The 144,179-nt window shown below is 41.1% G+C and overlaps 1 protein-coding gene across 1 annotated transcript; it reads left to right on the top strand.

Moving 5' to 3' along the window:
* Nucleotides 1–11,631: 11,631 nt before the first annotated feature.
* Pkp2 (plakophilin 2) lies at nucleotides 11,632–108,777 on the top strand. Its single transcript, XM_045148618.1, has 13 exons — nucleotides 11,632–11,874; nucleotides 28,759–28,871; nucleotides 29,243–29,859; nucleotides 39,021–39,156; nucleotides 63,202–63,409; nucleotides 72,199–72,376; nucleotides 93,913–94,030; nucleotides 95,072–95,236; nucleotides 96,118–96,291; nucleotides 100,385–100,538; nucleotides 105,749–105,938; nucleotides 107,160–107,247; nucleotides 107,390–108,777. The coding sequence occupies exons 1-13, from the start codon at nucleotides 11,652–11,654 to the stop codon at nucleotides 107,456–107,458; spliced, it is 2,433 nt and encodes an 810-aa protein (XP_045004553.1). The 5' UTR covers nucleotides 11,632–11,651; the 3' UTR covers nucleotides 107,459–108,777.
* The last annotated feature ends 35,402 nt before the right edge of the window (nucleotides 108,778–144,179 follow it).

The following is a 144,179-nucleotide window of genomic DNA, read 5'->3' on the forward strand; positions in this document are numbered from 1 at the left end:
TTGAAGGTGACCACAGTTTATTTATAGATAGGTAGATAGATAGATAAATAGATAGATAGATGATAATAGATAGGTAGATAGATATACATATATATAATTTTTTAGAAGTAAAACAACATATAAAAACTACAAAAAGCATTATCATGGACATACATGACATAATTACATAAAATCCAGATATAACCCAAGGGGGAAAAAAAACAAGTAAAAAGTTTATAGCTCTTACATCCTTCTCTCTTTGAGATATACAACAGGTTTAGTGACACAAAAGATGAGAAGGTGAAAGATACATGCAGACCTAAAGCAATGCATCTTCTTAGTTGTTTTTTAAAAATATCTAATTTAAAAATATTTATAAATTTATTATTTGAGAGACAGAGAGAAAATAGGCCACTGCAAATAAACTCTAGACACATGCCACTTTGTACCGCTGGCTTTATCTGAGTACTGGGAAATTGAACCTGAGCCATCAGGCCTTACAAGTAAGTGCCTTTGACTGCTGACTCATTTTTCCAGTCCTCTATTTGTTTTGTAGAGCTGAACAGTACAGGGGTGATGTCCTTACAGATGGAAATGTCTTCTTCAACTTTATTTTAGGTCAAATCTTTTTAATCCTTTACTGAATTTATCTATTTTGGCCTTGAAAGGTCATATCATCTAGTGAGGATACAGATTTAAAGATGGGAGAATAAAATCTCACAAAGAGGAAGGCTAGCTAGCAATACAAGTACTGAGGAGAGGGTTGTTAGATTTCCTCCTAATTAAAGCTGAAAGCAGACTGGTAGAACAGCATTGAGGAGGCAGAATTCTCTTTGCCTAACATCATCAACTTCACAAAGCAGCTAAGAGAGGAGCAGGCAAAAAACAAGAGAGCACTTTAATATAGTACTTTATTAATTATTATTATTTATTAATTATTATTATAGTACTTTATTTTTAGTGCTTTAGTAGTACTAGAGGGAGTGAAAACACAGCCATTTCTTATGTGTTTTTGGATCAAGAATGTGCTGCTTTTAGGAGTAGCTTTTCCACTGCATTTCCAGTTGCTCTCTTAAAGTCAAGAGAATAGCTTGAGATATCTGAGGGTTCAGTCTTTGTGTTGATGTCACCCAAAAAATCCATGTACTGTCCCATCTGATTCAGAAACAAGGTATGGATACCTAGGGGATTCTTATGTCCCAACAGCACTCATTAAATATTATATGGGGGCTGGAGAGATGGCTTAGCAGTTAAGTGCTTGCCTGTGAGGCCTAAGGACCCCGGTTCGAGGCTCGGTTCCCCAGGTCCCACGTTAGCCAGATGCACAAGGGGGCACACGCGTCTGGAGTTCGTTTGCAGTAGCTGGAAGCCCTGGTGTGCCCATTCTCTCTCTCCCTCCCTCTATCTGTCTTTCTCTCTATGTCTGTCGCTCTCAAATAAATAAATTAATATATATATATATTTTATTATATACATATATATATATATACATATATATATATATATATATTATATGGGTTTTCGGCCAGAAAGATACAAGATAACATGCAAGCCAAGAATCCAACTGAACAGAAGTAGTTATGGAGACTTACCAACAATGCTTTAGATGTGTCTCCTGCAAGCTTTCACATGTCAGCACTGAGGGTACTGAGACACGTTTCCATACTGCCACCCTCAACAGCCTGAGGAGTTGTCCTGGACTTCTAGGGACCTCAACTCAAGTTAAACCTTGACTTTGTGATTTTGACACAGGAAAGAATTCCAAGAAGAGCCAGTATGAAGCAGAGTTGAAGATATTTTTATTAAAGATATTTTGATAAGGCTTAAGCATGAGGGTTAGTGTTGGGCCTTGTGAGGCCCAGGCGTGAGGCCTAGTGGAACTTCCTGAGCCTAAAGTTTGATGATCTGCCCCGGGCCAGCTACTCCTAATGGCTTCTGGCCTACTACTTCCGCATAGGAGTTGGAATTCCCGAGCACGCTGGAGACCAATCATCTCAAAGGTCACGGTTTACTATTGGCCCTTACCTCTCCCCCAGTCCTAGAATCCCCGCCAACATTATGTAGGCAACTGCTTATAACAATACAGCGAGTTCCTGCTTCCATAAGACTCCCGACTCAGTGTGGTTTTTCTCCAGTGACTAGGAGAGATTCTGAGTCATCCGACATTCATCCCTTCTTCTTCAACCCCTTGGGAGGAACCAGTGGGCCTGGTCCGGCCTCAGCACTACCTACCCGCCGGGGAGGAGCCCAGCAGTTAGGAGAAAGAAGCGATGCTCAGGAGAATGAAGATATGTGCAAGATTATGGGCTCCTCCAAGAGAGAAATAGAAACAGAGAGCAAGAGATGGTTTTACAAAGAGGGGTTTTAATATAGTATGGGATTGCTTATGTAACTGAGATGACCTTAAATTTCTGATCCCCCTGACTCCACTTCCCAAGTGCTGGAATTACAGAACTGTGCCATTCTGCTCAGTTGAGGCAATGTTGGGGTTAAAACCCAGGACTTTATGTATGCTAGGCCAGCTGTTGACTAATTAAACTACATGCCAGGCCCAGGGGTTATCCCCAGGTTTTATGTTACAACAAACCACAACAACTTTTCCTTTGATATGAAGTTTTCTTCCACTTGGAGAGAGAAAAGGAAGAGCCAGGGTCAGGAGGATAGATGAGAAAGGCGGTTGAGCATGGTGATTGCTCCTAGAAGTTGTCTTCAGTTCTGAAATAACCTGTCAAATTTTCTTACTACTTTCTTACTTATTTTTAGTGTTTCCCTTTAACTTAGGTGGGGTTTCTAGAACTCATATTGATTAATTTGTAAATTATCAATTTCATCATTTAAAATTTACTTACACATCTAAGTGTGTGTGTGTGTGTGTGTGTGTGTGTGTGTGTGTACACCATAGGGTCTTTTGTCAATATAAATGAATGCACCACTTTTTGTGTCTGGATTTATATGGATTCTGGGGAATTGAATCTGGGCCAGCATGCTTTGAAAGCAAATGTCTTGATGCACATGGCCATCTCCCTAGCCCAATTTCATTGTTTTTCTTTAAATGTTTAAAACTTCTAATTAGAGCAGTTTGCCCATTTATGTGTGTTTTTTTTTAAATTTTTGTGCCTAGGACTTTAACATGTCAAAAAAATAAAAATAAAAATGTAGCTGAGCATGGTGGTGCACACCTTTAATGCCAGCACTCAGGAGGCAGAAGTAAGAGGGTTGCCATGAGTTTGAGGCCACCCTGAGACTACATAGTGAATTCCAGGTCAGCCTGGGTTAGAGTGAAACCCTACCTCAAAAAAAAATTAAAGAAAATAAAATAAAAATGTATCACATATTTAGGATGAAATAAAGCTGTGAAAACACAAAGCCAATTTATTTTTTGTTATATTTTTCTACCTTTCTCAAACACTTGCAAGCTCATATAACACAATTATCAAACAAGCTGGAGTACAAAATAGTTTTTCTCCAAATATTTCCTCCTTCCATTAATTAAATATTGGAGTGTGGCAAGAGAGGGGGAAGAAAAGCTGACTCGGGCTACAGAAATGGCTTAGCGGCTAAGGCACTTGCCTGAAATGCCTAATGGCATGGGTACAGTTCCACAGTACACATGTAAAGCAAGATGCACAAAGTGCTGTGTGTGTCTGGAGTTCATTTGCAGTGGCTAAATGCCCTAGCACACCCATTCTCTCTCTTCCTCCCCCCATCTCTTCCTTCAAATAAATAAATAAATCTGAATGCCAGCAGATTAACAAACTGATCAGTCAGAAAACAAAATGTCCTCAAAGACCTGAAGCCAACAGAAGAGTCATGAAAACAAACAAAATAGTTACTATAAACCAAACACTCTGAAAGCAAACCAAAAGAAGTATCCAACAAATAGGATCCTACAAACAGCTCAAATAAGCAAATGGATCATCAATAAAATCAAGGGAAGTTGGAGCCCCAGAAAATTCATTATTCATGAAGAATGAATGACAACATGGTGCATTTATACAATGGTGTTTTACTTAGAAAAATGAAAGTATGAAGGCTGGGGAAATGGTTTAGTGGTTATGACATTTGCCTACTATGCCTAAGGACCCCAGTTCGGTTCCCCAGGACCCATGTAAGCCAGATACACAAGGGGGCACATATGTCTGGAGTTTGTTTGCAGTGGCCAGAGGCCCTACTGCACCCATATTTTCTCTCTCTTTCTCTATTTGCCTCTTTCTCTCTCTCTTTCTCAAATAAATAAATATCTTTAAAGAGTATAACTTAAAACAAATAAAAAGAGAGTTTGGGCAGAAGTACCCTGAGTGAGTAGATACTGCTGTACTCAGAAGCGATAGATTATTACAAGAAAATTTAAGTAACAAAGATGGGATTCCCTCCAGCAAGTTGTTGGTCAAGAAGTTTCCTAATGCCCCCAAAGCATTACAGGCTATTACCAAAGCTCTTGGTTGCTCACTAGAATTAGATGTTCAGGCCCTATTGCTAAAAACACCAAGTGTTTGAGATGCAGGTCCCTTAGAAATCAAACTGAAGGATTGGAAAGATGGCTTAGTGGTTTAGGCACTTGTCTGCAAAGCCTAAGGACTCATGTTTGACTCTCCAGGTCCCACATTAGCCAGATGCACAAAGGTGAGGCAAGCACAAGGTCACACACACCCACTAGAAGTGATGCAAGGGGCTAAAGATGGCTCAAGACAATTGGGCTCTGAATCTGCAACATTCCATCTCTCCACAATCTCAGAAGGTCTGTCAGCCAGTCTATCTTGAAGGATGTTTGCCGTATGCATAGCTGCTTTGGGGGGAACTTCAGTTCACAAACTTCTCTGGTCAAATATCTGACCACCATCACTAAAGCAGCTGTGGTCATCTGTCCAGAAGGAAATTTTTAGAACCTGTAGACTGTGCTTATCCAGGCTCAAGAGTCATGATTGGAGGAACTGTGTGAAGCCTCCCTGGTGATGAACAATGGCTCATTGTCAACTTACTGCCAGTTTGCCCACCTGGTTTCCACCTCCCACACATTTGAGGTCTTTTCAGAAGAACAGGATTCAGACCTATATACCTATAACATATCCAAAATTTCAGAAAAAAATGTGTTAAAAGTTAAACACAGTAACTCTTGCAGCTGATGTAAGTAACTACCGGATGAGTTTTCAGTACCTGCATGTTCATAGCCTCTTTTTCCAGATTTCATCCAGTTTCATTATGTGTGCTAATGATACAACTGCTACGGATTGCCTTGGCAACGTGGCCGTTTGCTAAAAGAAGAAATAAATTCTGAGGTTGATTTTAAATGTTCTGTCAACGTTTCTTTTTACTAACTGGGAAACATTTTTTTTTAAGTAATAGATTAATCCTAGAAATAGTAACAGTAAACTTTGAGGGTCATTAGTAATTAATTCTTCAATATTTTCCATTAAAATATCATATCAAAAAACTAAAAAATACTATATCTGCTCCAAGTCTTATGCTTAATTTTCTTCTAACTTTCTGAATATTTTATATATTAGGGTTTTCATACAGGAAATGATATATCACTAATGAAAATAAAGTCCACTCTGAGGAAACGTTAAGTATAAATTTGAAAACAGGGCCCAATTGAAACTAAGGACAACTGGTGAAACAAGCAAGGGTGATGTTTTCCTGTGAACCGGATACCAGCACAAAGGGGAAGGAGACCAACACAGAGAAAAATCAACTCCTACCAAATCAGAGAGCCAGAGCCTCAGAGGCCCACAACACCTCAGCACTGAAGCAGACCAAAAATGAACCCAACATGGCTCAGGGAAATTTTGCGGAAGAGGGGGCGGAAAGAATGTCAGAGTCACATGTTGGGTCATGATTTGCAGAGACATTTATCATACCAATAATTGGGGGCTAACTCCACAATGCACGACCCATTTACATCAACAAGGAGGGTCCAATGGGAGGGGGTAGATCACAGATGAGCCTAAACAATGGTACCAAACTGCCTGTATTTACTGAACAGAAAACTAATAAATTAAATTTAAAAAAAAATAAATAAATAATTTCTATATTTAAAAAAAAAACAGAGAAAGGAAGAGCGAGAATGGCTTTTATAACAGTTAAACTTTGAAGGTTAATTACAAATAGCAAGGGAAAAAACAGCCAAACATATAGGTAAGTGAACTATACTAAGTAAATCTAAAGATTCAGATAATTTGGAGAGAGACGTTTATCAGTAAAATTTGTTACATGAACAAAGTTTCTACCTACTATGAGCCATTAAAAATTATCCAAACAAATATGATACTAGTAATTTAATATTTTGAAAGAAAACAATAGGCTGTCTTTACAAAAAAAAAGTCTTAAAGAATATAGAAACTAAAATTGGTTTTCTCATATTCTGTTCACATAAATATACCTCAAAGATCAGATTTTTAATGCAGGTCTTTTGTAAAGAGAATATATTTCAAAAATACTCATTTACCTTTGAAGTACAAAACAAGTAGCAAAATTTAATAATTGTCATTAAATGTTATTACCTCAAAAAAAATTGAAAATAATGAAAGAATAGATAGTACTTCAACAATATAGTCTGTGGGCTAGGGAGATGGCATAACAGTTAATGGTGGTTTTGCTTGCAAAGCCTGGTTGTCTGGGATCAATTCTCCAGTGCCTACATAAAGCCAGACACAAAAAGTGGCACATACAACTGGAACAGTAAAGTGGCCCTGGTGTGTGTGTGTGTATGTGCATGTAAATAATGTGCTGGGGTCAGAGCTCAGTTCATAGAGTGATTACTTAGCCTGCACAAGGCCCTGGGTTTGATCACCAGCACCCTATAAATCAGGGCTAGTGGCACACACCTATAATCAATCCCAACACTCAGGAGACAGAGGTGGTAGGATCAGAAGTTCAGGGTCATCCTCAGCTACATAGGGAGTACAATGCTAGCCTGGGCTAGAAACCTGTCTCCCACCCACCAAAAAAAGTAGTGTGTAAATCAGGTTAAAATACAAGGCTGAACCTCAAGAATTTCCTTTTTGTGAACATTTTCATATGTATCCTTAATATATTTTGATTGTAATCCCCTCCCATCTCTCTCTTGACTTCTCCCACATTCCTTCTACTCAACCGCTTCCTCTTTACAACTAGTCCCTCTCCCATTTTGATGTCATCTTTTTTTTTGGCCTTCTTCCATCATCCACGAGGATGTGCTAATGAGCCCAGTATTGTGCAGGTAACAAAAGCTGCTGTGAGGTTATGAATGAAAGGGCCATTTCATGTCTAAAAGTCAGCATTCCAAAGCATTCCTCTCCATCCTTTTGCTCTTACATGTTTTTTTACTGCTCTTCCCCCAGAACTTTGGTGGATGTGATACAGATAGTGCTGAGCACTTAGCCATTTGCTTAGCACTTTGATAATTTTTGAGTGTCCTCAGTAGTCACCACCATCTGCAAAATGAAGTTTCTCTAACCAAATGTGAGAGCAGCACTCATCTATGAGTATAAACATAAGATTTTTTTGGAGCCAATTTGATGGGTACAACATATCTGTTAAGTCAAGCAATAGTAGCAGCTTCACCACTAGGGTATATGATCTTCTAAGCCACAGGCTTTTGACTAAGTTTTCAGGACCAGACATGAATTTCCCCAGGTGGAGCAGGCCTCAAATCTAATCAGGGAGCAGTTGGCTACCTCCATACCAGACATGCCACTCTTGCACGAGGGGACACATCTTGCCTGGCTGGCTAGTTGTGCAGCATACAGGGTGCCCTTCTGGTTGAGAGTGTTGACGGGTTTTCCCCTTCACCAGCCTGCACTTTTACTGTGACAGCTAGCCCAGAGGGGGAGGCTTCCAGATCAGTTCTAGCTTGATTTCTCAGTGTCCTGCAACTGAATCATTGTGGAATTCAGCTGTAGGGTCTTCTCGTCTAGTTCTGGTAGATAACCAACTAAACCTCAAAATTCTAACTTTTTATTGGAAGTTCAAAGAAAAAAGAGTTATGCCCTCATAACCTGATTGAACATTTCATTTAACCATTCCTATGGTTTTACTTTCCTTTTAATTCATTCTGTGGACAAATGAAAGACGAAATTGACAAGTTTTCAAAATGGAATCTACATACTAAAATATAGCAAGTAACAGGACAGCCAGTCACCACAAAGGGATTCCTTGCATTTTGTTTTCTTGTACCCTTTAACAGCATCCCAGAGCTAGCTCATAACTTTGGAAGTTAAGTAGGCATCTTTCCCAGGAAAAAAAGAAGAGCAGAATAGGACCTGAACATTTTTTAGCATATAAGCATATCTAGAGGATGTTTTGATGCATGATGCCAAAGTCCAAATACATGCTCACCATTATTAAACATTTGCTACTGCAACAGGATTCTCGCTTCAAAACTTCTTAGCAGTTCATGTGCCCATTTTATTTTTGTGATTATTATACTGAATCTATCAATTCTATAAGTGTTCAAATTTAAAGAAAACATAAAAACTGGGTGTGGTGGCACACGCCTTTAATCCCAGCACTGGGGAGGCAGAGATAGGAGGATTGCTATGAGTTCAAGGCCACCCTGAGACTACATAGTGAATTCCAGGTTAGCCTGAGCTAGAGTGAGACCTTGCCTCGGAAAAAAAAAAGAAGAAGAAGAGGAAAGAAAAAGAAAACGTAAGCTTGGTTTATGTTTATTTTTATTTTATTTTATTTTTAATTTGGGAGCAGGGGTGGGTAGAAGAACATGCCAGGGCCTCTTGCCACTGCAAATTCCAGACATATGTGCCCCTTTGTGCATCTGGCTTTATGTGATAGTGCAGAATTGTACCCAGGGAATCAGGCTTTGCAAGCAAGTACCTTTAACCACTGAGCAATCTCTCCAGTCCTGTTTATTAACTTACTTATTTATTCTATTTTGTGTATATATAGCATGTGGATATGTGTGTGCAGATGCATGGGCCCCATATAGAGGCAAGAGGAAAATGTCAGGTCTTCTCCCTTATCACTTTTCTGCCCTGTATTCTTGAGTTGTAGTCTCTCAGTGAACACGGAGGTACAATTTTTGGTCAGACTACTGTTGGTAGGCAGACATTATGCTTATAGTCCTTAAAGGATGGTCCTCACCTCCTATTTCCTTGGTGACATTAGAAAGGGAAGAGCCACTTCCTCCTGAACAGAGTATCCTGGTCCTGGATGGAGGCTGTTGTTCCCTCACCCACCTGGTCAAGAAACTACCCTTCACTTACAGACATGCTAAAGAGGTGGGGGGGGTAGTTATTCCCTTAGTGAGATAGAGATAAGATTCTGGGGTTCAGAAGAGGGCTCTCAGACTTGTGAACTCCAACTTTGGTTCCTTATCGTATTTTAACAAATTGATAAAAAACAAACTTCAGAAGGATAAACAATGAATTATTGAGTTTATTTTGGGAGAAATCATAAATCCTGAGGTTTATGTAGGAGAAATTGGGATCTAGGAAAAGGTTGGAGCAGTTTCACAAACAAGTGGAAGATAGGCTCTAGAAGTTCACATAGAGACATCTAGAAGAAACACACACTCATGTGATAGGTACAGCATCAGCCCTGAGCATGGACATAGAAGAAAGTTAAGGGATTAGGTGGTGATGGTTTAAGGAGAGACAGGAAATTCAGAAATTCAGATTCAATTAAAATGGATTTTTTTTTCCATCAGATTCAGTTTTGTAAGGGGAAGACCAGAGGAGCTGAACAAGGAGGGGTCAAGATCTGATTGGTTTGTAGACTGAAGACTGAGCTGAGGAAGAAGCAAGAAGATCTTGCTAGGCACTGGCAGCCATCTTGCATATGATGAGATGCATGCAAGTTTCAGTTTTGCCAGGATGGGCAGAATACCATCTCCTTGTTCCCTCTTTGGGCTTCTGTCCCTAACTAACTGCCTGTAAAAACTTCCATACTCCTGTTTCTCCTTCAAAATCATGCACTATGTTCCCAAGATGACCCTACTTCAGGTCAGTTGCTCACAGATTCTCACGGAGCCTGTCTGCTTTTCTGAGCTTTAAATCAAGAAGTAGAAGGGGTGGGAAAAACAAATCTAGACCCAAACGGCAAGGGTACAATAAAATTCTACTTCCTAAAAGGCAGACCAAATGGCTGAACCTTCACCAGGCCCTTACAGGGAACACCTGAACCACAAGACACTGGAGAGGGTAGGATCAAGGCTAACCTTAATCTTCTACATCTCCTCTCTCTCTCTCTCTCTCTCTCACACACACACACACACCTTCTAACTCTTGTATATTAGTTATCTTTTTCCTCATTTTCTTAGTGGGCACTGACCTGTTACTCCCAGAACCAGCATGGGTCTATCATACACAATGAGCTTTTTGATCAGAGAGACCTACAAGGTTTCCTAAAAGACAGACAGATTTCTGTCAGAGTACTTGATGACCCACCAAAGGTTAGTGGTAAGACCCTACTGCTGAAGACACCATATGCAGTTGACACATAAATGGAATGGCATGGCTGGAAGCTAGAAGAGAGTCAGTTCCCAGACAGTCAGCACATCTAGTGCCAGAAGGTGCTACATGGGCAACTGGGGAAAAATGACCAGCTTTTATTCCTTTGATTTTCCTCTTCACTTCTAGGATGCTCGGTTCAAACGGAAAGCCACATGCCTGTGCACTAACTGTATATGTAGAAGAGGACACCTGGGAAGAGGGAAGCCATGGTCTCCAGCCGTGACAGCAACTGCCTGACATGGGTGAACGTGAGCATCCAAACCCAGCCAATCAAGGGAAGACCTTGATGCCGGCAGACGTTTTTCTTTCTGCTTCCTGAGTCTGAAGAAGAAAGTCAAGATGAGTGGCTTTGGCTGTAAACTTTAAGGACAAGGACCCTTTCGGAAGCATAATTAATAGCATGATAAATCCCAGTTGTGGAAGATGTGATTGAAAGTTGGAGGCCCCTTCCATGGATTCCCCCCACCAAGAACCTGTCATAAAGAGGACTTAATCAGCGTTAGCATGGATATTAAAAAGTATAGCCTATTAAAAGCCAGCTCTTCCCTGGCCACTTATTGGAGTTTCTCTGTGTGGGTGTGTTAATAGGAGAGAAGTGGGTGAGCAAGAATGTACTGGGTACAATTTGTGTATCTGCGAGAGAAAACAGCTCTCTCTCAATGAGGGAGAACATATGTTTCTGGGACGACGTCTGTGCACCAAGTACCCAGCCCTGGAGTTGTATTAAGAATTTTTAAGAAGTCTTTCCTACATCATTCATCATAATGACACATTTTCCTTCCAGTGCCCTTTAAAGTGTTTGACTTAATAGCTGTTTCTCACCGTGGGGTCCAGGAAAGGATAGGCTGGAGGCTCCGCGATCCTCAAAGCAAACCTCAAGTCCCAGGAAGAGTGACTCCCCTCCAGGACGCACCTGTGCGGAGGGCGGTGCCTGGCGCCACCCCGACCGGCCGGGGCCGCCCAGGGCACTGGACGCGGGGCCCGGACGTGCGCGGTCCCGACCGCTCCTCCCGCCCCGGGCCTGAGCGCGCGCCGCGCCGGAGCCGCGCCCTCCACCCGAGGCAGGCGGCGCTGGGCTCCCGGACCTCGCTCGCTCGCTCGGCAGTGCGCGCCCGAGCCTGAGCCCGAGCCCGAGCCGGAGCCGGAGCCGGAGCCGGAGCGCAGGCAGCGCGCTCACGCCCGCGCCCACGCCCGCGCCACTGCGGCTCCGAGGCCCGCGGCGCGATGGCAGTCCCCGGCCCCCTGGCCGAATGTGGCTACATCCGGACGGTCCTGGGCCAGCAGATCCTGGGACAACTGGACAGCTCCAGCCTGGCCCTGCCCTCCGAAGCCAAGATGAAGCTGACGGGCAGCAGCGGCCTCGGCGGCCAGGCGGCCAAGAGCTTGCGGATCCAGGAGCAGGTGCGGCAGACCCTGGCCCGGAAGGGCGCGAGCTCCGTGGTCCACGGTGAGCAGAGCCCCGCCGCCGCGGACCGGCGCTTCCCCTATCCCGGCCGCCCCACTTCCGCCCTGTGTGGTGCGGGACCTGGGGTTCGGCCCACCTGTTGGTCATCGTCCCTTTGTAGGACTCCGGCCGACTTGCTTAGCGAAAACTCCGTGTGTGTGTGTGTGTGTGTGTGTGTGTGTGTGTGTGTGGCCGCTTGCTTAGTTTTATCATATATGTATGCATATTAAGTCCAAACTTGCCTACAGTAAAGAATTCTGAGGCTGCGGATGTAGCCCTGTGGGTAGAGTGATTGCCTAGCAAGTGCCTGCTCCCAAGCCCAGGGTTCGAGCACCAGGACCACATGGAAACTCACTCTTGTAATGTCTGGACTAGTAGCTGGGGGATCAGAAGTGCAAGATCATCTTGGGCTACATAAGGAGTTCGAGGCCAGCCTGAGATACCTGAGATCGCGGAACAGGAAAGGGAGATGCAGAAGGGGCGGGAGAGAGATGAAATTCAATGGAAGATTTTACCCCTTTTCTTATGCCTGTCTGGACTCTATAAACACTTTAAAATTCTCTGCAGAATTTTGAAGGATCATGTTTCAGGAAGAAAGCGCCCTAGGGTTTCCTTAGACGCTTTTGGAGTTCATGATCCTCCATAAATATTTTGAAAAAGATAACCTGACGCCCTGCTGCACCGCCATCCTGTAAGCTACGGGTAATGTTACCTCACCCAGGTACTTAAAGGCGCTCCACCCGCGGCCAGCGGTTGAACAAATTGGACAAATTGGGTAGTAGACTTTGGGCCCGGGAGTTAGCCACACCAGCGGGGAGGCGGAGGAGGAAGGGGACTTTGGCCTGCCTGGCAGCTGTCCCACCTGCCAAGTAGTGCCAGGCGCATCAGGCGGCTGTCTCCACCCACGCACCACCACCAATACCAATGTATGTGTAGGTGCCTGGCTGCTTTCAACAAAAAAATTAAACCCTTAGGTGAAAAGAGGTTTTCATAACTCTCCTTATGGTTCATGGACGGGGAGTTGGAAAAGGAATATGGTAAACCAGTTGTGAAAATTACACGATATGATGTGAGTCCTTTTCTCCTTTTGCTAAAGTACAGTGATCAGAAAGACACACTAACACGTGTGTAATTGTTTAGTGTTTTTCAAAGTCATTGTTTTGAAGTACTGTAGACTTGTTAAAGAGAAAAGAAGGGCAAAGAAATTGAACAATTAAGTTGGGAAATCAGGTTTTTTCCATAGTGTTGAACTGTTTTTGTAACTTGGCAATGCAAATGTAACACCCATTAGAAGAAGGAAAAAATGTTAATTGGCCCAACTTAGATTTCAAACAGCAGAGTTTGAGAAGCTGAATTGTCTTAAGTGGACCAGGCAGCCAATATTAGCACACTTGAAAAGTAAAGCGATGTTTCATGGTGTAATAGCATGTCACTAAATGCCTGCTGTGTGATTATAAATCATGACACTGAGTGCCTTCAGTATGCCTGGAATTGGGCGTTATGGTTTGCCTTTCATAGTATTGAAAAAAGAAAGCATGAACTAGATTTTTTTTTCTGCTTTTTATGGAGTCTTACATAGCCCAAGCTGTCATGGAGAAGGACCTTCAGCTTCCTGAGCTTCCTACCTCCACCTGAGAGCTGGGATCAGAGGCCTGGGTTACTCCAGTTTTCTGGGGGTGGGCCCAGGGCTTCCTGCATGCCAGGCAGGCACTCTGATATCTAAGCTATCTCCCCAGCCCTGGGAGCTACATATTTTGATCCCTATTTTACAAGTAAGGTAACTAAGCAGAAAAATAACACTCAAAGTTATAGCTGGCAAGCGACAGTGCTCATATTTACACTCCCAAACCTGAGTTTTTAATGCAGTCATTAGTTATTATCAAGTGTTTCCATTATTAATACAAATTGGTGCTTATTAGGCACTGACCCTCTCTGTGGCTCTTTTCCATTTTCCTTGGAATAAAATTGAGTTTTATTCAGTGGTTAAAGATGGGACAGTTTACACAACAAACAACTGCCAAAGTACCCAGGAGATAAAAACCCAAAATTTAGATTTAGTAGTCTGGATAAAGCCTTCAGGTTGGGGCTGGAGAGATATATCAGTGGTTAAAGGCATTTGCTTGCAAAGCCTGCTGGCCTAAGTTCAGTTCCCCAGTACCCATGTGAAGCCAGATGCACAAAGGGGCACATGCACCTGGAGTTTGTTTGCAGTGGCAGGGGGCCCTGTTGCACCCATTCCTTACACACCCCCACCTCAAATAAATAAATAGTTTTTTTTGAAAAAAGACTTCAGGGGATGGGGAGTTGGCTCAGCTGTTTAAAGGCACTTGTTACCAAAGCCTGACATCCGGGTTCAGTTCCCCAGTGACTATGTAAATCCAGATGCACAAAGTGACACATGTATCTGGAGTTTGTTTGCAGCAGTGGAAAGAAGCCCTGGAGTGCCCCCCCCCCATGTGTGCACACACTGTGACTGCAAATAAATAAATAAATAAATTGCACTTTCCATGAAATCACATAATTTTAAAAGACTTCAGGATTACTACAGCCAACTTTTGGCTAGTAGAGTCCTTGCACCCAGCAACCTAAGTTCCCACAGATCCAGGGCTGAAGTGGAATTAAAATAGCTTCCTTTGCTTGGGAGGCACACAGAATCCAGATCAGATATTGTTCCTGTCCTGTAAGAGTGTGGCCAGCCAGGAAGAGCAGGAAGGCATCAGCCAGCTATTGAACAGATTGTGTTTCCATTTTATTATATCCTTAAAACAGCTAGATGAGATAGATAAGATTATGTTTCCATGTGAGGTAGGGGTCTACTAGTAGTTGTAAGAAGTTTGGTCCCAGCCTCACTTAGGACCTGTGCTCTAGCACATGAAGCACCATGCACTCACTTGCTGTTTGGTGAATCAACAACCACCATGGAGTTGTTTGTTATGCAGGGTAAGCAGGACACTATTTGAGAGAGAGAGCGAGAGAGAACGAACAAACAAGAATGGACTCTAGCCACTGCAAAGGAACTCCAGACCCATGAGACCCATGAGCCACCTTGTGCATCTGGCTTTTTTTTTCTGTGGGTACTGGGGAATTGAACTAGGGTCCTTAGGTTTTGTAGGCAAGCACATTAACCACTGAGCTATCTCTCCAACCCCATTCTGTGTTTTAAAACAAGTTGTTTAAGCCCTGAAGTAATGTATTACTAAATCAGAAGAACAGTGAAGGCATTGTGAAGTGTACAAATGTAAACTACTCTCAGCTAAAGGTAGCTTTGGAAAATTTGGTGGAGAAACTGGGATTTTAAATCTCAAACATTCAGTAGGATTGCACGTGGGGAGGTAATTGAGAGATGCAGCATGGGGGGGGGGGGGCAAGACTATGTGGTAGAACAAAGGCATGATCTTGATGTTCCTGCCCAAATCCTTGAGTGGCTCTTCCAGTTTAGGAACAAAGCATTTGAAATATATATGTGTATTTTGTTTTGTTTTGTTTTTGTTTTTCTGAGGTAGGATCTGTAGCCCAGGCTGATCTGGAATTCACTCTGTAGTCTCAGGGTGGCCTCAAACTCACAACAATCCTCCTACCTCTGCCTCCCGAGTGCTGGGATTAAAGGGGTAAACCACCACACCTGGCTTAATTTAAAATATTTTTGATTACAGTCGCTGCTACCAAGCAGCCTACCAGAAGTGCAACTCAGGCAGAGAGATGAGGTAACAGACACCTGTTTTAAAGCCTTGGCATTCTGAGACTTGGCAAGGAAGTCAGCTTCAAAGGACCCAGCATTCACATGCCATGAAACAATGACCACAGGAGGCTTCTGTGTAGTGTATAAAGTTCTTTGTTTAGCCTTGGGGGCTCTTTTTTTAAGTTTTTATTTGTCTGTTTGCTTTCAGGAGTGAGGGGCACATGCTTGTCACACATGCTCCACTTTACATCCAGCTTTAAGTAGGTGCTGGGGTACTGAACCCAGGCTGTCATGCTTTGCAAACTAGCACTTAACAGCTGAGCCATCTCCCCAACTGGCTTTGGGGGCTCTTGGTGACTATATTGTTTTGTTACTATTCTATTTCTAATGCAGAAACAATCTGTTGAAACAGCACTGAACTGCGGGGGGGGGGGGCGGGGAGGGCGGGGGGCCATATCTGCATCAACACTAGAACTAAGGAAGAAAACTACCCTGGTGTTAGCTCCAGCGCCCTGGAGAATTCTGAATTGTTGACATACCAGTAAGGCTGAGGGAGCAGATAATCTGCTGAAAACTGAAGAGACAAATATAGCAAAGTGGGAGGTAATATCTTGCAAGTGTGTTTAGCCCTTCAGGTTTTTTTCTTATGCTTTAGCTTAAGTGGATACATTCATTGTAAATCACTCCCTGACTTGGGGTTATTTTCAACTATACTTGAACATTTTTACATCTGCTATATCTCTTAGGTAGGTAGGTTCAAAGGCATATGGCTGCATTTAACACTAGTCTGTATTGTATCAAAATTTAAAATCCTTTTTATAAAAGTCATCATAGAAACATTTAAGATAACAGAGAAATTAAAATTGCTTATATACCATTTAATACACTTTAAAAGTACTACTTATTATATAGCTCCCCCCATCCAGGGTGCCCAAGTAGAAAGTCCTGTCTTAAATTGTGTAATGCAATGTTTATAGCACAAAGGACAATGTTCTAAGGTATTTCATAGCTTTTGGGGGGGGGGGAAATCCACCATGAAAACTTTATATCTATTCACTTACCTGCTTTCCATTAAAGCTGTTTTGAATATCTGAGAACAGAGTCAATTTTGGAGGATTAAAAGTGTGTTGTTCTGAGTATATTTTTTAAGCAGTTGACAAAAACTAGGTGTCCTTGGCTCTTGTAATTTCATCACGGAAAGCTGAGGCAGGAGGATTGCTATGAGTTCTAGGCTGCTGTGAGAGAGTGGGTTCCAGAAAGAGGCATTAATAAGTGCTACTACAAACCAAAAGTTATACACTGTTTAAATTCTGTAAAACTCCTTTGCCCAAAGGAATTCCAAAAATGAGTTGTTCTGGGAGGTGATTAGTCATTCAGGGGAGGATCCAGACAGGGGAATGTTGAGGCTGCAGGGCTATGCCATTATGTGAGAGGTCAGTAATACTCTGGATTAATGTAGCACCATGATAACCTCAAGATAGGCCAGGGGCCACTGTTGATTCAATTTCTAACAGATTGTGTGCAGTTTGTTCTGTTTGTTGTTGTTGTTGTTGTTGTTGCTGTTTGCTTTGTTTTGTTTTGTTTTTAATGTGGATGGGGTTAGTTGTTTTTAGAAATTTTCTGATTATACTTAGTCAAAAGAAATAGAATTAACAAAATGGTTATTACAAGATATAAGCATGGGCTGGAGAGGTGGTTCAGTGGTTAAGGTACTTGCCTGCAAAGACTAAGGACCCAAATTCAATTCTCCAGTACCCACATAAAGCCAGATGTACAAGGTGGTACATGCATCTTAAGTTCCTTTGCAGTGGCTGGAGGCCCTGGCATGCCCATTGTCTGTCTGTCTGTCTCTCTCTCTTTCTCTCTATCTGCCTCTTTTTTTCACTCTCAAATAAATAAATAAATAAAATATTTAAAATAAATAAACTTGCCAGATGTAAGTTTTGGGAGTGACCAAGCCCACAGAGACCACTCTGTGGCAAAGATGGAAGCTTTTATTTAGGAAGAGCACAAGTTGCCAGGACTGACTCTCAAGAGCAGAGCACAGTCATCTGGGATCGCAGACAGTGGACTATATAGAGCTCTTCAGTTAGGGGAAGGTGAGAAAGGGAGCTGTTAAAAATGGTTTCTTTAGGGGAGATCTAAGATAGCCAGGGTGTGACATCAGAACAGTGATCACGTGACTTACAAGATGAGGGGCCAGGAAATCATGATCTGGGGGCCATTGATAGGCAAGCAAGGGATAATGGCCGGGCAGTCCCTTGAAGAATGTGGATGACCCACTTCCTTGTGTCTGTCGCCATCCTGCTCTCTTTGGTGACTCCATTTTGGGAAGCCCATCTTGACCTAACACCAGGCATGGTGGCACTTGCTTTTAATGCCAGAACTCAGGAGGCAGAGGAGGAGGATCACTGTGAGTTCAAGGCCAGCCTGAGACTACTTAGTGAATTCCAGGTCAGTCTGAGCTACAGTGAGACCCAACCTCAAAAAACTAAAATAAATAAATAAACACACCAACAAACAAGCTGCTTACTCCTATGGTGAGAAGGTGTATGGGTAACAGGTTGCCAGGGTGTGGTAACTGCTCCAGAATCAATGGAACCGTAAGAAGCTACAAAGACCCAGAGCAGCAGAATTTGTTTATGAAAATGCATTATTCTTTGTGGCATAAATATGATATAGGACACTACCTTAAAGAGAAAACTCTTGTGTTTGTGCTTTTAAAAGATGACTAATGTCATCTGTGCCCTGTGTTAGTGGTACCACAGGCACGGGACCAGAAGGCCACTCACTTGAATTAGATATTCCAGGTATGTATGGCATGTTGGCTCATTCTCCCACAGTGTCTTTTTGGATACTGACTATAAGTTATTTTTTTCTCATGTAAGGCTGTACATTATCTTACCTTCAGGTAGTTTAACATTGATCTTACACTAAAACTGATAAATAAAATAGATGTAAATTTTTTGTTTATTTTCCCAGCCACAATGATAGCTGTGCACTACAGTAACAAATAGGGCCCGGAACCTCTGGAGTGCACAAACCAGACTTGACTAACATGACCTCCAGTAGGATCACTTGCCTCCATGTCAGATGACCTTCAAGATTTTTTAAATTGTACAGTTCTGAGATAAATGTGGGACTGTCTCTATTCTGTGCATGTATCCAAATGTATTTAGACATAAATGCCACGCTTCTCCTTGGAAATAGACAAACATTAAATGGCAACAATGCAACTGGATATAGACCATAAATTGAGGGAAAATTTGATCTATTAGAGTGAACTAGGTCTGTCTCTCTTCTCTCCCTCCTCATTAGAATAAGAACAATAAACTGTCAGGTCCTCTAAATAGAAATACTAAAAATTTAAGTTTATTGTGTATCTTTTGCATAATAGCATTAGTACTGATTGGATATGGGACATAAAAACAGTGTGGTTTTGTCAAGGTGCTTTAAGAGCGGCTGGTAGCTTGGGCTATGGACCTAGATAAAGATACATATTTGGAAACAACCTGGAACATCTGAAAATACAACCTGCCATTACCATAAAAAAATCAACATACTTGGCATTCTTGGGATATGGTTTTAGGTTAAACAATATTAACTGGCCTGAGCAATTACAACCAAATTTCTACAATTTTATCATTCTTGGAATTTCCAGAAGACCCTTACTTCCCCTGAGTCCTAGATCTCAGTAGCACCTGGGTGTCAGGCAGGGCTGTGGACTGAGGATCACATCACGTGACTGAATGTTGACAACCTTGTTTATTGCAGGACAGAAACAACTTGGAACTTCCCTTCCTTACCATATTCCCAGAAGCACAGAGGAGTAGATGTTTCAGCACCTTCCATCCATCCCATGACAAAAGCATATATATGACTGTCATCCTGACATTTTGGCTCCACTGTGTTGATCCACAGAATAGATGTCAGCCTGGAAAATTGCATGCAAACTGAATGTGTATAGCTAGGATATTTTGCATGTACAGCATATGATAAATAACAGTTAACTTGTCAAGTGCTGCTAGAAATGGTAGTATGAGTGTACAGCGATAGCACTCAGGACTGGCTTGATCTCATCTGATTTCGGAAGCTAAGCAGGGTTGGGCCTGGTTAGTATTTGAGTGGAAGAAATGGTTGAGTGAAATATGATTATGTCAAGGAAGAAATAATCTACTTCTGTGATATAACCTGTGCTGCTTTAACCTCCCCTCATGCCATTCTCCACATAGCTACTGAGTAAAAAAATCTGTTTGCATTTCAAAATTTAAATGCCTTTGGTTTCTGGCTGTTATCTACAGGAGTAAAATTCTTGCTCACCATGACATCCACGTTCTCCGGAGGTGGTGCCTGCAACTTCTCACCCTGTGTCCCTCTTGTCACCACCCTGCTGCACGCCATGCACGCAAATGAAGTTTATCGTGCTGCTTCCCTTTGCTCTTTGCCTGGTTAACTCTGTGCCTCTCAAAACGCAGTCAGGTCTGTTGTATGCCTTTGCAGGCTGCCCTATCACCCCATGCTGTAGAATGACATCTTGAGTGACAATTAAAGAATTTGATCATTGTGGTCACAAAAGGTTTCAGCAAAAGAAAAATATGAAAAATGCAAATGTTTTGTGAAAATACGTTTGGCAGATAAGGTGGGTTTAAAGAGCACTTATGAAGGTCTGGGGAGATGGCTCAGCAGGTAAGACGGTTTATTACCATGTGTTGTAGCTACCCTTTGCTGGTATAAAATACCTTCCCAAAGGCAGCTGATTTTGGCTTACAGTCTTAAGGGAAAGCTTCATGGTGGCAGGGAAAGGCATGGCATGAGCAGAGGTTGGACATCACCTCTGCCGCAACAGGTGGAAAGCAGAGGCAGGAGAGTGAGCCACACTCTAGCAAAGGGGAGCTGGCCATAACACCCCTAAGCCCAGATAACAACACACCTCCTCCAGCAAGGCTCCACATCCCAAATTGCCACCAGTTGAGAACCAAGGATTCAAAACACATGAGTTTATGGAGGACATCTGATTCAAACCACCACACCATAAAAGCATGAGGTCCTGAGAAGGCTTAACTCTCCCTGAGTTCAATTCCCCAGCACTCACATAAACAGCTGGGTATGGCCGCAAGTGTTTATAATCCCAGTCCTGTGGAGAGCACAGACTAGAGAATCACTGGGGATCACTGGTCAGCCTCTCCAACTGAAAATGGCAGTTGTGGGTTCAGAGAGACTCTGCCTCAAAGCAGCGTGCACATGAATGATAAAGGAAAACACCAGATGTTCTCCAGCCTCTGCATGCATGCACTTGTGGCATGTGTCTGCATACACATACATATCACACACACACACACACACACACACACACACACACTGATGATCAGTAGGGGAAAAAGAGGTTAGCCTTGGCAAGTGAGACGCTGGGGAACTTAATATCTTAAAATTACTTACAAAGAAAACCTGTAACGGTGTTCTAGGGAAGATGGCTCAGCAGTTAAAGGAACTTGCTTGCAGAACCTGCTGACCAGTTTAATACCCAAGTACCACACAAAGTACACATGCACAAAGTGGCACATCTGTCTGGAGTTTGCTTGCAGTGCAAGAGGCCCTGGTGTGCCCACACTGTCTCTGACTGTACTGAGGAATTTAATTTTTTTTTTTTTACAGGTCTAAACAGGCTCTTGCCATGTTTCACAAGCTAGCCTGAAACTCCTGTGTGATAGATTGAATAGATGACCCCCAATATATTCAGTGTTTTATTATTTTGTAGTTTGCACCTGTAGCCATCTGGCTGGAGGCAGTGTCACTGGGAGCATCTTAAGGTGTGGTGGTAGGTTTGAGATTTCAATCTAAAGATATGCAAAGTGTGCCTAGCTGGAGTTCCTGAAATGTGCTGTTATGTGTGGCTTTTTGTTTTTAGGCTTGTGCTTTTCTCTCCATGTTTGGTGCTGTGAAAGCAGGCCAGCTTCTGCCATTATGAAACTTCCTCTGGATCTGTAAGCTTCAATAAATCCCTTCCTCCATAACTGTGCCTGGTCTGGAAGTTCATCTCAGCGAACCTGAAGCTGTCTGCAACATTCCGTATTCCGGGAAGTCTCCTGCATAGCCTCCTAAATATGTTCCATGTTCAGCTTTGTAAAGAGAAAAAAATGATTTTGGTCTTTTGAGACTGTCCCGAAACTATTGTTACAGGATTTAGGGTACAGAGGCTTTTCCTCTACCTAGCCTGTGAATCCTAACTTTTAGATTCTTATCCATATATATCAAAGAATTGAGGAAACAGACTCCAAGGCTGGGTGGGATGGGGTAACAACTTACCGGAATAGAGACCAGAAGGTTCAGGAGCCAGGAGACAGAAAATGAATAGCCAAGACCCCTTACCCACTGGCAAGCCCTTTTAATAGTTCATTGGGATGGGCTTTATGGGCAAACTTGGGTGTGTAAGGGAGAGATTAATTGGTTTGTGGATTCAGGGGGCTGACCCAGAGGCCAACCCACATAGGTGTAATAGATTGGGGAAAGCAGTGGGGCACTGTAGCCATTGTGGATGAGACTGGATTACTGTGAGTTCTAGTTCTACCAAGGCAGGTTCTCTCTTTGGACTTTGTTCCTAACTAAATTGTATTTAAAAAAAAAAAGCTATCTTACTCCTGTTTCTCCTTCACTGTATAATCTAGGATAGCCTCAAAGTCATAGTAATCGTCCTGCCTTAGCCTCCCAAATGTTGGGATTTCAGGCATGAGCCATCATGACCAACCTGCAAGAAGATTTATTTTAACTTTTTTTTTGATGGGGAGGGGTTGAAGTAGGGTCTTAATCTGCTCAGGCTGATCTGGAATTCACTATGTAGTATCTGGGTGGCCTCTAATTCACAGCAGTTTTCCTACCTCTGCCTCCTGAGTGCTGGGATTAAAGGCCTGTGCCACCACACCTGGCTTATTTTAATGTGTTTTTTTTTTTGGACAGTTTTCATATGTACATAATGTAATACATTTTGATCACAATCCCCTCCATTATCTTACCTTGTCCTTCCTCCCTGCCCACTGAACCCTTTATTCTTCCCATCGGCTTCTTTGGTAGCCTCTTTTTCGTGTGTGTGTGTGTGTGTGAGAGAGAGAGAGAGAGAGAGAGTTCTTAAAGCAAAAAGATCAAAAATTGGTGAATTCTATAAATTGACCTTTGGAACATGAGTTAAATCAAGATGATTGTAATATATTTGTCATTGAGTTCTAAAATTTTACAATAATGAATAGGATTATTGCATCTCAGCAAATAGACTAAGCAATAATGATAAGTAAGGAGATGATTTATAGAAATTATGGATTTAGACACTTCTAAAATATATCTACTTAATACTTTATTAGCATGCTAAATTAACAGCTTGTTCATTTATTTATTTATTTACTTGGTGTGGGAGAGCAAACCCAGAGGCTTACAAATGCTAGGCAAGCACTTTACTACAGCTGAACTACCCATCCAATTCTCTGAGTTACTAGTTTACAATCAATTCTATTATCACATTTATGGACATCTCAAACAAAATAACACAGACACCTGTAATATAAAATAACCTCTGTGCGTGTGTGTGTGTGTGTGTGTGTGTGTGTGTGTGTGTGTTGAGACAGGGTAACCCCAGACTGGTCTCAAACACACTATGTAGCTACAGTAACCTTGAGCTTTCAATCCAGGCTTATGCCACCATGCCCAATGCATTTTGATTTTTTAGGAGAGAAAAGATTGTTTTCCTCTGTTACTAGGTTTAGACTGAGAACACTGTGACAAAACAGATTAATAAGAGGAAAGTATTCAACTTTATTTAACATAAGTTTTCTGTATTAAAAAAAAATGAAGCCTTTTTGAATGGAGAGATTGCTTAGTGGTTAAGGTGCATGCCTGCAAAGCCTAAAGACCCACATTCAATTCTCCAGGTCCCACGTAAACCAGATGCGCATGGTGGTGCATGCATCTGGAGTTCATTTGCAGTGGCTAGAGGCCCTAGTGTGCCTATTCTCTCTCTGTCTGTCTCTCTCTCCCTCTCTCTACCTTTAACAAATAAATAAAAATAAATCTTTATTAAAAAAATGAAGCCTTCAAAAATAAAGACACTTGGTCAAGATGCTTAGGGCACCAGTGGCACACCAGGGAGGCTGAGGTAGGAGGATCTCCAAGGACAACCTGGACTACAGGATGAGGTCCAGGTCAGTCTGGTCTAGAGTGACACCATGCTTCAGAAACAAAAAAAAAGGGGGGGGGCTGGGAAGATGGCTCAGCAGTTAAAGGAATTTTCTTGCAAAGCCTGCTGGCCTGGATTTAATTCACCAGTGCTCACATAAAGCAACATGGGCAAGGTGGCACATGTGTCTGGTGTTCATTTGCAGCAGCAAGAGGTCCTGCTGTACCCATACTCTCTCCCTGTCTCTTTAGCAGAGAAAATAGTTTTTGAAAACTGATGACCCAAAGAACTAGGACCTGTATGTGTGTGTATGGTATAGATATGATTAGAGAAAGGGAGGTATGATCTCATGTTAGTAAACTGTAGGTAATTTAGCAAGGCTTGTGTATTCAGATTCCTCCCCAGGAGACATTGTTCTCCTGGTATAGAAAGACTTCAGAGTCCTTTTTGGAATGAGAGGTTTTAGCCTACTTAAGATCTGTTTGATTTTCTTCAGCCACTTCAGAAAGGGCAAAGGAAGTTGAGGGTTAAGCTAGGATGCACCTTGGGTTTGATCCCCAGTAAGGAACAAAGTGTCATAGTTTAGGGTAGAATGTCCTGAACCTCATCAAATTTGAATGTGTGCTTTCTCAGACAAACCTCTCTGCACGAGTCCTATTAGTTACTGGGATTATGGAAACGGAAGCATCATGATTTGTCCTGAGCCACAGAAAAAACAGAAGAACCATATAATAAGCCAGTGTTTGTTTGTTGATTTACATAGAGGAAATACCTGTCACTTGTTAGAAATAAATTATTTGAGTTTAGAATCACACCAGAATTTTCAGTGTAAGAAAACACACATGCGTATGTGCACACACATACACACACACACATACATACATACATACATATTTTTTAACAAGACAAGATCTCACCTATCCTAGGCTGGCCTCAAACTTGACATGTAGCTGAGGATGACCTTGAACTCCTGTCTCCCCCTCCTCCCCCTCCCAAGTGTTGAGAGGTATGTGCCACCATGTAGAGTTAACGTGGTGCTGGAAATCCAACCCCAGGACTGGGTGAGTTCTCAGATAACACTGTACTAACTGAACTACATCCCCAGCCTGAAAAACCTAGATATTTGTATTAAACTAACTTAACATACTTTTACATATAGGATGTTTTTGTGCTGTGTGTGGTAGCTCAAACCTTTAATCCTAGCACTGAGAGGTAGAGTTATGAGGACTGATTTGAGTTTGAGTCCAGCCTGGGCTACAGAGTGAATTCGTGTTCAGCCTTGGCTAGAATAAGACCCTCTCAAAACAAATATAAATTCAGTACATTTTTCCCCCATAACCACTTAATTACATTGTAATTGTTTGGGGAACATTAAACAGTCTTAATTCATCTGAATACTGAAAAGTTCCTTATAAGAACTTATGCCAGCAAGGGCTGGAGAGATGGCTCAGCAGTTAAGGCACTTGCCTGCAAAGCCTAACAACCTGGGTTGGATTCCCTAGTAACCCACGTAAAGCCACACAAAGTGGCACATGTGCCTTTAATTCATTTGTAGTGGCTGAAGCCCTGGCATGGCCATTCTGTTTCTCTGTCTCTCTTCTCTCTGTCCGTCTCTGCTTGCAAATAAATAAGCAGCTACAGAGATTGCTCAATGCTTAAGGTGCTTGCCTGCAATACCTAATGACCAAGGTTCAGTTCCCCAGTGCCCATGTAAAGCCAGATGCACAAAGTAGTGCATGCATCTGGACATCATTTGCAGTGGCTAGAGGTCCTGGAGCACCCATTCATTCTCATTCTCATTCATTCATAATCATTCTCTCTCTCTCCCCTTGCAAATAAATAAAATATTGTTAAAACTTTGAAAAATAAATTAATAAAAATATATTTTAAAGCCAGGCGTGGTGGCGCACGCCTTTAATCCCAGCACTCGGGAGGCAGAGGTAGGAGGATTGCCATGAGTTCAAGGCCACCCTGAGATGACAGAGTTAATTCCAGGTCAACCTGGACCAGAGTGAGACACTACCTCGAAAAAACAAACAAAAAAATTTAAAGAAGAACCTATGGCAGCAAGTAAGGAAGTAGTATTTGTAGAGTGGTTAGTATTTCTCATGTGAATGTTCCCAGTGAAAGAGAATGATTGGTTTAGTTCCTCATTTCTGATCTCTGCTAATAGAGCTGGAGAGATGGATCAGCGATTAAAGGTGCTTGTTTGTAAAGCCTGGTGGCTTGGGTTCGATTCCCCAATACCCACATAAAGCCAAATGCACAAGGTGGTGCATGAATCTGGAGTTCATCTATAGTGTCAAGAGACCCTTTCCATTCTTTCTCACTCACTAGCTCTCTGCTTTTGAACATATATATATTTTTCAAGAACTATGCTAATAATTTCCATCAGTTTTGGTGAATGATGGTTTCAGAACAGGAACCATGAAGTCAAGCAGTAGAGAACAGTAGAGAAGAGGGTTCCAGAATTCAAACATTATTTCCCTTTGTAATTTAAAGTAAGTCATTTAAGTTTCTCTACTTTTAAAAATGGAATATAGGAGCTGGAGAGATGGCTTAGTGGTTAAAGGTGCTTGCTTGCAAAGTCTGATGGCCCTGGTTCAATTCCCCAGTACCACCTAATGCCAGATGCAAAAAGTCATTTGCAGTGGCAAGAGGTCCTAGTGGTGCATTCTCTCTCCCTCTCTCTCTCTCTCTCTCCGTGTATGTGTGTGTGTGTGTGTGTGTGTGTGTGTGTCTTCCTCTCTGCTTGCAAATGAATAATTATTTTTTACAAAATGTGTTATAGACCTGGGTGTCTCATGACTGTAATCTTACCACTGGGGAGGCTGAGGTAGGAGGATTGCTGTGACTTTGAGGCCAGCCTGGGGCTACAGAGTGGGTCCCAGGTCAGCCTGTGCTGAAGTGGGAACCTGCCTCAAAAAAAAAAAATACAAATAGGACTAGAGAGATGGCTTAGTGGTTAAGGCACTTGCCTGTGAAGCCTAAGAACTCATGTTCGAATCTCCAGGTACCCTGTAAGCCAGATGCACAGTGGCACAAGCATGCAATGTTGTACATGCACACAAGGGGGCACAAATGTCTGGAGTTTGTTTGCAGAGGCTGAAGACCCTGGTGTGTGCTCTCGCTGTCTCTCTCTCAAAATAAGTAAAAAAATATATATACAAATAAAAATAATTAAATTAAGGGACAGCCTGACCTTTTGCTAGGCATTGAGGAGAAAACAGGTTTTGAGAAATGGGGCTGTTTGGCTTACCTTAACTTCCAGTATGGTGACAGTTAGAAGTTGGCATCTGCCTCCCCTTAATAAGGTCTAGAAATTGTTTACCAATTACATTGTTTAGCTCCAAGAAACAAAGTCAAGTGCAAACATAATTTGGATTGGAGTCAAACTTTTTAGCTTTACCCCTCTAGGTAACTTACTTCTCTATTGATACATAGTCTCCTGAAATTTTAACTTTTAACATAATCTGTTGGAAAAGTATGTTGATACATTCCTATTATATTGGAAAAGGGCTGTGTTCTGTTTTTCTCAGCACCTCAGAAACTTTAACAGTGTCCTGTCTTTCCCCCTCACATGTATAAAAGAATGCTACATGACAAATTTTGGTTAAAATTAGAGGATTGGAAATTACCTATGTTTTAGAAATCGTTGGTTATTTTGTTCCTATTTTCTTTAAAAAGATTATTAAAAAAAAAAAACAGAGGAAAGAAGCTGAGAGAAGGCAGAAGAGGGCACAGCTTGTCTTCCGTTACCCTCACATTCCTAAGAGATGAGTACTTTCATGCATCATTTGAGAATCTCTGTGGGCTGAGCACAAAGCCTTCCTCACTGTTTGCTCTAGTTCCCTGGCTCTAAACCACCAAACAAAGGGCTAGCCAGGTGACTGCACAGAAGCAGTCATTTATAGAGGAGAGGTTAATTTCTCTGCTTCCTAGTTCACTTTGCCAACACTGTAAACTGGCTTTTACTTGATCTGTGTTTTCTTTGACTACACTGGCCCACCTTCTTGTTTATACAAGCTGTGTTATCTAGTTGTACTGAGTCACCATTACATTTATTGCCTACACTTGAACCACTCAAAGTTTCTGAATTTCTGCCCTAGGAGCAGAATTCTCTTAACTTCAGAAACTGAACTTTATACTACCAACCACCAGAGCCAATCAGAGATTCTCAGAATTTTTCAGCATTGTAACAACTTAAGATTTTCATAAATCCCTTTTCTACTGCTCCCATTTTCTTTTTTGTTTTTCTTTTTTTCGTGTCTTTATTTTATTTATTTATTCATTTAGCATTGTTCGATTTTATTGTGTAACTCAGGCTGGCCTCTAACTCAGAGTTCCACCTGCCTAGAAGTTCCAGGATTAAAGGCATGTATCATTATACCTTGCTTCTTTTCTCTTTCTTTCCTTCTTCCTTCCTTCCTTTCTATTTCCTTCTCTTTTAAAATTGACTTTTATTTTTAAAAACTCAGAGAGCTGCCAGGCGTGGTGGTTCAGGCTTTTAATCCCAGCACTCAGGAGGCAGAGGTAGGAGGATTACCATGAGTTCAAGGCCACCCTGAGACTACATAGTTAATTCCAGGTCAGCCTGGGCCATAGTGAAACCCTACCTAAAAAAAAAAAACTCAGAGAATATTTTTGTTAACCTTTGATCACCTGTAGCTTCCTAGGGTGGTGATCAACCAGCATTTAAAAACACTGATACAGGGCTGGAAGGATGGCTTACTGGTTAAGGCACTTGCCTGTAAAGCCAAAGGACCTAGGTTCAGTTCCCCAGGACGGACCCACATAAGCCAGGTACACCAGGTGGCACATGGGTCTGGAGTTACTTTGTAGTGGCTAGAGGACCTGGCACACCCATTGTGTGTGTGTGTGTGTGTGTGTGTGTGTGTGTCTGTCAAGATAAAATTTTAAAAATTGATAAAAATTTAATATTTGTAATTGACCTTAGTTACTTAAGTTTCAGATATAGTTGTCATGTGCTCTGTAATCATTGATTTGTTCATTAATATCCTAAATTATTTTAATGTTTGCTCAATTGCAGGGAATCTTCACCGAACCAGCAGTGTTCCCGAGTATGTCTACAACCTGCACTTGGTTGAAAATGATTTTGTTGGAAGGGGTTCCCCTGCTCCTAGAAACTATGACATGTTCAAGGTAGGATACTTTTACCAAATTTATCAACAACCAGTGGAAGGAAAGAGACATTTAGAAATCAGCATACATACTACTTATCAGGGAAACATTTTCAAACGTTTTTGATTGTGTTTTTTAAAAAGTATTTATCCTGTTACTAGTCCTTGAATTTTGAGAAAATTGATACTATGTGGATGCTGGAAAACTGAGACACATTCAATAGCATTAAATCTTAACTGTAAAAAATATGTCTAGATTCAATCAAGTCTTGTTTAAAACAAGACTTTTTTCCGAAAGGGGCCCAAGGTCCCCATCTGATTCAAACAAATGGACGTCTTATATCATCCCAGAGAAGGCACGCCTCGTGAAAGTTCGATTTCTGTCTCCCGCAGGCGGGCACGGCTGCCACTTATGGAAGTCGCTGGGGGCGAGGGATGGCGCAGTACAGCTCGCAGAAGTCGGTGGAGGAGCGCTCCTGGAGGCAGCCCCTCCGGAGACTGGAGATGTCCCCCGACGGCAGCCCCGAGCGGCCCCGCTACGCGCACAGCGAGTACCAGCAGGGCGCGTGGAGGAGCCGCGCCTCGGCCTCGGCCGCGGCGGTGGCGGCGGCGGGCGGGCGCCTCACGCTGCCGCCGCGCATGCGCTGGGAGACGCGGGGCCTGCGCCAGGCGGCCGGCGTGCAGCGCTCGCTCGACGCCCGCCGGCGACATCCGGGGCTCTGGTCCGTGAGCGACGCGGGCTGCGACGGCCTCCCGCAGCCCCGGCCGGGCACCAGTCACAGCGCGGGCAGCCTGCTGGAGAAGGAGAACTTCCTGAGCGCGGGACCCGCCGGCCAGGCCCGGCCGCCCGGGGCCGTGCAGAGTAGGGCCGCCCGGGCCTCGTGGCCGCGGAGCTCCTTCCACAGCGCGCCGCCCGACGCGGGCCGGACGCTGCCCACGGTGGGCCAGGCGGCCGCGGGCGCCAGGGACGCCAGTGTGGAGAGAAGCGGCTTCACAGACTCCCAGCTCGGGTGAGCCCCCGCCCTGCCCTCCGTGCCTCCCTCCCTCCCTCCCTCCCTCCCGTGCCAGCACATTCCGTCCCAGACACCCTGGCAGCCCTAGCTGGCACTTCCAAGCCCAGGCCAGGGCAGACAAGCTTCCAGAGATAAGTCATTCAAAAATGAGTTTTCAGACAGCTAGCTGCCGGACGGACAGGTCAGCCTGTTTAACTTCGGGCCCGGAGCCAAGCTACCTGCCCAGAGAGCAAGAGGAGACTCCGGAGTAGACCGAGGCGTGCACTACGTCATGCACGTGCTTGCTGGAATCATTCCTGGCAATTTAAGAAAAAGCCAAAAGGTTCATTCCTGGTTCTGCATGAAGTTAAAGTGCTGTTTTGTTATTACTGTGAGAGTACTAAGGAAAGACAGCTGGATGCTTTTTTGTTGTTGTTGTTGTTTTGTGTAATAGGTGTGGGGGGGGGTGTCTGTACAGATGTGTGCACAGTTCCTTCCATCTATTACCGCTGCCGTATCCATGCTTCCTCGAGACGTCTCACACTGAACCCATCTGCCGTTTTCAATCAGACTGGCTAAACAGGAACCTTCACCGACCTTTGCTCCCCACCGGACTGGAGTTGCAGACATTCATGGCTATGCCCAGCTGTTTAATGGGTAGTGGGGACTCAGACTCAGGACCTCGTGCTTGTGGGACAAGTGCTGTTCCTAGCTGAGCCATCTCCCTAGCCCCCCCAAGGCAGCTCATTTGTAATTGCCTCTTCTCTTCCATTGATTTTTGTTGTTGTTGTTGTTTCTCGAGGTAGGGTCTCACCCTAGCCAAGGCTGAACTCACGGTGATCCTCCTACCTCTGCCTTCCAAGTGCAGGGATTAAAGGCGAATTTTTTTTTTTTTTTTTTTTGATTCTTTAACTTTTTAGTTCCAGTACTGGGATTTAGAGGATATTTCTTGGTAAAATTAAATAATGACAGTAATTGAATTTTCAGTTCAGTGAAAGTCATTGCCTTTTCCATTTCTGTTTACATTATGCCTTGACTAATTTGGGAAACTAAACTTTAAAATTTTTTACCTTCAATTTTTTTTTTAATTTTATTTTGGTTTTTCAAGGTAGGATCTTACTCCAGGCTGACCTGGAACTCACTTTATAGCCCAGGCTGTCCTCAAACTCATGGTGATCACTCTGTAGCCCAAGCTGGCCTCAAATTTGTAGTGATCCTCCTACCTCAGCCTCCTTAGTGCTGGGATTAAAGGCATGTGCCACCACACCTGGTCTATTTTTTAACTTTTTGATTGACAATTTTTATACTGTAAATAATCTTTTTTGATCATAATCCCCTCCCATTATCTCAGTGCACTTCTCCCCATCTCCATTGCATTGAACCCCTTCTTTCCTACTAGTCCCTCTTCTATTTTGATGCCTTTTCCCCCCTCTCTGTCATCACCCATGATGAAACAATAGGGTTCAGGCTTTCTGTAAGTAATGACAGCTGCTGTGAGGTCATGAATGCCTTGGCCACTTCATGTCTGGAAGATAGTGTTCATGGCACTCTACCCCATCCTCTGGCTCTTATATCCTTTCTTCCTCCTCTTCTGCAGTTTGGGAGTTTAACTCTTATTACTCAAGTACAAGTTCTGAGGTAGTTACTAAGAGGAAGGTTTAAAAATAGATGGATGTGTCGGGCATGGTGGCACACGCCTTTAATGCCAGCACTTGGGAGACAGTGGTAGGAGGATCACCTTGAGTTCGAGGCCACCCTGAGACTATTAGTGAATTCCAGGTCAGCCTGAGCTAGAGTGAGACTCTGCCTTGAAATACCAAAAAAAAAAAAAAGGACGATTAAAACAGTAACTTTGAAAATAATGATGTAGTATCTTAAGAATAAACATTAAAATGTGATTATTGTTCAGTTTTAAAGTTGCTTAATGGTAATTGCTAACCTTTTACCATCCCTAAATTTTAAGTGAAATTGTGCAATATACCCACTGGCTATGGTAATAAACTAATGTTGGAGCTCATCTAGTATTGTAACAGGAGTATTTTTTATAAAGCAAAATTTAATGTAAAACTCTAACATTTCTTAGAGAAAGAAGATATTTGTCAATATGAATACATTTATAAAGAGAAAACTATACATCAGGCAATTATGGGGGGAAAACTGATAAAGGTTTTTAAATAAATAATTAAAAATTTATTGAATGTCTATTATAGCCTGATATTTGTGATAGGCATAGTTTCACCAGAATAACTTTTAACAGTACAAAACTATCATTCCACATTACCAATTCACTATCATTCTTCTCTTCCTCCATCTCTGCCCTCATGCATGCACCCCCAACACTTCCTAGCTCATCAGCCAACTAGAGAATGGCTTCTGTCCCACACTTTCAAGCATTCTCCTGATGAATGGAGGAGCAACAGCAACTGAGCAGACACACCAGACTTCATATCACTCATGTGTGCCTCAGCACGTAGGACATCCTCGATTTTGTTAGTTGTCAGGACACATCTCTCCCGATTTTCCACTCATGCCTTTACTTGTAAGTTCCTTTTAATTCCTCTCAGAGTTCCCCTTTCATTCAGGCCCAAAGAAGAAATCTTTGGAACCCTACTCTTCGGAGCCCTGGTGCCCTTCCAGGGGGTCCCTGCTTCTTCATTGGTATCTTCATGATTCCCAGTGTGCCATTTTCAACACTGCCGTCTAAACTATGTACTAATATATTTGTTTAGTAACTTCCTGTACTTCCTCAACTTGGTATATTCTGAACTGATTTCATCAGTTCCTCCTTAGCTCTAGTCCTATCCATCTCCTCCTACTGTACAGTGACATCACAGACCTAGAAGTTACCCTTTCTTTTCCCTGTGCAGTTACTAATCACTGAGCCATATTTGCATCCTGGGTCTTAAGTTTTCACCCTTTTCTCCATCTCCATTCCATGGTTTTCTGTCTCTGATCTTACTCCAAAATGTTCTCCAGAACTGCTAAAATGTTCTTCTGGAGTCTGATAACATGTTCCACTAAGTGATTGTGCTTTTTAACATGGCAGGAAAGACTGTTTTCACTTGTATTTACAACTTCTGCCTCTCCTGTATCTATCCCCCTCCACTGTTTGCACTGCCCACCCCCATACATGCCCAAACACCCAGACCACATGGAAACCTTTGCACTTTCTTGACTGCAAGACATCCATCCATTTATTCTCCTTTTCTCCCTCTTCTTTTTCCCAACTACTACTGCCCTTTATCTGTTTTTAATCTTTAAACTCATAATTCTGGGTTTAGCTCAAACACTACCATTTTCCTGACCATTCCCTTCTTCCCATTCTAGTTTTACTGTTCCAGACAGCAGTATTGTGTATCTCTATGAGAGAATATTGTGATCACTCATTTACTTGCCTGTTGTTCCTGTAGTCTTTTAGCTTTTTGCCAATGTCTGATGCACCTATATATTCTCCACCCTATAAGAAAAGCAAATCCACACTAGGCACTATTAAAAATGATGGTTGTGGGGCTGGAGAGATGGCTTAGCGGTTAAGCACTCGCCTGTGAAGCCTAAGGACCCCGGTTCGAGGCTCGGTTCCCCAGCACCCACATTAGCCAGATGCACAAGGGGGCGCACGCGTCTGGAGTTCATTTGCAGAGGCTGGAAGCCCTGGCGCGCCCATTCTCTCTCTCTCCCTCTATCTGTCTCTCTCTCTGTGTCTGTCTCTCTCAAATAAATAAATTAAAAATTAAAAAAAAAAAACTTTAAAAAAAATGATGGTTGTGGGAGCTGGAGAGATGGCTTAGCAGTTAAGGTGTTTGCCTGCAAAGCCAAAAGACCTTGGTTTGATTCCTCAGGACCCATGTAAGCCAGATGCACAAGGTGGCACATGCGTCTGGAGTTCATTTGCAGTGGTTGGAGGCCCTAGTGTGCCCATTCTCAACCCCACTCCACCTCTTTCCCTCTCTCGCTCCCTCAAATAAATAAATAATTTTTTAAAAATGCATGGTATAAGCCAGGAAGGATGGCACATGCCTTTGGTCTCAGCACTCAAGAGGCTGAGGGAGGAAGATCCCTATGAGTTTGTAGCCTGGAGCTACAGAGTGAGTTAGTTCCATGTCAGCCTGGGCTGGAGTGAGATCCTGCCTTAAAGGTGGGGGCGGGGGGGGGGGGTGGAATACAGTGTAAAAGTAAAGGACTAAAACAAGAAAGAAATGAAATAGCACTTTACTTGTTTATATCTGCCTCCTTTTTTTTGCTCAAATTTCAGATTATAGAATCAGAAGCCATACTATGTCAATATTGTGTTAATAGAGTAATTTTATTAGCAGATTTAATTATATTGCAAAGACTAGATGAAGCACTAGGATTCAAGCAATGTAAACTAAATGGTAACAGTCTCTTGCTGGGATTCCTGAGGTTCTAGAAAATGGAAGTTAACTCTGCTGTGATTTTTGCAGGGAAATTTTGCTTTCTGTGGAGAGGAGAAGTAGCCAGAGATATTTCACATAATGAGGGAAACACTGTCTAAGCCTGCTGACTTTCATGTCCTTGGTGTGCTCTGCTCACTTCAAAGCTCCAGGATGCTCTTGGAGACATGTATTTCATGCCCTATACTGTCCCTGTCTCACTGACATTTCTATCTCTGTTCAGACCCTATTTTCAGATTTTATTTTTAGTGTCTACTAAAATTCATAATAAAGGAGTGTTCTTTCATACATGTGGAACATTTCTATGAAGTATATAGATAAAACTATAAACCTCCATAGTGTCACAAAATACTAAACTCTAAATTTGCCTTTCCAAAAGAACAATGGGCAGTAGAGAAACTAAAGATGCATCCAAAAACTGAGACATTGGAGTGAGAGAGAGTCATTACCTGTTCCAAATCAGACTGCTGGAAAGTTTTCTTTTTTTCTTAATTTAAAATCACATTCTGCCTGAATTCTTCTAAAAATATGATTTTTATATCTCTTGGTGGCTGATAATTCAACAAATGAATATTATGTTCTTCCAGTGTGCCCAGGAGTGCTATGCACAATATAGAGATAAAAACTGAGTGACATGTATAAGATCCAGGAAAGGAGCAGAGAAAACAAGTAGGGTATGCTGTAAGTGTTGTAGTATCTACTAGGGTTCAGAGCACACAAGAACAGTCCAGTGAGTGAAACTAAGGAGAGAAACCACCAAGCAAGTGTGTGACTTAAGAGTAGGTCAGAGCAGAGGTGATACTGGCTGTACTCCACATCATCTTTAGTAGTAGTGTTTTTATTTTAACAGGAATATTTTAGTATATACACTCATTTAGTTTTTTTAAACATATGTTGGAAGTCTTCAAAAGGAATAGGAAGTCCCAAAGGACTGATAGGTCTAATGCTTGCATTACCTTTTTAACACAAGAATGATAAAATGTGCGGATAGGCGACAGGGGATGGGGCTTGGGCTAAGGTACAGTAATCTATAGTACAGTGACTAAGAACTATACAGGGGAAAGCTAAGGGAAGATAAGTATTACTTTAAGTTTGTACAGGCCTGTTTTAGCCTAATCAACAGTCTCTGATAAGAATGTCCTTCTCATGCAGAGAGGGAGCCTTTTTCTTGGGAGGTTTTATGAACCGATTTATGTAGAAAGGGGGAGGTCAGAGACTCCTTTCTAATCTTATGCTGTTTTTCCAGTGCCTTTAAGCTTAGGATAATCAGTATGCTAGAACAGCATATTTTGAGGTGACACATTCCATAGTTTGTTATTTCTATTTTTAGTCTATGTAATCCCTGTATTGCTATATTATTTCTCTAATTATTCCATAGTCTTCCCATTTTGGAAAACTATACAGTCACAGCTAGCCATCTCCTTTTTCTAATGAATAACTTACAAAGACTAATTAATTGTTCATTTGTAACATAATGTGAATCACCATTATTTTCTGTCCTCATTGTCACTATTTTCATTCATTCTCAAAACAGGGGACAGACATCTTGGGGATCTAATGCTTCCATGTCCTCTTCATCACCAGCTGCTTTTGATCTTGCATTTTATAGATGCCTTTCAACTCGACCTTTTCATTTTAACATGCCCAGATCAAGGTTTTATTGCCTCAGCTAAGACTCTTGTAGTGCTCTCAAAACTGTCTCTTTGGGCTGGAGAGATGACTCATTGGTTAAGGTGCTTGCCTGCAAAGCCTAGTGACCAATGTTCAATTCCCCAGTATCCACATAAAGCCAAGTGCACAGTGGCACATGCATCTGGAGTTTGTTTGCACTGTCTAGAGGCCCTGACATTCCCATTGTCTCTCTCTGTGTCTCCCTCTCTCTCTCTCTTCTTGCAAATATTTTTTAAAACTGTCTTTTTCTTGCTAACCTGTCCATTAATGAAAAAGAGTCATCTTTCCAAAGCTGAAAATGGGAAACTTTGAGCAGTAGGGTCATTTTCATTTACAGAGCATCTGATGCTTGTGGGAGCCATCCATCCATTATCTAAGGGGGTGCTTGGCTTTCAGAGGTGTAATCATATGCTTATGTCAGGAGATCCAAGTGGTGCAGGGCCATATTGGCAAGAAGGCTGGCATTCTTCACAGAAAATTGCCAGGGGTGTGTGGAATGGAGAGGGACATCTTTCTGACCAGTGGCATTTTAAATGCTTCCTGTTACATTTTTCACTTACACTTCAGTATCTTAAGTTCTTTTCCTTCTTTCCTTACCATTATTACTATTATCATCTGTGTTTGTTTGGGTGTTTTGTTGGGGATTGAACACAGACTCTCATATATGCATGCTAGGTAAGCATTCTTCTTCTGAGCTATTCCCTCAGCCCCTTTATACTAAGTCTTTTTTAAAATTTTGTTTTGCTTTTGTTTTTTCAAGGTAAGGTCTCATTCTAGCCCAGGCTTACCTAGAACTTACTGTGTAGTTCCGGGCTGGCCTCAAGCTCATAGCAGTCATCTTACTTTTGCCTCCTGAGTGCTAGGATTAAAGGCATGCACCACTTATGACCAGCTTACACTGATAGAGTCTTAAGTTGCTGAAAAACACACACTTCTAGTGTCCCCTACTTTAGAGGACATGGGCTAGGGAGCAGCTGCTCTTTCTGATCCCCCCACATGTCTCCCCAACCTCATCCTCTGAGTCACACTTCTGTGGACTTCAAGAAGTATTTTATAAGTAGAAGTCAAGGAGCTAGAGAAGAAAGGAAAAAAGAAAAAGAAGAACAAGAAAAGGGAATGTAGGTGAAGTGTGAGGTAGGAAAGAATAGAGGCAGAAAGGAATAGCTATAGCTGGGAAGAGAGGCACAAAGACTTTATGGCATTCAAGTTGTCTTGAATTAAATGGGTAAGAATTAAGAAAAAAAAAGTGTTTAGAGAAAGGTTGGAAGTTTGACATGGTTAAAGGTTTGGATAGTAAATCAAAGGAAAGTTGAAAGCAGGTATATTATACAGGAATTGAAGTCAGACTAGGGTCAGAATGTATACAGTAGCTGGAAAGATGGCTCAGTGGTTAAGATGCTTGCATGCAAAGCCTATGGACCCAAGTTCAATTCCCAAGAATGTGTGCCCTGTCTTGGACTTTCCACAAAGAATAATTGTACAAAAACTTGTTGAGAAAGTCTTCATCCAGTTTAAGAATTATTTTCAATGATCATATTGGTCAACTAGAAGTATGCTGAGCCTCAAGAAAATGAAAGACTAGGGTAATGGGATTATATGAGTATTATGTATACTGAAGATGGGAAACAAACTTTCCTTGGTTGTTTGTGGGTTTTTGAGCTGACTCTAAAAAGATAACCAATCAACAATCCCTCCCTCCCTCCCTCCCCCCACCCCTCTCTCTCCATCAAGCAGAACATTTTTCTTAGGTTGTGGATGAAGTTTTTACTAGGTAAAACACCTGGAGGAGGGCTGGAGGTCTCAGTGGGAAAAGCACTTGCTGACCTGAGTTTAGATCCTCAGCACTCACATAAAAACCAGGTGCAGCATTGTGCACCTGAATTCCCACTGCTGTGGAGGCAGAGACGAGAGGATTTCTGGCACTTGTTGGCCAGCTGGTCTAGCCTAATGGGTAAGTTCCAGGTTCAGTGAGAGTCGCTATGTCAAAAAATAGGGTAGGGCTGGGGAGATGTCTCAGTGGTTCAGGTGGTCATGTGCAAAGCCTAACAACCTGGGTTTGACTCCCCAGTACCTATATAAAGCTGGATGCACAAAGTGGTGCATGCATCTAGAGTTTGTTTGCAGTGGCTAGAGGCCCTGTTGTGCCCATTCTCCCTCTGCTTGTCTGTCTGCTTGCAAATAAATAAATAAAAATATTTAAAAAAATAAGGTAGTAGCCCGGCACTATGGCACACACCTTTAACCCCAGAACTCCGGAGGCAGAGGTAGGAGGATCAGTGAGAGTTCAAGGCCACCCTGAGACTACATAGTGAATTCCAGGTCAGCCTGGGGTAGGGTGGAAAAAGGTGGAGAATGGGCTGGAAAGATGGCTTAGCAGTTAAGGTGCTTGCCTACAAATCTTAAGGACCCATGTTTGACTCTCCAGGTCCCACATAAGCCAGATACACAAGGTAACACAAGTGCACAAAGCCACACATGCCTACAAGGTGGTGCACATGTCTTGGGTTCAATTGCAGTGGCTAGAGGCCCTGGCATGCCCCCCCCCTTCCTCTCTCTCCAATTAAAAAAAAAAAATAAGGTGGAGAGCAATTGACGAAGACATCTAGCATTGATCTCTGGGCTCCACATGCACCCAAACATACACATGCCCCCCTTACACATACACATATACCTGCTAGATGGTAAAGACTTAAGGTTGCCATTGAGAGGTTTATGTGAATGTTTATATGAATATGGAGAATTTTCATCTCTAACAAGGCATGCCTAAGGCTGGGAATGTAACTTACTTAGTTGGATTCTTACTAGTATGCATGAGACACTGGTGTGATCCCCAGCACTGCATATAAAGCCTGGTTCGGTGTCACATGCCTATAATCCAGCATTTGGGAGATGGAGGCAGGAAGATCCAGACCATTCTAAAGATGTCTGGGGTATTTCTGCCATTTGCCTCTGATACTCTTTCATCAGATGCTGCCGTTTCTCTGACTGAAGAGAAAACAGGGCTTGCATCTTCTAAGTGCTTCCTGCAGAGAATCAGCTTGATAGGCAAGATGGTGCAGGTTTGGAAACTCATTGAATCTGTGACTGTTTGTCTAGGAATGCAGACATGGAGATGACCCTGGAGCGAGCAGTGAGTATGCTTGATGCTGACCACATGGCACCATCCAGGATCTGTGCAGCAGCCACTTTCATACAGCATGAGTGCTTCCAAAAATCTGAAGCACGGAAAAGGGTGAGTATCCCCTAAGCCCCATGCAACATCTAGCACCCTGTCAGTGAGATGGTGACCCTGTACTCCAGAGCCATGCATTTGTGTAAATTCTTAATAATCTTCATTGATTTTTTTAAGTGTAAGAGGAATATATGTTAATCACAGAAAAGTAAGTCTCATTCTTAGTTTATGTCCCACAGTCTGTCCATTTAGAACCAACCCCAAAGGCAGTTGTTGCCAACAGTCTGTATGCTTCCAGATTTTTCTTTTATTCATTTATTTATATGTGGAAGCACAGAGAGAAAAAGAATGAGTACACCAGGGTTTCTTGCCATTGCAAATGAACTCCAGATGCACATTCCACTTTATGCATCTGTCTTTACATGGGTACTAGGAAGTTGAACACAAGCCATTAGGCTTTACAGGGATGTGCTTTAACTGCTGAGCCATCTCTCCAGCCCATGCTTTCATATTTTGTAAGCATTAGTTAATTTTAAGCTATTACTTTCTATATACATATACATACATACATACATACATACATACATACATACATACATACACACACACACACATGCACACAGAGTAAAAGCTGGGCACAGTGATGCATGCTTTTACTCCCAGCACCCAGGGAGCTGAGGTAGGAGGATCACTGTGAGTTTGAAGCTAGCTTGGGACTAGAGTGAGTTACACCTCAGCCTGGGCTAGAATGAGACCCTGCCTTGAAAAAATAAAATAATATAAAAGGGTTTTTTTCAACTTTTTTCCATTATATTATTTCATTAACATGTTTCAATAATTGTTAAATTAGTAGATAAATCTTTTGACACTTCTATAGATGTCTCTATAGGACAGATGTCAAGATAGGATCAATATGTCATTGTGTGTTTGCTTTAAAAAGTGATACATTTAGGGTTATGGGAAATGATGCTTCACAAAGGTATTCAGTAAAACATCCCACTCTAAACTTTAGGTAACACCTTCCCTTCCTTTCTCCTCCACCCTCAGTCAATTTTGGGATGTGTTTCCAGAGACATTTGATGCATGTAGAAACAATTGTTAGAACAGGTTGTATGGCTGACTAACCTTTTTTGTTTAAAACAAAATCATAAATGGAGCCATGCATGGTGGGCATGCCTGTAATCCTATCACTTTGGAGGCTGAAGCAAGGTATCACAAGTTTGAAGACATCCTGGACTACATAGTGAGTTTGAGGCCAGCCTGGATTGTATAATGAGACCTTGTATAAAAAAAAATTAAAAAGAAATAAAAACTAGGTGTAGTGGCACACACCTCTAAACCCAGTACTCAGAAGCTGAGGTAGGAGGAGCACCATGAGTTTGAAGCTAGCTTTGCCCATAGAGTGAGTTTCAGGTCACTCTGTGCTACAGTAAGACCCTTCCTCAAACAAACAAGCAAAACAAAATCATAAATGGTAGCATACTACCTTTATTTTCTTTTTCATTTAACATATTTTACAATTCTTGGGTTACCTCATTCTTTAAAACTGCTGCATTGATTTCAGTTGCCTCAACATGTTTTATTAGTTCATTTCGTAGCAGCTTTATTATGGTGTGATTTGACATGTTTTGGCACAATAAAGACATTATCATAATCAAGATAATAAGCATATACATGACCTCCAGAGTCTTCTTATGTCCCTTTGTAATCCATATACCCCACTCCTTTCCCATCAGCTTCTATCCCTGCAAAACAGCCTACTTTCTAGACTAGATTTACAGGCTAGATTGAGTGTTCTAGAATTTTACATGAATAGAATTATATAGTAAATAGGATTTTTTTGGTCTGAATTGTTTAGACAGCTTGTCTTTTGAGATTCGTTGATGTGGTATACAGTGTGTGGTGGGTTGCAAACGTTTTTGGCTATTATAGGAAAAGATACTATAAACATTTCTGTACAACTTTACATGCTCTCATCTCTCTTGAGTAAATACCTAGGAATGGATAATATAGTAGGTGTGGTGGTTTGATTCCAGTGTCCCCATAAACTTAAGTATTCTGAATGCTAGGTTCCCAGCTGATGGAGATTTGGGAATTAACACCTTCTATAGAGGCAGTGTATTGTTGAAGGTGAGCTCATGAGTATTGTAGTCAGTTTTTCCTTGCCAGTGTTTGGTGCACACTCCTGCTGATGTAGTCTGCCTGATGTTGGCCAGGAGGTGATGTCCACCCTCAGCTCATGCCATCATTTTCCCCTACCATCATGTAGCTTCCCCTCGAGCCAAAATAAACCCTTCTTTTTGCCTCAAGCTGCTCTTGGTCAGGTCTGTTCTGCCAGCAATGTGAACCTGACTTTAATAGTAGGTATATTTTTTAAATATTTTTATTTATTTGTAAGACAGAGAGAATGGGCACTCCAGGGCCTCCAGCCACTACAGATGAACTCCAGATGCATGCACCACTATGGCTTATGGGTACTGGGGAATCAAACCCATCTCTCAAGTCCAGGTATATTTTTGGTTTTTTTCAAGATAGTTTCTTGTTCTAGCCCAGGCTGACCTGGAATTCACTATGTAGTCCCAGGCTGGCCTCAAACTCACAGCGATCCTCCTACCTCAGTCTCCCAAGTGCTGGGATTAACTGCATGCACCATCATGCCCAGCACAGGTATATGTTTTTAATAAGTTGCTGAACTATTTTACAAAGTAACCATTAGTTGACATTCCCAACAGAAATACAGAATGTACTTACTGTTGACAGCTTTAACTCTGAATGTATAAATCTGTAGTAATTTTATTGTGGTGTATATATGTATGCCTGCAGGATGGGGATTGAACCTAGGACATTCTGTATGTGAGACACTTGTTCCACCAGAGTGACATCCTCCATCCCCAGGCCTTACTTTTTGTTTGTTGTTTTTTTGAGGTAGGTTCTTACTGTAGCCTAGGCTGACCTGGAACTCACTATGTAGACCCAGGCTGGCCTCAAACTCATAGCAATCCTCCTATTTCCACTTCCCAAATGCTGGGATTAAAGCCACTTGGTTTTAATACATGTATTCCTAATAATTAATGAGATTCATCATCTTTTCATGTGCTTATTTGCCATCTGTATATCTTCTTTGATGTGTTTGATTCTTTTGCTAGTCTCTCATTTTTTTTGTTTGTTTTGTTGTTGAACTTTTTTTTAGCGCTAAAGATTGAACCTAGGTCCTCATGCATTCTAAGCCAGCCTCACAAAACTGAGCTGCATCCCCAACCCTTCTTGGTGAATTTTGAAGATTTTATTTTGTTTTCATATAGTCTATGTATATAAGCTTTTTAAAAAATATATTTATTTGTAGCCAGGAGTGGTGGTGCACGCCTTTAATCCCAGCACTTGGGAGGCAGAGATAGGAAGATTGCCATGAGTTCAAGGCCACCCTGAGACTCCATAGCAAATTCCAGGTCAGCCTGGGCCACAATAAAATTACTACTATATTTGAGAGAAAGAAACAGATAAGACTGTGGGTATGCCAGGGTCTTACTGTTGCAAAAGAACTAAAGAACTCCAGACACATGTTCCACCTTGTGCATCTGGCTTAATAAAGGGTACTGGAGAATTGAACCTGAGCCAGCAGGACTTGCAAAAGCACCTTTAACCGCTGAGCCATTTCCCCATCAATATATAAGCCTTTTTTGTTTGTATACTTTGTTTCTGTTTGTTTTTGTTTTTGGAAGTAGGGTCTTACTCTAGCTCAGGCTAACCTAGCTTTCACCACGTAGTCTCAGGCTGGCCTTGAACTCATGGTAGTCCTCCTATCTCAGCCTCCCAAGTGCTGGGATTAAAGGTGTGTGCCACCATGCCCAGCTCCTATGTAAGGTTTTTTTTTTTTTTTTCAAATCTATGATTTGGAAATATTTTTCCCAGTTCTACTTTGTTTTGTTTTTCAGTCTCTTCATAGGTTTTCATTTTTTTTTAAATTTTTTTTGTTCATTCTTATTTATTTATTTGAGAGTGACAGAGAGAGGAAGAGGCAGGTAGAGAGAGAGAATCGGTGCGCCAGGGCCTCCAGCCACTGCAAATGAACTCCAGACGTGTGCGCCCCCTTGTGCATCTGGCTAACGTGGGTCCTGGAGAATCGAGCCTTGAACTGGGGTCCTTAGGCTTCACAGGCAAGCACTTAACCACTAAGCCATCTCTCCAGCCCATAGGTTTTCGTTTTAATAGAGTAAATCTTTCTTCTTTCTATATTTCCTTTTTTTAAATTTTTGAATCAGGGTATCATTCTAGCTTAGGGTAATTTGGAACTCACTCTGTAGCCCAGGCTGGCCTCAAATTCCTACTTCAGTCTCCCAATTGCTGGGATTTAAGGTATAAGCTACCACACCCAGGTTAGTGGCTTCTCATAAGTGCTCTTACTCCAATCTACAATAAAAAAAAGAAAAATATTGAGCAATAAGATATGAAAAATTTGAAGTCTGGCTTGGGTAAAATGTCAATGAGTTTAAAGTCCAAGGAAGGAACTAACAGCCACTTGTAGTTTTCATCTCTCTGAGTTATATTTGAGTCTAATGTATATCTTCTGCATCCCTATTTATGTTTATGTTCTCTCCTTGGTCAACATATTTGAACATGTGAAAGAAAATTAAAATTGCAGCCTCAGTGGCCTTGTCTGCTAATTCTAGAATCTGTGCATGTGGGTTTTGATTGAGATTTATAGCTTTCTTCTTTGTGTCACTGACAGTATTCTGATTGGATGCCAAGCATTGTGAACTTTATCTTGTTGGATCCTACTTAATTTTATATGTCTCTAAATGGGCTTTGTTCTGAGATACAGTTAGGTTATATAGAAACACCTTGAGTTTATCAAAGCTTGATTTTCGGATCTATGTGAGATCTCATAAGTATTCGTTCTAGAACTAATTGGTCGTACCTTTCTTCCTTTTAGTTCCACTTCTTAAGGCAAGATATTGCTGCAAATTCTACATTGTTTTTCTTGCTGGCTCATGAGAAATAAATTTTCTTAGCCTGTTTCAGAATGAGGAGGTAGTTCCTCTCCTCTGGGGTCTGCCACCTCAGCTCTACATCTTGAATTCTGAGGTTTTCCTTCACGGTCTGACCTCATCGCCTGGGAACTCGGTTAAGACAAAGATGTGAAGCAGTAAAGAACCCTCCTTATTTATTTTCCATCTCACAGATACTACTTTGCATCATTTATTCAATCTCAAGGATAGAAAACATTGTATGTTTTATTTAGTTTTTAGTGTTTCACGAAGAAAGTAATTTGAGTCATTTTTAATTTTTAAATTTGATTAAGAATTTTCCCACAAGTATATGTTTATACTCTTGCCAACATTGTGTCAAAGTGCCCATTTTCATGTACCATTGACAACAAGATACTTAATTCTTTCGGGGTTTATCTGATAAGCAAAAAAAATCATTATAAAACTTTATTCTATTGGGCTGGAGAGATGGCTTAGTGATTAAGGCATTTGCCTGCAAAGCCAAAGGACCCAAGTTCAATTCCCCAGGACCTACATTAGCCAGATGCACAATGGGGTGCATGCATCTGGAGTTCATTTGCAGTGGCTGGAGACCCTGGTGTGCCCATTCTCTCCCTTCCTCTCTCTCTCTTCCTGTTTTTCTGTCAAATAAATAAATAAACAAATTTTCTTTTTAAATTATTCTCTTGTGGTTTATCTGATAAGCAAAAAAACCTTTTATCATAGAATAAATCTTTTTTTCTGAAATAGCACTATTGTTAATCAGCTTAATCAAAGAGAGTTAAAGGAAATTTTTGTTCGCTTGCTTGAGACACAGTTTTTCTCTGTAGTACAGGCTGGCCTCAAATTTGAGGCAATTCTCTTGCCCCAGCCAGGAGTGCTTCTTACAGATGCGAGCTGTCACACCCAGCCTGAGAAAACCAGCCTGAGGAAACTTTCTTAAAAATTATACACATTAAAAAATAAAATTAAATTAAAAAAAAATTATACACAAAAACACTTCATAGTTTGTCATTGCCTTTCATGCACATACTATGCCACTGTCTATCATCTTCCTGTTTTAGAATACATTTCTTTAAAATGGAAGAAAAATTTACTTGCACTAGTTAGCCTAAACTCAAATTCTTACATTTTCCCCTGATCTTTTACATTTGTTTTATTCTACAATTTATTACAATTATTGAAAATCTCTTCACCTCTATCTAATATTTTCAAAATATTCAAATGAGTTTCTAGAGAAACAAAACTGTTTGAATGCTTATATTTCATCCCTGTGCAGAGCATGTAAATGAATTACAGTTGGTACCATTGTCATAAATGCAGAGGGAAGCAAAACTGACCTACTCTTTGTTAAAAATATATATATATACTGTATTTATTTGAGACTAGAGAAAGTGTGTGTGTGAGTGAGTATGGGTGTGACAGGGCCTCTTGCTGCTGCAATCTCTAGATACATTCACCACTTTGTGCATCTGACTTTATGTGGATACCAAGGAATCCAACCTGAGACAGCAGGCTTTTCAAGCAAGTATCTCCACTGAGCCATCTCCCCATTCCTCAAGTTACATGATAAACATGTACATCCACTAGTAAATATAGGATGTAGAGACCACATAGGATAACCTTAGAAACCCAAGCCTTCCCTCTGTTGTCATACCACAGCAATCAGCAGAGACTTATGACCTCAGAAGGATTTCTCCCTGTCAGCAATCCATGCTGTAGCAGACACAGCTCATTTCTTCTAATTTACTTCACTTCTGATATTATCTGATGGGAGAGTGTATTGGTTCCCACTGGTTCAGGACTCAGTCCTGGAGACTGCTGTTTCTCCCTTCTTCTGAAGCCAATCTCAAGCTGCAGGGTATTTTACCTGTGTGTCTGATAACTGATCAGGGTTCCTGCATCCACCCCTTCTGGGTCTGTTAACTTGCTAGAGTGCCTCACAAACTAAAGGAAGCACATTGTTCTGTTCTTATAAAGCACATTACAAAGGATACAGATGAAGAGAGTGAGGAATGGAGGAAGGGGTATGAGGCTTCCATTCCCTCTCTGATATGCCACCCTCCAGAAATGTCCATGTGTTCAGTTCTGGGGAAGCTTTTGGAGCTGACCAGTCCTTTTGACTTTTTTTTTTTTTTTAATTTTATTTCAGAGCAACAGACAGAGAGCAAGAGGGAGTGGGGGGGAGAGAGAGAGAGAATGGGCGCGCCAGGGCCTCCAGCCACTATATACGAACTCCAGACATGTGCGCCCCCTTGTGCATTTGGCTAACATGGGTCCTGGGGAATCAAGCCTCGAACCGGAGTCCTTAGGCTTCACAGGCAAGTGCTTAACAGCTAAGCCATCTCTCCAGCCCCTTGACTTCTCGATGTAGGACAAAACTCCTGATGTGCCCATACATACACACACACACACACACACGCTCTCTCTCTCTCTCTCTCCCTCTCTCTCTAAATAGATATATACATATATGCATACATATGTGTATATTTCCTCACAAATAAATAAAAGTATTTTAAATAAATAAGAGATCATGTTCATGATGCATGTCTTTATCACTCCTCCCAAATCATGTAATCTCATTCTTTATTTGCATGTACTTAATGAGTAGCAATGCAAAGATGTTTTACTCCATTTTGAAACAATATTATTTCCTAAGCATTTTATCATAACAGTATTTAATAAACCTCATTTTAATGGTGGTACTATAATAGTCATAGTAGTAGCTACCACAGGGTAACTGCTGTGTGTTGCACCTGTGACTGCCAGTCTTACATGTTTTCATCTGACCAATGGGAGAACTGTATGACTAGTAAAACATCTATTGGTTCAGTATGTGACACTTATCAACTCGTGTTCTCCCATTGTCAACTGTGTGTGATTCTTTATTTTTCATTATAATAAGCACTGTAGTTACTGTGTTTGTATATTTGTTTTTGAGACAGTCTCATGTAGCCCAGGCTGGCTTCAGATTCTTGATGTAGCCAAGGATAATTTTGAACTCCTGATCTTCTCTCAGTGTTCTAATAATATACCTGGCTTTGTAGTTATTATTTTTAAAATATTTTATTTTGTTTATTTGAGACAGAGAAAGAAGCAGATAGAGAGGGAGAGAATGGATACGTTAGGGCCTCTAGCCTTGCAAACAAATTCCAGACGCATGTGCCACCTTGTGCATCTGGCTTACATGGTTCCTGAGAATCAAAAGTGTGTTCTTTGGCTTTGCAGGCAAGCACCTTAACCACTAAGCAATCTTTTCAGACCTGTAGTTTCTATTTTTAAGTGTTACTTTATGTGTACATTTCAAATTATTTCCTAAGAAGGTTTTTAGCATGAATATTTTAAGTGTTGCCACAAATTTTCAGTTGCCTTCATGAAAGGTTAAATTGATTCCAGAGAATGATTAATTCTAATGGGAGGGAAGAGAAGGAGTGACATTTCACGAAGGAGGTGACATTTGAGCTGGATCATGAAGGATGAGTAGGGCTTTGCCAAAAGAGATGTAGAGTGGGTAGAACATTCCAGACAAGGAAGCAAAAGAAAAAACACTCATGCCGCATGGATCCTGAGATCCTTTCCCTCTGAAGAGTCTGGTACTTTCTTATGCTTTTTGCCACTTGAAATTCCCATCATTTGCTGGTATCATAGTTGACAGGGAGGAGAATCAGCATAAAGCAAAAAAAGTTAAATTCTAATATGTGATTCTGCCCATTCATAAACTTAGAAATTGTCTGAAATGAAAGTTTTACTGAAGTTAGGAGACATCTGTTTGTCTGTTTCTTTTTTCTTTTCTCACAGGGGAAAATCCTCTGGGAATTCTCTGTAACTAAGAACCTCATCAGTCTCTCTGACCCTAGCTGAGTCAAACTGAATTTTAAGGAACAAGAATAGCACACTGATCCTTATATATACAGGATTCATTCCCTACCATCCTCTAGTGAAGTGTGAGGAGAATGTCCTTACTTTCTTAATAAGACATATATCCATTTGCTTGATAAAATGGACAAAAGTGACTGTGATAGCTAATCTTGATTATCAGTTTGATGAGATTTAATATCCACCATAAACCAAACATCTGATCATCTCCAGGGGGGTCAGAGTAGGTAGAAAGACATCCTAGGAGTAAATGTATGTGGTATCATCCCATGGGCAGGGTGGGAATCCTAGGCTGAGTGAATGAAAAGGAGAAGGCAGGCCGGACACTATTGTTCATCACTCTCTGCTTCCTCACTGGATGCAGTGTGGCCACCTGCCTCAAGCTCCTGCTCCCATGCCTTCCCTGCCATCAGGAGCTTCACCCTTAAATTGTGAGTCAAATTTAACTCTTCTTTCCCTTAGTTGCTTCTGTCAAAGTATTACTTCACATCATTGAGAAAACCAATAAAGTAACCACTATCTATTTTTAAACCTGGATAAGTGCCAGGCACTGAGGAGTCTGATTACATGGTAGGCCGAGCAGTGGCCAGGTTTCCAGCTTTATCTGTGCCTAGCACATTTTTCTGTGTTCTGGAATGTCTTCAGAGCTCTTTCTAGACTGGAGCAAGTGCTAAAAGCAGAGACTAGAGATAAGGGAACGGGGCAAAGGAACCTGTCAGAGCCGGTCTTCTCTGTGCCACTTCTCACTAACCCTGTCAGGACAGCTTGAAATGCAGTGTGCCCTGTAAAACATTTCACATTTCATATTTTGAAGATGGCAACCTATAAAAAAGTATTTCTAAAGCAGCCAGGGTGCATCAGAAAAAATGGGATTTTGTCTTTGCATCTGATGTGCATGAAGATTTGGTCTTGACACCATCTATGCAGTTCATGAAGTATGAATTTAACTACCTTTAAACTGTGAAATAAAAATCAAAAATATTAGAGTAACATTGTTTTAAGATAAATTACTGCTCTGTTGCTCTTTTAAATATTTTTATTTCTTTGAAAGAGAGAGTCTATAGGTATGCCTTTGCAAACAAATTCCAGATACATGTGGCACATTGTATGTCTGGTTTTACATGGGTGCTGGGGGAATCAAATCCAGGCCTGAAGGCTTTGTAAGCAAGTGCCTTTAATTGCTGAGCCATATCCCCGACTCTGCTCTATTACTGTTAAGGAAATATAATAAGGCAGATGAAATGGTCAAATAGACACCTTGTTAAAAGAAGTTTAGTTGACAGGTAAGAAATATCTAGCATTCATGAGTGAATATATGTATTTTTTAAATATTTTATTTATTTGAGAGAGAGGCAGATAGAGCAACACTAGGTGTGCCTGGGCCTCTATCCACTGCAAACTAACTCCAGATGCATCTGGCTTATGCAGGTACTAGGGAATTGAACCTTGGTTCTTGGGCTTTGCATGCAAGTACCTTTAACTGATGACCCAACCCCTGACTTGGTATTTCTCTTGCTGCTTTGTATTGTCAGTTTTAGTATATGTGCTGCTTTGAATATATTTTAATTGTCCTGTATATTTAGCATTATAACTATAATATGATATAGGAGAGTTCTTTTCTGCTGTAGTCTGGTATTCTAAAGGACTCCTATGTGTAGATGGACATGTCTTTCACTGATTTTGGTAAATTTTCTGGTATAATTTTATTGAAAATCATTCTATGTATTTAGAATGAAATTATTCTCATGGGCCTATGGTTCCTAAATTTGATATTTTCTCGGTTTCCCACGTATCTTGAAAGTACTGCTCATATTCCTTATTAATTTATCTTTGTCTGAATGTTCTGTTTCCTCCACCTTGTCATCCAGCCCTGATATTCTGTCCTCCCTACTGATTGGTAAGGCTTTTCATGGTGTTTTATTTTATTGTACTCATCATTTCCAGTAATTGTTTTCTTCGTGTGTGTGTGTGTGTGTGTGTGTGTGTGTGTAGTACATGTATGTGTGTGCTGCAGTCAGGTTTGCGTTGCTGGCAGAAAACACCTAACCAAGAGCAGCTTGTGCAGTAGAAAGGGTTTATTTTGGCTTACAGACTTGAGGGGAAGCTCCATGATGGCATGAGCAAAGGGTGGACATCACCCCCTGGCCAACATCAGCTGGACAGCAGCAGCAGGAGAGTATGCCAAACACTGGCAAGAGGAAGCTGGTTATATACATAAGCCTGCTCCCAACAATACACTGCCTCCAGGAGGCTTTAATCCCCAAATTGCCATCAGCTGGTGACCTAGTATTCAGAACACCTAAGTTTATGGGGGACACCTGAATCAAACCACCACAGTGGACATACATGTGGATACATATGTGTGGGGATATACTCACACATGTGTGTGCTTGTGGAGGTCAGAGGTTGACTGTGGGTGTCTTCCTCAATCACTCTCCCTTTTACTAAGGCAGGGTCTCTCATCTGAGCCCAGAGCTTGCCAATTTAGCTAGTCTAGCTAGCTTGCCTCAGGATTCCCTGTCTCTACCTCCTTCATGCTAAGATTACAGTTCGCCACCACACCCATAACAATTTGTGTCGTTTGATTTCTTTGAATATTTTGTGCAAAAGAAAGTATGGGATATGTGTTGTGCACACATATGTGTATGTGCTGAGTGGCACCCTCTACTCACCCACCTGTCTTTCCTTACAACAGTTGTGTCTCTGAATGATTCCAGAGCATGCCATTTGTGAGTGTATGATACTCCAGTCTGCACTCCACAGGATTAGGGTTACAAATGTGTGTAATCATGCCCAGCTATGTACATGGTTTCTAGAGATTCAGTCAGTAGTCTGTGCACTCTCAAGGCCTCGTGCTTTGTGTAGGAAACACACTTAATCACAGAACCATCACTCCAGTCCCTTTGAACATATTTATAATCATTCTTTTGAATCCATTTCAGTGATTCCATCTAATTCAGTCTTGTTGACAGGCATTTCTATGGGATTAGCAATTTTTTTTTAATTTTTATTTATTTATTTGAGAGCGAGAGACAGAGGGAGAGAGAGAGAATGGGCGCGCCAGGGCTTCCAGCCTCTGCAAACGAACTCCAGACGCGTGCGCCCCCTTGTGCATCTGGCTAACGTGGGACCTGGGGAACCGAGCCTCGAACCGGGGTCCTTAGGCTTCACAGGCAAGCGCTTAACCGCTACGCCATCTCTCCAGCCCTTGGGATTAGCAATTTTTGGAGGAATAATGTTGCCTTGGTTTTCCATGTTTCTTGTGTTTGTGTACTGAAACTTGTACATCTGGGATCATTGTTAATTTGGGTTTTTTAATATTTACTTTTATTTATTTATTGGAGGGAGAGAAAGAGAGAGAGAGAATGGATGTGCCAGGGTCTCAAGCCACTGCAAACAAACTCCAAATGCATGCACCACTATGTGTATCTGACTTACGTAGGACCTGGAAAATTGAACCTGAGTCCTTAGGCTTCATAGGCATGTGCCTTAAATGCTAAGCCATTTCTCCAGCCTGGTTTTTCTTTTTTTTTAATCACCCTTATTTGTCACTGGAAATTCTTTCAGTGTTTAAGAAAGCTGATGTTTAAGAAAGTTGGATGTGAGGGTGATCTGGCTGTGCCTTCTATCACCCCAATGATCTCCAGGGTTGATTCAGCTGATCTGGCTGGTTAGGTGGATGTCTGCTTCCCCCCTTACCACCACTCCATGTGCATCCCTCTCGAAGCTGCACGCTCAAAGAGGACAACCTTCCCCAAATAGAGTAGGACCAGTCTTCGGTCAAGGGTATATAAGTAGCTGTGCTCCCCTACAAGAACCTCCAAACAAGCTCTCAAGAAAGCATAGATTGGGCTGGAGAGATGGCTTAGCGGTTAAGCGCTTGCCTGTGAAGCCTAAGGACCCCGGTTCGAGGCTCGGTTCCCCAGGTCCCACATTAGCCAGATGCACAAGGGGGCGCATGCGTCTGGAGTTCGTTTGCAGAGGCTGGAAGCCCTGGCGCGCCCATTCTCTCTCTCTCCCTCTATCTGTCTTTCTCTCTGTGTCTGTAGCTCTCAAATAAATAAATAAATAAAACAAAAAAAAAAGAAAGCATAGATCATGGTAGGATTGAGGTGTTCTCTTCCTCCTCTACCCTGATGTTTGGGGATATAAAGCTTGATTCCTCTATAGTGTCCTGAACTTAAAATACCATCTGTAAAAACAATCACTATCAAGACTTAGGTCCAGTGTGAAAATACAGTAATAGTCAAATAAAAAACAACCATTCCTTGAGTGCCAGTCATTTCTGGATTAGCAGTGACAGGATTGTGTGCATCAATATATTAGTTACTTGGGTGGGAGTACAAAGGAAAAAGACAAAATGAGACTAGTCTGGCAGAGAAAAGGTAGAAGAGGGAGATTTAAATAGAAGGTAGAATAGTTAGACAAAATGTAGTGAGAAATAAGGCAGTTTGAGCTAATGGTAATATGAAAAGGGAGAGTAAAGAAATACAATCAGTTGGCAAAGAGCATGTTGTACAAACATTAAGACCTGAATTCAAATGTACATAACTGCTGGACATGGTAGCACATACTGTAACCCCAGCTCTTAGAAGGTGGAGACAGGCAGAGCCCTGGACAAACTGGCTATCTGGACTACCTGAATTAATGAGGTCTTTGTTCACAAGACACTCCATCTCAATCAATAGGCTGAAGGACTGGAGGGATGGCTTAGCAGTTAAAGCATTTGCTATCAAAGCCAAAGGACCTAGGTTCAACTCCCCAGGACCCACATAAGCCAAATGCCCAAGGTGGCACATGTATCATACTTAGTTTGCAGTGACTGGAAGCCCTGATGTGCCCATTTTCTCTTTATGTGCCTCTTTCAATCTCCCTCTCTCTCAAATAAATAAATAAAAATTAAGTATTAAAAATATATAAATAAACAAATAGGATGGAGAGTGATATAATCAACTTCTAGTCTATGCATACACACTACACACATACATATACAAAGAATAAAGAATGTAGACATAGAGAGAGGGTAACAGAGCAAAACAGCTGGTCAGCTGAATTGATGTTGGCTGTTGAATAAAGAAGAAACAAATGAAGGGAATGGTTGGATGTCTAAAAATGGATATTGTTTGGCCTATCTGTGAGTTTCAGACTGGGGACTCTGGACATTCTTTCCTGGGCTCTCTGTGTGTTCCTTTGGGAGGTCTGACCACTGATGCTGGTCATACTTCTGAGCAGGGCATTCCTTCTTGAGGTGTGTCCTCTCTTCTAGGCTCAGATTGCAAATGTACAGTCCTTCCTGCTATCTACATCACCACTTGGAACATGAGCCCCCACAGACTTGTTCTAACCAGGAATTCTCCCTTGATGACTGCATGGTTCTGATTGAAAGATCCTTTCTCACAGTCTAGAGGTATTTTACTGGCCAAATTTCAGTGTATATTCCCATGATACTTACTCTGAGTTTCCAAGAGTGTGAGGAATGGACAGAGGCAGTCTAATCACCATCCCAGTAGGGGTCTTTTTAAAATGGTGTCCAAGCTGCCCTGGTGACTGAAAAGAAGAGAGAGTCTTCCCAGTACTTTTTAACCTCTGCCAATGTTATTTCTTCATCCCTACTGTCTGACTGGCTTCTTTTTTTTTTTCTTTTCTTTTCTGATGCTTAAAATGTCCATTACTGAAAATCCAGTGCAAATTTTTGAGCTTCTGTCTAAAATCGTAGCTTCCATCAATCTGCTTTTGGTACTCCCTCTAATTCAGAGTGGGGGACTCCCCAGGCTAAGTCCATGCTTCCAGGAATGGCTGTAGACTGTCTCTCCTATCCTGTAAAGTTCTCTATATTATTTTGTTATGAAGGATATAGGTATTCAGGGCGTCACTCACCTCTTCTGATACCTGTTAACCAACTTTCTCCAGTCTGTTCCCTGGTGATTCTACCCAACGGTGTCTGTGTGCTATTTACCATCTTCTTTCCCTGAATTTTCTTTTTGAACTGTTCTCTTAGTCCATTTTTTCCTTCTAGCTGAGGCATCTGAGATGATTTAGTCTCACAGAAGTTCTCACTGGAGGCCGGATGTTAAAGTTGTAGAGTCCCAGATCTGGCCCAGCAACTTCCAACCCAGCTCTCAAACAATTCCTACCCAAACTTTGTTTCTATGTAGACATTTTTTAAAAAAATATTTATTTGAGAGAGAGAGTATGGGTGCACCAGGGCCTCTTGCCACCACAAATGAACTCCAGGTGCATGCACCACTTTGCATGTCTGGCTTTAGATGGATAATGGGGAAATGAACATGGGCCATCAGGATTTGTAGGCAAATGCCTTTAACCAAACTAAGCCATCTCTCAGCCCTTAGTCTGTTTTTGTTTGTTTGTTTGTTTGTTTGTTTCAAGATAGAGTCTCTAGCCCAGATTGACCTGGAACCGACTGTGTAGTTCCAAGCTAGCCTCACAGTGATCCTCCCACCTCTGCCTCCCAAGTGCTGGGATTAAAGAAATGCACCACCATGCCCCAGCTCCCCTAGTTGTTTTGTAAAAAGTACTTACCCCTTAAGGTGTTGTCAGTCCCTGTCACTTGCAGGCAAGAGATCTCCAAACTGGGCCAATCCTTCCTGGAAGGACTCTAGACTTTCTCTCTTGTTCTCCTAACTATTTAACAAAATAATGCATATGAAACTCAACACTGTGCTGGTATCTCTTATGATATATAATTGGGAGGAGGATGCTATTAACTAGATAACCTATATGAAATTTGTTACCTTGGCTTTATTGTTATTGTGGTAATGATTGTGATTGTTAATTCATTATTTATATTATTTCATAGCCCTGACTTTTATTCCTTACTTGCTAGTCTTTCTCTTAAACCTATCAAAAGAATATGTAAGGTTGAAAGACTGTATGACAGTTAATCTGAAAGGAAGAGAAGCTGGGGTTTGGTATATAAGAAGTATGCAAAGAAAATAATAAAGACAAAAAAGAAACAAGACAAAAAATACACAAATATGTCATCAGCACCAAGTATGAGTATTCAGACCCCTGGCAGTCAGGCACTCTTCATACCTACAAGCCTCATTTGAAAGGGAAGACTATGCCCATTTGAAAAAACTTAATCTCCTACTAACATTTACATTAAGATAAAAATGGCCAAGATTAAGAATTATATTGGACTTCCGGTTAAGATGGCAGCGTAGGTACCACGCCAAAGCGGCCTGGGGGGAAAAAAGACCAAAAAGAACTCAGCAAAATACACACTTTTATTACAAAGTGAGGTGTATAGGAAATTGAAGCAGCAGCGGAGAAGTAGGAAAGATCCAGAGCATTCAGAGCCCACACAGGCCATGAAAGCGGCCTCGGCAGCTCTGCCAGCCGCCGCTGCAGTGCGCACCAGAAAGCCACTGGGCTCAGCTCCAGCCGCAGGAGAAGCCAGGTGCAGGAGCTTACCCTCACACCGGCGCTCTCCGCAACTCAGGAAACGTGAAGAGAGAGTGGCAGTGAGCAACAGAGGAGCAGACCACGAGGTAGAAGAACACGTGGAACAGCGAGAGATCCAGAGCAGCTGCGGCTCCCTCCCATTCCCCACTGCCTGAGCCCAGCTCCAACGAACAGAGCAGCGTTCCGGGACCTCCGGGACCGGCCATGCCAACTTGAGCCAACAGTGGGACACAAGTAGGAACAGAGTCCGGGAGCAATATGAGCGGCTCCGGCACTGGTAACAGCGGCCCCAGCAGTAGCAGATCCAGGAGCAGCAGCAGCAGCAGACCCAGGAGCAGCAACAACAGCCGACCCAGCAGCAGAAGCAGCAGTGGCTCCAGAAGTGGCAGCTACATCAGCAGCAGCAGCAGAGGCAACAGCAGCAGTGGGCCCAGCAGCAGCAGCTTCAGCTGCTGGCAGACCCACCAGAGGCAGCTTTTGCAGCACCAGTTCCAGCAGCAAGGGTGCTGATCTGCAGGGCCACAGTTGCCAGGCTTGGTTTGCCCCACAGGAAAAGCCAGTGCCCAGCTCCACAAATCAGAACAGCAGCCCAACGACCTAGGCAGCAATTTGACTGGGAACAAACTCATCCAAGGTTACTGGGTTTGCACCAGGGAAGGGTCTCACTTGGTCACAAGCTGACTTGGAACCCTCAACAGACCAGAAATCTTGACCTCTATGTTGATAGAAGATCTGGTTGTTGTAATAACTACTCTGGCATACATACTTGGGGCTGTTTTTCACTGAATGGGACAGTGTTTAGTTAACTTTTAGAATCTACCTGTTTTTTATTCCACTCAGCCTACTTGAATACCCCCATAGCAGGGAAACACAACCCCTAGGAGCACCTTTGTAGATACTCTCAGAGTCTTAAGAGCCACATCTAACACCTAAAGCTCCTACCCTAAAAATATATAACATCAAATCAATTGATAAAGCTAAAAATACCCAGCTAGCTAGAAAATCCAAGCATCAACTTAATCCAAGACGCAAAAATATATACATTATAACACAAGAAATACTAAAAAGAAAGATGATATAAATCCACCTAAAAGTATTAATGCATCAGAAATGACCTCCAGTGAGAACGAGTTAGAGGAAATGCCAGAGAAAGATTTCAAAAGAATGATTGTAAATATGTTCAAAGAAGTCAGAGAACAAATCAAAGGAGTCAAAGAGGAACTTAAAGAGGAAATCAAAGGAATCAAAGAAGATGCAGGACACCAATTTCATGAAATAAAGAAGGCAATAGAAGACATAAATAAGGAAATAGAAATAATAAAGAAAAACCAGTCAGAATTACTAGCAATGAAGAACACAGTTAATGAAATAAAAAACTCTGTAGAAAATCTCACCAGTAGAATGAATGAAGGAGAGGACAGAATATCTAAGCTAGTAGACCAGGTGGCAGATCTAATACAGGCCAACAAAGAGAAAGACAAACTTATAGAAAAGTATGAGTGGGAATTTCAAGATATTCGGGACACTATGAAAAGTTCAAATATTAGAATTCAGGGCATAGTAGAAGGAGAAGAATTCCAATCCAAAGGCATAGTAGGTGTCTTCAACAAAATCATAGAAGAAAATTTCCCCAAATTGGGAAAGAGGTGCCAATGCAGATACAGGAAGCCTTTAGAACCCCAGCCAGACAAAAACCTGGAAAGAACCTCTCCTCGCCATATTATAATTAAACTTCCAAACACACACACCAAAGAAAAAATATTGAAAGCAGTTAGAGAGAAAAATCAAGTTACCTACAAAAGTAAGCCCATCAGGATTACAGCAGATTATTCAACACAAACATTTAAAGCCAGAAGGGCTTGGAGTGATACATTCCAAGTTCTGAAAGATAACAACTGTCAACCAAGGTTACTTTATCCTGCAAAGTTATCTATTCAAATAGACGGAGAAATAAGGACATTCCATGACAAAAGCAGGTTAAAGGAGTATTTGAAGACAAAACCAGCTCTACAGAAAATACTTGATAGAATCCTCCATGCCAAACAAAAGGAAAAGCACACATATAAGGAACCTAGAAAAAACAAGCAATACTCAAATACTAGTTAAGAGAGCACAGGTAGAACCAGAACCACAAAAACAAAATGGCAAACATAAATACACACCTTTCAATAATATCTCTTAATATCAACGGCCTCAATTCCCCAACGAAAAGACATAGGTTTGCAGACTGGGTTAAAAAGCAGGATCCTACAATTTGTTGTCTCCAAGAAACTCACCTTTCTACAAAGGATAGACATTATCTTAGGGTGAAAGGTTGGAAAATGGTGTTTCAAGCAAATGGGCCTAGAAAACAAGCAGGGGTTGCTATCCTAATATCTGACAAGGTAGACTTTAGTCCAACATTAGTCAAGAAAGATAAGAAAGATCACATTATATTGATTAAGGGCATACTCCAACAGGAGGACATTACAAACCTAAACATATATGCACCTAACATGGGGGCTCCCAAATTCGTCAAACAAACACTATTAGAACTAAGGTCACAGATAACACCAAACACAGTGGTAGTGGGTGACTTTAACACCCCACTCTCATCAACTGACAGGTCATCCTGGGAAAAAAAAAACAGAGAGGCATCTGGACTAAATGAGGTCATAGAAGGAATGGACCTAACAGATATATACAGGACACTTCATCCAAAGGCTGCAGAATATACATTCTTTTCAGCAGCACATGGAACATTCTCTAAAATAGACCATAGATTAGGACACAAAGCAAATCTTAACAAATTCAGGAAAATTGAAATAACTCCTTGCATTCAATCTGACCACAATGGAATTAAACTACAAATCAGTAGCAAGAAAGGCTATAGAGCATACACAAAATCATGGAAACTAAACAATACACTACTAAATGATGAATGGGTCAATGAAGAAATCAAGAAGGAAATCAAAAAATTCATAGAGTCAAATGATAATGAGAACACAACATATGAAAATCTCTGGAACACAACAAAGGCAGTTCTATGAGGTAAATTTATAGCCTTAATTGTCTATATTAAGAAATTAGAAAGGTCACAAGAAAATGACCTAATGCTTCACCTTAAAGCCTTGGAAAAAGAAGAACAAAGCAAACCAAAAATCAGTAGGCGGGAAGAAATAATAAAGATTAGAACAGAAATTAATGAGATAGAAACAAAAAAAAAAAAAACAATCCAAAGAATTAATGAAGCAAAGAGTTGGTTCTTTGAAAGGATAAACAAGATTGATAAACCCTTAGCAAATCTGACCAAAAGAAAGAGAGAAGACACACAAATTAATAAAATCAGAGATGAACAAGGTAACATCACAACAGATTCCAGAGAACTTCAAAAAATCATAGGGACATACTATAAAAGCATATACTCCACAAAGTATGAAAATCTGAAAGAATTGGATGATTTCCTTGATCTATATGACCTACCTAAATTAAATCAAAATGAGATTAATCACTTAAATAGACCTATAACAAACATGGAGATCCAAACAGTTATCAATAATCTCCCAACTAAAAAAAAGACCAGGTCCAGATGGATTCACTGCTGAATTTTACCAGACCTTTAAGGAAGAGCTAACACCATTGCTTCTCAAGCTTTTCCAGGAAATAGAAAAAGAAGGAATTCTACCAAACTCCTTCTATGAGGCCAGCATCACCCTGATACCAAAACCAGGCAAAGATAGAACAAAAAAAGAAAATTACAGACCAATCTCCCTCATGAACATAGATGCAAAAATTCTCAACAAAATATTGGCAAACAGAATACAAGAGTATATCAAAAAGATCATTAACCCTGACCAAGTAGGCTTTATCCCAGAGATGCAGGGATGGTTCAATATACGCAAATCTATAAATGTAATACATTTCATAAACGGGTTGAAGGATAAAAGTCACATGATTATCTTATTAGACACAGAGAAAGCATTTGACAAAATCCAACATCCCTTCATGATAAAAGTCCTACAGAGACTGGGAATAGAAGGAACATATCTCAATATAATAAAAGCTATTTATGACAAGCCTACTACAGGCAACATATTACTAAATGGGGAAAAACTGGAAGCTTTTCCACTCAAATCAGGAACAAGACAAGGGTGTCCACTGTCCCCACTTCTATTTAATATAGTTCTGGAAGTCTTAGCCATAGCAATAAGGCAAGAGACACATATGAAAGGGATACAAATTGGAAAGGAAGAGATCAAGTTATCATTATTTGCAGATGACATGATTCTATACATAAAGGACCCTAACGACTCTACTAGCAAGCTGTTAGAGCTGATCAAAACCTACAGCCATGTAGCAGGATACAAAATAAATACACAGAAATCAGTAGCCTTCATATATGCTAACAACAAACACACAGAGGATGAAATCAGAGAATCACTCTCATTCACAATTGCTAAAAAAAAAAAATAAAGTACCTTGGAATAAACCTAACCAAGGAAGTAAAGAATCTATACAATGAGAACTTTAAAACACTCAAGCGATAAATTGCAGAAGACACTAGGAAGTGGAAAAACATCCCTTGTTTCATGATTGGAACAATCAATATTGTTAAAATGGCAATCTTACCAAAAGCAATCTACACATTTAATGCAATCCCTATCAAAATTCCAAAAGCATTCTTCATGGAAATGGAAAAAACAATCCAAAAATTCATTTGGAATCACAAAAAACCTCGTATATCTAAAATAATACTGAGCAACAAAAATAATGCTGGTGGTATCACCATACCTGATTTTAACCTATACTACAGAGCCATAGTAACAAAAACAGCATGGTACTGGCACAAAAACAGACATGTAGATCAGTGGAACAGAATAGGGGACCCAGATGTAAGCCACCTTATAGTCGATAAAAATGCCCAAAATACTCATTGGAGAAGACAGCCTCTTCAGCAAATGGTGTTGGGAAAACTGGATATATATCTGCAGAAAGATGAAAATAGATTCTTCTCTCTCACCATGCACAAGAATTAAGTCCAAATGGATTAAAGACCTTAACATCAGACCTGAAACTCTGAAACTGCTAGAGGAAAAAGTAGGGGAAACCCTTCAACATATTGGTCTTGGCAAAGACTTTCTGAATACAACCCCAATTACTCAGGCAATAAAACCACAGATTAATCACTGGGACCTCATGAAATTACAAAGATTTTGCTCTGCAAAGGACACAGTGAAAAAAGCAAAGAGGCAACCTACAGAATGGGAAAACATCTTCACCAGCTGTATATCTGATAGAGGATTAATATCTAGGATATACAAAGAACTCAAAAAGTTAAATAATAAGGAATCAAACAAGCCAATCAAAAAATGGGCTATCAAGCTAAATAGAGCATTCTCAAAGGAAGAAATACGAATGGCATATAAGCATCTAAAAAAATGTTCCACGTCACTAGCCATCAGGGAAATGCAGATTAAAACCATCTCATTCCTGTCAGATTGGCCACCATCATGAAAACAAATGATCATAAATGTTGGCGGGGATGTGGAAAAAGAGGAACCCTTCTATATTGCTAGTGGGAATGCAATCTGGTCCAGTCATTGTGGAAAACTGTGTGGAGGTTCCTAAAACAGCTAAAGATTGATCTACCACATGACCCTTCTATAGCACTCCTAGGCATATATCCAAAGGACTCATCTCATTTCCTTAGAAATACGTGCTCATCCATGTTTATTGCTGCTCAATTTATAATAGCTGGGAAATGGAACCAGCCTAAATGTCTCTCAACTGATGAGTGGATAATGAAGATGTGGCACATTTATACAATGGAGTTCTACTCAGCGGTAAAGAAAAATGAAGTTATGAAATTTGCAGAAAAATGGATGGACCTGGAAAGGATTATACTAAGTGAGGTAACCCAGGCCCAGAAAGCCAAGCGCCACATGTTCTCTCTCATATGTGGATACTAGCTACAGATGATTGGGCTTCTGCGTGAGAATGAAAATACTTAGTAGCAGAGGCCAGTAAGTTAAAAAGTAGACATAAATGGAAGAGAAAGGAAGGGTGGAGGGTACTTAATAGGTTGATTTTGTATATATGTAAGTACAGTGATTGTGATGGGGAGGTAATATGATGGAGAATGGAATTTCAAAGGGGTAAGTGGGGGGGGGGAGGGAATTACCATGGATTTTTTTTTATAATCATGTAAAATGCAAGTAAAAAAGAATTATATTGGACTGGAGAGATGGCTTAGCAGTTATGGCACTTGCCTTGGAAGCCTAAGATTCCAGGTTCCATGCTCCAGAACCTACATAGGCCAGATGCATATGGTGGTGCATGTGTCTGGAGTCCATTTGTAATGGCTAGAAGCCCTGGTGCACCCATTCTATGTCTCACAGTGTCTCTCTCTCTCTAATAAATAAATACAATATTTAAAAAAAAATGGCCAAGATCTCTACCAAAACCTCTTGCCACCTTGAAAAATTCAAAGTCAGATGTGAGTGGAAGCCAACAAAAAGGAAAACTGTAAGATTACAACTGCCATTTCAGCACACTAATACTGCATCCACCACTTGGTTCCTTTTGATGGTATTTGCAACCCAAAACACCAAATCACTTTCCTCAAATTGACATTGTTTGGTTTCTTTTAATCAACCATAATTTCTGTACCTAACCTATTCATTTTTATTTGATTTATTTATTACTTATTAAAAATAGAATAATGCAAGCACCTTTAACCCCCATTCTATTTTTTTATTATATTCCGAGCTTTTGTTACTTAACTCTCTTATTGAGGCACGGTCTCACTATGTAGCCCAGGCTGGTTTCAAACTCACTATCCTCCTGCTAATACAGGCATATGCCACCCCATCTGACTGAACTATCTGTTTTTTTTTCTCTTCCTAGTTTTGATCTTGCATATTTGAATATTTTTTCAAATGGCATATCAAGTAGTTTTTTTACTCGCACACTTTATGTAAATATTTTTAAATACTCAAAACTATTGATCCTAAAAGTAACTTGGAGTTAGTTGGCAAAGTTCCTAAGATTGCCATTATAAACGAATTTTTGTTTCTACTACTGATGATGATTTATATTCATTTAAAAAACCTGTGTATGTGGTATGTTGGGTGTGTGTGTGTGTACACCAGAGATTGATGTTGTGCTGCACCTGCATGGTACATGGATGCTTGGGATCAAAACGCATATCCCCAGGCTTTGCACAGTGAGCGCTTTATTGACTGAGCCATTCCCCCAGCCCTCTCTATTTATTTGTTACTGAGTATAAAGATTTATCATGAGTAAAGTGCTCATGTAAGCCTGTTTTCTTCTGTAAAACTTCTTTTAGTTCCCAAATCCATCATTATTCTATTTTTTAATATTTTTATTTATTTGCATGTGTGAGGGGGATTGGGTGGTTGCCAGGGTCTCTTGCCACTGCAAACAAATGTTAGGTGTTTGGGCTACTTTTTTCTTCTGGCTTTATACAGATGCTGGAGACTCAATCCCAGGTAGACAGGCTTTGCAAGCAAGCACCTTTTACTCCTATACTATTTTTTATTATATTCCAAGCATGTGTTACTTAACTCTCTCTACCTAATTACCCATTATCCACTCTCTAGTGCTTAACTTTCCCCTCTTGGAACCTCTTGATGACAGATCCTGCCTTATAGGACAGTTGTGTTGTACGGGGTGATTTCATTGTGCCACATGTAGTTATTGATGGATAAGTATTATATAATCAATGTCCATGAACTTCATATGTTTATAGGAGATTGAATATCGCAATGCCACATTAACATTAATTAATATTGTATAATTGCATCCACTTCTTCCCCAGGTCAATCAACTTCGTGGCATCCCTAAGCTCCTGCAGCTGCTCAAAGTTCAGAGTGAAGACATTCAGCGAGCTGTGTGTGGAGCCTTAAGAAACTTGATGTTTGAAGACAATGACAACAAGTTGGAGGTGGCTGAACTGAATGGAGTCCCTCGGCTGCTCCAGGTGCTGAAGCAAACCAGAGATTTGGAGACCAAGAAGCAGATAACAGGTAATACTCACTGGCCATTCAAGAGCCCTGCAGTGCAAAGCCCAGCCATATGTGCTATGTCATGTGTTTTCTTGATTCCTGGATCAGATGATGGATGGGATCATTGTTAGCCAAATAGGTGGTTTTAAATTAACATTATTACCTGTTGGCTTAGAGCCTAGAATCAAACTATGTTTAAACTCCTTTTTTCTGGAGAAAAATACTGTGATGCCTCAACTTAATATTTTAAACTGGAAATTCTGTGTACTTATGGTTACATGCCTTTAAAACAGCTTTTTAGCAGGACTTTCTGCATAAATTCACCAACAGCCAGCTGTGTAGTTAGAAAATGCATGGAGTTCAGATGTTATCCCAGGTATCCAAAGCATTTTAAAGAAAAAGTACAAAGCCAGGTATGGTGGCGCACACCTTTAATCCCAGCACTCAGGAGGCAGAGGTAGGAGGATCACTGAGAGTTCAAGGCCACCCTGAGATTACAGAGTGAATTCCAGGTCAGCCTGGGCTAGAGTGAGACCCTATCTCGAAAAACCAAAAAAAAAAAAAAGAAAGAAAGAAAAAGTACAAGAACCACACTCAAGGCTTTATTTAATAGTCAGTTTGCTAGATTTGCATAAAGGAGAGGAAGGTTCAGTAATTTTCCATTGTAAAGGAACAGTTTAATGAAATTGTTCAAAATGTAAGAAACTGGGGGCTGGAGAGATGGCTTAGTGGCTAAGGCATTTTGCCTGCAAAGCCAAAATATCCTGGTTCGATTTTCCAGGACCCACATAAGCCAGATGCACAAGGGGGCGCATGCATCTGGAGTTCATTTGTGGTGGCTGGAGACCCTGGTGTGCCCATTATCTCCCTCTCTCTTTCTCTCTCTCTCTCTCTCTCTCTCTCTGCCTCTTTTATTCTCTCAAATAAGTAAAATATATTTTTTTTAATGTAAGAAACTATATTCTCATCTTTCTAACTCCTGGACCACCTTAATGCCACCATGATAGCACACCTGTCCCTCAACCACTGTAAAACAGTTTAAGCTGGGCGTGGTAGTACATGCCTTTAATCCCAGCACTCAGGTAGCAGAGGGAGGAGGATCACCATGAGTTGGAGGCCACCCTGAGACTACATAGTGAATTCCAGGTCAATGAACTAGAGTGAAATCCTACCTCAAAAAACCAAAAGAAAAAAAAAGTTTAAAATAATGGCTGGAAAGATGGCTCAGTGGTTAAAGGCCCTTGCTTGCAAACCCTGACGGTCTGGGCTTAATTCTCCAGTACCCAAGTACAGGTAGATGCACAAAGTGGTGCATGTATCTGGACTTCATTTTCAGTGGCAGGTGGCCCTGGCATTTCATGTTTATGTTCTTGTTCTCTCTCTCCTCCTCCTCTCTCAAATACATAGTTTTAAAAAAGAGCTAAAAAAGAAAAGCTAGCTGGATATATTTTTCAGCTCTTCACCTTCTATTTATGTTCAAACATGGATTTGAATGAATAAAGTCTTCCTTTCTTCCAATGACTTGGAAAGATGAACATTCAGATTGAATTGAAGCAGTGATTTCAGGAATATGTGTCTGTGAAACATGGAGAAAGGGAGTTCATTTCAGTTCATGCATTGTGTGGATGGTAGGGATATAAATGGTTCACGTGTGTTCTGGCACCATCACACTCCGTGTACACAGAACAAGGCAGGAGTGTTTCATCTGTCTTCCCTTGGGGACACTTTATTAAGTGTTTTCAGTGTCTCAAGTGATATATAAAACATTTTAAGGCTGGAGTGATAGCTCAGTGGTTAAAGGCACTTGCTACAAAGCCTGGTGGCCCACATTCAGTTTCCCAGTTCCCACCTAAAGCCAGTTGCACGAAGTGGAACATGCATCTGGAGTTCATTTGCAGTGGTAAGAAGCCCTAGCATGTCTGTATTCATTCTCTCTCCCTCCCCTCAAATAAATAGAAACATCTTTTAAAAAATATATTTTAAAGTATAATTATCACAAAGAACCCTGTGCTTTAAGATCTGAAGTATTAAATTTCAGTTTTATAGTTAAGGAAATGAAGACTTAAAGAAGGTAATGCTTTTAAGCATATCTAGTATTTTAAAAAAAAAATAGTAATAGTTGACAGTGTTCTAAAAATTACTTTTATTTCTATTTTAATGGTTTTTCTGTACCAGGGCTTTGCACCTGTATGCTACCTCTAAGCTATGTCCCCAGCCCCTACTTTGATATATTAGTTGTATAAAAATATATGAGGGCTGGAGAGATGGCTTAGTAGTGAAGGCGCTTGCCTGCAAAGCCTAAGGATCCAGGTTCAGTTCCCTAGTATCCACATAAGCCAGATGCACAAGGTGGAGTAATCATCTAGAGTTTGTTTGCAGTGGCTAGAGGCCCTGACACACCCATTCTCATTCTCTCTCTCGCTCTCTCTCTCCCTTTTTCTCTCCCTCAAATAAATAAATAAAATATTTTTAATTATATAAGGGACTGAGGAGGGAGTTCAGTGGGTATAGAACTTGTCACAAAAGGTTGAGGGCCTGAGTTCAGACATGGAAACACATTCCTATAACCTCAGAGCTAGGGAAGCAAAGACTGGAGGATTTGTAAGACTCACTGGCTAGTTAATCTAGAAATCTGTGAGCTCTAGGTTCAATGAGACACCCTGTCTCAAAAAAAAAAAAATCAGGCGAAGAGAAATTGAGAAAGACGTCAACCTTTGGCCCCTACATGAGTGCACACACACACACCCACACATGCACCTACGCTCATGCAGACACCGACACACATGCACATGCTTACGCATGCAGAAAAATTTCAGGAAGAGTCATACCATACTGCCATTATGTCAGCCTGCTCTGTGTTCCACAAGAGATTTCCTTTCATATCCATCACACACATTAAAAATATCTACAGAAATTAAATATGTGTGGGGGTGGGGAGGGAGGGAATTATCATGGGATATATTTTATAATCATGGAAAATGTTAATAAAAATTTAAAAAAAAAAGAAATTAAATATGTTGTCCTTTATCCTGCCAATACTGACAGCAGCTCTTGGGTGTCAGGCACTGAGACTCGTGGCCTGGTGAGCTGTTTTTTTGGTTTTTTTTTCTGTCTAATAAAGCATGAATGATTATGTGATAAGAGGCCAAATCATACATTTAGAACCCGACAGCGTCTTAAGTAAAATATAGCAATGAGCCACAAGAAAAACAAATTCTCCTATTTAACAGTCAGAAAAGACTCCATGAAGTAGGGCTATCTCATTGTGGGTCTTGAAAAGGGAACAGAACTTTGAATTGTTATGAAGGAAAATAAAAGTTGTTACCAGCAAAGTGAACATCAGTGGAAAGAAGCTGCTGGCATTATGAAGGAACCCCGGAAATTAGAGTAAATGGAGTTAGAGTAATGTATGTATGGAGTAGTTAGTTATGTAGAGAAGATTGGAAACAGGTTGTTGCAGTGGAATAATCCATTAAACCACCTTTCCCCTTATACAGGGGAGAGGAAGCTAAAGTCAGAGCACATTCTGTGGTAGTGATGCCAGAGAAACTACCCAGGCATCACTAGGGAATCTGTGGAACTGATTAATGGAAGTTGATTATGCAAGCTAAACCTCCCTACTGGAAAGCATTGATTACATGTTAATTGAACTGAACTGATATTTTGACATTTGGTACAAATCCTTCTAAATTACCCCCTTTAGTTATACAAATGGAACAACTAAGTAAGTGCTTTCTGGGCCTCCATAGTAAATTGTTGCTGTAATATAGACACATTTATGTCCTTAGAAACATAAAGCAAGTAACCATATATGTGCATCTTTTTATTGTCTGTTTCTTAAACTTTTTTAAAATTAATTAGTTTTGTACTCAGCAAATACAGTCAATTTGGTACCATTGTTAGGCTCATCCATGTCCTACCCCCTCCCCCTGGCCCCTCCTTGTTGAGGTATATGGGTCATGAATTGTGGAGTTAGCCCACAGTTATGGGGAGGAGAAATGTCTCTGCATATCATGACCCAACATGTGGCTCTGACATTCTTTCCGTCCCCTCTTCTGCAAAATTTCCCTGAGACATGTTGGGTTCATTTTTGGTCTGCTTCAGTGATTGGGTGTTGGGGGCCTCTGGGTCTCTGGGTCTCTGGTTTGGTGGGAGTTGATTGTTCTCTGTGTTGATCTCCTTCACCCTTATGCTGGTACCCGGTTCACCAAGAAAACAGCACCCTTGCTTGTTTCACCAATTATCCTTAGTTTCAGCTGGGGCCCTTTTGAGGTATGATGGGGTGATTCTCTCCTTAGGATCTACATCTATCTGAAAAAGAGAAGCAGATTCTCCACCGGGGAGTAAGTTAGCACCAGACAAATGAGATAACCCTTACTTTTTAATACAGAATTTAGTAGGTGTAGGCCCTTTTGTAGCCCACAATTGGTGGTAGCTTGATAGTATGTTTCTTAAACTTTTAATTGAGCTCCTCTCTCATTAGCTGTCTTTGTCACAATGTCATTTACTTCTCATTGAAGATAGGGTGATTCACTCAATATAAAATCCGGTAAGTTTTGCTATGTAAAAGTTAAAGCAGATTTAGTAAAATAACTGTATTTCCTTTCCTAGTGGGCAATATTAGTAAAATACATGTGTTAGTAACTGCAAGATCCAGTTATTAGTTTTTTATAATGCCATGGTTGACTATAAACTTGTGGATAATGAAATTATCTTTTATAATTACTCAGTATTCAAATTATATCTCTGCAATCTTGTTTTTTTTACTAGAAGGAGAACATAGTTGCAAAAAATACCAAGCAGGATTGCTTAAAAAAAAAAAAACACTAAAATCCAATAACACTACATTGAGAAAAAATTTTATGCTATGAGTAAACTGTCCAGAAGTTAAAAGTCAAATAAATAAAGACCTAAACACTAAATATTCTATTAATGAATATGGAATCTGAGCATTGAAATGGAATCTGTTCAAAGTCATTTAGTCCATTGATTTTCTAGTGCCAAAAATTTGGGAGCTATAGCAAGGAGCATTTTCTCTTTTTTTTTTTTTTGTTTGTTTTTGTTTTAATATTTTATTTATTTATTTTCAAGCAGAGAGAGAGAGAGAAAATATGGGTATGTCAGGGTCTCTAGCCATTGCAAAGGAACTCCAGATGAATGTACCACCCTGTGCATATGGTATGTGGGTATTGGGGACTCAAACTTGGGTCATTAGGCTTTTCAGACAAGCACCCTAACCAATGAGCCTTCTCTCCAACCCTTGCTTTTTTTGCTTTTTTTAATACCAGCTACACACTATAGTCTAGGCTAGGCTTGAACTAATGGCCTTCCTGCCTCATCCTTTGAAATGATGGGATTAGATGCGTGTCATCACATCCAGCTAAGAGGAATTTTAAACATAAATTCCCATAATCCATCCTGAAGTCCTGGCACAGTAAATGTGGGGTATTGTTATCCAAGGGTCTGAACCTGTGCCCTGACAGCCCTAACAAACCAAGCCCTGCCACCTATACCCAATAAGCCAATTAAAAGAGCTAAATTAATGATAAAATTCAGAAAAGAGAGATTTATTCAGTGCTGACCACATTGGAAAGAGGTCCAGTGACACCCATCTCCCACCTCCAATTTGTCTTCAGGGCCCTGACATGAGTGTTTAAATAGAAGGCAAGAAATATGTACAGCTAAGTAATTGCAGCCAAGCTGTTGTCTTATTGATCCCCTTGTCTCAGTTCTAGCCTCTCTCCTGAAAGGGCATCAGAATTTTCCCAAAAGCATGTTTCTCCTAGGGCTGACACCAGACATCAGCCATTTTCTTTCCCAGCTTAAGATGCCTGGGGAAATTCTAATTTCTTGGGGTCCATTGTTTCAATAGTCTGGTAGCTAAAAGGAAGACACAAATATATCTTCTTCCTTCCAGGCCAGTGTGGCCCAAGGCTTTGATTCTGATTTGTCACTGCTTCCTTTAGGGATTGTTACTGTAAAGCTAACTTCAGGATTGGATCTTGTCATATTTTAGAAAAGGGCAAGTTAATTTTAATCCACCCAAGTGCTAATGCGACAACCAAATGTGAGTGATCATAGCCCAGGATGAGCCAGAGCTGTTTTTTGTTTGGTTATTGCATGTAAGTGACTATGACCCAGAAACACAGATCTAGACTATCCAAAATTCCACATTCCAGCATGGTAACAGTTTCCTGAAGTTTTTATAGTAACATAACCAAGAATGTCATAAATCAAAACTATTTTCCAAAACATTGATGCAACATGGGGAAATGTCTACTGTAGACCTCAGATGCTATCTGATGACATTCTTAGTTTTGGGGTTGGTGGAAGTGTCATAGTCTCAGAACTCTACCTATCCCACACCACTACCACCTGGCCAATCTAGGACCTAGGACCACCATCTGGTATGGAAATTGAGAATACCTCTGGGCCCAAAGCACGTACCCCTCACTCCCTGAGGGTAGTCACTTCCTCCTGGAGGAAAGATATAAGCCCCCAGTTAATTTTTCTTTCTGACCTCTTCCTTGGAAATACATGTGTCTATCTGTGGCTGCCTGTCTCTGTCTCTTTCTCACTCTCAGATTTCCTCTCTCTCACTCTGTCTTTTTCTGTCTTCCCTAACTTCCAGGAACAGATCTGACTCCCCTCCACTGTCTTCTGTTAGCCCACCCCAGCTTTTCTCTACCACCAGTGATCTGAGGCAGTGTTCCCTCTCCCACTCTCCCTGGCTCCTCCTTCGCCTCTTAAATTGTGCCCCTCTGAGCCAGTAAATACATCCTTACATCCCAACAAAGGTGTGGTCCCAAAACCTCTGTTTCAGGCTTGTGACAGGAAGCTAGGAGTCTATTCCTACATTCCAAAAGGACCTATCTAATAGTCACATGATGGTAGGTCAGAGATGGGCAACAAATAGCCATGTAAGGGGCTATGATAGCCAAGATAAATTGTCTCTGCAATACTCCATCTCCCCACACTCACTGAAGTTCTGATTAGCCAGTGGACTCTGAAGAATGCTCAGTGTACACACAGCTTCTTTCCAGGAGCCTGAAGATGATATCACCCCTTAATTCAGCCAAGTCTGCCCTGCTTGCTTTGTTCATAAATAAATTGCCCTGTGTACTTTGTGTTTGCTCTTCCCTTGGAATAGACAGTGCAGTGCAATACAGTTATGAAGTAGGAATTACTGACTGGGCAGTTGGGGAGGGGATAGGGTAGAAAGCAGAGACTGACTCATCCTCTCTCTTTCTACCTTCTTTCTTTCCCCTCCTTGGGTAGCAGTGAGTTAGAGCTACCAAACAAGTAAGCTAGTTGACACCTGTGCAGCCATTATTACTACAAGCAGTAGACATGGCTCTTCCCACTTAATTATAAGTGTTTGGACATCAGTTTATTTTAAAATCCTAAATGTATATGCCATTTTCTATACTCTTTAACTACCAAGCTTCAGTTTCTATCTCAGAAATGCCCTGGGAAGCCCAGTATTTTTTCTTAACTTTTTCCTGGTAGCCGTCCATGACTTTTCCATTTAATGTGAGTGGAAAGAGGTTCAAAGAGTAAATATGGCTCTATCCTAGACCATCTAAGCTGCATATAGAGAAAATGCAACACTGTCCTTCACTGCCAAACTAGGCAAGAAAAACTACAAAGGATAGCATAAATTCCTGGAGGCCATACATTCCTTCAAGTGGCAGGAGTAGGTAAATATTAAGTGGGAATATTGATTTGCGTACTGACAGTAGACTCTGTGGAAATACCTTCCATAGGCCCTTCCTGCTATGAGTGGGAGAGTGAGAGCGAAAGTCAGTTGTAGGAAGTAAGAAGGAGTAATTAGAAACATGTGGCTAGAAAGATGGCTCAGCAGTTAAAGGCACTTCTTGCAAAGCCTGCCAGCCCAGGCCCAGTTGTCAAGTACTAACTTAAAGCCAAATACAAAAAGTGATGCAAACAGCTCGTGTTTCTTTATAGTAGCAAGAAACTCTGATATGCCCATACACATACACAAATAAATGAATAAAAATATGTTCTGGAAAAAGAACCAGTGTCTCTCATGTTTCTAAGAGAGGAAAGAAACTCCTTTAGATTGTTGAAATACTAATTACAGTAGAAGGGCTTCAAACCTCCCTGTTGGTAAGCCAAGTTTATTACACCCATGAAGTCAGCTGTGTGGTAGGGTCTTTTAGAGAAACCACAATAACAACTTAAGTATGTGTTGCTGCCTTTATTGATGCTGAGACAAAATGCCTGACAGAAGCATCTTAAAGGAGGAGAGGTTTATTTCAGCTCATGGATCCAGGAGACACAGACCATCATGGGGACAGCATGATGGAGCACTCTTGTTTGTGGCAATGGGACCTCACACTGCTCCTTCACATGGCAGCAGGTGCACTCCGGAGGCAGTGTGACAGGAAGAAGCCAGGGTTAATAGACCCCTAAGGACCTGCCCCTAGTGACCTACATGTTCCAATTAGGCCCTACCTCTTGGTTTCAGTTTCAAAATAGCACCCCTAACTGGGGAACAAAGTTCAAAACATGAGCCTGTGGGGAGCATTTTAGGTTCAAACCATGACACAATATTTCTAGCTTCATTCACGCTCCTGATTAACTTAAACCTGTATAATTTTATATACTAAGCATTATATGTTTGTTTGTAGGATCAGCTTCTATTACCATCATCTGAGCTCATACCCAGTTTTCTTCCCTTTTTTCATAACTAGTCATAGTCCTGGAATTGATGGCCATAGCTGGACTTTTCAGCAGTGGTTGTGACCCCACCCTGCATTGTTCTCATAGCCACTCTGCTTTTCTAGGTTTGCTGTGGAATTTGTCTTCCAATGACAAACTCAAGAATCTCATGATCACAGAAGCCTTGCTTACACTGACAGAGAATATCATCATTCCTTTCTCGGGGTGGCCTGAAGGAGACTACCCCAAGGCAAATGGTCTGCTCGATTTTGATATATTCTACAATGTCACTGGATGCTTAAGGTAATGCCCCCACAGGCCCCTACCTACCCAGATGAAAGGTATGGACAAATTAGTTGCCCCAAAATGCATTCTACTTTTGCTCCTTCCTCCACTTACACAGTTAATTTATTTTTCACAGTTTATTTTTTGAGGTAACTAAGGGATTTATTATGATAGAATGTTTATCTCAACGTATTCACAAAACAGTTCATATCAAATACCACTTTTATGTAGAGCATTTTGTTAGCAAGTACAAAATTGAATAAGAAAATCCTTAAGTAACCTTTAATCTATCAGGGGTTGGATGAGCAAATGAACTGGCACACCCCCAGCACTAAAGTGTTTAGAGCAGCACTTCTCACCGTGGCCACTGAGCCAGCTGCATAAGCATCACCTGGAACCTGACAGAATTTGGTCCCACCTCAGACCCAATAAATCTCAACCTACAGGATGGAGCAAGCTGGGTAGTTTAACAAGCTCTTCAGGTAATGCTGGGGGTGCTGAAGTTTGAGATCCTGGTATTAGAAGTACAACTGAAGCCCTTTGATAACACAAACCAAAGGACCATTTGTTCCCTTAGCTGAGTCAGAAATGCACCAGAGAGACTGGGGAGAGAGCCAGGGTTTGATTCCAGTACCCATGTAAAGCCAGACACACAAAGTGTCACGTGTGTGTAGAGTTCACTTGCAGCAGCTTGGCATACCCATACTCACACATTCTCTCTCTCTGTCTCAAATAAATGGATGGATGATTGGTTGATTGATTGATAGTAGATAGGTAGATAGAAAGAAACATTTTTTTAAAATAAAGAAAGAAAGGAATGCCTTAGAGTGGACATGCCAAGTGAGCTGATCAGTGCTGGAATGTTTTGTGGTCAAAAGTCTCTGATGACAGAGAACTGAATTCCTAAAAAGCATAGGAAGTGTCCCCTTGACTCGATTTTCTGTCATTCCTGCTGGAATTGCTTTCTCTAGTACATAGTTGATCTTTTACTCATGAATGTTGGGGTGGAGAAATGGCTTCGCAATTAAGGCACTTGCCTGCAAGGCCAAAGGACCTGGGTTTGATTCCCCAGGACCCTCATAAGCCAAATGCATAAAGTGGTGCATTCATCCGGAGGTCATTTACAGTGGCTGAAGGCCCTGGCGTACCCATTCTATCTCTCTCCCCCCCCCCCCGCCCCCTCACTCCTCCTCTCTCCCTCCCTTACTCCCTCTCTCCCTCAAATAAATAAATAAACAACACATGAATGTCATGAAATTTCTCTGTGGCTGCCATTGTTTAACATGTAAAACAATTCCTAGCATGGCAGATGTATCCTTCAGAAGCTTTTCTATTGAACAAGGCAGAAGCAGGGCACCAGGTATGGAATGGTTCATGTGGCTGGGCTGTTGGAGGTCACTTGTGGAACCCAGGCTCTACAGACCAAGACAGACATTCACCCTTTCTGGGACTCACTCCTTTCTGACTTGTGACTCTTCATGTTTCTCTTCTTTCTCCTTGTTTGAGTCATTCTCACCCAAATCAGACAAGCAGATAACTGATCAGACACCTTAATCACAGGGAGTCCTTACTTAGCACAGAGCAGGAAGAATACACGTCATTCTTCCAATGACTACAGTCACAGTGTATGCTTATCCCTCTCCCATTCAGAAAGGTGTTCATCATTTCAGCCAGTTTCCTGGGTCGGCCACCCTAGTTACTTGCTTTTTAAGAAGGATAACAAGGTTGCTTCTATAAAAATGGAAACACTTGCAGGGAAACAAAACAAACAAAAACATCTTGGTCCTTTAGAGCACATACAATTTTTCTCACTTTATACATAGCCTTCTTTCCCACAAACTGCATGCTTTTTCTTAGATGTGTGTCACTGGGGCTGAAGAGATGATGCCATGGTTGTATGTCATCGGTACTTTCACAAAGTCTAAGCTTACTTCATTGTATTTGCCTGGTAAACATTTTCTGTTGTCTGTCTTTTCAGTCTCTTAGTCATTTAATTCCAAACATAATGTTCCATCTTTTCTATGAAATACTTTCCAGCTTCCCCAGCCTGGCCCAAGCCACCAGGCTTTTCACACAAGCACCTTATCCACTGAGCAATCTCTTTAGCCCAACACTCTATTCTCACTCCTACGGAGATCTGGGGTAATTGTTATGCACATGATGGGGGAAACAAATCAGTGAAGAAAACTGAAAAATAATTTTTACTTCTATCATGAAGATTAGTTTGGCAGCTCTTTCTACATTGGTTGGTTTATAAGTTGAGTCTTAGAAAAAAGAAATTCCCAGGCATGCCCTTACAGAGATTTTTTTTTTAAGGCATCCTGATGTTTAAGGAAAATATCTACATATAGCTTAAATTGCAAGTAGTACTCTATGAACTATATTTTATGACATCATTTAAAAAAAGACAGTCAGGCATGGTGGCACATGCCTTTAATCCCAGCACTTGGGAAGCAGAGGTAGAAGGATCACTGTGCGTTCCAGGTTAGCCTGGGTCAGAGAAAGACCCTACCTCAAAAAAAACAGGGAAAAAAATTTTTTTAGTTTGTACTAAATTCAACCGTGATATATAAACGAGTTTTATGTATAGATCAGAATTTAAAATTAAAGGTTTTTTCTTTAAAAAAAAAAAAAACGGGGGGGGGGGGAAGGCCCCTTGCCTCATTGCAGTCAGAACTGCTTCTGAAGGGTGCCTTGATTTGTGGTGCTGATAATCACATCTAGTTCTTCATTCATGCTAATCATGTGCTCTACTACTTAGCCACGCCCCCATCCACTAGCGTTTTTTTAATTCATTTTTTGTATGTATATGAATAGTATGTGTGGTGTGGTGTGTGTGTATGTAGTGTAGTGTATGCATCTGTATGTAAATGCACATGCCCTGTGCACATGCATGTATAAGAGCCTTTGTCACTCTTCCATTTTGAGACAGAATCTCTCACTGAACCCAGAGCTGCTATTTTACGTCAGACTGACCAACAAACCCTAGCCATTCTCCTGTCTGCTGTCCCTTGCCCCCAGGACTGAGCTTATAGATGTACAATAGCTATACCTACTATTTTTTTTTTATTTGAGAGAGAATGGGCATGCCAGAGCCTCCAGCCACTGCAAATGTACTCCAGATGCATGCACCCCCTTGTGTATCTGGCTTATGTGGGTCCTGGGGAATCAAACCAAGGTCCTTTGGCTTTGCAGGCAAGCACCTTAACCATTAAGCCATCTGTCCAGCCCCACCTAGTATTTTTTTAAATTTTTTTTTTTTTTACTTATTTGAAAGAAGAGAGAGATAGAAGAGAGATACGGGGGGAGGGGGGACACCAGGGCCTCTAGCCACTACAAACAAACTCCAGATGCATGTGCCACGTTTTACATCTGGCTTTATGTGGGCACTGGGGAATTGACCCAGAGTCATTAGGTTTTGCAGGCAAGTTCCTTAATTGCTGAGCCATAATCTCTAATCCCCCAGGTTTTATTTTATCCTATGGATGCTAGGGAATCAAACTTGGGCAGTCTCAGGCCCTCACACTTGCATAGCAAATGGTCTTACCCACTGAGCAATGCCCCTAGCCCTAACTCACTATTTTAAGATATATATATTTTACCTTTAATCCCAGCACTCGGGAGGCAGAGGTAGGAGGATCACCATGAGTTCAAGGCCACCCTGAGAATACAGAGTGAATTCCAGGTCAGCCTGGGCTAGAGTGAGACCTTACCTTGAAAAACCAAAATGTATATATTATTTATTTATTTAAGAGACAGAGGAAAAAAATGTGCACACCAGGTCCTTTCGCTGCTACAAACAAACACTAGACACATGTGCCACCTTGTACATCTGGCCTTATATGGGTACTGGGGAATCAAACCTAGGTTCTTAGGCTTCACAGGCAAGTAATTTGTCCTCTCCAGCCCTAACTTAACTATATTTAAAATGAGTAGGTTGATATAAAACAGCTGACAATTTTGTAACTGGCCATAGAGGTGTAAACTCTCTGCACATCATGTTATTCTGCTCTCTTTCATAATCCTAGTCTGTCTGGCATCCCAAACATCTCCTTTAGGTGTTCAGAATGCTTATTCAAGTTTAAGTGGCTTTTATGCATGTTTTTTTAAACTTAACTTTTCTTTTCTTTTTTGGTTTTTTTTTTTTTTTTTTTTTGGTTTTTCAAGGTAGGGTTTCACTCTAGCTCAGGCTGACCTGAAACTCACTATGTTGTCTCAGGGTTGGCCTCGAACTCATGGCAATCCTCCCACCTCTGCCTCCTGTGTGCTGAGATTAAAAGTGTGTGCCACCATGCCCAGCTTTTGAAAACACTTTATCTATCTATGTTTATTTGTGAGCAAAGAGAGAGGGAGTAGGGAGTATAGGCACACCAAGGCCTCTTGCCACTGCAGACTAACTTCAGACATAAATACCAAGTTATGCATCTGGCTTTATGTGAGTATTAGGGAATTGAATCCAGGATGTCAGGCTTTGCAAGCAAGTACCTTTAACTGCTGAGCCATATCCCCAGCTCTTATGTGTAGATTTTTCAATTACAGTTTGAGGGATGAGGAAATGAGTTCTTAAAGGAGTTGTCTGCAAAGCCTGCTAGATGGTTTCCAAGTACCCACAGAAAGCTAAGTGTTCATTTCTAGGTGCAAGAGACCCTGACACCCCCCCACGCACACACACATGTGCGCGCATATGCTGTGCAAATAAAAATTACAGTTTGCTGTTTATAATTAATTTTTTATTTGTTTGAATAAGAGAGAATATGAGTGCACTAATACCTCCTACCACCACAGACAAACTCTAGACACATGTGCCATATTGTGCATTTGGATTTACATGGGTTCCAGAGAATGAAACCTGGACCATCAGGCTTTGCAGGCAAGCACCTTTGACCACTGAGCCATCTCCCCAGCCTTATAATCAATTTTAAATGGCATTTGGCATTGTACCCAAAGAATTCAGTCTAGTGAAGTCATAAGGAAATGAGGGCTGCCTAACCAGCCATGTGATGACTGGTTAGACTGACTGTTCAGAATGCTTTAAAGCTCAGAGACAAAGGGTTTTCTTCTCCCCTACCTTTTAGTCTTTTAATAGGTAAAAGATTTTGATGGGTATTTTGTTAATATTTTGATCTTGTTGCTTTAAGGCAGGGTCTTATGCAAGCTGACCTAGAACTCACTCTGTAGCCCACACTGGCCTTGAACTCATTGTGATCCTCCAACCTCAGCCTCCTAGGTGCTGGGATTATAGGGGTCACCACACCTACCTTGGTTAATACTGTTCTTAAAGGAACAAGATATGTAATTCATGGATCTTGTTCCACCTCTCAGTGTTGCTTCTGTTTGCAGACTGAGCAGTTGCTTTGGCTGACGATTACTGATACCTTCAGGAACTGATGCTAACGTTACAGTAACAGACAGCCCTTCTTTTGGCATAGAGTGTTCCTCTGCCAGTTCAAATGAGGTTCCCCTTTTGTTGTGGGCAACCACAAGCTGCCTACTGCTATCTCTTGGCTAGTCCCACACAAGCACACTGTTTGATAGGTATCAGTTGAAAGTTAAATAAAAACCTAGACCTAAATTTCAAATTACAAGAGGAGGCTGTTACTTTATAAAGTGCCTCCATAGGTCTTGGAATGGATTCTGCCACTGCCTACCAAGCACTCATGGACTGGTCCCTCTTGGAGCTCACTATGGATCACGATGCATGGGTTGAGGAAGCCTGCACCCATAGCCACCAAGCCTTGAATACAGTGCCCCCATAGAAACCACGCCATTATCAAGTAGAAACAGCCCTATTTAAAAAAAAAATAAAAAATAAAAAAGATTTATGATGAGCTGGGAGGATTGTTCAATGGTAAAAGGCACTTGATTGCAAAGTCTGCCAGCCCTACCAAGCTACCCACATAAGCCAGATGCAAAAGTGGCTGAACGCTTCACGGTCACTTCTCAGCACTGTGGTATGTTTTGTCCAAGGCACTTTTCAAGTACAGTGGAGAAATATCAGGTAGATAGGTTATAGCAAAGGAGGAAAATCGCTAAGCTTCAGATGCTAGTTGATGAGTTCTAGTGGTGCAGTCAGTTAATGCTTTACACGGTATTTATGTAGATGCTATTTGATGACATTTGGGTTGGTGGAAGCTAATGATCTCTTAGTACATTCCAAAAAGATTTCGCTTGATCAACTGATAATCACAAGAATGTTAAGTCAAACGCAAAGGTAGGCAGTAAATGGCCACTAAGAGAACTAAAGATAATTTGCCTCGGAACTTGTACCATTCCATCTCTCCACAATCACAGAAGCTGTTAGCTGATCAGTCTTATAAGACATTCGAAGTATGTACAGTTGCTTTTTGGGAACTTGAGTTCATAGTTCCCCTTGTTGGCCAAACATCACTTTTTTGTGCATTCAGTGGCCAAGTACTTTGTGTCTCCCCTTGCTAACCAGGGTCATTTCTAGGATCTGAACTATACAGAAGGTTAGTAGTAGGTAGGAAAGTGGTTTTCAGGAGAGAGGAATAGCTGGTAAATGGGCAGTGAGGAAGAAAATCCTGGATCATGTCAAATCTACCAGCCTTCATGATCCAGATGTGATTATTTTTAATTTTTTGTCTTTTGCATCAGATGTGACATCTACATGTGATATATATTTGGAATATTATGCAATTAAAGTAATCATAAACACAGGTCGAATGAAGTGAACACAGCAAATGGGGGAAACAGGTTGTTGTTGTTTTTTTATTTTATTTTAGAGAGAGAGATTGAGAGTTGGCACACCAGGACCTCAGCCACTACAGTTGAACTCCAGACACTTGTACTACCTAGCAGGCATGTGCAACCTTGTGCTTGCCTCACCTTTTTACATCTGGCTTATGTGGGGCCTGGAGAGTCTAACATGGGTCCTTAGACTTTATAGGGAAGCATCTTAACTGCTAAGCCATTTCTCCAGCCCAGTTTTTTAACTAAGTAAAAGTTATCTGTGTGTGTGTGTGTGTGTGTGTGTGTGTACACATAAGTATGTATAAATTTAAAACTACATTGACTATTTGTTTCCCCTTGTATATACAATTACTTATACTTTATTTGATGTTTGGAGTATTTATTTTAAAAAATTAGAAGAGTTGGGGAGATAGCTCAGTGGCAAAAGGTACTTGCTTACCTGTTGACCCTGGGTTGGATTCCCCACGTAAAGCCAGATGCACAAAGTGGTACGTGCCTGTGGAGTTCATTTACAGCAGCAAGAGGCCCTGATGTACCCACACACATTCATTTCTCTCTCTCTCTCTCTGTCTCTCTCTCTCTCGCCAATAACTAAAAATATTAAAAGGAATTAGGATAACACTGAATAATTTTTTTAAAAACATGTATAACTGAAGTGTTCACAGATTTAGCTAGTTAGTTCTTTCTTAGGATACAGGACACATTGTAAAAGAATAAAATCTGTCTATGAGTGGCCATTTTAATGCTCTGTTCCCACAAACTTAAAAGTATTGGAAGACACTTTACAGTGAACATCATTTTACATAAATTTGAGCAGTATAAGAAAAACTTCTTTTCATAGATGAGGTTGTATAGAATAATCTACCCTATATTTCTGGGAACTTGAGTAAGGAGGGAAATATTTTTGGTATGCAGAAGTAAATACTGAAGCAATAGGGTTTCATGCACTTTCTGTCAGCAAAGGTATCAACTGCCAGAAACCCCTGATAAGTTCCATTTTAAACAGTGGAGTCTGGATGATAGCAGACTTCAAGACAACAGTTGGTATGTGCGAACTGGCAGTTCTACCACATGGCACTCCCATCCTAAGCAAAGTAAACAGGCGGAAGTTAAAGATAAGTCCCCGTCTGCAAGGTATCTAGTGGATTTAGCTAGTGGGCAAAACAGAACTTTTGATTTGTTAAAACAATTTTAAACTGCTGTTTAGCTAAGCCAGGGTTTGAAAAGGTCAAAGGGAAGCTTATAACTGGACTGGCAAGAGGGAAAACAGATTGGGGCCTCATTGATCTTCTTTCCAACTTGGCCACATAAATCTCCTTTTTCTGCTTTTCACTACTGCTTGTTTAATTGGCTTAATAATGACATATGGCCAAAATTAGCTTGTTAGAAGGATGTTAGGGTTCAGGCTCTGTTCCTAATAGTTCTTACTGGTAACAATATTGGTGTACTATTGCAGAAGAAAACATATTTTGAGGTATCAGCCACTCAGCAAGTTGACCCAGATGGAGAAGAACTACTGAAGAATCCCCAAGTACCTGGAATGAAATTATTTTATTCCAGAGACTTATTCTTATCTTTCCACTTCAGCCAGCATTAGCTCCTTTATTTGGTGAAGTGGAAAAACAGGTATTTGGACTTTGTTTGGGATCCTGCAGAAAGTTTGGCCCTTGGTCAATTTCTCCCTGATTGTACAGGTTGGAGTTTGCCTTCCTGTTTGCTTTGGGGCTCCTTTGAACTGTTCTGTGACTTCTTTTAAAGCTATTTTTGCTGGTTTCTTTTAAAACCATTGTTTGGTGATTCAGGTTTGGGCTACTGTGCCATTTGTATTATGGTCATTAAAATATTTGGGTGTCTGCTGTATGGCAAGGAAGATTTGGGGAGTTCTGTGGATGAGTCACTAGGGTTTTGTTGAACCATTTGAAATAGAGAGACAAGGGGGTTGAGATTTGTTTAAGTCTTTGCTATCGTGCCTTCAGGGGAGAATCCTATCCAAATAGTCTTGCGCAAACAAGAGCCCTTCTCTCTCTCTCTCTCTCAGTGTGTGTGTGTGTGTGTGTGTTAATGAATGTGAGTGTTTTGGGGATGATTTATGAGAAATGTAAAAATTTAGAGTATTTGAACTTATGTGGAGGGTTTCTACAGGGCTTTGACGCACACATGCCTATCTAAAATGTTAGTCATTAATTCTAAGAACTTGATGCTTTTGGTTTGAGTTTGTGGTTTTTTTTCCTTCACCTTTGTTTGAAAATTCAGCTAACTAATCTTGCCTCCTTGAAATGGCTTGAGTCTGGTGCTTTCAAATGTTAATTCTAGAAACTGAGTCAAATATATCTTGTTATAGTTTTACAAGAGAGATAACCTAAAAGATTATTTAAAATATGCTTTTATGAAATGCTTAGAAAATTTCTGAATTGCTTTTTGCTAGACAGACTTAAAATGTAAATTTACAATATTAATTTTTCATATTGACCTGTATGTAGAGATACTTTTACATGTTCACTGGACTGTATGAAATGTACATACATTGTTGATGTTAAAATTTTACTATTGGAATAATTGCTGTTAGGTTTTGTTGTAAGTAATGTTACTTACATATTAATGAAATTGTGTGTGTATGTGTTAATATCCAAATATATTACCAGGGAATCACGGTTCCTTTATTAAGGTCCTTAACGTCTTTGATTTAGAATTTGGAAATGACTCAGACAGAAGCTCAAGGGCTGTTTTGTTGGAGTTACAGAGAAGGGCAATGGGGCAGAAAGGCTGGAAGGCTGCTTACCAGGAGGATTATGGAGAAAAGAAAGTCATGCTTTTTGAGTTAAGATCCAAGAAAGCCGCCAGGCGCAGTGATGGAGCTTGATACAAGGCAGGAAGTTGTCAGAATCAAAATGAAGGCTCGCTGGACATAGTAGCTCTTGCCTGTAATCCCAGCACTTGAGAAGCTAAAACAGGAGGATTAAAAGTGAGAGATGGGACTTCCGGTTAAGATGGCGGCGTAGGTACCACGCCAAAGCAGCCTAGGGAGGAAAAAGACCAAAAAATCTCAGCAAAATACACGCTTTTAGTAAAAAGTGAGGTGTATAGGAAATTGAGGCGGCAGCAGAGAAGTGGAAGAGTTATAGAGCATCCAGAGCCTGCACAGGCGGGAAAAGCGGCTCCAGCGGCTCAGGCAGCTCAGCCAAACGCCGCAGCCGCGGCGCAGCAGAAAACCTCCACACCAGCTCAAGCCGCAGGAAAAGCCAGGTGCGGGATTTTCCCCTCACACCGCGCTCTCCGCAACTCGGGAAACGTGAGGGGAGAGCGGCAGCGAGCAGCGGAGGAGAAGACCGCGAGGTAGAACACGTGGAGCAGCGAGACAACCAGAGCAGCCGCGGCTCCCTCCCCTCCCCCACCGCCTGAGCCCAGCTCCAGCGAACACAGCAGCGGCCCGGGACCCGGCCACGCCAACTTGGGCTGACAGCGGGACCCAAGCAGGAGCAGAGTTCGGCAGCAACTTCAGCGGCTCCAGCACCGGTACCAGCGGCCCCAGCAGCAGCGGACCCAGGAGCGGCAGCGGCAGCAGATCCCGCAGCAGCAGCTTGGGGGGGAGCAGCGGCGGTGGTCACGGCAGCGGCAGCTTCAGCAGCGGTGGTGGCTCCGGTGGTGGCAGCTATGGGAGCAGCAGAGGCAGCAGCAGTGGCTCGGTTTGCCCCGTAGGAAAAGCAAGTGCCCAGCTCCAGAAATCAGAACAGCAGCCCGACGACCCAGGCAGCAACTTGACTGAGACCAAAATCACCCAAGGTAACTGGGATTGCACCAGGGAAGGGTCTCACTTGGTCACAAGCTGACTTGGATCCCTCAACAGACCAGAAATCTAAACCTCTTTGTTGATACAAGATCTGGTCATTATAATAACTACTCTTGCATACATACTCGGGACTGTTTTTGATTGAATGTGTACAGTGTTTAGTTAAATTTTAGAATCTACCTGTATTTTATTCCACTCAGCCTGCTTGAATACTCCTATAGCAGGGAATCTCAACCCCTAAGAACATCTTTGTAGATACTCTGAGAGTCTTAAGAGCCACACCTAATACCTTAAGGTCCTACCCTGAAAATATATTACATCAAATCAATTGATACAGCTAAGAATACACAGCTAGCTAGAAAATCCAAGCATTAACTTAATCCAAGATGCAAAAATATATACATTATAACACAAGAAACACTAAAAAGCAAGATGATATAAATCCACCTAAAAGTATTAATGCATCAGAAATGTCCTCCAGAGAGAAAGAGTTAGAGGAAATGCCTGAGAAAGAGTTCAAAAGAATAATTATAAATATGTTCAAAGAGGTCAAAGAACACATGAAAACAATCAAGGAAGAAATCAAAGAGGAAATCAAAGAGGAAATCAAAGGAATCAAAGAAGAGGCAGGACACCAATTTAATGAAATAAAGAAGGCAATACAAGACATAAATAGGGAAATAGAAATAATAAAGAAAAACCAGTCAGAATTACTAGCAATGAAGAACACAGTTAATGAAATAAACTCTGTAGGACAGAATATCTAAGCTAGAAGACCAGGTGGCAGACCTAATGCAGTCCAACAAAAGAAAGACAAACTTATAGAAAAGTATGAGTGGGAACTTCAAGATATTCGGGACACTATGAAAAGATCCAATATAAGAATTCAGGGCATAGTAGAAGGAGAAGAACTCCACTCCAGAGGCATAGTAGGCATCTTCAACAAAATCATAGAGGAAAATTTCCCCCAAATTGGGAAAGAGGTGCCAATACAGATACAGGAAGCCTTTAGAACCCCAGCCAGACAAAACCCAGAAAGAACCTCCCCTCGCCATATTATAATCAAACTTCCAAACACACAAACCAAAGAAAAATTATTGAAAGCAGTTAGAGAGAAAAATCAAGTTACCTACAAAAGCAAGCCCATCAGGATTACAGCAGATTATTCAACACAAACTTTTAAAGCCAGAAGGGCTTGGAGTGATATATTCCAAGTTCTGAAAGATAACAACTGTCAACCAAAGTTACTTTATCCTGCAAAGTTATCCATTCAAATAGATGGAGAAATAAAGACATTCCATGACAAAAGCAGGTTAAAGGAGTATTTGAAGACAAAACCAGCTCTACAGAAAATACTTGATAGAATCCTCCATGCCGAACAAAAGGAAAAGCACACATATAAGGAACCTAGATAAAACAAGCTATACTCAAATACCAGTTAACAGAAGAGAGCACAGGTAGAACCAGTAACACACACACACACACACACACAAAAATGGCAAACATAAATACACACCTTTCAATAATATCTCTTAATATCAACGGTCTCAATGCCCCAACGAAAAGACATAGATTTGCAGACTGGGTTAAAAAGCAGGTTCCTACAATTTGTTGTCTCCAAGAAACTCACCTTTCTACAAAGGATAGACATTATCTTAGGGTGAAAGGTTGGAAGACGGTGTTTCAAGCAAATGGGCCTAGAAAACAAGCAGGGGTTGCTATCCTAATATCTGACAAGGTAGACTTTAGTCCAACATTAGTCAAGAAAGATAAGAAAGATCACATTATATTGATTAAGGGCATACTCCAACAGGAGGACATTACAAACCTAAACATATATGCACCTAACATGGGGGCTCCCAAATTCGTCAAACAAACACTATTAGAACTAAGGTCACAGATAACACCAAACACAGTGGTAGTGGGTGACTTTAACACCCCACTCTCATCAACTGACAGGTCATCCTGGGGAAAAAAAAACAGAGAGGCATCTGGACTAAATGAGGTCATAGAAGGAATGGACCTAACAGATATATACAGGACACTTCATCCAAAGGCTGCAGAATATACATTCTTTCAGCAGCACATGGAACATTCTCTAAAATAGACCATAGATTAGGACACAAAGCAAATCTTAACAAATTCAGGAAAATTGAAATAACTCCTTGCATTCAATCTGACCACAATGGAATTAAACTACAAATCAGTAGCAAGAAAGGCTATAGAGCATACACAAAATCATGGAAACTAAACAATACACTACTAAATGATGAATGGGTCAATGAAGAAATCAAGAAGGAAATCAAAAAATTCATAGAGTCAAATGATAATGAGAACACAACATATGAAAATCTCTGGAACACAACAAAGGCAGTTCTATGAGGTAAATTTATAGCCTTAATTGTCTATATTAAGAAATTAGAAAGGTCACAAGAAAATGACCTAATGCTTCACCTTAAAGCCTTGGAAAAAGAAGAACAAAGCAAACCAAAAATCAGTAGGCGGGAAGAAATAATAAAGATTAGAACAGAAATTAATGAGATAGAAACAAAAAAAAAAAAAACAATCCAAAGAATTAATGAAGCAAAGAGTTGGTTCTTTGAAAGGATAAACAAGATTGATAAACCCTTAGCAAATCTGACCAAAAGAAATAGAGAAGAGACACAAATTAATAAAATCAGAGATGAACAAGGCAACATCACAACAGATTCCAGAGAAATTCAAAAAATCATAGGGACATACTACAAAAGCATATACTCCACAAAGTATGAAAATCTGAAAGAAATGGATGATTTGCTTGATCTATATGACCTACCTAAATTAAATCAAAATGAGATTAATCACTTAAATAGACCTATAACAAACATGGAGATCCGAACAGTTATCAATAATCTCCCAACTAAAAAAAGCCCAGGCCCGGATGGATTCACTGCTGAATTTTACCAGACTTTTAAGGAAGAGCTGACACCATTGCTTCTTAAGCTTTTCCAGGAAATAGAAAAAGAAGGAATTCTACCAAACTCCTTCTATGAGGCCAGCATCACCCTGATGCCAAAACCAGGCAAAGATAGAACAAAAAAAGAAAATTACAGACCAATCTCCCTCATGAACATAGATGCAAAAATTCTCAACAAAATATTGGCAAACAGAATACAAGAGTATATCAAAAAGATCATTAACCCTGACCAAGTAGGCTTTATCCCAGAGATGCAGGGATGGTTCAACATACGCAAATCTATAAATGTAATACATTACATAAACGGGTTGAAGGACAAAAATCACATGATCATCTCACTAGATGCAGAGAAAGCATTTGACAAAATCCAACATCCCTTCATGATAAAAGTACTACAGAGACTGGGAATAGAAGGAACATATCTCAATATAATAAAGGCTATTTATGACAAGCCTACAGCCAACATATTACTAAATGGGGAAAAACTGGAAGCTTTTCCACTAAAATCAGGAACAAGACAAGGGTGTCCACTGTCCCCACTTTTATTTAATATAGTTTTGGAAGTCTTAGCCATAGCAATAAGGCAAGAGACACACATAAAAGGGATACAAATTGGAAAGGAAGAAACCAAGTTATCATTATTTGCAGATGACATGATTCTATACATAAAGGACCCTAGAGATTCTACTAGCAAGCTGTTAGAGCTGATCAAAACCTACAGCAATGTAGCAGGATACAAAATAAATACACAGAAATCAGTAGCCTTCATATATGCTAACAACAAACACACAGAGGATTTAATCAGAGAATCACTCCCATTCAAAATTGCATCAAAAAAAATAAAATACCTTGGAATAAACCTAACCAAGGAAGTAAAGAATCTATACAATGAGAACTTTAAAACACTCAAGCGAGAAATTGCAGAAGACACTAGAAAGTGGAGAAACATCCCTTGTTCCTGGATTGGAAGAATCAATATTGTGAAAATGGCAATCTTACCTAAAGCAATCTACACATTTAATGCAATCCCTATCAAAATTCCAAAGGCTTTCTTCATGGAAATAGAAAAAACAATCCAAAAATTCATTTGGAATCACAAAAAACCTCGAATATCTAAAATAATACTGAGCAACAAAAAAGAGGCTGGTGGTATCACCATACCTGATTTTAACCTATACTACAGAGCCATAGTAACAAAAACAGCATGGTACTGGCACAAAAACAGACATGTAGATCAGTGGAACAGAATAGAGGACCCAGATGTAAGCCCAAGTAGCTATAGCCACCTGATATTCGATAAAAATGCCAAAAATACTCATTGGAGAAGAGACAGCCTCTTCAGCAAATAGTGTTTTGAAAACTGGATAAATATCTGCAGAAGGATGAAAATAGATTCTTCTCTCTCGCCATGCACAAGAATTAAGTCCAAATGGATTAAAGACCTTAACATCAGACCGGAAACTTTGAAACTGCTAGAGGAAAAAGTAGGGGAAACCCTTCAACATATTGGTCTTGGCAAAGACTTTCTGAATACAACCCCAACTGCTCAGGCAATAAAACCACAGATTAACCACTGGGACCTAATGAAATTACAAAGATTTTGCACCGCAAAGCACACAGTGAAAAAAGCAAAGAGGCAACCTACAGAATGGGAAAAAATCTTCGCCAGCTATATATCTGATAGAGGATCAATATCTAGGATATACAAAGAACTCAAAAAGTTAAATAATAAGGAATCAGACAAGCCAATCAAAAAATGGGCTATGGAGCTAAATAGAGAGTTCTCAAAGGAAGAAATACGAATGGCATATAAGCATCTAAAAAAATGTTCTACATCACTAGTCATCAGGGAAATGCAGATTAAAACTACATTGAGATTCCATCTCACTCCTGTCAGATTGGCCACCATCATGAAAACAAATGATCATAAATGTTGGCGGGGATGTGGAAAAAAAGGAACCCTTCTTCACTGCTGGTGGGAATGCAATCTGGTCCAGCCATTGTGGAAAACAGTGTGGAGGTTCCTAAAACAGCTAGAGATTGATGTACCATATGACCCAGCTATAGCGCTCCTAGGCATATATCCAAAGGACTCATCTCATTTCCTTAGAAGTACATGCTCAACCATGTTTATTGCTGCTCAATGTATAATAGCTGGGAAATGGAACCAGCCTAGATGTCCCTCAACAGATGAGTGGATAATGAAGATGTGGTACATTTATACAATGGAGTTCTACTCAGCGGTAAAAAAAAATGAAGTTATGAAATTTGCAGAAAAATGGATGGACCTGGAAAGTATTATACTAAGTCAGGTAACCCAGGCCCAGAAAGCCAAGCGCTACATGTTCTCTCTCATATGTGGATCCTAGCTACAGATGACTGGGCTTCTGCGTGAAAATGAAAATACTTAGTAGCAGAGGCCAGTAAGTTGAAAAGGAGACATAAAGGGTGGAGAAAGGAAGGGAGGAGGATACTTAATAGGTTGATATTGTATATATGTAATTACAATGATTGTAATGGGGAGGTAATATGATGGAGAATGGAATTTCAAACGGGAAAGTGTGGGGGTGGGGAGAGAGGGAATTACCATGGGATATATTTAATAATCATGAAAAATGTTAATAAAAATTTAAAAAAAAAAGTGAGAGATGGATTAGTAGTTAAGGTGCTTGCCTATGAAGCTTAAGGACCCAGGTTCGACTCTCCGGATCCCACATGAAGCCAGATGCACAAAGGTAAGGCAAGCACAAGGTCACATATGCACATGAGGTGGTGCAGGCATCTAGAATTTGAGTGCAGTGGCTGAGGCCCTGGTGTGCCAGTTCTCTCTCACTCTTGCTTTTTCTCTAAAAATAAAATAAAATAAAAATTTTGAAGTGAAGCCATCTCAGCTTCATGGCAGGACCCTGTCTCGAACCAACAAGGTGGAGTCATACTGACATTCCCCAATATAGCTAAAGCTAAGAGACATTAAGGAGTAGTGGTCCTTAAATATGTTTACTTGACACTAGCTAACCTTGCTTCCTACCTGTGTCTGTTTATAACTGTCTCAGAACCAGGCTCATTTCACCTCTAGATTGAGGTGTTAGAATGGGAAAATGTAACCCACCTGCCAGGAAGGAAGGCAACCTGAGGGGAGAGGTCACTGTACCTCTTTATTCTTCCCAGTGTGGCCATATTGAACATATCTCCTTTTTTGCTTTTCACTGCTATTTGTTAGTTTAATTAGATTGTTGAGAACAGATTGTCAAACTAAACCTGGCTTGTTGGGTATTATTAGGGCTCAGGATCTGACCCTAATAACTCCAATAATCAAAACATATTGGCTGAGCAAATGTCAGACTGACAAATGTTACTTAAAATTTGCTGTCTTCTGGACCACTCTGGGAAGAGAATAAAGACAAGTCTTTTTATCCCAACTTTATCATTAATTTGGATTCTTTTTTTTTTTTTTCAAGGTAGGGTCTCACTCTAGCCCAGGCTGACCTGGAATTCACTGTGAATTCTCAGGGTGGCCTCGAACTCACAGCAATACTCCTACCTCTGCCTCCCGAGTGCTGGGAATAAAGGTGTACACCACCATGCCCAGCTGTATTCTTTTTTTTTTTTTTTTTAAACTTGGGACAGAGAATGGATACACCAGAGCCTCCTTCAACTACAGATGAGCCCTAGATGCATGTACTACTTGGTGTATCTGGCTTTACATGGGTACTGTGGATTTGAACCTAGTCCTTCAGGCAAGCCAGTGCCTTTAACCACTGAACAATATCCCTAGCCCAGATTTCATATTATTTTTTTTTAATTTGAGAGTGACAGACAGAGAAAGAGGCAGATAGATAGATAGAGAATGGGCATGCCAGGGCCTCTAGCCACTGCAAAGGACCTCCAGACACGTGTACCCCTTGTGCATCTGGCTAACGTGGGTCCTGGGGAATCAAGCCTTGAGCCAGGGTCCTTAGGCTTGATAGGCAAGCGCTTAACCACTAAGCCATCTCTCCAGCCCCAGATTTCATATTCTTTATACACAAAATTGGAAGGCACCTGGCTAGGAAAATGGCTCAGCAATTAAAGGCACTTGCTTACAAAGCCTGAAAGCCTGGGTTCAGTTCTCCAGTACCTACATAAAGCCAGACACACAAAGTGGCACATGAGTTTCTAGTGTCAAGTATATGCTCTCTCATTCATTCTCTCTCCCTATATATATATAAGCATATAAATATCTATGTGTGTGTATGTATATATGTGTGTGTATGTGTGTATATATATATCTGTCTCATAAATAAATACAAATAAAGAAGATATCTTTTTTAAAAAATTAAAAGTCTGAAAAAGAATTTTTTTTGGTTTGTCAAGCTGCTTATGATCCCATGGTTTTTCAAAAGCTGAAGGAATAGATAGAACATGGTTGTTAAGATGATCATTTCTTATGAAATGAGTCAAAGCGGTTTTATCTTCACTTAATTAAGTCCATTCATTACCTCTTTTTGCGCACTTGTGTGTGTATGTGTAGAGTGTGTGTGTGATATGGTTATGAGCTATGTAGTATATATACGTGTGTGTGCAGACGAATGCTGCTCACATGCATCCAGATGATGGCCTTCTCTTATCTACCATTCACATATTTCCTTGAGACAGGATCTCTCCCTCAACCTGGAGCTACTGTCTGTCATAATCCCCAGTGATTCTCTGGTCTCCCAACCCCCAGCCCACTGTGGACTGGGGTTAGAGACATGTGTTACCATGACCAGCTTTTTACAGGGAGTCAAACCTGGCAGTTTCTTTGGTCCAGGAGGCTTTCATGCTTCAGCAGCAAGCATTCTTAACCATTAAGCAATCACCCCAGCCCTCATTATCTTTGTATTAAATGTACATGGTGTCAAAGCCTTTGAGGCAGTAAACCTTTAGAAGAGTCAAATTAGGATCAAAGTACAGAAGGACTTTTATCAAGGTCAAATTTTTCATTATATTATTTAAACAGCCATTAAATTGTTAGTATGGCCTTAATGTTTAGTGCATTAGTTTTATCTCCTCCATTGTTGTTAAGAAAATGCCATTCTTGTGGACTAAAAACAGCCATGTATTTTTAGTTTCATAGAGTTCAACCTATATATGAGCATCCTGAAGCAGCAATTTGCCTTCCATTCCCTTTACTTCTTAATATAATGTGCACATTTGTTCCTTTGAAAGCAGTATTCAGGGGCTGAAATGTCTTTTGAAATCATTTAATGTAATTATCTTACTTAAAGTATGAAGCTCTCAGCAATCCTCAAAGGGTTAGTTCTTTTTGATGTTCAGAATGATACTGTGATAGTATATGGGAAAACTCTTGAATCCATTTTGGATATTCTGTTTACCAATAAAAGAATTTAGTCTGATATATTTTATAGGACTATTTTTTATCAATTAAAGTTAACAAAAGAGAATAAAAAGCTGTTCTCAAAATCTAAAACCTAAGGACTTCTTATGGTTCTTGTTGAGAAAGCTATTAACATTTTTCAGAAAAAAATTTAACAGTTAATGCTAAAAATTATTGTAAAGGAGTATAGTGACAATAATGTCAAAATATAACCGTGATCTGAATCTTCAATGTAATCACCAAATAATAAACTTCATTTCACTATATGAAAGAAACTTGTGGTCATGGCTTAACAAAACTAGCAAAAGACTAAGCATAAAGTTATTTGTAGGTCATGTTCCTGACATGATAGACTCTGGAAACTGTCTTCTCTGGCAGTTCTTGGGGACCTTGTCACATTTTAAAGCATCTGATTTAATACAGGTCAATGACACTTCATGGAGACCTTCAAGATTCCAAAATAATTATTGTAGCCCAACACACTGTCTTTACAGTGAGAAAAGTAAAGCCCAGACAACTTTAAGCTACTCAGAACTAAGACATGAAGCAAATTGGGACTTGGACACCCAGTGTATTGCTATGTCTATACTTGCCTCATATCTGCCCTTTCAAAAAAAAACACAGGGAAAATTGTGTAAATAATGTTCTAGCATTTATTCTGGGAATGAGATATGCAGAAGACCTATTAATGTGATCATGTGTTAGTGACTACATTTAGAAAATACTTCCAGAGTGATGACAAAATATGAATCAAATGATGGTTCATTGGTCTAAGGATGAGTTCTTACACTTTTATCAACTTGCCAGTTTCCAGATACCTAGAAGGAGTCTCAAGTAAATTTGAAATGAAGCCTGTTGGGTACTGTTGCAGTCAGGTTTGCATTGCTGGTAGAAATCACCCAACTGAGATCATCTTGTGGGGGGAAAAGTGGTTTATTTTTGCTTACAGGCTCAAGGGGGAAGCTCCATGATGACGGGGAAAACAATTGCATGAGCAGAGGGTGGATATCACCCCCTGACCAACTTAAGGTGGGCCATAGCAACAGGAGAGTGTGCCAAATGCTGGCAAGGGGACACTGGCTATAATACCCATAAGCCCACCCCCAATAATACACTGCCTCTAAGAGACATTAATTCCCAAGTCCCCATCAGCTGGGAACTGAGCCTAGCATTCAGAACACCTAAGTTTATGGGGGACATGTGAATCAAACCACCACATTCTGCCCCTGGACCCCATAAAGTGATAATCATCCATGTTGTAAAATGCAGTGCACTCAGTCCAACTTTAAAAGTCCCCATAGTTTTTATCAATCCTAATGATGTACAAACATCCCCATAATCTAAGGTCTTTAAACTGAGCTATAATACCAAAAAATCCCCCCAAAAAACATAATGGCACAGAATAAACATTCACGCTGCAAAAAGATGGCATTGGGCATAGCAAAGAAATAGCCAAAATAAGATTTAAAACAGCCCGGGAAAACATAAAACTCTATAGCTTCAAGTCCAACAACTCTAGACAGAAGCAAATCTCCAAATCTGATAATATTAACCAGCAACAAGTCTCTGGTATTCCAATTCCATCCCCTCCAGCTAGGCTACTCGCAGTCCTGGAATACTTCACCCAGGGCCAGTAGCTCTCCTTGGCAGCCATCTCATGATCCTGGCATCTCCACTCGTTCTCCATGCAGGCATCCAGCAAACCTGCTTCACACTGCCCATGGCCGTTTCCAAAATACAAGACTGCATTGCAAACTCAATGACCCTCTCTTTCCTGCATTTCTTATACTCCACAATACCATGTAGCATGCCAGTTTGTTAATCCAGGGAGAAATAGAGCAGACTGTGAAGACCAGTATACTCCTTGAGCACTCAGACCCCTTCAAAAGAGTCTACATTCTTCCTATTTCCCCAGTCCAGATCAGCTGGCCCAGTCTCAAAGGTTGTAATCTCTCAGTTGCAGCTAAATGGGTACCAGTTCACCCAAAGATTTCATTTTTTTTTTCCTATGCCATATCCCTCTGCACACGCCAGTCCATTTTTACACAAAGTGACCCTGCACAAATTCTCAAGACACAGGCATAATAGCAAGCCTCTCACATAGACTGCTTGTAGCCCCTTCCAGGCAAAGCTCTTTCTAACCCTCATAAGCCAAACCTCACAGTCCATAGTTCTTACCACATTCAGGTCTTTCAACAATGACCAGAATAGTCTATCAAGCTGTACTTACAGCACTGAAAGGCATCTCTTAGGAAAAGGTTTAAAATCCTTCCACATTCCTCTTGAAAATCAGCTCCAAAAGGCCAAAACCACACAGTCAGGTGTCTAGCATTAATGACCCCACTCCTGGTACCAGTCAGGTTTACATTGCTGGTAGAAATCACCTAACCAAGAGCATCTTGTTGGGGGGAGGGGAGTTTATTTTGGTTTACAGGCTCAAGGGGGAAGTGCCATGATGTCAGGGAAAATGATTGCATGAGCAGAGGCTGGACATCACCCCCTGGCCAACATAAGGTGGAAAATAGCAACAGAAGACTGTGCCAAACACTGTCAAGGCTATAATACCTATAAGCCTGCCCCTAACAATACACTGCCTCCAGGAGGCATTAATTCCCAAATCTCCATCAGCTGGGAACCTAGTATTCAGAACACCTAAGTTTAGGGGGACACTTGAATCAAACCACCAAATGTACACAGCCTAAGTCTTGCTGGTTTTTGCTTTTTTTTTTTTTTTTTTCCCTCAGAAACATAAGCTCGGCTGGCCCTGAGGGGAGGAGGTTGATGAGAAAATGTGATGGCCTCATCGATTCACTGGTCCACTATGTCAGAGGAACCATCGCAGACTACCAGCCAGATGACAAGGTAACCCAAGAGTCAAAAACCTCACAAACCAAATTTCCTAGTATGGCTTCCTAAGATGCTTCAGAGTCACCTGGGTTTACTCACCGATTTATTTGCCAAGTCTAATATTTTCCATACATGTGAAGACACTTTACACTTCTATATAGCCATAGGGCCAGATGTTTTCTAGGCCCAAATTTTTAATAACTCAGTGTGAATATGCATCAGGAATAAATATTACACATTCAGCAATAAATTTAAGTTTATTTCTTCCCTTATCCCTAAACTTACTCCCCTTCTGTTTAATTTTTTAATAATTAGCACCACCCAGGACTAGTGATATTAGCTTTGTGGTAGAGCATTTGCTAGCATCTATAAAGCCTTGGGTTCTATCCCAAAAGTCATATGCACAATGACTGACTGAGTGAATGAGTAAGTAAACACTTCTATCACCATCTACCTTCAGAAAATTGAAATCTGAATGAGCTTGGGCTGCTTCCTTTCCTTCCCATTCATAATGTACTGGACAGTATACCATGAACATTTACCTCTCAGTTCATCCACTCTTCCCTGACACTGTTGCCACTTCTGTTTGTTCATCTTTTGAGCTGGTGGTTATAGTTGCCTCCTCTTGGGCATTGTAAACAACCTTACCCTGTTCTCCAGCTTAGCATGGCTACTAAACTGTGTATGTAAACTATGGCACTGTTATAGACATGCTCTTTGAAAGAGAGATTAGAGGTATAGCTCAGTGGCAGACATTTGTCTAGTGTTCACAAGACCCTGGATCCAATCACCAACAATAGAAAAGAAGAGGAAACTCCCTATGATCTTAAGAAAACTTGGATTCTGCATATTAGTATTATAATCATGGTCATTTGTAGTCTAGCCTTAGCCTTTCCAGCTATCCTTAGTAATTCCGTATGTCCTGGATATCCCCAGCATGCAAGCACACCTAATTGCATGCAATAATGCTAATCAGAGCTGAATCCTCAACATCCCTGTGATACCTCATTTGAAAGGGATATGTATATAACCAGTATCTATGTCTTGTTTCCTCAGGCCACAGAGAACTGTGTGTGTATTCTTCATAACCTCTCCTACCAGCTAGAGACAGAGTTCCCAGAGAAATACTCCCAGAATAACTATCTTCAAAACCGGAATATCCAGACTGACAATAACAAAAGTGTTGGATGTTTTGGCAGTCGAAGTAGGAAAGTGAAAGAGGTGCGTTGGGAGGTCTTTCCAAGACATTAGGGATGCAGGTGGGGCTGGAGGGAGAATGTATATGTGTGGGATGGTTTCTGAGTATATATCATGCGCAATTTTAAATTATTTTAGTTTTCAAATCCATTTTCTTTTGAAGGTTACCAATAAGGAAACAGGTATACAAGTTTATTAATTTTCCAAGGTTAATTCAGCAAATGAGTAGAGGGATAGAATTCATCTCCTGGTAATACAATTCCAGATTTGCACTTTTGTTATTAAACCATATTGTTCTGTGTCCTGTATGTTAGGAAATAAACATAACAATAAGAATAAGCATTGCTTAAATATTAAATGTAGCACTGGCAGTTAGATTTGGGCATATTCAAAACAAACTTTGAACACATTAAAAGCAAACAACATATTGACAAGAAAAGCGAAAGAATATGAACCACCTTATTCCTCTTAGTATCATGCTATTCATGAACTTGGAGAACAACTGGTAAATTTACAACAGTGTTAACTGTCCTGGATAGTTTTATAAGTCTCTGAAGGAGCAGGCCTGTTTTTCTTACCTTCAGAGTAGGAGCGACTAAATTAGCCTTTAGCTTAACATAGCTTGAAAACCATTCTAGAAGGGGGTCACCTATGCTTAACTCTGAATTCTCTCTCACTGTGGAATGTAATGTTAGAGAGTGCAGGGTGTTAAAAATAATTACTGCAAGCTAAAAGTGAAGTAAGTAGAAATCATAGCTATTGGTTTTATGATTTATATGTCAAGAACTTATTATGCACATTGTTAGACTTTCTAGACAGTATTTCTGGAGTGTTGGTGTGGGTGTAGAATTGTAGACATCACTTGAAAGTGTACTAACTCTCAATTCCCTTGTGTTCATGGTTAGCAATACCAAGACATGCCACTGCTAGAGGAAAAGAGCAACCCCAAGGGTGTGGAGTGGCTGTGGCACTCCATTGTGATAAGGATGTATTTATCCTTAATTGCCAAGAGTGTCCGAAACTATACTCAGGAAGCATCCTTAGGAGCTCTTCAGAATCTCACAGCAGGAAGTGGACCAGTGAGTATCATACTACCTTTTCTGCTTTGCACAATAATGCCATTGTCAATTTAGAGATGAATCAGTGAAGTCAGCAAGTTTCCTAGCTCAGCCAAGACAGTTCTCAGGAATTAATCTGCCTTCCATGACTTATAGTGTTAGTTTCTATGAAACCACATTAAACTACAATTAACACTTGAGTTTTTTTTTATTTTAATTTTTTATTTATTTATTTGAGAGCAACAGACACAGAGAGAAAGACAGATAGAGGGAGAGAGAGAGAATAGGCGCGCCAGGGCCTCCAGCCTCCGCAAACGAACTCCAGATGCGTGCGCCCCCTTGTGCATCTGGCTAATGTGGGACCTGGGGAACCAAGCCTTGAACCGGAGTCCTTAGGCTTCACAGGCAAGCGCTTAACCGCTAAGCCATCTCTCCAGCCCGAATTTTTTATTTATTTATTTGAGAGCGACAGACACAGAGAGAAAGACAGAGGGAGAGAGAGAGAATGGGCACGCTAGGGCTTCCAGCCTCTGCAAACGAACTCCAGACGCGTGTGCCCCCTTGTGCATCTGGCTAACGTGGGACCTGGGGAACCGAGCCTCGAACCGGGGTCCTTAGGCTTCACAGGCAAGCGCTTAACCACCAAGCCATCTCTCCAGCCCAACACTTGAGTTTTTATATTGCCTAGTTCTTATTCCATTACAGGCCTCAAGCTAAGTCAAGAAAAAAAATCAGAGAGAGGGGAAGGGAGGGGGAAGAAAGAGAGAGAGGAGAGAGGAATTTATCAACATGTAATTCCAGAAGTTTGAGGTAGGTATCCTTCCTCTCCTGACTGGACTTAGGTACCTCTCTTCACTTCTGGGCTCTGTTTTCATGTAGGCGTTTTAATATCAAAGGCTCTGCTCATGTGGTAACAAAGATAGCCAGGAATTACTTCAAACCTATAGTTTTACCATCCCAAGTGTCCTCACGTGAAAAAACTATTTTTCAAATAATGCTATTAAGAACTACTAAGTGGGGCTGGAGAAATGGTTTAGCAGTCAAAGCATTTGCCTTTGAAGCCTAAGGAACCAGGTTCAATTCCCCAGTACCCATATAAGCCAGATACACAAGGTGGTGCATGCATCTGGAGTTCGCTTGCAGTGGCTAGAGGCCTTGGCACACTCATTCTCATTCCCTCCCTTCCTCCCTTCCTCCCTTTCTCCCTCCCTCCCTCCCTCTCTCCCTCCCTCCCTCCCTCCCTTCCTCCCTCTCTCTCTCTATCTCTCACGTAAATAAACTACTACATGTCTCACTGGCCTGATCAGGGTTTATTCAACAGGGGTCTGGATAGAGGTTGTAAAGTTGAATGGCTTGGTATGAATAATGTGCCAGGATCATAGGTTTGAGTGAACAAAGGCCATAAGTTTTTGTGCTGCCTGGCAAAGGAGTGGCTTCCTAATGGAAAAAGGTTCTTAACAAAAGGAAGAAAAATAAATGTTGGGTTGTTAAAAACAACAGATGTCTACTGCAGTATGAAATTAGAAAGGACATCTGTTCCGTGTGTGTGTGTGTGTGTGTGTGTGTGTACGTACATGCATGTGTGTACATTTTGTTTGTGTGTGAGCGTGCTGGTGCATGAATGCTATGCTTGTGTGTGGAGATGAGAGAACAGCTTTCAGGTTGGTCCCCACCTTTCCACCTCATTTGAATCAGGGTTTCTCTGTCTGGATGTCACTCTGCTGCTGTTCTTTGCTGTGCTCAGTGGGAGCTTCTGGAACATTCTCTTGTCTCTCATCTTGCTTTTGCTGGGATTACAGAAACCCAACATTCCTTTCTGCTTCTTTTTTTAACCTGGGGTCTTGGGATTGACCTTGGTTGCTCAGACTTGAGCTATGAGCAGTTTATCCTGAGTCATATCCCACCCCAATAACCACGCTTTTGTAACCTGGAAATCAACCACAAAACAGAGTTGATTCTCTTTCCTGATGTGGTTATCTAATTACGTTACATCAGTAAGGTCAAGACATAAATTAGCAAAGACGTGTTCCCTTTCCCATGTATTTTATGCATGTCACATACTTAGGGATTCTAAAAGTAATCACTTATATGAGTTTACATTATTCTTTGCCTTGATCATAAGGTGACTAGAATAAACACCACTAAGACAAGTCATTATGGCCAGTCTTCAGTTATCTATTCCCAGAGGATGAGGTAGAAGGATCACCATAAATTCCAGGCCAGCCTGGGCTAGAAATCTTGCTTCAGTCCTGAGAAGACGGCACAGCAGTTAAAGGCACTTGCCAGGCTAGTGTCAACTTCCACTCGCATAAACCTGAGGTAAAAAGTGGTTCAACTGTGTCTGGTATTTGTTTGCAGCAGTAAGAGGCCCTGATATGCATGCTCACACTTTAAAAAAAATTAACAATGAATCCTGTTTCTCAAGTAAGCAATATATAGTACTCTCAAATAAATATTTTTTGAAGTGCAATACAGAGGCTAAAGAAATGGCTCAGTGACTAAGGAGCTTGCCTGCAAAACATCTGGAGTTCATAGTGGCTAGAGGCCCTGACATGCCCATATTCATTCATTCATTCATTCACTCTGTCTCTTTCCTTGCAAATAAATAAATAAAAATAATATTTTAAAAAATATTTTTTGAGCCAGGCATGGTGACATACACCTTTAATCCCAGCACTTGGGAGGCAGTGGTAGGAGGATTGCCATCAGTTCGAGGCCACCCTGAGACTACATTAATTCCAGGTCAGCCTGGACCAGACTGAGACCCTACCTCAAAAAACCAAAAAAAAAAAAAAATTTTTTTTTTTTGAGATAGGGTCTTCGCTATAGCCCAGGATGACCTGGAGTTCACTATGTCATCTCAGGATGGTGTCAAACTCAAGGTGATCCTCCTACTTCTGCTCCCAAATGCTGGGATTAAAGGCATACACCACCATGCCTGGCTAAAAAAATAAATAAATAAAATTTTAAACTGCAGTACAAAAAAACTGTTAGACTCATTATATTTGTAAGCATAGATGCAAGAAGAAGTAATAGCTAACCAATTTTTGCTACATTTAAAAATACTGAGAAAGGGGCTGGAGAGATGGCTTAGTGGTTAAGCACTTGCCTATGAAGCCTAAAGACCCCAGTTCAAGGTTTGATTCCTCAGGTCCCACGTTAGCCAGATGCACAGGGGGCACACACATCTGGAGTTCGTTTGCAGTGGCTGGAGGCCCTGGCACACCCATTCTCTCTCTATCTGCCTCTCTCTCTCTCTCTCTCTCTCTCTCTCTCTCTCTCTCTCCCCTTCTCTCTCTGTCACTCTCAAATAAATGAATAAATAAAGATGAACAAAAAATACTGAGAGAAAGCCATTATGGCACCTTTAATCCCAGCACTCAGGAGGCAGAGGTAGGAGGAATGCCATGAGTTTGCAGCCACTCTGGGATGACATAGTGAATTCTAGGTCAGCATGGGCTAAAGCAAAAACCCTACCTCAACAAACCAAAATAAAATAAAATAAAAATATTGAGAAACTCGTTTTATCTAGCAATTATGTTGAAACCCCAAAAGAATTTTAAGGAAAATATCTGTAGACTGGTTTCATTACAGTACTTGCTTTGTTGTTGTTGTTTTAGTCATTTTTTTAAATTTATTTATTTATTTGAGAGTGACAGACACAGAGAGAAAGACAGATAGAAGGAGAGAGAGAATGGGCGCGCCAGGGCTTCCAGCCTCTGCAAACGAACTCCAGACGCGTGCGCCCCCTTGTGCATCTGGCTAACGTGGGACCTGGGGAACCGAGCCTCGAACCGGGGTCCTTAGGCTTCACAGGCAAGTGCTTAACCACTAAGCCATCTCTCCAGCCCTTAGTCATTATTTTTTGAGGTAGGGTCACATTCTACGTAGCCCAGGCTGACCTGAAATTCACTATGTAGTGTGAGGCTGGCCTTGAATTCACAGCAATCCTCCTACCTCTGCCTCCTGAATACTGGGATTAAAGGCATGCACCACCAGGCCTAGTAACATTACTAGCTTTTAAAACATCTTCCCCTCAACCTCATAATTCTACAGAAAGCTTAGTATTTCCCTAACCAAATGTGTTAGCACTTATGGGACATGTCTACAATAGATGCCGACATCAGTAGCTCAGACGATTGTCCAAAGGGAAAACGGCCTTCAGCACATCCGAAAGATGCTACACATTGGGGATCCCAGTGTGAAAAAGACGGCAGTCTCCCTGCTGAGGAACTTGTCACGAAATCTTTCTCTGCAAAATGAAATTGGTAAGTCTGAGTGTCTACATGTGATATTGAAAATACAGTGTAGGTGTCGGAAAGATGGCCCAATGGTTAAGGGTACTTGCTTGCAAAGTCTGTGAGCCTGGATTCAGTTCCCAAGCAACACTTGTAAACCAGATGCAAAAAGTTCTGCAAGCATCTGGCTCTAGTTCACAACATCAAGAGGTCCTAGCATATCCATACACACACACACACACACACACACACACACACACACACACATATAAATAAACAAATAGCATTAAAAAAAAAAAAAAGAAGCAGCCAAATACAAGTGCAGTAAAACTTAGTTCCTCTGACTTCTTGCAGTGATGAGCTGGAGATGTCAGTTGATAAACAGACCTGGCTTTTCCTCCATGGGGCATCAAGGGCAAGCAGGCTGGATCTCATGTGGGGTTATTCTTATGTCTAGCTCTCTGTTTGTTTTAATTACTTGCAGAATTGAAACTTTGGTCAATAGTAGTAGCTAACAAGATAAATAATCTGTGTGACACTTCCCATCCTTCAACCATGCCACTGACTAAAGTCTTTTTAACCTATATGGCTGTCATTCATGCTGTACTTTCTCCACGTGCCCTGCTTAAGCCACCATTGTTCTAGAACATTAAGAGCATGGGCAGCAATTATTTATTTAACAAGCCTAAACATGGATAATCACAAGAAAAAGATAAAAGGAGCTATTGAATATAGCACATTGGGCATAGCTGGTTTTTACAATAAATATAATGAAACATTAAAATGTTCTCAAATTTTTGCTTATGGTTTTTGGAGATACAATTCTGCTTATAGAGCATAGGCTATTTTGTTTTTGTTTTTGTTTTTGTTTTTCAAGGTAGGGTCTCACTCTGGTCCAGGCTGACCTGGAAGTAACTCTGTCATCTCAGGGTGGCCTTAAACTCATGGCAATCCTCCTGCCTCTGCCTCCCGAGTGCTGGGATTAAAGGCGTGCGCCACCACACCCGGCTGAGCATAGGCTATTTTTGAACTCGCCCTTTCTGCATCAGCCTCCCTAGTGCTGGGCTGACTGGCATGCACTACCATGCTTGATTCATATTTGCCTCTTTAGGAGAGACTGTATTTTTTATAAAGGTGATAACTATTAGTTACATTAGTAAATTTGCTTATACCAAGAAGTGTCTGATAAATGATGAATCAAGTCAAAAAAACTTTAAGATAATAGGAAGGTACTGCTAAATGCTTCCTAGTGCTCCATAAATTGATCATTTCTAACCATGTAAATTTAGTGTTCTATCAAACTCCATTAAATCTATAAACAAATTTCAGTTTCTTTTAATGATTGGATTTTGTAGTCTATATATAGCAGCAGAGATGCCAGGGGCTGTCATTCTCTTTTAGTTGTGCCATCTTCCCCAGCCCACAACATACTTGACAGACAGTTTCATAAAGTGGTTTCAGGCCCTTTATAAATATGGGGAGAACCTGGAGCTGTTTCAGTGAATCTAAAAGCAACTTTGCCGTGAGCATGCTCAAGATTATGGAAGTGTTCTTCCCATGTCTTTTATGGGCTTCTGTACAAGACTTCAACAGAAGCATATTACCCTGTAAGTGTTTAACTTTTTGTTTCCCAAGTAAAATGTTGACTGTATCTTTACAACATTCCTGAGGTAAATAACTGCACCATGTGCATGTCTCTTCAGGTCAAAAATGTTATGTTTCCAGTCCTGTGTTCCCTGAAAGTTGAATGATGTAGCTGTAACCCTGTGATTTAAGTAAGAGGGTGCTCTAAACATCACTTAAAGGGCAACAGAAAAAAAGAGCTTCAGCAACATGACTGAAATCTTAAAATTCCAAATTTACTTTTTTTGTACAATACATAACTTAAGTGGTAGGACCCATCTTGATTCTGAGTTTTGGGTTTTTTTTAATATTTTTTTATTTATTTGCAAGCAGAGGGAGAGAGAAAACAGAGACAGACAGACAGAATGGCATGCCAGGGCCTCCAGCCACTGCCAAGGGACTCCATATGCATGTATCACCCTATGCATCTGGCTTTATATGGGTACTGAGGAATCGAACCAGGGTTATTAGGTTTTGCAGGCAAGCACCTTAACTGCTGAGCCATCTCTTAGCCCAATTCTAAGTCATTTTTATTCATTTATTTATTTATAAGCAGAGAGGCATAAAAGAGAGACCGAGAGAAGCTGCAAATGAACTCCAGATGTATACACCACTTTTTGCATCTGATTTGACATGCGTGGGTACTAGAGAATCAAACCCAGGTTGTTAGGCTATTCAGGCAAGCACCTGAACCACTGAGTCATCTCTCTAGCCCCCAATTCTGAGTTTTAATACCCAGGAATATGTAAAAATCCATCTTAATACATGCATTGTTTCTTACGAGATTTCCATGTGCTGATCTGGAATGAAATCGTCACATTTAATTCTCACAGAAATACATTTGAAATATACTTTCTAAAAACCTTGAAGACTGGCAACATGGCATAGTGAGATAATATTACGTGATGGGATTTTATTTATTTTTATGTGCAAAGCTGTATTCTTTTTTAATATTTTATTTATTTGAGAGAGAGAGAGACAAAGAGGCAGACAGAGAGGAAGTGCATATGGGTGCAGCAGGGCCACTGCACACGAACTCCAGACACATGTGTCACTTTGTGCATTTGGTTTCACTTGAATTCTGAGGAATCAATCAAGCCAGGGCCATCAGGCTTTGCAAACTTGTGCCTTTAACCACTGAGCTGTTTCTCCGTCCCTTGTTGGGATTTTAAACACATAGGACATATAGCCTATGGTGTTCATCTAGAGAATCCTGCCTAACCCACATGGAAGAAAAGAACTTTTTAAATTGTGGCATTATTTATTCATTTAAAAAAACTGGAAAGCATAGCTAATTGGCTTAAGTGTTTTTAAGTCATCAATAATGTTGTAGAAAACAACTTATTACTATTTTAGTTCTCTTATATGTGTTTTACATTATGTATTATGTAAATAAGTGTGCTTATTTTTTACATAGAACTAACATAAAACAGCTGGGCATGGAGGTGCTCTCCTTTAGTCCCTACACTCAGGAGGCTGAGGAGAGGACAGCCTGAGACTACATATTGAATTCCAGGTCAGCCTGGGCTACAACAAGACCCTACCTCAAAAAAATTAACATACGGGCTGGAGGAATGGCTTAGCAGTTAAGGTGTGTGCCTGCAAAGCCAAAGGACCCAGGTTTGATTCCCTAACACCCATGTTAGCCAGATGCACTAGGGAGCACACACATCTGGAGGCCCTGGCGTGCCCATTCTCTTTCTCTCTCCCTCTTTCTCTGTCAAATAAATAAATAAATAAAATTAACATTAAACAGTTTTGGTGTGATGGGGCAATGCTGGAAATTGAACTCAGGATCTTGCACATTTTAGGCACATGCTCTACCTACATCACAGCCCCATAGGCATTTTCTTGACATGCATCATGGATATATTGTGGAATGCATAATGTGTTTTACAAATGTATTTTCAGCTAATTAAGTATTCCTGTGAAATGTTTAGGCTTTCAGGATTTTTCACTTACATGTGATTCTATCAGAAAGATCTCTGTAGAAAGCTTTTCTATTTTTTTTTAATTTATGTGTGTGTACATATGCATTCATGTGTGAGTATGCTCATGCACATGTACACATGTGCCACAGGGCATGTGGAGATCAGAGGACAAGCACCTATCCTTCCACCTTATTTTGAGATAAGGTCTCTCTTGTCTTTTTACACTGTGTGTGCCAGTCTAGCTGGTATGTGAACCTCAGGATTCTCAAAGACCCACCCCCTTTGCTCATAATTGCTATCAGTAACATTGGGGTTATAGATGTATGTGCTACTTTGGTTTACATGGGTTGCTGGGGAAGATCAAACTCAGGCCAGCATGCTTGCAAACAATCCCCACACCCAAGCTTTTCTGTTTTTAAAATGATGGCTTTAGGGCTGGAGAGATGGCTTAGTGGTTAAGTCACTTGCCTGTGAAGCCTAAGGGCCCATATTCTACTCTCCAGATTCCACATTAGCCTGACACACCAAGGTGAGGCAAGTGCAAGGTCACACATGCCCACTAGGTGGCGCAAGTGTCTGGCATTCGATTACAGTAGCTGAGACCCTGCTGCACCAGTTCTCTTTCTGTATCACCCCTTCTCTGTGTCTCTCTAAAAATAAAAAAAATTAAAAATATATTTTAAAAAGAAAATGGCTTTAAAGTGTACTGCCAAAAACAGGACTGTTGTATTGAAGAAATGAAAATATTTAAATTCTTGACATTTATATCAACTTGCTCTGTGAAGTTTGCAGTGTACTGAATACAGAGCATCTTCTTTTGGGTCTTTTTAAGGTAGGGTCTCACTCTAGCCCAGGGCTGACCTGGAATTCACTATGGAGTCTCAGAGTGGTCTTGAACTCAATGCCAATCCTCCTGTCTGTACCTCCTAAGGGCTGGGATTAAAGGCATGAGTAACCATTCTTTTTTTTTTTTTCTTTTTTTTTTTGGTTTTTCAAGGTAGGGTCTCACTCTGGTCCAGGCTGACCTGGAATTAACTCTGTAGTCTCAGGGTGGCCTTGAACTCATGGCGATCCTCCTACCTCTGCCTCCCGAGTGCTGGGATTAAAGGCGTGCGCCACCACGCCCAGCTCATGAGTAACCATTCTTGACCAGAGCATCTTCTTTACATGATCTTTTTTAAATTTCATTGCTGGAGAATCTACCTACACCTTTCCATACACTTCTTAAATCAAATGTACTTCTTTTTTGAAATGTCCTTTACCAAAAATGTAATGGGATGTTGAAATTAAGAAAAATCTTTGGGTATGGGGAGATGGTTCAGAAGTTAAAGATGCTAGCTTGCAAAGCCTGCCAGCCCAGGTTAATTCCTAACACCCATATTAAGCCAGATGCAAAACATGGTGCATGCATCTGGTCTGTTTGCAGTGCAAGAGACCTTGGCATGCCCATACATACACATACACACACAATAAAAACATTTCCTAAACCAGGTGTGGTGGTATATGCCTTTAATCCTAGCACTTGGGAGGCAGAGGTAGACAGATTGCTGTGAGTTCAAGGTCAGCCTGAGACTCCATAGTGAATTCCAGGTCAGCCTGGGCTAGAGTAAAACCCTAACCTTAAAAAAAAAAAAAAGTTAAAAAACAAAAACCTTTCTAATTAAGTGTTATTCTTTTCTTTTATAGCCAAAGAAACTCTACCAGATTTGGTTTCCATAATTCCTGACACAGTTCCAAGTACTGACCTTCTCATTGAAACAACAGCCTCTGCCTGTTACACACTGAACAATGTAATACAAAATAATTATCAGAATGCAAGGGACCTCCTGAATACTGGAGGCCTGCAGAAAATTATGAACATCAGCACAGATGATACGTAAGTCCTTTAGTATCTGTCATCACAGTCTCCCTTTCCCCATCACCACTGTTGTATAAATACTTGTCAATGCATGTCACTGAGTCACATGGGCCACATGGCCACAAATATAATTGCAGATCTAAGGCACACATGGTCTAGTCCTTGGTGATAAGACAAGGGAAGGACTGTCAACCAAGATACAAACAGCTTGGCATGGGCACACACCTTTAACACCAGTCCTGTGAGGAGCACAGACCTGAGAATGACCGAAGCTCACTGGTCAGCCAATCTAACCAAAAATAGCAGCTTGGGGTCAGTGAAAGACTCCCTCTCGAGGAAATAATGTAGAAGAGCAATAGAGGAGACACCTAACATTCTCCTCTGGCCTCCAAATGTGTACATGAGGCATTGTGCATCTGCACACACATGCATATACATACCATGCAACACACTAGTACACACATGCAAAAACAACTGCTTGACTTCTGTATCAGTAGGATATCTGAGTCTGAGGCATGTACATTTTCAGTTGAGGTTTCTTGCATTGGAATCTATAAATACATATTATAAATACATAAATATGTAGTATATTCTAGAAGTAAACTTAAGGAATGACATATGTTCCTGTTAAATATCAGGGATATTCTCTATATCTCATATACTTATTAGCACTGTTCTGATAATATTTAAAGATTTCTGGGTTTTTGTTTTTGTTTTGTTTTGTTTTGTTTTGTTTTGAGGTAGGGTCTCACTCTAGCCCAGGCTGACCTAGAGTCTCAGGGTGGCCTTGAACTCATGGCAATCCTCCAACCTCTGCCTCCCAAGTGTTGGAATTAAAGGCATGTGCCACCATGCCCGGCAAGATTTCTGCTTCAAAAGTGGGCTCTGAGTCTGGAGAAGTGGCTTAGTGATTAAGGCGCTTGCCTGCAAAGCCAAAGGACCTAGGTTCAATTCCCCAGGACCCATGTAAGCCAAATGCACCAGGTGGCACATGCATCTGGAGTTTGTTTGCAGTGGCTGGAGGCCCTGGAGTGCCCATTCTTTCTCTCTCCCTCTTCCTCTCTCAAATAAATAAATAAAAATAAAATATTTTTTAAAAAATTTTAAGTGGCCTCTGAGTTTGGAGGCTCCTGCTCAAGATGTCATGCATGACTTGGTAATGGCTGCTAAAGCACCATGGAGAGGTGGTGTTAGAGGCCCATGCATCCTCTCTGATGGGGTGTGCCCTTTTCTCTCCAGCTACATCCCCAACAAGGCCAGCAAAGCTGCCTCTGTTCTTCTGTATTCTCTGTGGGCCCACACAGAGCTTCATAACGCCTACAAAAAGGTAAGAATGGGAATGGGTTGTACTTACCAAAACAAGGTAATGGTGGCCCATTGATTTGACACTGGAGAGAAGTCACTGAACAACTGTGTTTCTTATATGAGAATTTCATTTGCTTTCTCATTTTTGTCTGCTTCTTTCAAAGGCTCAATTTAAGAAGACAGATTTTGTCAACAGCCGGACTGCCAAAGCCTACCACTCCCTTAAAGACTGAGGAGAGTGAAACAGGCTCACTTGTTCCCACTGCATAGTACTCCACTATGTAACACCCTCACCCCCAAGGAAAAATGCCTCTTTTTCTACTACCAAGCTCAAGAAACCTCAAAAGGCATGCCTTGTTTCTATCCTTTTCTATGGCCATGGTCCACAAAATCCAGAAAATGAATAATCAGAACATAACTTTGTTAGGCTTGAAGAAGATTTAGGCAAGTTTGCCAATCCTAGATACTGGCAACAGGTCCTACTTTTACCCTTTGTAGACTTCTTATCTGGGCTTATGGTACACAGCCTGGAACAAACGTGAATTCGTGTGGAATGAATTACATTAAAAGAATACATGAAGAAAGAATCTTGTTATAGTACTAGACTTTTAAAGTTTGAATTACATTTCTATTCTTTCCTGGTTTCTTTTCTGCACATCAGCTCACCATTGAGCCATGAGTGTATTGTCCTACAGTGTTGAAGAAGGACAGAGTGACAAGAAATATTTGCAGAGTTGTCCAGAAGAAAATCCAGTGGGGAACTTGTTTCACTTTGTGTTTTGTTTGCAGTTTTTCTTCCTCTGGTTTTAAACTGAACTTAAGAGGTTTAAGAGAGCTTCATGACTATAAGAAAAGGAGATTGAGAAGTGGTCACAAATTTAAAAATCTTTTCTACATACAAAGACAGCTATTACAAAATTCCACGTTCTTCCTAAGCACTGTGTGAGTGGGATTTTTACTCCGAGTTCATTTACTTGTAATACCACAGTTAGATGCAGATCTCTAACCAGTGACATTTATTGTGATCCATTTCCTGGCTTTTTTATACCCTGCATTGGGGTGGTAGAAGAATAGACCACTCTTTAGCTCCAAGAGGATCAAAAGGCCTCAGACTGGTATGCCAGTGCTAGGGGATTGAAAGCAGCTTGTTTTAAAGAATCATAGTGTCTAGCAGCCCAACATTATCCATCGTTAGAACTAACAGAGCCACTAAACGACATGAGCTCTTCCTCAATGTAAGTCAAGAAAGCTCTAAAGAAGAAGGAAGAAGTCATGTTGAGAAAGATTGGATGGAGATAACAAGGCCATTCAGGAGCTATATGAGAAGTACTAACCTATGGAAGGTAACATCATCTAGGGAGCAGAATCTGTGTGAAATGTAGGCTAGGCTATAATTAAGCCATTCAGTTAGTCCTCTCAATTCCAATTCAGTTCTTCTTACTTCCTTAAGGTCTGACAGTGTTTGTGACAAAGTATGAGAAGAAAAAGAATCCTCCAGCTCTTTTGGTCAGAAAAAATATAATAGACAATAAATTCAAATTTCCAATTTAAATGTGTACTTAATTCTGTTTTATATTTGAAACTTAAAAGTGTTTACTACTAGTCACGTTACTAACCTAGGTCAACATGAGATTCTTTAGATATGATTTTGTAAATACTAAAGAGAGAATCTATATCGTTTACCAGATTTCTAACAATAAGTACTTACAGTTCATTTATTTCTCCAGATAAGTGATATATTTAAAAGTTTGGAGGGTATACTGCTTGTTTTTCATTTATGTGCATTTTTATTTGAATGTATTTATTTGCATGTGTGTGGTGCACCACAGTCTCTTGCTGCTGCAAATGAACACCACAGTGAACATCAGACACATGAGCTACTTTCTGCACTGTCTTTATGTGGGTACTAGGGAATTGAACCCAGGCCAACAGGCTTTGCAAGCGAGCACCTGTAACCACTGAGCCATTTCCCTGGCCCTGTCTGTGTTTTTAAGGAATTAAGAGAGCCTTCAATTGTTTTAGGGACAAAATGAGGCAAAAGTAGTGCTGCCTGCACTAGTATCTTCATATGTGTATTTATTGGTGTATTTGACATATGCCATATGAGGATTTGATATGAGGATTTGACAACAAGTCAAATTTTAACTTCAGTTATAAACACTTAAAGTTATATACATTCCTTCCCAAATTAAACATTTTCTATATGACGAAAGCATATAAAAATGGAGAGACAGACAACTGGGTATACTCTTATTATGTTTATTAAACAGACCTGTGTCCATCAGCCAATTAGCTGTGTTTGACCCTTGTGTCCTGCTTTATCCCTGTGTAAACATTTCTACTGGACTCCTTGTGAGCACATCTGAAGAGGCCCTTGTTTGGATGAATATCAGTTTTGACCTCAAGCATGCACTGCATGAGCCCTTCTTCTCTTTTCTCTATGTCCCTCACTGCTCCCATGCCACCAAAGGCACTTCAGGTCTTTTCATTTATTTGTGCTAAGAGCTCCAAGGACCACTTCTCTGTGAAGAATTCTAAATTGTCTTCTGGAATATGGAAGGTTTCTGCCTGCAGTTTCCATTACTGGAGCATTTGTTTATACCTCATAGAAATAACTAAAGGGTTATCTGACAAGATAAATATGAGATTATCAAGGGGAGAATAAGCAGCCAGAGTAGGCACACAATTATAAGAACAAAGTAGATTACATTTCCTTAGAAGAAAACAGAAAGTAGGATATGTTATATATATAGATATAGATCATAAGATTTCTCCTTAATAAATATGTAATAAACTCATTACATTGGAATAAGGTGTGAGTTGGTGTGAGTGTACTTTGAACACATTGTAATATTTGCCTCACATCACATCTCGGTATCAAGAGGGAATTTAGGAGGCATCTATTCAAGTGCTCCAAGTGCCTTTGTGTATCAAAACTCAGTCCTTACTAATGTGACAACAGAAAAATATGCAGTCATTTATCCCAACTAATGGCTGGTATGACCCTCTAATGGGCTTGGTTTAAGGCTCAGTAACTGTGATGTTAAGGAGTTTGTTGTGGGAGGAAAAATAAACAATGAAGAGATCTCACGGTAAAAATCTTGCTTTAAGGTTAGCACTTCATTTTACAGTGATGCGTACAAAATGGCCTTTTAAGAACTGTGTGAAAGATAAACTGTCATGTGTTCAGGAAAGACATCAGAATGCTACATATTGACATAAGTGCTGTTTAAAATATGGGCAGATGAAGTTGAACTGGAAACCTCCTCCCTGTTGACTAGCTGGCAGAATGCTGGAAAGAGCTATGCAGCATGTAGACTTTTTGGAGGGGAAAGGTTATCGTTGGTGTTAAATAGCAATGTACCCTACAAGCCTTACAGCCAGCCAGCCAGGCCAGATGTGCCAACTGGTACAATAATGGTATGTCTGTTATGGGGAAAACAAACTGCTCTCTGACTGGAATGTAGACCTGCTCCATGGGAGAGAATATGTGCCTGGTACTGAACATCTAGCCAAAAGCCTATATACCAGGGGAGATCATAAGCCTCAGGGAAATAACAGCCACTATTATCTAGCTAAGTGCACATATTATGCCTACCAACCTACCCTGTAAACACTTATATTTATGTCCATATATTAATGCTAATCTCACTTTTGGTTAGAGAAGTTTTCTGTTCAGATAGCAGTGACTACTAGGGAGACTCAAAAGTCACCATAGTGCTAAGAAGAAGTGACAGTGGAGTGGTCAGCTCTGTGAAGCATCTCTATCACACCCTCCAAGACTCAGGGACCATTGGGAAAAAGATGGCAGAAAAAATGTAAGTACCAAAGGAAGGGCTGTCTGCTTACACTGCTGTCATCCAGACACAAAGTGGCCTTGATGTTCATGACTTCACAGTGCCTGAGACCACCTATATAAGACCTACATGATAGGAGGGAGAAAATGATAGCATCAAAATAGAAGAGACTAGTTGGAAAGAACCAAGGGATCCAGTGGCGGGAAGTGTGGGAGGGTAAAAACAGGGTGGTGAGAAGGAAATCTCATCGTAGTATATTGTCTATATTTATGGAAGTTGCCAATAAATAATTAAAAGAAACAAGAATAAATACCAAAAAAATAAAATATGAGCAGAAGGGAAATTCTAAAAGCCGTAAACCTGGAGACTGTTTAAAAATCCATTTAGGTATTAAAAATAGCTGTTTAGCTGAGAGAAGAGCATCAGTTTACCTCTGAGTATTTGAAAGACTGTAGAGTAGTTTAGAACACAGCCAGGTCAGTAGGTAGAAGCTGTCAACTGGATAATAGTGGACAGATGCCCTCCACAGCCTCCTTAGGCGATATTTGCTTTTGTTGTTGGTGGTGGTTTTTCTGTTTTAATGCATGAGAAAATCTGAAGCAGAGAGTAAATCACATCTCAAAGTCACACAGCAAAGAGTAGAGAGGGTCTACCTGAAGTGAAGGCTCACCTCTGGAATTCTCCCATAAACCAAGAGGGAAAGGCTCATGTCTCCATGCGGGTGAGCTGTCGGCATCTTGGTCTGCTTGCTTTGTAAAGTCTTGAATGCAGCCTGATTTCACTGTTAGGAGGACTTGGTTCTAGAACAAACCAGCTTGCATTCAGTAGTGGTTTTTCCCTTAGTAGCTGGACTGTTTCTCATTCTCATTTCTTATATGAGAGTTGCATTTACCTAATAGTTGTGCTGAGGATGAACTGTTTTAACAAATACAGAGCAGGGCTTTCCAGTATGTTCTCAAATGTCAGCTGAAATACATAAAAATTTACCTCTTGAGTTTTTCAGGGGGGATGGGAATATGACTGGTTCTGCTAAAAGCCCCAACCTCCCGCTCAAGGCCAAGTAGAAATAAAAGAAATAAAGCCAAGAAGCCAGTGTGGTGCACATATTTAATCCCAGCACTTGGGAGGCAGATGTAGATGCATCATCATGAGTTGGAGGCCATCCTGAGACTATATAGTGAATTCCAGGTCAGCCTGGGCTAGAGTGAGACCCTACCTAAAAAAAAAAAAAAAAAAAAAAAGACAGCCCAGGCAAGTGGTTCTGAAAACATGAGCCTGTGTGGATATCTGTTATATGACAATAGTACTCATGTTTGGAGAAGGCTAAGTTATACAAAAATCAAAAGGTTCTTGGCTGCAGACCTTTCAAAGCCCCCATGTATGAAAGGCACTGTGACATCTTGTCTCACAATCAGTAGCTCTGATCTCTCACTGCACTTCTGTTATGAATACTGTCACAGGAATCTGAGCCAGAGGCAAGAGGACAAATGTTGTTTATTTGGTTCAGTATCCAGTTCATAAGGCTAAATAAATCCTCAGTGATTAGTAAGCCATACTTGGGGTTGGTTCTGAACAGTCAGGGAAATCAGAAAACCAGTAACTTCCATAGATTGAGAACGATTTTCTAAGCATTTCACTTTCATATGCACCTAGAAGATAGTCACTAGCTCAGAGAAGCAGGTTGAGGCAACAACAGACATTCCTACTGATTAATCATACTTTCTCCATAAACCTCACATCAATAAGCAGTAAAAAATCTCAGCAGCCAGAATTCGTCCTCTAAGTTGTTACCACACAATATATCTGGCACAAAATAAAAAAAAAAACAAGTCCAAATTTGCTGTTTTATTACAATCATACAAAGATGTCTTTCATACAACTAATCCTGTGGGTGCCAGGTATGTGGCAGCAGTAGGGTAAGACAAAAGTTAAGGACTTCCATGTTTGACATACATATTCTGCCTTGATCTTCTGGTCCTATAGTTGAGGACTGGTAAGATGTTCCTCTCCAGAAATGCCTGCAGATCTTACTGAGACTGCTTCACTGTGATGTATAATGTTCAGTTCCTACAGTGTCCTTGGCTTCACCCAAGAATGAGCAGTCAGCAACTGTGAGCTGAGGTCTAGACAATGTGGATCACCTAGACTAGATCTTCCTCATTGTGGGGAAAGTGTAAGAGAAAAGCAAGAAAGAACATCAGACTTGATCTCTACACACAGACAGCGAGGGGCCGCAGCAAGGCTAAAGCACTGAGTCAGGCTGGGATTCAGACTTACAAGGAGGATCCTAAGGCAAACAGAGTGAATCAGCTGCAGGTCCAAGGGAAGCAGATAAGCCATCAGAGTTATTTGCTCAGAGTAGGCTCTTTAGCAGAATTGTCTAGGGAAGACTGGATGTCTCCATTCTTTATGGCCTTCTAATCTTAAACGTAGTTATTCACTCTTTAATTCCCTCTAGTTTTCAGGGAAGACTATTAACCCTTCACTCATAAACAAGAAATGGTGGGATTGTGAAGCAAGGGTTTTTAAGACACCTCCATTGCTAGAAGTAGTTAAGTCATAATTAATAATACAACCTGTAAGTAAAGGCAAATTCCAAGCCAGACATACAGTTCATGCCTGTGATACCAACATTTGGGATGCTGAGGCAGGAGAATTATTGAGTATCAGGCCAGCCTATGCTACATGTGAAACCCTGTATCGAAAGAAAAAGTAGGGGAGAAATGGACATGTTTTCCTAGCCACTTTTGCTTTGCTTTTCTCTAATCTAATGGTAGGTTTTTGAAGTCCTAATTTTAAAAAATAGAAATAATCTATTTTAATGGTGTTCCTTTAACAACTCTATATAAAAATTATATGTAAATTAAGGAGCACATTTCCTCCTAAAGTGGCCCAATTCCTCACCTCATTCTTTGTTTCCTTAGTTTATCACTTAGGAGACTTAATTTGTATTTGGGTGTCAAAAAAGATCAAAACTTTTTGCTTATATACCTACCAGGAAGACCAGGGTTAGTCTTAGGCTTGGTTATTTCAACAGTCTATTGAAGTTATCAAGAATCCAGGTCCCCTGGGCCGGGTGTGGTGGTGCACGCCTTTAATCCCAGCACTCAGAGGCAGAGGTAGGAGGATCGCCGTGAGTTTGAGGCCACCCTGAGACTACAAAGTGAATTCCAAATCAGCCTTGGCTAGAGTGAAACCCTACCTCAAACCCCCCCCCCCCGCACCAAAAAAAAAAAAATCCAGGTCCCTGGGCTGGAGATTTAGCTCAGGGTTACAATGCCCTCGGTTTCATCCCTGGCACCACTAAATAAGAGCTACACTTCCACAATGGTGGCTCATGCTTATATTTCCAGCACATGAAAGGAGGAGTCAAGAAGACTGCCTCAGATTTAAAGACAGCCTGCTCTACATAGTTCCAGGCCAGCCAGAGCTACATAGCAAGATCATGTGTCAAAAACTAAATACAATTAAAATAGAATCCAGGTCCCTGGGCTAGAGATTTAGCTCAGGGATACAATGCCCTCAATTTCATCCCTGGCACCACTAAATAAGAGCTACAGTTCCTGTTTCTACCTTGCCATCCTCAATATGTTGGCGTTTGCCCCCTTGTTGATGTCTTCGTGTTTAGAGTGGTGCACAGCAGCTCTAAACATCCTATCCTCAGACAATCATGTCCAGAGGCTAGAAGAGTAAAAGTTCCTTTTTTATATCCTTTGTTAAGTAAATTATTTTAAAATTCCCTCTCATTTTTTTTTTTTTTTTGTAAAATCCGTATCTGGCACATGGATTCCTGAGCTATATATACGTGGTCCACATGAGCTCCACGTGGTGTACTTCTCTCCTCACTTTGTCTCCCCGTACCTCTCAGCCTTCCCTTTTCCACACGCCTTTGTAAAATCTGAACAAAATGTGTTTTAAAAATCATTCTCTTGAATCTGGAATTGCCAATTCTTTGGTTAGTTTGCAGATAGGAAATCAGGGCTTGGGATTCCAGGAAGCACCCTGGAACCCCAATTTCCCCATTACAATATCCTTTGTTAAATAACACTACCATAGAATACTAGTGGCTTTCCGACAAACTCATCTCTCATTTTATTGCCCAGAACTTCATTACATGTCCAGTCTTGTTTTTAAGGTGCTGAGGATCAAACCCAGGGCCTACTACGTGCTAGGCAAGTGCTCTGCCACTAAACTACACTTCCAACCCACACATCCATTCAGAACCTTGTTCTTGGCAAGAAAGGTAAAACTACAATTCCCAGAAGCCAACCACATTTCACCAAAGGCAGACATTACTGCCTGAAGGCCCATGGATGGTGAATACTTAAATATTGAGAAGAATTGAACAATGAAAAAAACTGCTGCTGAGTAGTCCACTAATATCAGAGAAGAACTCAATTTTTAGCAAATACATTTCATCTGTCCAATAAGAGCATGTCTTTTCAAACATTTGAGGTGTTTCAGGTGCCAAGTTTTTCTACTATGGTTGTTGGACTGCATTGAGGACAGAGCCTGTGGAAGTTTGTGGAAAGGTGATGGGAGAGCAGGAACTGCACCTAGCCTGACTAGTGAACAAGGATAATAAAACAGGCTCACTTGAACAATAGAAAGTGGAATAAAGAAAGAGGCTCTGTACTTTTTCTTAACATCCAGTCACCATTCCTCACCTTTAATAACTGCAGAACAGATTAATCCTTTGTTGTCAGAATTCCTGAGTCTGTAGTCAGTTCCCTCCCTGAGACAGCAGGCTTGGGAGCAGGTTAGCCCAGTAGGTAGAGCATGGGTTTGAAATGTGACTTTGTTGTGACACTGGGGAGTTAACCCTACCTCATTGATCCATTTTTCACAAGGCCTGATCTAGCCTCTCAATAAAAGGCAGTGACCCTGTCTTCTTTCCTGTAGATCTGGCAGCTTCCACAGAGCCTAGACTTCACCTCTGCCTCCTCCCACCTCCACCCTAGTCTCAGATTTTCTTGGGAGCCCAGGGATCATCTTAGAGCAGGAAGCAAATTCCACAGTGGGAAAAAAATGTGATAAGAGACAAAAGGAAAGTTCCCTAATGAATCATGTCCCCATTAACCCTCCTCATGGATCCACATTTCCGTCACTTTACCTCTGATCTGCTATGCACACCCCAGAGTCCTCCACCTAAGCCCATCTAAACTCATGGAGAGCCTAAGTCAGGAACACAGAGTGCAGCAGGAGACACTGCCCTTGCCAACCCAGCTGGAAGCCTTAAATGTGCTTTCTTACTTAAAAAACTCTCAGAAGGTGGTGACTACTGGAGTGACTTAAAAGATACGACACTGGAGTGTTCAATACTCAGACATCTCTACCACACCCTCCAAGGCTCAGGGACCATTGCAGAAGAGGTGGCAAAAAGAATGTGAAAGCCAAAGGAAGAGGAGGGATGTTTTGCAATACTATCTTCCAGACACAAAGTGGCTCATCCTGCCTGGAAAGCTGCTGCTGAGTCATGAGAAGGTAAACCCACCTCTCCTGTGCAGTGCAGTGACTGGGTCACGCTGTCATTGAACTCCTTATCTACAAACATAGCACATACGAGAAATGGATAACATGGTGTTTTCTGTGGGCATGGGGTATTAAGCCACAATTCTTTTGAGGGATAATGAGGACTGAACTGGAGCCTTCTGTGTGCTCAGCACATGCTCTGCCTTTGAGCCTTAGTAATGTTGTTTTTATGACACAATAAAATGTAATTGTAACTGTTACTTCTTAAAACCATTATTTAGAACAAAATTAAATTTAAAAAAATTAGGGCTGGCTTAGTAATTAAGGTGTTTGCAAAGCCTAAGGACCTAGGTTCAATTCCCTGTACCCACATAAGCCAGATGCACAAGGTGATGCATGCATCTGGAGTTCATTTGCATTGGCTGGAGGCCCTGGTGTGTCCATTCTCTCTCTATCAGTCTCGCTCTCTCTCACTCTCTCTCTTTCATAAATAAAATATGTTTTTTATTAAGTTGAAATTTTGTATGAATACATTAAGTGTTGTACCCTCATTCCTCTCCTCCCTGCCCCAGTCACTCCACTGAGGGCCCTATTAGTGGGGTTGCTGGTACTCATCATGGAGTTGTAGGTTATGAGTTGTGACAGCAGCAGTCACTGGAGGGGCGGGAACGCCTCTGGATATTCCCTCCCACCTTGTGGCTCTTACATTCTTTCTACCCTTTCTTCCACAAATTTCCTTGAGCCTTGGTGAGTGTGCTTTGATTCTACTTTAGTGTTGAGCTCTAGCAGCTTTGGGATTTCTGCTTTGGCATTTTGAGGATCCTCACTTTCTGTCTCCATCACCATGAATTGGGTTGTCAGGCTCACCATGGAAATAGTACTCTTGCTTATCTCACCGATTCCTCTGTGTTTTCACACGGGTCCTAGCTGCTGTGCTAGGGGTGGTGCACCTGCTGACATGGAGTCAATGATCCTTGTCCTGTTGACAGATTTTAGTTTTCCTCAGTTCTTGCTGCTTTCTGAAAAAGAAAACATATTCTCCAATGAAGAGTGAGATCAGGATGGGTTAAGGGTATAAGCATCATTAATTTAGAGAGATTTTGATGGGTATAGCCTCACTTTTGAGCAGTTTTTTCTAATTAAAAAATAACTAGGGCTGGAGGTATGGCTCAATCGGAGCACTTGCCTAGTATATGGGGATTTGACCCCCAGAACCACAGGGGAAAAAAAGGAAAATCAAATCTAGACACAGAACATACAATAAATCTGTCTTAGATCAGAACACCAGCTACAAAATGGAGCTACTGGCAAGCATACACAGAACAATTCAGGTCAGGGAGTGAAATTGTCCTTTTGATGATTTTTGTTTTCTGAAGCAGTATTTCACTCCAGCCCAGGCTGACCTAGAACTTCCTCTGTAGCACAGGCTGGCTCACAGTGAGTGATCCTCCTATCTCAGCCTCCCAAGAGCTAGGATTAAAGGCATGTGTCACCACCCCTGGCCCCGATGATGGCTTTGACAAAGCAATCTTCAGCTCTGTTCAAAAGTTAATTCCACTAGTAGACACAAATCCAAAAAGGAGCTAAGATAATGCTTTCAAATTTTTCTTGGGAAGTATGACTAGAAGAGGAAATCTAAAAAAATAGTACCTGAGGTCTGGAGAGATTGCTTAGTGGTTAAGGTTCTTGCCTGTGAAGCCTAAGAACTCATGTTCAAATGCCAGGTCCCACATAGCCAGACACAGTGATGCAAGTGTGCAATGTTGCGCATGCACATGCGGAGTGCATGTGTCTAGAATTCATTCACAGCAGCAGAAAGCCCTGGTGCACCCATTCTCTCTCTCTCTCTCATCTGGGAGGGAATTCATGCCTGGTACTGGAAACCTAATCAAAAGCCTGTTGCTGGGGAAGTCAAAAGCCCTAGGGAGTAAACTAATACTGCTGTCTGGCTAAATACTTATTTTATGTCCATATATTGATGGTACTCTCACTTTTGGTTTGAGGCTTCCCTATTCATATGGTGGTGACAACTGGGGTGACTCAAAGCTCATCAAAGTTTTTTTTTTGTTTTTCGAGGTAGTGTCTCACTCTGGTCCAGGCTGACCTGGAATTAACTCTGTCATCTCAGGGTGGCCTTGAACTCATGGCAATCCTCCTACCTCTGCCTCCCGAGTGCTGGGATTAAAGGCGTGCGCCACCACGCCCAGCTTCATCAAAGTTTTGAGAAGAGACAGTGCAGTGTTCAGCAGTAAGTGAGACATCTCTGGCACATCCTCCAAGGCTCAGGGGCCATTGGGGAAGAGGTGATAGAAAGAATGTAAAAGCCAAAGGAGGGAGAGAACTGCTCAAAATACTATCTTCAGACATAAAGTGGCCTGGATATCCATGATCTTGAAAGACCGGCATAATAGTAGGGAAAAATGATGGTATCAAAAGAGAACAGACTAGTTGGAAACAAGAAGATAGATTTGAGGGGGAAGAAGGAGGATGTTGGGATTATGGTCATGATATATATGGTCTGTATTTATGGAAGTCTCAGTAAAAAGGTAAAAATAAATAAGTAAAAGAGAAACTTTCAAAAAAGAAGCCAGTCACAAAAATTATGTATCTTCTTTTGATTGAAGATTTTCATCAATGAGTATACAGTAATTTGATTGTAGTTCCCTCCAGTAGTAGTTACCTCCACATTTCTGGGACAAAACACCCAACAAAAAGCAGCATATGGGAGGAAAGGGGAGTATTTCTGCTTACAGACTTGAAGCTTCATCGTGGCAGGAAAATCATGGCATGAGCAGGAAGCTGTCACATATCTGAGTGGACGTATTCTAAGAGCTGGGCATGGTGACAACCGCCTTTAATTCCAACACTTAGGAGGTAGAGGCAGAGGTAAGAGGATCGTTGTGAGTTCAAGGCCACCCTGAGACTACTTAGTGAATTCTAGGTCAGCATGGGCTAGGGCAACGGCCTACCTTGAAAACATAAAAAAAAGTAGTAGTCTAAGTACTAGGTTTGGAGCTAAGCTTAATAAACCTCAAGGTTTGCTCCCAGTGACACACCTCCTCCAGCAAGCCTCCAACTCTCAAAGGCTCTTCCAGCTAGGGATTAAATGTGAGGCTTAATCATAAACACATGAGGTTATGGGGGGGCACTTTGCATTCAAACTTTCACCTCTTTTGTCCTTCTCACCCTGATTCAACTGAACCCCTTCTTTCTAACTAATCCCTCTTGTATGTTTACGTCATGTTTTAAGCCCTCCTCCATCATGCATGTTGATGGGCTCAGGGTTGTGCAGATCTTGCGGAGGTAACAACAGCCACTATGAGGTCATTAATACAGCAGTCACTTTATGTTTGAAGGATGGTATTCCAAAGCCAGAGGGCATGATAGAGATGTTTCATGAAGCACTGAGCACTCAACAGGCACTTATTCTCAGCACTTTGTCTTCTCAGAACTCTGGAGAGCTTTTGAGTCTCCTTAGTATCTGCCACCTTTTGTGAAAAAAAAATGCTTCTCTGGGCAACAGTTAAAGCAACACTAATTTAAGGGTATAAACATAATATATATTTAGAGGGGAAATTGTTTTTTATTAAGTAGAAACTTTATATGGACACATCATTTCCCTCCTCCCTGCCCCCATTTCCACTGAGAGCCCTCCTGTGTATTCTCTCTAGGTTTGGGGGTTATCAGATATGAGAGCATCAGCCAGTCATTGTAAATGGTAGGCAGTGCTTCTGGATATTTGCTTCCACTCTGTGGCTCTTGAAATCTTTCCACCCTCTCTTCCACAAAATTCTAGAGGGGAAATTTGATGAAAATATTATATCCAGTTACTGAAACTCCAGCTGTAATAGCTTCCCCTGCCCACCCCCCACCCCCCCCAACTCCAGGCTCAATGCTCTTCTCAGCAATAGACTTTGTTGTGGTTGTTGTTTAGTTTTTCGAGGTAGGGTCTCATTCTAGCCCAGGCTGACCTGGAATTCACTATGTAGTCTCAGGGTGGCTTTGAACTCACAGCAATCCTCTTACCTCTGCCTCATGAGTACTGGGATTAAAGGTATGTGTCACTATGCCCAGCTCAGCCATAGACTTTTTCTTTTTTGAGGTAGGGTCTCACTCTAGTCCAGACTGACCTGGAATTCACTATGTAGTCTCATGGTGGCCTTGAACTCACGGTGATCCTCCTACCTCCGCCTCCCAAGTGCTGGGATTAAAGGTGTGCACCACCACGCCCGGCTAGCCATAGACTTTTGACTAGATTTTTACTACCAGACAAGCATTCTCTCTCATGGAGTGAACATCAGATTCAGTCAAAAGAACAGTTGGAGTTGGGGATTTAGCTCAGTGGATGAGCACTTGCCTTAAAAAGTCTAAACAATGAAAATCAAACAACCTAATTTTTTTAAAAAGGGCTATGGAACTGAACAGAGTTCTCAAAATAAGAAACAAAGCTGGGTGTGGTGGCATACACCTTTAATCCCAGCACTTGATATGCAGAGGTACAAGGACTGCTGTGAGTTCAAGGCCAGCCTGAGAGTACATAGTGAATTCCAGGTCACCTTGGGCTAGAGGAAGACCCTGCCTTGAGAAAAAACAAACAAAAAAGAAGAGTCGGATACCCATGTAACATTCATGCCACTGTTGCATCAGTAGGTCATCTTTCCTGGCTGGTGTCTTCTGTAGCAAGCAGCAGGGATCCACTGTTGAGTAAGACTGTTTAAGAGTCCCCCCCACACACACACACACACCTCCAACTCCAGCAGCCTATATAGCACTTTTCCACACTGTGACAGCTAACCAGCAGAGAGCAGGCCTCCTGCTCAGTTCCAGTTGATTATTCAGTGTCCTGCAACCAACACATGGTGTTTCAGCAATAGGGTCTTACCATTTAGTTAGACATTTAGATAGACAACCAATAGCCTTGACAATAGCCTGTATTATTTTTTTTTTCTGATTTATTTTTAGTTATTTATTAGAGACAGGGGAGAGAGAGAGAGGGCACACCAGGGCCTCTAGTCATTGCAAACAAACTCCAGACACATGTGCCACCATGTGCATCTGGCTTATATGGGTTCTGGGGAATCAAACCTGGGTCTCCTTAGGCTTTGTAGCCAATTGCCTTAACTGCTAAACCATCTCTCCAGCCCGTCATTTGATTTTTTGATGCTAGCCATTCTGACCAGAGTGAGATTGAATCTCAAAGTAGTTTTGATTTGTTTTTTTCTGGTGGTTAAAGATGTTGAGCATTTAAAAAAATATTTTTCATAAGTTTATTTTATTTTATATTTTAGTTTAGTTTAGTTTAGTTTAGTTTAGTTTAGTTTAGTTTAGTTTAGTTTTTCAAGGTAGGGTCTCACTCTAGCCCAGGCTGGCCTGGAATTCATTATGTAGTCTTAGGCTGGCCTCAAACTCACAGTGATCCACCTACTTCAGCCTTTTGAGTGCTAGGATTAAAAGCATGCACCACTATGGCCAGCTTTGTTTCTTATTTTGAGAACTCTGTTCAGTTCCATAGCCCTGTTTTTTAATTGGGTGTTTGATTTTTTTTTCAAGGTAGGCTCTCACTCTTGCCCAGTCTGACATGGAATTCAGTATGTAATCTCAAGGTAGCCTTAAACTCACAGCGATCCTCCTACCTGTGCCCCCTGAGTGCTGGGATTAAAGGTGTGCACCACCAAATCTGGCTTTTGGGTTGTTTGATTTTTATTGTTTAGATTTTTTTAGTTCTTTGTATATTCCAACTTTTTAAAATTTTTATTTATTTACGTGTGTGTGTGTGTGTGTGTGTGTGTGTGTGTTAGTCTTGTAATCTGCCACTTTGCTATATTTGTTTATTAGCTTTAGTAGTTTTCTGGTGGGGTCTTTAAGGTACCTTATATACAGATTTATGTCATATTTAAATAAGGATAGTTTGCTTTCTTCCTTTCCAATATGTATCTCTTTCATTTCTTTCTTTTGTATTATTGCTCAAGCACTACATTAATATAGTAGCAGTAGTGATAGGGAAACTTTATTTATTTATCTGAGAGAGACAGGGAGTGAAGCCAACTTGATCATGGTGTGTGATATTCTTGATGTGTTCTGGAATTGGTTTACTTATGTCTATGTTCATCACAAAAGATTGGCCTGGAATTTTTTGTTGTGTTTTTATATGATTTTGGTATCAAAGTAATATTGGCTCCATAGAAGTTTTTTTTTTTTTTTTTTTTTTTTGGTTTTTCGAGGTAGGGTCTCACTCTGGTCCAGGCTGACCTGGAATTAACTCTGTCGTCTCAGGGTGGCCTTGAACTCATGGCGATCCTCCTACCTCTGCCTCCCGAGTGCTGGGATTAAAGGCGTGCGCCACCACGCCCGGCACTTCATAGAAGTTTTGAAGTGTCCCTTCCCTTTCTATTTCATGAAATAGTTGGATAAGTACAGGTTCTAATTATTCCTTAAAGGTCTTGGGGTAGCATTCTGCAGCAAATTCATCTGGAGCATGGCACCTTTTTTGTGTGTGGGGGGGGGGGCATTCCTTTTCCCTAGATTTGGGGAAATTTCCGCTATGGTTATATTCAAATTGTTCTGTATTCCTTTGACATAGTGCCCTTCTTATGTCCATGATTCAAAGATTTGATGTTTTGAAGGTGTCCCAAAGATCTTACATGCTTGGTCCATATTTTTTTCAAATTTATCATGTTCCTTGACTAAACATATCAACTCCTCCACCTGACCACCAAGCTCTGATATTCTGCTCTCCCATGATCCATTCTTTGGTGAGGATTTACACTGAGCTTTTTGTTTCACTTACTCTGTTTTTCATTGGCACGATCATTTCAGTTTTTTCTTCAATATTTCTCTTTGTTGAATTCCTTTTTCATCTCTTCCATTGGCTTTCTTAGTTCATTCAGGCTGATTATTTGTGTTCTCTTGGGATTCTTTCATTTCTTTGCACACACTTATTATCATTCTTTAGAATTCTTTGGAATTTGATCTGAGTCTGTCACCAAAGGCCATCACTCTTGGATTGGAAAGTTGTGGAGGGATCATGTCTTGACTTTTCGTATTATTTGTTTTTTGTGCTCGAACTTCCACATCAGTGGTTAGATCATTTGTTGATTTTTTTTTTTTTCAATTTAAGTCACCTTCCTTCTTTCAGGGAGGTTTTTGCTATATTCAGGGGATACTTGCTTGTTAGTAGGGGTAAGATTCATCTTCTTCTGCTAGGCTGGTGTTCAGGATGCCAAACTTTCTTCCCAGCCCTCCCCTCAAGTAGAATACTTCTTATAACAGCAGTTACTATCTTGGAATGAATCCACTAGCAAAATAGTGAGAATTTACTGTAAAACAATTATCTCTTAAATGCTAATTATTTTTTATATATTTTGTTTATTTATAATGAGAGAGAGAGAAATGGGGAGAAAGAAAGAGAGAATGATTATACCAGGGCCTCTAGCTGCTGCAAAGGAATTCCAGATACATGTCTCATCAGGCTTTACTTGGGTATTGGGGAATGGAACCCAGGCCAGCAGGCTTTGCAAGCAAGCATCTTAATCACTTAGCAATCTCTCCAGCCCAATGCCAGTTATTTTAAAGAGTAAGAGGGCTGGAGAGATGGCTTAGCAGTTAAAGCATTTGCCTGCAAAGCCAAAGGACCCAGGTTTGATTCCCCAGCACCCACATTAACCAGAAGCACAAGGGGGCGCATGTGTCTGGAGTTCATTTGCAGTGGCCCTAGCGTGCCCATTCTCTCTCTCTCTCTCTCTCTCTCTCTCTTTCTCTCTCTCTTCCTCTTTCTCTGTCAAATAAATAAATAAATATTAAGGAGTAAGAGAATATTGTCAGTATTGCATGTACTAATATATTAGTTATTGTGGATTTGTGAAGAAAAAAACAAAACAGAAAAATACTTCACAGAACAAGCAGTTAGTGTTGGGTTGATATCAAGAAAGTGATGGAGGGGAACACAGTAGAAGGTGGAGCTGTAGGATCAAAAGAAAAATCAGGGAGGATGGGAGAATTATGGTTCAAGATAGACTGAAGAGATAGAGATGAAGGTTTGCTAACAGCTGATATGGAACAGTTCTGTCACAGGAGACTGAAGCTCAGAGTTCTTACAAACCAGAACAGACTATTCTGTGGGAGAAGATGATATAGAAGGAAAGAGTAAGGAGAAAACAGAAGAAAAAAAAGAAAGTAAGTAAGAACAGAAAGAAAGAAAGAAAGAAAGAAAGAAAGAAAGAAAGAAAGAAAGAAGGAAGGAAGGAAGGAAGGAAGGAAGGAAGGAAGGAAGGAAGGAAGGAAGGAAGGAAGGAAGGAAGGAAAAAAGAAAGAAAGCTGAACAATATACAGAAAATAAAATCACATGCACACAAACAGAGGAAACAATAGAGGGCAAAAGTGGGGTGCCAAGCTGGCCTGCTAAGATGACAATAGGTAATGGAAACCAGATAGTATAGAAAGAGAAAGAGCTGGGACTGCAAACTGACCCACCTGGTATCTGGCTCTTGTCTGGACTTCTGCAGTTCCTGGAATGAGGACTTCTCCCCTGGGGTTTCCTCTCCTACCTGGGATAGGCCTTTCCATTCATTTGGAGTCTTCGTTCTGAGGTCAGGCCACTGTACAGTCTTGCAACATTCCCTGTCTCTGGAACCTGGTCCGTGGGCAGTTCCCTGCTTGTTCTCTGCTGGAGTGGTCTCTTACTGCATTAAGCCATTTCTCCAGAGTTCAGGCCAAGGTGTCAGAGAGCCTGAGGTGCCTAGGAGAAGTTCCTTTCTCCTCAAGACTGTGGTGGGACTGGATAGAGGGAGGACAGTTGTGTATACTGTAAATCTTAATTTCAAACTTCCAGGCCCCACATCTGGTGCTTGCCTGCCCCCTCCTGGGGACCTTTCAACTTCAGACTTGTGTTTGCAGTCACTGGAGTCCCAGGCAGTGCCCTCCGAAGCCAGAGTGCTTAGAGCTATTGGTGAGGGCCAAGTGGGTCTACCCAGTGTGGCCCATGTGCATTTTCTAGGAACTGGGAAGATTGACTTCCTAAAAAGGTCTACTTTACAGCCCAGCGTGGTGACGCACACCTTTAATCCCAGCACTCAGGAGGCAGAGGTAGGAGGATTGCTGTAAGTTTGAGGCCATCCTGAGACTTGATAGTGAATTCCAGCCTGAGCTAGAGTGAGATCCTACCTGGAAAAATAAAAAACAACAACCAAAAAATCTGCTTTAGTTTATTAACTGATTTTATTTGCTTGGGGTATGTACATGTGTTCACATGTGTGTGAATGCATATATTTGTGCATGCGGTCATGCATGTAAAAACCAGAGGTGTCATCAGGTATCTTCCTTAACCACTCTTCATCTTATTTTCTAAGACAGGCTCTCTCGCTTGAGCCCAGATCTCACTGACTCAGCTAGCCAGCTTATCCTGGGGGTGCTCAGTCTTTGGCCCCCAAGGTTGAGATTCCAGGTGGACCTGTATGTGCTCCCAGCACTTGGGCGGGTGCTGGAGACTCCATCTCAAGCCCTCATGTCTACACAGCAGGCACTTCACCAACTGAGCCATCTGCCCAGTTAACTGAGTTCTTAAAAATATTTTTATTGAGAACTTCCGGTTAAGATGGCGGCGTAGGTACCACGCCAAAGCAGCCTGGGGGGAAAAAAGACCAAAAAACCTCAGACAAATACACACTTTTACTAAAAAGTGAGGTGTATAGGAAACTAAAGCAGCAGCGGAGAAGGAGGAGAGATCCAGAGCATCCAGAGCCCGCACAGGCCGGCAAAAGCAGCCCCTGCACCTCCGCCAACCGCAGTGGCGGCGGGGCGCACCAGAAAGCCACCGGGCTCGGCTCGAGCTGCAGGAGAAGCTAGGTGTGGGAGCTTCCCCTCACACCGCGCTCTCCACAACTCAGGAAACGCGAAGGGAGAGCGGCAGTGAGCAGTGGAGGAGCAGACCGCAAGGTAGAGGAACACGTGGAGCAGCGAGAGAACCAGAGCAGCTGCGGCTCCCTCCCCTCCCCCACTGCCAGAGCCCAGCTCCAGCGAACAGAGCTGCGTCCCGGGACCTGGCCACGCCAACTTGAGCCAACAGCTGGACCCAAGCAGGAGCAGAGTTCGGCAGCAGCATCAGCAGCTCTGGAACCTGTACCAGCAGCCCCGGCAGCAGCAGACCCAGGAGCGGCAGCAGTGGCAGACCCAAGAGTGGCAACAACAGCAGACCCAGAAGCAACAGCAGTTCCAGCAGCGGGGGTGCTGACCTGCAGGGCCACAGTTGCCAGGCTTGGTTTGCCCCACAGGAAAAGCCAGTGCCCAGCTCCAGAAATCAGAACAGCAGCCCGACGAGCCAGGCAGCAACTTGACTGAGACCAAACTCATCCAAGGAAACTGGGTTTGCACCAGGGAAGGGTCTCACTTGGTCACAAGCTGACTGAGATCCCTCAACAGACCAGAAATCTTAACCTCTGTGTTGATAGAGGATCTGGTTGTTATAATAACTACTCTGGCATACATACTTGGGGCTGTTTTTGACTGAATGGGTACAGTGTTTAGTTAACTTTTAGAACCTACCGGTGTTTTATTCCACTAAGCCTACTTGAATACTCCCATAGCAGGGAAACTCAAACCCTAGGAGCACCTTTGTAGATACTCTCAGAGTCTTAAGAGCCACATCTAACACCTAAAGATCCTACCCTGAAAATATATAACATCAAATCAATTGATACAGCTAAGAATACCCAGCTAGCTAGAAAATCCAAGCATCAACTTAATCCAAGATGCAAAAATATATACATTATAACACAAGAAACACTAAAAAGCAAGACGATATACATCCACCTAAAAGTATTAATGCATCAGAAATGACCTCCAGTGAGAATGAGTTAGAGGAAATGCCTGAGAAAGATTTCAAAAGAATGATTGTAAATATGTTCAAAGAAGTCAGAGAACAAATCAAAGGAGTCAAAGAGGAACTTAAAGAGGAAATCAAAGGAATCAAAGAAGATGCAGGACACCAATTTCATGAAATAAAGAAGGCAATACAAGACATAAATAAGGAAATAGAAATAATAAAGAAAAACCAGTCAGAATTACTAGCAATGAAGAACACAGTTAATGAAATAAAAAACTCTGTAGAAAATCTCACCAGTAGAATGAATGAAGGACAGGACAGAATATCTAAGCTAGTAGACCAGGTGGCAGATCTAATATAGGCCAACAAAGAGAAAGACAAACGTATAGAAAAGTATGAGTGGGAATTTCAAGATATTCAGGACACTATGAAAAGATCAAATATTAGAATTCAGGGCATAGTAGAAGGAGAAGAATTCCAATCCAAAGGCATAGTAGGTGTCTTCAACAAAATCATAGAAGAAAATTTCCCCCAAATTGGGAAAGAGGTGCCAATGCAGATACAGGAAGCCTTTAGAACCCAGCCAGACAAAACCTGGAAAGAACCTCTCCTCGCCATATTATAATCAAACTTCCAAACACACACACCAAAGAAAAAATATTGAAAGAAGTTAGAAAGAAAAATCAAGTTACCTACAAAATTAGCCCATCAGGATTACAGCAGATTATTCAACACAAACATTTAAAGCCAGAAGGGCTTGGTGTGGTATATTCCAAGTTATGAAAGATAACAACTGTCAACCAAGGTTACTTTATCCTGCAAAGTTATCCATTCAAATAGACGGAGAAATAAGGACATCCCATGACAAAAGCAGGTTAAAGGAGTATTTGAAGACAAAACCAGCTCTACAGAAAATACTTGATAGAATCCTCCATGCCAAACAAAAGGAAAAGCACACATATAAGGAACCTAGATAAAACAAGTATACTCAAATACTAGTTAAGAGAGCACAGGTAGAACCAGAACCACAAAAACAAAATGGCAAACATAAATACACACCTTTCAATAATATCTCTTAATATCAACGGCCTCAATGCCCCAACGAAAAGACATAGGTTTGCAGACTGGGTTAAAAAGCAGGATCCTACAATTTGTTGTCTCCAAGAAACTCACCTTTCTACAAAGGATAGACATTATCTTAGGGTGAAAGGTTGGAAAATGGTGTTTCAAGCAAATGGGCCTAGAAAACAAGCAGGGGTTGCTATCCTAATATCACACAGGGTAGACTTTAGTCCAACGTTAGTCAAGAAAGATAAGGAAGGTCACTTTATATTGATTAAGGGCACACTCCAACAGGAGGACATTACAATCCTAAACATATATGCACCTAACATGGGGGCTCCCAAATTCGTCAAACCAACACTATTAGAACTAAGGTCACAGATAACACCAAACACAGTGGTGGTGGGTGACTTTAACACCCCATTCTCATCAACTGACAGGTCATCCCGGGAAAAAATAAACACAGAGGCATCTGGACTAAATGAGGTCATAGAAGGAACGGACTTGACAGATATATACGGGACATTTCATTCAAAGGCTGCAGAATATACATTCTTTTCAGCAGCACATGGAACATTCTCTAAAATAGACCATATATTAGGACACAAAGCAAATCTTAACAAATTCAGGAAAATTGAAATAATTCCTTGCATTCTATCTGACCACAATGGAATTAAACTACAAATCAGTAGCAAGAAAGGCTATAGAGCATACACAAAATCATGGAAACTAAACAATACAATACTAAATGATGAATGGGTCAATGAAGAAATCAAAAAGGAAATCAAAAAATTTATAGAGTCAAATGATAATGAGAACACAACATACCAAAATCTCTGGGACACAATGAAGGCAGTTCTAAGAGGTAAATTTATAGCCTTAAGTGCCTATATTAAGAAATTAGAAAGGTCGCAAGTAAATGACCTAATGCTTCGCCTTAAAGCATTGGAAAAAGAAGAACAAGGCAAACCAAAAATCAGTAGACGGGAAGAAATAATAAAGATTAGGGCAGAAATTAATGAAATAGAAACAAAAAGCACAATCCAAAGAATTAATGAAGCAAAGAGTTGGTTCTTTGAAAGGATAAACAAGATTGATAAACCCTTAGCAAATCTGACCAAAAGAAAGAGAGAAGACACACAAATTAATAAAATCAGAGATGAACAAGGTAACATCACAACAGATTCCAGAGAAATTCAAAATATCATAGGGACATACTATAAAAGCATATACTCCACAAAGTATGAAAATCTGAAAGAAATAGATGATTTCCTTGATTTGTATGACCTACCTAAATTAAGTCAAAATGAGATTAATCACTTAAATAGACCTATAACAAACATGGAGATCCGAACGGTTATCAATAATCTCCCAACTAAAAAAAGCCCAGGCCCAGATGGATTCACTGCTGAATTTTACCAGACTTTTAAGGAAGAGCTAACACCATTGCTTCTTAAGCTCTTCCAGGAAATAGAAAAAGAAGGAATTCTACCAAACTCCTTCCATGAGGCCAGCATCACCCTGATACCAAAACCAGGCAAAGATAGAACAAAAAAAGAAAATTACAGACCAATCTCCCTCATGAACATAGATGCAAAAATTCTCAACAAAATATTGGCAAACAGAATACAAGAATATATCAAAAAGATCATTCACCCTGACCAAGTAGGCTTTATCCCAGAGATGCAGGGATGGTTCAACATACACAAATCTATAAATGTAATACATTACATAAACGGGTTGAAGGACAAAAATCACATGATCATCTCATTAGACGCAGAGAAAGCATTTGACAAAATCCAACATCCCTTCATGATAAAATTCCTACAGAGACTGGGAATAGAAGGAACATATCTCAATATAATAAAGGCTATTTATGACAAGCCTACAGCCAACATATTACTAAATGGGGAAAAACTGGAAGCTTTTCCACTCAAATCAGGAACAAGACAAGGGTGTCCACTGTCCCCACTTTTATTTAATATAGTTCTGGAAGTCTTAGCCATAGCAATAAGGCAAGAGACACACATAAAAGGGATACAAATTGGAAAGGAAGAGATCAAGTTATCATTATTTCCAGATGACATGATTCTATACATAAAGGACCCTACAGACTCTACTAGCAAACTGTTAGAGCTGATTAAAACCTACAGCAATGTAGCAGGATACAAAATAAATACACAGAAATCAGTAGCCTTCATATATGCTAACAACAAACACACATAGGATGAAATCAGAGAATCACTCCCGTTCACAATTGCATCAAAAAAAAAATAAAGTACCTTGGAATAAACCTAACCAAGGAAGTAAAGAATCTCTACAATGAGAACTTTAAAACACTCAAGCGATAAATTGCAGAAGACACTAGAAAGTGGAGAAACATCCCTTGTTCCTGGATTGGAAGAATCAATATTGTGAAAATGGCAATCTTACCTAAAGCAATCTACACATTTAATGCAATCCCTATCAAAATTCCAAAGGCTTTCTTCATGGAAATAGAAAAAGCAATCCAAAAATTCATTTGGAATCACAAAAAACCTCAAATATCTAAAATAATACTGAGCAACAAAATAGAGGCTGGTGGTATCACCGCACCTGATTTTAACCTATACTACAGAGCCATAGTAACAAAAACAGCGTGGTACCGGCACAAAAACAGACGTGTAGATCAATAGAATAGAGGACCCAGATGTAAGCCCAAGTAGCTATAGCCACCTGACATTTGATAAAAATGCCAAAAAAACTCATTGGAGAAGAGACAGCCTCTTCAGCAAATGGTGTTTTGAAAACTGGATATATATCTGCAGAAGGATGAAAATAGATTCTTCTCTCTCTCCATGCACAAGAATGAAGTCCAAATGGATTAAAGACCTTAACATCAGACCTGAAACTCTGAAACTGCTAGAGGAAAAAGTAGGGGAAACCCTTCAACATATTGGTCTTGGCAAAGACTTTCTGAATACAACCCCAATTGCTCAGGCAATAAAACCACAGATTAATCACTGGGACCTCATGAAATTACAAAGATTTTGCACTGCAAAGGACACAGTGAAAAAAGCAAAGAGGCAACCTATAGAATGGGAAAAAATCTTCGCCAGCTATATATCTGATAGAGGATTAATATCTAGGATATACAAAGAACTCAAAAAGTTTAATAATAAGGAATCAAACAAGCCAATCAACAAATGGGCTATGGAGCTAAATAGAGAGTTCTCAAAGGAAGAAATATGAATGGCATATAAGCATCTAAAAAAATGTTCTACGTCACTAGTCATCAGGGAAATGCAGATTAAAACTACATTGAGATTCCATCTCACTCCTGTCAGATTGGCCACCATTATGAAAACAAATGATCATAAATGTTGGCGGGGATGTGGAAAAAAGGAACCCTTCTACACGGCTGGTGGGAATGCAATCTGGTCCAGACATTGTGGAAAACAGTGTGGAGGTTCCTAAAACAGCTAAACATTGATCTACCATATGACCCAGCTATAGCACTCCTAGGCATATATCCAAAGGACTCATCTCATTTCCTTAGAATTACGTGCTCAACCATGTTTATTGCTGCTCAATTTATAATAGCTGGGAAATGGAACCAGCCTAGATGTCCCTCAACTGATGAGTGGATAATGAAGATGTGGTACATTTATACAATGGAGTTCTACTCAGCGGTAAAGAAAAATGAAGTTATGAAATTTGCAGAAAAATGGATGGACCTGGAAAGGATTATACTAAGTGAAGTAACCCAGGCCCAGAAAGCCAAGTGCCACATGTTCTCTCTCATATGTGGATCCTAGCTACAGATGATTGGGCTTCTGCGTGAGAATGAAAATACTTAGTAGCAGAGGCCAGTAAGGTAAAAAGGAGACATAAAGGGTAGAGAAAGGAAGGGAGGAGGATACTTAATAGGTTGATATTGTATATATGTAATTACAATGATTGTAATGGGGAGGTAATATGATGGAGAATGGAATTTCAAATGGGAAAGTGTGAGGGTGGGGAGGGAGGGAATTACCATGGGATATATTTTATAATCATGGAAAATGTTAATAAAAATTTTTAATTAAAAAAAATATTTTTATTTATTTGCAAGCAGAGAGACATAGAAGAAAGAGAGAGAGCACATATGAGCTTGCCAGGGCCTCCAGACACTGCAAACAAACTCCAAAATCATGTGCCACTGGACATCTGGTTTTCCTTTGATACTGGAGTATCAAACCCAGGTAGTTAGGCTTTGCAGTCAAGCACCTTAACCACTTAGCCATCTCTCAGCCCCCTTAACTGAGTTTTGGTTTTTTGTTTGTTTGTTTCTTTTTAGTTTTTCCAAATATATTCTTATGTATTTGCTTGCAAGCTGAAAGAGATAAAAGAGAGACAGACAGAGAGAATGGGCATGACAGTGCCTCTAGACACAGAAAATGGAATCCAGATGCATGTGCCACTTCATGCATCTGGCTTTACATGAGTTTTGGAGAATCAAACTTGGGTCCTTAGGCTCTGAAGACTAGCTCCTTAACCACTGAGCCATCTCTCCAATCCATTAACTGAGTTTTAATGTTATAAAAGAATCTTTAGCTGGTGTGGTGGCCCAATACCTTTAATCCCAGCACTCGGAAAGCACAGGTTGGAGGATCGCCATGAGTTCAAGGGCAGCCTGAGAGTAAATTACAGGTCAGCCTTGGTAGAGCAAGCAAAACAAGAAAAACCTTTAATATAGAAGAAATATGTATTTCTTGTTTAAAAAAATATATTTCCAGGTGTGGTGGTGCATGCCTTTAATCCCAACACTTGGAAGGCAGACATAGGAGAATCACCATGAGTTCGAGACCACCCTGAGACTACATCGTGAATTCCAGGTCAGCCTGGGCCAGAGTGTAACCCTACCTTGAAAAACCAATATATACATTTGCAAGCAGAATGAAAAAATATGCCTGCCAGGACCTCTTACCACTGCAAACAAACTCCAGATGGCATGCACCACTTTGTGCATCTGACTTTACATGGATACTAGGGAATTGAACCCAGGCCATCAGGTTTTGCCTTTAACTGCTAAGCTATCTCTCCAGCCCATGTTTCTTTCTTTCTTTCTTTTTTTTTTTTAGGTAGGGTCTCACTGTAGCCCATGTTTCTTAAATATTAAGTCCAACTTAAATTCTGCTTGTTTTTAGAAATTAAATATAGTGATTTTTTCCTCATAAGTAATACATTTTACAGAGTAATTTATACCAAATACTATCTTAGTTGATTAAATTCAACTGGGCATTTTAAACTATAATTACAAAATTTCATTATTTCTCAAAGTCTCCATTTAGATAGACTGCAACTTGTTTTTTGAGACAGGGTATAACTGTAGTCCAGGCTGATCTGGACTAGCTCTCACTCTGTACCCAGGTTGGCCTGGAACTCTCGATGATCCTTCTACCTCAGCCTCTCAAATGCTGGGATGACAGGTGTGAGCCATCATACTTGGCAACTCCAACATTTAACAGACTTTTCTGACACAGTTAGATGATACTTATAGACCTGAGAAACCTGAGTATGAAGATTTAACATATCTAACTCCTTTAAACTTTTAATTATTACATTTTTATTTTTCTTTTTACCCAGGCTGGCCTCAAACTCCTTGTGTAGCCTAGGATGACCTTCAACTTCTAGTATTCCTAGTTCCACTCCTGAGTGCTGAGATGTAGGTGTGTGTGAGCATGCCGGTGTGTACAGTGCAGGGAATCAAAGCAGGGCTTGTGCATGCTAGACAAGCATTCTACCAGCTGAGCTACATCAAAGTAAGTCAAATACCTTTCTTATAACAACATGAAATTAATATTAAACATTTCAAGTTAAAAATCAGGTTCTGGGCCAGACATGGTGGTGCACGCCTTTAATCCCAGCACTAGGGAGGCAGAGGTAGGAGGATTGCCATGAGTTCAAGGCCACCCTGAGACTCCATAGGGAATTCCAGGTCAGCCTGGGCTACAGTGAGACCCTACCTCGAAAAACCAAAGAAAGAAGAAAATCAGATTCTGGGCTGGGGAGATGGTTTGGCAGTTAAAGGTACATGCTTGCAAACCCTTCTGGCCTGGGTTCAATTCCCCAGTACTCACATAAAGCACAAAGTGTTGCATGCATCTGAGTTTGTTTATACTGGCAAGAGGCCCTAGAAAACCTATGTATTCTCTCTCTCTCTCTCTCTTTCCCTCCCTCTTTCATATAAAAAGTGAAAATGGAGGGAACACATGCCTGATACTGAAAACCTATGGTGGGGAAGTCCTGAGCCCTAGGGGTGTAGTACCTGCTGGTATCCGGCTAAACGCATATTATTGTGCTCACCAAACTGCCCAGTAAGTACTTTTCTTATATTCATATATTTCATATATTAATGCTACTCTCACTTTTGATTATAGAAGCTTCTCTTTTCAGATGGCAGTGACCTCTGGGATGACTCAAAAGGCACTATAGTGCTGAGAAGAAATGACAGAGGAGTGCTCAACACTGTAATATTTCTATCACACCTTCCAAGGCTCAGGATCCATTACAGAAGAGGTGGCAGAAAGAATGTAAGAGCCAAAGGAAGGGTAGGACTCCTTACAACGAGCTCCTTCAGACACAGAATGGCCTGCATATCCATGACCTCACAGTGCCTGACACTATCTACACAAGACCAGTATAATAGGAGGAAAAGATGATGACATCAAAATGAAAGAGAGACTGATTGAGATGGGGATGGGATATGATGGAGAGTGGAGTTGTAAAGGGGAAAGTAAGGGGGGAGAGAAGTATCATGGTTTATTGTCTATAATTATGGAAGTTGTCAATAACAAAAAGATGAAGATATGAGAATAAAAATACAATCAGATTCTGCAGGGTGTGGTGGTGCACACCTTTGATCCCACTCGGGAGGCAGAGGTAGAAAGATCACTGTGAGTTCAAGGCCAGCCTGAGACTACCATAATGAATTCCAGACCAGCCTATACTAGAGCAAGACACTACCTCAACCACCCCCCAAAAAAAAAAAAAAAAAATCCGGGCATGGTGTCGCATGCCTTTAACCCCAGCACTTGGGAGGCAGAGGTAGAAGGATCACCATGAGTTTGAGGCCACCCTGAGACTACGTAATGAATTCCAGGTCAGCCTGAGCTAGAGTGAGACCCTACCTTCAAAAACAAAACAAAACAGAAAAAAGGAAGGGAAAAGAAAGGAAGGGAAGGGGAAGGAATGGAAGGGGAGGGGAAGGGAGGGGAGGGAGGGAAGGGGAGGGGAGGAAAGGAAAAGGGAAAGGGAAAGGGAAAGATCTTAAGAATGCACAAGGGGGCACGTGTGTCTGGAGCTTGTTCACAGCAACTGAAAGGCCCTAGTACACCTATTCTTGTTCTCTTTTTCTCTCTCTCTCTGCCTCTTTCTCTCTCTAAAATAAAATAAATAAATAAAAGCCTAGCCAGGCATGGTGGCACATGCCTTTAATCCCAGCACTTGGGAGGCAAAGGTAGGATCCTGTACTGCTGTGAGTTCAAGACCACCCTGAGACTACATAGTGAATTCCTGGTCAGCCTGAGCTAGAGTGAGACCCTATCTTAAAAATTAATTAAAAAAGAAAAGCCAAGCAATGCCTATAACCCCAGCACTTGGGGAGGCTGAGGCAAGAGGATTACTATGAATTTGAGGACTACATTCTGCATTACATACTATGACCCTGTCTCAAAATAGAAATACATGGCTACCTACTTTTTTGCTAGCTAAACAATTTATGTGTAGGAAAAAAAGTTTTGTACAGATGTACCCTGCAGGGCTGGATAATGCTATGCCCAGAAGCCATAGATTGTTATAAGAAAATTTTAGTTTCAAGGATGGGATACCTTCCACTGAGTTGTTGGGCAGAGAGAGTCCCAGTGCACTCAAAACATTTTAGGCTATTACCAAGACTCTTGCCTACCAGAACTAGATGGTAAGAACCTATTGCTAAAGACACCATGTGCTTGGGCTATGAGTCACTGAGAAATCAAGTTGGAGCTCTAATATTCTTTCCAGCCCTTCTTCCACAATGCTCCTGGCTGAGAATGAATACCCAACCCCAAGAACCCTACGGAAGGAAACAGGTTTAACTCGGGCTACAGCTGCAGAGGGTAGAATCTACCACAGCAGGGGCGGCCTGGCAGCCTGGAGCAGGAAGCTGTAGTCCTCCTGGCAAACAAGAAGCAGAGGGAAGAACAGCAAGGGGGCTGGACTATAAATCACGGCCCAGCTCGGCGTGGTGGCGCACACCTTTAATCCCAGCATCGGGGAGCCAGTTTGAGGCCACCCCAAGACTACATAGTGAATTCCAGGTCAGCCTGGGCTAGAGTGAAACATTATTTTGAAAAACAAAAACAAAACAGAAAACCCCTCATGGCTCATCCCCGTTGACCTTCCCTGACCAGCACCACAAGATGAGAATTAAGTTTTCAAACACATGAGCCTTTGACAACATTTTATATTCAAACCACCACAACAATTTGATAGGGATAAGATGTCTATTTAACAAAATGACAATAGTAGGCTCCCTTACATTAGCCCCAGCCATGGGCCTTTGACTAGGTTTACAGTCCCAGGCATGAATTACCTCCCATGGAGCAGAGCTCAGAAAGCAGTTGGTTATACCCATAACAATCATGCAGTTATGGCACATGTAGTGGGCATATTTTGCCTTTTGGTTGTATAGCACACAGGGCCCACTGCTGGATGAAACTTCTGTGACTTTTCTCTTCTTCCAGTAGCTAGCAAAGCACCATCTGCTACTATGAAAGCTAACAATCAGGGAGGAAGCTTCCAGCTTAGTACCAGCTTGATTTTTCAGTGTCCTGCAACAGAAGCATGTGAGAGAAAGATGTCTTAAAAAGAGAGAAAAAAATAAGGCCTTCACCAGGGTGTGCTGGCACAGGCCTTTAATCCCAGCACTCAGGAGGCAGAGGCAGGAGGAGCGCTCTGAGTTTAAGGCCAGCCTTAAACTACAAAGTGAGCTCCAAGTCAATCTGGGCTAAAGTGAGTCCCTACCTCAAAAACAAAACAAAGCCAGGTGTGGTGGTGCACCCCTTTAATCCCAGCACTTGGGAGTCAGAGGTAGGACGATCGCCATAAATTCAAGGCCACCCTGGCACTGCATAGTGAATTCTAGGTCAGCCTGGGCTAGAGTGAAATCCTACCTTGGAAAACAAAACAACAACAACAAAATAGGGTCTACTATCTACTTCTGAGAAGCAAACTAACAGTGACAATAGACTCCATTATTTTGGAGACTTCAGGTTTCAGGTGCATTCCTGACCTGACTGTACTGAAAAGATGGGGGTAGATAAATATGGATCAGGTTGAAAAACACAATAAAGAAACACACAGAATATGAGGGGCCAACCCTCCTAGACCCATCCCTAGCTTCCTAACTCCCCTATAATGGAAGCTATAACCACCAAGACAGAGGAAATGTCAGAGAAAGAATCTAGATTCTAGCCAGGTATAGTGACACACACCTTTAGTCTCAACACTCAAGAGGCTGAGGTATGAGAATCACAATGAGTTTGAGACCAGCCTAGGCAAGAATATGACCCTGCCTTGAAAAAAAACAAGAATTCAGAATCCTACTTCTGAAAAGGATCAGTGACCATATAGAAGGCTCAAACAACCAAATGAGTGATCTAAGGATATCCACTCAAGATCTTGACACAGCGGCCTCCCAAGTAAATGAAACTATAAGCAAATTGAAGGAAAAAATCCAAATTTCTAAGAAAAATATTGGGGAAGCTACTCACAATAGCCTTCCCAAAAAGAAATTACCTAGAAATAAGGCCCACCAAGGATATGAAAGACCTCTACAAAGAAAAACTTAAGAAACTGAAAAAATAAAAAAAGAAAGAAAAGAAGATACCACTTTAGTGGTGCACACCTTTAATCCCAGCACTAGGGAGGCAGAGGAAAGAGGATTGCCATGAGTTCAAATCCAGCCTGGGCCTACATGGTGAATTCCAGGTCACCCTGGGCAACAATAAGACCCTATCTCAAAAAGGCAGTGGTGGGGCTGGAGATATGGCTTAGCAATTAAGGCACTTGCACACCAAGCAGAGGACCCAGGTTCAATTCCCTAGGACCTATGTAAGTCATATACATAAGGTGGCACATGCATCTGGAGTTTGATTGCAGTGGCTGGAGACCCTGACATTCCAAATCTCTCTCTCTCTCTTTCTCAAATTAGAAAAAAACCAAAAAGATACCAGACATTGGAGAGACCTTCCATGCTTCTGGATTGACAGAATCAATATTGTGCCAGTGTAATCTACATATTTAAGGTAATTCTCATCAAAGTTCTAATAACTTTCTTCTCAGAACTAGAAAAAAGAAATCCAGCAATTCATTTAGAAAAACAAAAGATCACACATAGCCAAAGTATACATAAGTAGAAAAAACACTTCTGTAGGTATTACAATTCCTGACCTAAACTTATGCCATAGAGCCACAGTGACAGCATAGTATTGGTACAAAAACAGACACATAAATGAATAGAATAGAGAACCCCGAAAAAAACCCACACAGCTATGGTGACCTAAATTTCAACAAAGGCATCAAAACCATACACTGGAAAAAAAGATAACTTACTAAACAGATTGTGCTGGTAAAATTGGTTAGCTACCTAAAGAGGAATGAGATTAGACCCACATCTCATCCTATACAAATATCAACTCAAATGGGATCAAAAACTTTTTTGGGGTTTGTGTGTGTGTGTGTGTGTGTGTGTGTGTTTCAAGGCAGAGTCTTTTTCTAGCTCAAACTGACCTGTAACTCACTCTGTAGCCCAGACTGATCTCAAACTCACTGTGATCCCTCACCTCAGCCTCTTGAATTCTAGGATTAAAGATGTGCACCATCATACCTGGATGATCAACGACATTTATGTAAAGCAAGAAGCATTTAAAATACTAGAAGTAAAAATAGGAAATACACTGGAAGTAATAGGTATAGGTAAGAACTTTCAATAGGAAATAGTTCCAAAAATCAATATATGGGACTACATGTCATTAAGAAGTTTCTTCACAGCAAAGTTGTCAAGAAGTTTCTTCACAGCAAAGATATCAAGCAGCAGAGTGAACAGGAAGCCTGTAGTGTGGAAGATCTTTACCAGCTATTTCTCTGACAGGCACTTAATATCTAGAATATATAAAGAACTGCAAATGTAAATACCAAAACAACAAAAATATTCCAATCAAAAACTGCTTTAGGGAGGCTGGAGAGATGGCTTAATGGTTAAGCGCTTGCCTATCAAGCCTAAGGATCCCAGTTCAAGGCTCAATTCCCCAGGACCCACATTAGCCAGATGCACAAGGGGGTGCACACATCTGGAGTTCATTTGCAGTGGCTGGAAGCCCTGGTGCGCCCATCCTCTCTCTCTCTGTCTATCTCTCTTTTTCTCTCTCTCTCTCTCTCAAATAAATAAATAAAAATAAACAAAATTTTTTTTTTAAAAAAAACTGCTTTAGGGCTGAAGAGGTGGCTTAGAGGTTAAGGCACTTGCTTGCAAAGCCTAAGGACCCTGGTTTGATTCTTTATAGCCCACATAAGCCAAATGCACAAGGTGGCACCTGCAGCTGAGTTTGTTTGCAGTATCTGGAGGCCCTAGCATGCCCATTCTTTCTATCTGCCTCCCCCCCCACACACACTTTCTCTTCCTCCCTCTCTCAAATAAATAAATTAATTAACTAAATATTTTTAAATGGTCTAATGATCCAGGCATGGTGGCACATGTTTTTAACCCAATCACTCAGGAGACAAAGGTAGAAAGATCACCATGAGTTGGACACCAGCCTGAGACTACCTAGTGAATTTAGGTCCTCCTGGACTAGAATGAGGCCCTACCTCGAAAAAATGGTCTAATGAGTGAGACCCTACATTGAAAAAAAAAATTTTATTAACCTTCAGTGTTTCTATTTTTTTAACTCTTTGTTCAGTTTCATAGCCCCTTCTTTTTTTTTTAATTTATTTATTTATTTATTTATTTGAGAGTGACAGACACAGAGAGAAAGACAGATAGAGGGAGAGAGAGAGAATGGGCGCGCCAGGGCTTCCAGCCTCTGCAAACGAACTCCAGACGCGTGCGCCCCCTTGTGCATCTGGCTAACGTGGGACCTGGGGAACCGAGCCTTGAACCGGGGTCCTTAGGCTTCACAGGCAAGCGCTTAACCACTAAGCCATCTCTCCAGCCCTCGTTGTATATTTTAGATAATACCCCTAGATCAGATGAATAGCTGGCAAAAGATTTTCTTCCATTCCATAGGCTAACTTTTCACTCCATTGACAGTTTCCTTTGCTGTACAGAAAGTTCTTAATTTCATGAGAACCCATTTGTTGATTGTTTGTATTATTTCCTGAGCTATAGGAGTCCTATTCACAAAATCCTTATTTATGAGGACTTCCAGGTAAAATGGCATAGTAGGAATGCCAAAGCAGCCCTGAGGGGCGAAGGGGGGGGGGGTGGCAGAGGAGTAAGTAGAAGAGCAGCAAAATACACTCTTCTCTTGAAAAGTGAAAGTGTATACGGAATTATTAACCTCAGCATCCAGCACAGCCCATCAGAACACCAGTTCCTGCAACCTAAGCAGCCTAACCAAATTCACAGCACAGCAGAGAGGGACTCAGGTGGGCACTCAGCACTGGCCATCCCCAAAGGTAACAGGGCCTACTTACACAAAGCCAAGTGCATAGGCCTGCACTGGAAGTGCTAATCTCACCTTCCCTGTCAAGGCAGGTTCAAAGAAGAAAATAAACTCCTGAAGGAATCCCAAGAGAACACAGTAAACCAACTTAATGAAATAAGACATGAGTCAGAAAACAGAAATAATGAAAAAATACCAATCAGAAATACTAGAAATGCAAAACAGAGTAAGTCAAAGAGAAAACTCTCACCAGTAGAACAGATCAAGGACAGGACAGAATATCTAAATTAGAAGACATGATTGTGATCTAATACAGGCCAACAAAGAGAAGCACAAAATCCTTATTTATCCTTATTTTTTACTCTAGCCATTTCAGAATTTCAGCTCTTACATTAAGGCCCTTGATCTACTTGGAATTGATTTTTGTGTAGGGTAAGAAAAAATTACTTTCTGTCTTCTACTTTTTTTATGCTTCTACATACAGATATCCAGTTTCACAGCACCATTTGTTAAAAGATATTATCTATGGGCTATAGAGATGCCTTAGTGGTTAAGGAGGTTGCCTGGGAAGCCTAATGGCCCATGGTCTCTCTCCAGATCCCATGTAAGCCAGACACACAAAGGTGTCACAAGGTCGCACATGCATACTAGGTGCCACACACGTATAAAGTGCAATTGCAATGGCTGAGGCACTGATACGTCAATTCTATTTCTCTCTCTCCTTCCCTACTCTCTTGCTCATACTCTCTCTGTCTCTAGAAAAAAACAAAACAAAACACTATCTATTCTCCAATGTGCATTTTTGCATCTTTGTCAAAAATCAAGTGGCTGTAACTGCACAGACTGATGTCTGAATCCCCTATTCTATTCCATTGACCCAATGTTATGCTGTTTCTATTACTATGGTTCTGTATTGTAACTTGAAAGCAGGGATGGTGATATCACCAGCTATGTTAAAATTTTCTTTTCTTTGTAATGCTGGAGATTGGACCCATGGCCCATGCATGTTAGGCAAGTGATCACTACTAGGATATACCCTAGGCCTAGCACCATTCTTTTTTCCAAGGATATAGTGGCTATCCAGAGTCTTTTGTGCTTCCACATGAATTTTAGTATATTTTTTTCTATTTCTTGTGAAGAATCATGCTGAAATGTTGATTGGGATTGCACTGAATCTGTAGTCTCCTTTTGTTAGCATTGCCATTTTATTTATTTGCAAGGAGAGAGAGAGAGAATGAACATATGGGCATGCCACTCCAGTCACTTGTGCCACTTTATACATCTGGCTTTATGTGGGCACTGGGGAATCAAACCCAGGATGGCAGACTTTAGTAGCAAGCACCTTTAACTGCTGACCAGTCTCCCCAGCCCAGCATGGCCATTTTCACAGTACTGATGCTTCTGCCCCGTGAGCACAGAGGACTTTGCATCTTCTTGCTTTTGTAGGGTCTGGTATCGCACAAGGAAGAACACAGACTCACAGAATGCTGGGTAAGAACCAATGCCCCAGGACTACACCCTAGAGGTGGAGATCCCAGAATGCAGCCTCAAACTGCTCAGAGAATCAGCTTTTATTGGAGAAAACCACAGGATGTTCATTGCAGAAATGGGATGGGAATTAAACCACAAAGTTACACAATGTTACTGTTAAATGAGGGGGTATTACAAAAAAAAAAACAAACACAAGGTATTCATTACATAGGTCATGTAGACAGAACTGAGGCAAGAGACATTCTATGCTATGCAATCACAAAGGTATTTAAAAACAGAGTGGTCATGGTACATTGCACAGAAGGGTCATTCCATTCCTTATGGCATAGATAACAGGAAATACCTGCATTTTGCAATAAGGCCCAAGGTAATGGTTCCTGAAACTTCTGCTGTATCTGTCAAGAAGATCCACTTGGATAGTGACCTCCATTATGTGTGCCTAAAGGGAAGGGCTGCACAGGAGGATAGATGTTCAACCAGGTCTATTGCGTCCCTTTACATTCCACTTGTCTTCCTCAGTTTCTTTCTTCAGTGCTGTACAGTTTTCATTGCAAAGGTCTTTCACATCCTTTTACATTTATTGAACAGTATTTTTAGGCAATTGTGAATAGGATTGTTTTCCTGATTTCCTTCTCAGTGTGTTTCTTTGGCCTAATGGAAAGCTACGGATTTTCATATGTTAATTTTGTATCCTACCACTTTATTGAATTTTTTTCAACTCTTGGAGTTTTCTGGTAGAGTCTTTTGGATTTTATACAGAATTATATTCTCTCCAAATAAGGATTCTTTAACTTTACTCTTTCCTATTTCTGTCCCTTATATTTCCTTTTCTTATTCCTTTGCTCAAACTTCAAGCACTGTGTTGAACCAGAATAGAGAGATTAGACACCCTTCTCTTGTTCCTGATCTTCCTGGGAAGGCTTTGAGTTTTTCTCTAATTAGTATGCTGCTGGTTATATATTTGTCATCCTTGCATCCTGGAATGAAGCCCAGTTGATCATGGTCAGCAATTTTCTTGGTGTATTCTTGAATTCAGTTTGTAAGCATTTTATTGAGAATTGTTTCATCAAAAAGATTTGTCTATAATTTCCTTTTTAAAAAATATTTATTTTTATTTATTTGAGAGAGAAAGAGAATGGGGGGGGGGGGAGACACCAAGGCCTTCAGCTGCTGCAAACAAACTCCAGATGCATGCATGTGCCACCTTGTGCATCTGGCTTACATGGGTTCTGGGGAATTGAACATTGTCCTCTGGGTTTGCAGACACGTGTTTTAACCAACAAGTCATCTCTCCAGGCCATATTTCCTTTTTTTTGCTGTTGTTGTTGTGCCTTTATCTAGCATTATTATCAGGGTAATGCTGGCTTTATGAAATGAGCTATGTGGTGGTTTGCTTCAGGTGTCCCCCATAAACTTAGGTGTTCTAAATGCTAGGTTCCCAACTGATGGAGATTCGGGGATTACCACCTCCTGGAGGCAGTGCATTGTTGGGGGCAGGCTTATGGGATTATTCCCAGTTTCCCCGTACCAGTGTTTGGCACACTCTCCTGTTCCTGTTGTCCACCTTATATTGGCAAGGGGGTGATGTCCACCCTCTGCTTATGCCATCGTTTTCCCTGCCATCGTGGAGCTTCCCCCTCGAGCCTATAAA

Source organism: Jaculus jaculus, chromosome 5, assembly GCF_020740685.1.
Source record: "Jaculus jaculus isolate mJacJac1 chromosome 5, mJacJac1.mat.Y.cur, whole genome shotgun sequence".
Lineage (NCBI taxonomy): Eukaryota > Metazoa > Chordata > Mammalia > Rodentia > Dipodidae > Jaculus > Jaculus jaculus.

What these genes read in the sequence shown, in the direction of transcription:
- Pkp2 (XM_045148618.1), top strand. Translation starts at nt 11,652, where the DNA reads ATGGCAGTCCCCGGCCCCCTGGCCGAATGTGGCTACATCCGGACGGTC. An exon ending in ACTACCAGCCAGATGACAAG is followed by an intron (nt 94,031 to 95,071) that starts GTAACCCAAGAG and finishes TTGTTTCCTCAG; the next exon opens with GCCACAGAGAACTGTGTGTG. An exon ending in TCACAGCAGGAAGTGGACCA is followed by an intron (nt 96,292 to 100,384) that starts GTGAGTATCATA and finishes TGTCTACAATAG; the next exon opens with ATGCCGACATCAGTAGCTCA.